Below are 121,896 nucleotides of genomic sequence, written 5' to 3' on the forward strand. Positions count from 1 at the left end.
TGTGGTAGGACTCTGGCACTTACGGTCACATTAATATTCTCAAATCAATGGCTCGACTTGCAATGAAACTCATTTCACATGGCAGAAAGGGATTTGAAATATAGGGGGAAATTAAAAATGGAAAATAAGAAATGTATACTTGAAGCTAGCAATTAATTGAGGTGTAGAAAGAAGTTGTAAATAATTTTAGAATTATACGTTAGAAGTAATAATTTGGATTTTCTTCTTTTAAATATTTTTGGGCATCACTGAGGTGGCAGGCTTGCAAATAGGGTGGTATTTCTTTATATCAGATTCTCATCTTCCTTTTCACTATTGTTCCTGGCTGGTGTAGAAAATGCCATTCAAAAACAAACAGAAACATTTTAATGAAGTAATGATCTAGTACTGGCTATTCTGATTTACAGTAATTTCCAGCTCATTTACACTGAGAGATAATCATAAGGGTTTCTAAGACATGATGTATTGTGCAATTACTCTTACAGAGTTAAACACGGATGTTTAAAAGGTTTGCAGAATCTTTAATTCTCCACAGATCTTTTGTCTGCTACATGATGGAACAATGTTGTGGCTGAATTTCAGTGCTCGTATTTTTGCAAGATATATAGGACTACATGTCCTAATGATTCTTGATCAAGTCAAACATGTTCCTTTGGCTGTTTGTAAAAGGCAGAGCATAGATTATAGTCAAACGTAGCTCATGCTTGCACAAACCAAGACAAAATGTTTACTGTTATATTTGATAACTTAATTAGGCAGCACTTGCTGAAACACCCTGAGTGCAATAATACCTACACAAACAACCAATTTAACATAATCGGTCAATTTTTAATGTGGTTCATTTATACTTGATAAAAGTGATATACTTTAATACACAGGAACTCATTTTATGAAAACAAAATGAATATGTTTATTTTAAATAAACATTCCCTCCATCACAATGCTTTGGCCAATAGGAGTCAACATGCCAAAGAATCAATACCTCTTTTATCAGGTAATAAAAGTGTTTGTGATTGTTTGAAAAGTGACATTCTTCCGTTTGTCCTGATCAGTGTAAAACAAAAATTTTCAATATTATACCTCTCTTCACAACTTTGTTTGTTCTTCACCTGAAAATGAGTGTACGAGCTATTTTTTTTCACCATTTGCTTTGATAACACAGTCTCTTCACCCAAATGTCTCAACAGAATGTTGTGCAATAGATTTTCAATCATCAACGCAAATCCAATAATCCATCTTTAACAAAAAGCTCCAATGTCCCTATCTCAGAGAAGAACCTAATGGGAAATAGTCAAGGAGAGTACTGTGGGTAAACTTTCAATTAACCATTAAAATTCTGCACTGAAACATTTGAATAGTTTGGTGATAAAAAGTGTGGATTCCCAGGGCTACTGCAAAGCTTATGTATGCTCTGCAAATTTCCACAGGCGAGAGCAAGCAGGTGTGAACATGAAATGTATGGCCAGAGATCAGATTTCCTTGTTCTTACTCACAGCAGATATTATCAGGCCTACTCCAGCTCATTATTGACAAAATTAAAGAATGTCCAAACTTTTTTTTTGGAAAAGCACTATTGCCATGATGGTTGAAAAAGGGACAGACTCAGCACTTGAAGAGTGGGATGCATTTACAATGTTAACTGACATGGGAAGAAGGGTGGGGGGAGTACTCAACAGATCTGGCAGCATCTGGGAAGAGAAACAGAGTTAGTTTTTTGAGTATAGTATGATTTCTTCAGGAAAGAATCCTCCCTTCCTGAAGATGTCATTGTGGACCTTAAGCTTTAATTCTGTTTCTCTCTCCACAGATGCAGTCAGACCTGCTGAGTTTCTTTTGTTTATTCAGTAGTGGGACATGGGTATCACTAGCAGGGCCAGCATTTATTACCCATCCCTGGTCGCCCTTAAGAAAATGATGGTGAGCTGCCTTCTTGAACAGTCCATGCGCTGTAGGTAGATGCACAATGCTATTTTTGAAGAATTTTAGATCTTAGACTCAATGGCATTGAAGGAAGATCAATATATTTCCAAGTCAGGATGGTGATTGGCTTGGAATGGAACTTGTAGGTAGCAATATTCCATGCATTAGCTGCACTTGTCCTTCTAGATGAAACTGTTCACTGGTTTGGAAGGTGTTGTCCAAGGAACGATGATGTGTTTCCACAGTACATGTTGTAGATAGTACTCACTGCTTAGACTGATTGTTAGTGGTGGAGGGAATGCATATTTCTGTATGTGGTACCAATCACATGGGCTGCTTTGTTCTGAATGGTATCAAGCTTCTTTATTGTTTTTTTGAAGCTGCATTCATCCAGACAACTGGGGAGTATTCCATTACACTCCTGACTTGTGGGGTAACGCCATTGCAATTCAAGGAGTTGTGGCTACATTGCCTCATATTTGACACAGTCATTGCTTGGTATTTGTGTGACATGAATGTTAGGTGCCACTTGTCAGCTCAAGCCTGAACATGTTCAGATCTTGTCACATTGGGACTTGGACTACTTCATTAGTTGAGGAGTTGTAGGGGATGATGAAGATTGTGCAGTCATCAGCAAACATCCTTTCTTCTGACTTTATGGTGGAGAGAAGGTCATTGACGAAGCAGCTGATGATGGTTAGGTCTAGGACATTACTCTGAGGAACTCCTGTAGAGATTTTCTGGAAGTGGGATGACTGACCTCCAACCATCTTGCTACGTGCCAGATTTGACACGAGTCAGCAGACAACTACCCCCCCACCCCGACTCCCAATGATATCAGATTCACTAGGAGTCCTTGAGAATACCTCAGTCAAATACAGCCCTGATGTCAAGTGCAGTCACTCTCATCTTGCCTCTGGAATTCAGCTCTTTTATTCATGCTAAACCAAGCAACTGCGTGGGCTGATGGAACCTAAACTGGACATCACTGAATTGGTTTCTGCTGAGCGGGTGAAGCTTGATAGCACTGTTGTCGACACTACCCATCACTTTACTGATGATTGAATGTAGACTGATAGGGCAGTAACTGGCTGGTTGGATTTGTCCTGCTTTTTAAGTGTAAACACCTGCTTTTTAAGTGTAAACAACATACCTGTCAGGTACATTGCCAGGTAGATGCCAGTGTTGTAACTGCACTGGAAGGGCTTGGTTGGGGGCATGGGAATGGAGATGTGGCGTTAGACAGCATATTCTGGGGCACAGGTCTTCCATACTGTTGCCAGGATCTATACCTTTTGCTGAATCCAGTGCAGCCAAACATTTCTTTATGTCACATGGAATGATTTGAATTGGCTGAAGACTAACATCTGTGATGATCTGTACCTCCACGGAGGCCAAGATTGGTAAGTTTTTAATTGCCTACCTCCATTCTTGACTGGATGTGACAGGATTGCAGAGTGTATATCTTATCCTTGTTACTCCAATATTCAAAAAAGGAGGTAGAGAGAAAACAGGGAAGTATTGACCAGTGAATCTAACATCGGTAGTGGGGAAAATTCGCAAATTCATTGTCAAGGATTTTATAGCAGAGCTTTTAGAAAGCAGTGGCAGGATTAGACGAAGTCAGCATGGATTTAGAAATGGGAAATCATGCTTGACAAATCTGTTGATCCTCTATGAAGATGTAACTAATGGAGTTGACAAGGAGGAGCCAGTCGATCTAGTATATTTGGACTTCCAGAAAGCATTTGACAAAGTCCCAAATAAGAGATAAATGTGCAAGATTAAAGCACGTGGATTGGGGGAAGCATATTGAGATGGAAGAAAACTGGTTGGCAGAGAGGAATCAAGAGTAGCGATTAATTGATCCTTTTCGAACTGGCAGGCAGTAAGTAGTGGGGTGCCACTGGGATCGGTGCCGGGACCCCAGCTATTCACAATATATATATTAATGATTTGGATGAGAGAATAAAATGTAATATCTCCAAGTTTGGAGATGATACCAAGTTGGGCGGAGGAGGAACTGTAATGAGGATGAAGAGATCCTTCAGCATGATCTCGACAGGTTGGGTGAGTGGGCAAATCAATGGCAGATGCAGTATAATTTGGATAAATGTGAGGTTATTCACTTCGAAAGCAAAAGCAAGAAGGCAGATTATCACCTGAATGAGTGTAAATTGGGATATGGGAGTGTGCAGCAGGGTCTGGGTACCCTTGTGCATCCATCGCTAAAGGTAAACATGCAGGTACAACAGGTGGTAAAGAAGGCAAATGCAATGTTTGCCTTCATTGTGAGAGGTTTTGAGTACAGAGGCTGGGATGTGTTTTTGCAGTTGTATGGGCCTTGGTGAAATCACACCTGGAATATTGTATGTAATTTTGGTCTCCTTTTCTGAGGAAGGATGTTCTTGCTCTCAAGGAAGTGTAGCAAAGGTTTACCAGGCTGACTCCGGGAATGACGGGTCTGACATATGAGGAGAGAGCGATGAGGTTGGAATTGTTTTTGCTAGAGTTTAAATGAATGGAGGGGCGCGGCGGGGCGGGGGGGGGGGGGTGGGGGGGGGGGTGTGGGGGTGGTGGGTAGTGTGAATCTCATACAGTCTTATAAAATTCTAACATGACTGGACAAGGTAGATGCAGGGAAGATGTTCCCGATGGTGGATGTGCCCACAACCAGAGGTCAAAGTCTGAGAATTCAGGGTCAACGATTTAGGATGGAGATGAGGAGGCATTTCTTCACCCAAAGAGCGGTGAGCCTGTGGAATTCAGTACCACAGGAAGCAGTTGATGCCAAAACACTGAATGTATTCAAGAGGCAACTAGATATAGCAATTGGGGCAAATGGGATCAAAGGCTATGGGGCAAAGTCAGGATTAGGCTCTTGAGTTGGACGATCAGCCATTACCGTGAAGAATGGTGGAACAGGCTCAAAGGGTCATATGGCCTCCTCCTGGTCCTATCTCTATGTTTCTACCCATCAGTTGTGGAATCGCCTAGCTCTGTCACAACAACACTTTTTGACTTTAATGAATGGAAACAAATAAAGAACTACAGATGTTGAAAATCTGAAACAAAAATAGGAATTGTGGATAAACTCAGCAGGTCTCACAGTGCTCTGAAGAAGGGCTACTGGACCTAAAACATTGACTTTAATGTCTCTCCACAGATACTGCCAGACCTGAGTTTTTCCAGCAATTTTACTTTTCTGCATTCATAGGAAGAAGGAAAATTCACACTGGCACATTAGCATGTGGTGAGGTGGGGAGGGAAGGGGGCTTCAGGCAATATAATGGAGACAAGTCCTGGAAGATTTTAAAGATACCCACTGTCACCAATAGGGAAACACATTTTCCTCATACTCCTTGAAACTGCTGATGATCCACTGAAAGTAAAGCTCCAGTAGTCAAACATCATGCAATCCTCCATTGTATATGTCAAAGCAAATTACTGCAAATGCTGGAGATCACAGTGGGTCAGACAGCATACATGGAGAGAAAGCAAGCTAACATCTTCAGTCTAGATGACTCTTCATCAGAGCTGAAGTGAAGTGTGGAGGGGGCAGCATTTATGCAATAGTGAAGGCTGTGTTGGAATGCTATGGGAGAAAGGATCTTGATCGTTCAGATTAAGTGATTCGAATGTGAGAATAGAAGAACAATGGTTTGTCTAACTGCCAAACTGGAATGAGCAGACAGTCTCACTGGAGTAGGGGAGGGGGTAAAGGTTTACAGAGAATTAACAATCAAAGCCAAAAGAAAGGGAAGGAATGGGTTCACAAACTGAAAATGTTGAACTCAATATTGAGCCCAGAAGGATGTAAAGTGCCTAGTTTGAAGAACAGATGTTGCTACTTCAGTTTTTGTTGATTCCTGGGAGTATTGCAGCATGCAGAGGACATACAAGTGGACATGCGAGCAGAACAGTGTTAAAATAACCGGTTATGGGAAGGTTGCGCATGGACCAGTGGTGTTCTGCAAAACAGTCACCCAGTCTGCATTTGGCTTCTCCAATGTAGGGTAGGCCACATTTTGGGTGCAGTGAATACAATGTACAAGACTGGAGGAGATAGAGGTGAAATGCTACGTCACCTGGAAGGACCTTGGATGGTGAGCAGTACAGAGGTAGAAGCAGGTATTGCACCTTATGTGGTTACATGGGAAGGTGCAATGGGAAGGGGGTTGGTAATGGTAGTTGAGGAATGCGCTAGGATGTCCTAGAGGGATCGATCCCTGCAAAATGCAAACAGGAGTAGTGGGGGAAAGATGTGTTTGGTGGTGGAATTCGGCTGAATTGTCTGAAATGGCAGAGAACGATCCTTTCAACACATAGGCTGGTGGAACGAAAATTAAGTACATGGGGAACCTAATCACACTGTTGTGAGTGTTGGGAAGGGACAAGGATGGAAGCATGGGTGATAGTTCAGTTGTCATTGAGGGTCCTGTCAGCCACCTCCTTCAATCCCATTCTCCCAGTTCTTTTGCCTACTTCGTATCTGTTCAGACGGTGCCTCTTTCAAAACAGTGCTGCTGACATGGCTTCCTTCTTCCATAACCGTAGTTTCCCGGCCATTGTAGTTGACAGGGCCCTCAACAACATCCACCTGTCACCCGTGCTCCTGCCCTTGCCCCTTCCTATTACTCATAGGATCGTGATCGGGTCCCCCTTGTTCTGTCTTTTCATCCCATCAACCTTCATATTCAAAGGATCATTCTCTGCCATTTCAGACAAATTTAGCAGAATGCATCACCAAACAAATCCTCCCCCGACTACCCCGCGTACATTTCGCAGACAACATTCCCTCTGGAACATCCTAGGCCATTCTTCGATCATCAACACCACTCCTCCTTCCCATGTAACTAGAAGGTGCAACACTTGCCACTTCACGTCTACCCTGCTCACCATCCAAGGACTTAATCAGTCTTTCCAAGTGAAGGAGCATTTAACCTGTGCCTCCTCTAACTTTGTGTATTGTATTTGTTGCACCCAATGTGATCTACTCTACATTGGGGAAATCAAACAGAGACTGGGTGGACACAGTAAGGACTGCAGATGCTGAAAGCTAGAGTCAACAGGTGTAAAGCAGGAAAAACACAACAGATCAGACAGTAACTGAGGAGCAGGAAAGTCAACATTTTGAGCTGAAACTATTTGTCATCCTGGCAAAGGTTTTTGGCCTGAAATGTTGACTTTCCTGGTCCTCGATGCTGTCTGACCTGCTGTGCTTTTCCAGCTTCACATCTACTGACACAGACTGGGTGACTGCTTTGCAGAACACCTCCTGTCAGTGCACAAGTATGATCCCAATCTTCCCATAGCCAGTATTTTAACACAACACATTATGCACATGCCCTCTTGTCTGTCCTTGACATGTTGCAATGCTCTAGCGAATCACAGCAAAAACTGGAGGAGCAACATCTCATCGTCAAACTAGGCACTTTACAAATATTTGGGCTCAGTATTGAGTTCAACACCTTCAAATTGTGAAAGCATTGCAATTCTTTCAGCTTTACTTGTTTCATTCTGTCACCGTGTCTTTTCTCTCCTCCCCCCACTCCAGTGGGACTGTCTGTTCTTTCCAGTCTGGCAGTTAGACAAGCCATTGTTCTGCTACTCACATTCCGAATCACTTAAACTGAACTATCAACAAGCTTTTCTGAAGAAGGGTCTAGGCCCAAAACATCAGCCTTCCTGCTCCTCTGATGCTGCTTGGCCTGCTGTGTTCATCTAGCACTACACCTTGTTATCACAGTTTCCCCAGCATCTGCAGTTCTTACTATCTTTATCAACATCCATTCCGTCCCAGCACTCCAGCCCCAAAATGTTGCACAAATGCTGACCCCTCTACACTTCATGTCAGCTCTGATGAAGACTAATGTAGACTCGAAACGTTAGCTTGCTTGAGATAACTAGACGTAGAATTGGATGAACAAGCAGGCCAAGCAGTGTCAGGGGAGCAGCAAAGCTGATATTTTGGGCCTAGACCATTCCTCAGAAAGGGTTTTAGGAGGGTCTAAGCCGGAAATGCCAGCCTTCCTGCTCCCCTGATGCTGCTTGGCCTGCTGTGTTCATCCATCTATACACCTTGTTATCTCAGATTCTCCAGCATCTGCAGTTCCTGCTATCTCTGAAACGTTAGTTTGCTTTCTCTCCGTGGATTCTGCCTGACCCAACTGTCAGCTCCAGCATTTTGCGTTCTCCGTTATTACACGTATTTCTCTTTGGCAAGCAGTTCCAACAGAAGATGCAACGAAAACGCACCCTGCGGTCAGCCCGAACTTCCTGCTCAGCACAGTATGCGTCACAAACACCAGCCACTATGTAGCAACTCGCTGACAGCAGACACGCCATGTCTGCTTCTCACATCCCTGATTGGCTGCTCACTGGCCATTGCAGCCGGACTGTTGAAGTAGTGGTGTGGGCGTGGCCAGCGCGGCGCAGACTCCCCGCTGACGGACCGCAGGTTTCGGGACCGGCGCGGACGCGCCGCAGAGCCCTCTATATGCTTGTGTTGCAGGGGGTTGGGGAGGGCGGAGCAAACCCGGGAGCCATCAGCGCGGATGTGACAGACACGCGTGCGCGCCGTCGCGGAATATGAGGGCGGGATTCCGACTGACGCCGCGGGCTCCAGGACTACGCATGCGCGTCTCCCTCTGGCTCCTGGAGAAGCCCACTGATAACCAGGTGTAGAGCTGGATGAACACAGCAGGCCAAGCAGCTGCAAAGGAGCAGGAAGGCTGACGTTTCGGGCCTTTTTTGGTCTAGGCCCGAAACGTCAGCCTTCCTGCCCCTCTGATGCTGCTTGGCCTGCTGTGTTCATCCAGTTCTACACCTTGTTATCTCAGATTCTCCAGCATCGGGAGTTCCTACTGTCTTGAAGCAGCCCCATAGGTATTAAAAGGCCGCGCATGCGCTTCGTGGAGTTAGTGGGCGCGGCTTAATGGGGCCCGCCCCGTTTTCGTGAAAATACTGAGGGGGCACGCGCATGCGTGTGAATGGCGCAGCCCCCTCCGGCGGCGGCGGCAGCTTTCCCCTGTCGGTCGCTTCCTCCTTCCTCCATATCCCCTTTCCTCCCTCTCGATGTTGGTCGTCGCCCTTCTGCCGTAGCCAGGTATTGTCGAAGCAACGTCAACGGGGTTAAAAACAAAGGTAAAGCAAAAGAGATGCAGCCCGAGGAATCAGAAATTTGCATCTTTTAAGTGAAAGTCAGAACTCCTGCGGCTGGGCCCCGTTGCTTAGGAGCCGCATGTTTCAGGGGCCCAGGCACTGCCAGTACAGTTTGAGCAGACATACCAAACAGCGGTACGAATGGCCCCTGTAACCTCCCTCTCTTTCAAAAACATAACACCTCTTTTCTGGGGAAGGCTATGTAGTAGGATTGAGGCCTACAGCTGTTGATTGTGGCTGACAGATGATAACTCGTTCCTCCATTGCACGAATTCCTTTGTTTTCACTATTTCAAATGTTCCTAGTCTACCTCGTAAATTTTGATTCTCTTAACTTGTGCAAATTAATTTTTTTGAACTTGGTAATTTTTTTTTCTCTGTATTGAGTAGTGCAGCTGGCCAAACTCTTTTTTTCTACTAAATATAAATCACGATTTGTAAGAGAAACGGATGAGCCGATCTGTCATTTTAATAAACCAAGTATTATTGGTATATGAGGCCGCTTCTTGCATGATGCATTCGTGGGTGTAGATGGTAGTTTAATTCGATAATGATGTACAGTAGATTGGTCTGAGCATTTTCAAATTGTAAGTTGTGTAAAATTGGATTGTTATATGTAGGCTATGTGTCCCTTAAACGTTGGTGAACTTGATTTCTGTCCCAGTACATATCAGTGTCAGACAGGATTAATTGAATATATTTGCATGTCAGGTTTTTGTTTTGAAACACTCATTTTTAAAGCATCTGCTTTTGAATAGTACATTTATTTCTTGTAACTTTTATGGGCAGTGACTGAACTGTTCTTGAATTAATGACATATGTAATTGGTGCCTCTGTTTACATAAAATACCTGTTATTGTAAAACTGCTTATTTTTTGCTGTCTGTCATCCTTTGTAGGTGACAATAGATAATCAAGTGGGGCTACTTAATGAACTGTAAAACTAAACCTTTCTGTGAAATTATAGCAAACTGAGTTCTGTGTTCTTTATCATAGTTTTACTTCTCTTTTAGGGATAGGTATCACATTACTGTGGAAGATTTTGTTAATTGAAAGCTTTTTTTGATAAACACAACCCAGATGCAGAGTAAATGTTTTGCTGTGGTAATTGACTTGTGACTGCACCAGTATGCCTTCTTTTTGTTTCTGCAGCAGCTGTATTTGGAGGGAACCATCTGGAATAAGTGTTAATTTGTGTAGTGGATCTCTACCTATATCCTTGGGGTGTTGAGTCCCCTAAATTTCTTTCAATGTTACAACTGGTAGAAGAAATTGCATCCTATTGATATAAGCTAAACATGAATATGAGTTTTGGTGACAGATTTGGGTCTTAATGAAGCATGCATCAAATCTTGTATTGCATTAGAGAGTCATCTGATTGTATTGGCAATGAGCAGATTTGCGGTGTTAGTCTGTGAAATTCTCTTCCCCAGAGACCAGTAGAAGCTGGGCCGTTGAATGTATTCAAAGTTGAGTTAATAGCTTTTTGATAACAAAGGGAATCAAGGGTTATGGAGGCAGATTGGAAGACACTGTTGAGAATACCACCAGAGCAGGCATGATATTTCGAATTATGGATAGGGTTTGGAGGGCTGGATGCTCTACTGCTCCTAGGACCTGGACAATTTTAATCTGCAACTCAGCAGTAATCAAAATAAAGTGTTTCTAATTCACATTCTTTGTGAATTTATCTATTAAAAAAAACTTGGAATTTGTGAAATTAGGACTCAGGAAATGTTATTTAAATTTTCCAGAGCAAGTATGAGAAGGGCAGCAGTCAAGGCAGGACATGGGGATGTTGTACTTAAATGCATACAGTATACGCAACAAGGTAAATGAGCTTGAAGCAAAAATTGAAACTGGCAGGTATGATGTTGTGGGCATCGTAGCAAAGTGGCTGCAACGGGATCGGAGCTGGGCACTAAATGTCAGAGGATATATGTCCTGTTTAAAGGACTGGCAGGTGCAGAAAAGATGGGGTTGCCCTGTTAGTAAGAAATGAAAGACAGTAAGAAGCAATATAGTGTCAGAAGGTACATAATCTGTGAGGGTAGAGTTGAGAAACTACAAAAAAAAGCCCTGATGGGAGTCATGTATAGACCTCTTTAGCAGTATTTGGAGTGTGGAGCAGAAAATGAATCGGGAGGTAGAAAAAGCATGTAAGAAGAACACTATTTTATTAATCATAGGGGACTATGCAGGTAGACTGAGAAGATCAGGTTGGTATCAGATCCTAAGAAAAGGAATTTATAGGTATCTGAGGTATGGTTTATTTTGGAACAGCTTGAGGTAGACCACACAAAGAACAGGCAATTCTGAATTTGATGTCTAATGAGGCAGACTTAATTACAGAGCTTAAGGTAAAGGAACCCCCATGGGACAGTGACCACAGTATCTCCCTGCAGTCTGAGAGGGAGAAGCTTAAATCAGATGTATTATAATTGAGGTAACTACAAAGATATGATGGAGGACCTGGCCAGAACTGATTGGAAGGAAAGCTTGTCAGGGAAGATGGTAGAGCAGCAATTGCTACAATCTCTGGGATTAATTTGGAAGGCAAGCAGAAATTCATCCCAAAGAAGAAGAAACATACTGAGGGGCAGATGAGACTATCCTGGCTGATGAGGAAAATCAGACAGCGTAAAAACAAAAGGAGAAAACATGCAACACAGTAAAGATTAGTGCAAAGCCAAGGGATTTGGAAGCCTTTGAAAATGATCAGCGGATGACTAAAAAAGCAGTGGGGTAGGGATGTGGGGAGAAAATGAGATAAGCCAGCTTTTAATATAAAAGAAGATTACAAGAGTCTTTCTGGATATGTAAAAGTTCGGAGAGTGGCACCAGTAAACATTGGACTACGAAAAAATGAGGCTGGACAAGTAGTAATGGGGAGCACAGAAACGTTGGAGGAACTGAATAGATACTTGAAATCAGTCTTCAGTATCCATTATCAGCACCATTATCAGAACTTTGTGTTGGGACAGAGGTGAGTGTTATGGCTATAATTATGGAGAAGGTGCTGAGGAAGGCTTGATGGTCAATAAATCACACATACCAGATGGGCTACTCACCTGGGTTCTAATGGACATAGCTGAGGAGATGGTGGACGCATCGGTGACATTCTGTGAATGACCGGAGTCTGACTGCATATTGACTCCATCATCAAGGCTGTCCCACTACTGTCCCATCTCTAAACCCACTTTTTTTGGTCACTTGTCTTAATATATTCCTCTGTATGAGCAATGGTAGCATGTCTGCTTTAGAAAGCTCAGGATTCAAGGTTCATTCCAGAGAGTTGAGCACAAACTTTAGGCTGATGCTGTAGCGCAGTACTGAGGCACTGCCGAAATGTCAGAGGTTCTATCATTCAGATGTGAAATTAAGTTGAGGCACTATCTGCTTCCTCAGAAGAACATCAAAACTTGCTATGCCACTGTTTTAAAGAAAAGCATGGGCCTCCTGCACTGCCACAATGATGCCACCCGAAGGTTGCAGGAACAGCAACTCATATTCCGCCTGGGAACCCTGCAGCCATATGGTATCAATGTGGACTTCACCAGTTCCAAATCTCCCCTTCCCCTACTGCATCCCTAAACCAGCCTAGTTCGTCCCCTCCCCCCACTGCACCACACAACCAGCCCAGCTCTTCTCCGCCCCCCCCCCCCATCCACTGCATCCCAAAACCAGTCCAACCTGTCTCTGCCTCCCTAACCGGTTCTTCCTCTCACCCATCCCTTCCTCCCACACCAAGCCGCACCCCCAGCTACCTACTAACCTCATCCCACCTCCTTGACCTGTCCGTCTTCCCTGGACTGACCTATCCCCTCCCTACCACCCCACCTACACTCTCTCCACCTATCTTCTTTACTCTCCATCTTCGGTCCGCCTCCCCCTCTCTCCCTATTTATTCCAGTTCCCTCCCCCCATCCCCCTCTCTGATGAAGGGTCTAGGCCCGAAACGTCAGCTTTTGTGCTCCTGAGATGCTGCTTGGCCTGCTGTGTTCATCCAGCCTCTCATTTTATTATCTTGGAATTCTCCAGCATCTGCAGTTCCCATTATCTCTGGGATTATTTCCTGTATACTGGCCATTTTACCTTCAGCCAGTAATACTTAAAAATAATTAAGTTATTTTCACATTGTTGGTTATGGGAGCTTGTAGTATGCCAGTTGAATGTCAAGTTCCTATATGATAAATATTCCATTTCAAAAGTATCTGTTCCTGTAAAAACAAAAAAAAGGATGCCCTGAGTTCAGTCAAGGCACTGTATATTTTAAAAAATTATTTACTGTTTCTGCCGATGTTGGTGACAGTGTCGGTATTTAATATCCATCCTTGATTCCTTCTGTAAAGGTGATGGTGAGTAGTTGTCTTAAATAGCTCATCTGGTGTAAGTACACCCACAGTGCCATTAATGGGATCTGAAGTTTTTGAACAAACAGTAGTGCAATTCCAAGCAGTGCCCGGAAGAGGTCTCTTGGCTCCATAAGGCCAGAATCGGGGCCACAACACCACTTTGGCGTTGCCTGGAGTGAGAGCTCCTGGTTGCAGGACCTTGTAGAGACCTTTCACATAGGCTTTGTTTGTTGACCCCTTGCATAGAAGATGAGCTCTGTTATTTTTCTAAACTCTTTTTGTAACTCAAATGTGTATTGTGGCGACAAAATACTTTTTACTGCATCTTTGCAGATATGTGACAAATATTGAATTAATAGTTCGGATGTTGTGTGACTTTCAGCTGGTGGTTTATCCACTGCTGTTGTCATACCAAGTAATAGAGATCATCTGTTTGTATAAAGTGCTGTCAAATGAGTTTTGATGGATGGCTGCAAACCATCTTATGTACAGTACACACTGCTGCCTGCATTAGTGGTGAAGGGATTGAAATTGTAAGGGAGTCTACATACCAATAAAGCTTTTCCCCAATTTGTACTGACTTTAGTTTTGTTAGGGCTCCTTGGAGGCTACACTCTCAAATGCTCCCTTTTTATCAAGGCAATCACATTTCATCTCTTGAGATCAGTTCTTTCATCTATGTTTTGATCAAAACTATAATGTGGCCTTGGTAGAACCAAACTGAGAGAGAGTAGTGAGTCATTGCAATGTAACTGCTGCTTGATAGTAAAATGTGAGGCTGGATGAACACAGCAGGCCAAGCAGCATCTCAGGAGCACAAAAGCTGACGTTTCGGGCCGAGACCCTTCATCAGAGAGGGGGATGGGGACAGGGAACTGGAATAAATAGGGAGAGAGGGGGAGGCAGACCAAAGATGGAGAGTAAAGAAGATAGGTGAAGAGAGTATAGGTGGGGAGGGGATAGGTCAGTCCAGGGAAGACGGACAGGTCAAGGAGGTGGGATGAGGTTAGTAGGTAGATGGAGGTGCGGCTTGGGGTGGGAGGAAGGGATGGGTGAGAGGAAGAACCGGTTAGGGAGGCAGAGACAGGTTGGACTGGTTTTGGGATGCAGTGGGTGGGGGGGGGGAAAGAGCTGGGCTGGTTGTGTGGTGCAGTGGGGGGAGGGGACGAACTGGGCTGGTTTAGGGATGCAGTAGGGGAAGGGGAGATTTGGAACTGGTGAAGTCCACATTGATACCATATGGCTGCAGGGTTCCCAGGCGGAATATGAGTTGCTGTTCCTGCAACCTTCGGGTGGCATCATTGTGGCAGTGCAGGAGGCCCATGATGGGCATGTCATCTAGAGAATGGGAGGGGGAGTGGAAATGGTTTGCGACTGGGAGGTGCAGTTGTTTGTTGCGAACTGAGCGGAGGTGTTCTGCAAAGCGGTCCCCAAGCCTCCGCTTGGTTTCCCCAATGTAGAGGAAGCCGCACCGGGTACAGTGGATGCAGTATACCACATTGGCAGATGTGCAGGTGAACCTCTGCTTAATGTGGAATGTCATCTTGGGGCCTGGGATAGGGGTGAGAGAGGAGGTGTGGGGACAAGTGTAGCATTTCCTGCGGTTGCAGGGGAAGGTGCCGGGTGTGGTGGGGTTGGAGGGCAGTGTGGAGCGAACAAGGGAGTCACGGAGAGAGTGGTCTCTCTGGAAAGCAGACAGGGGTGGGGATGGAAAAATGTCTTGGGTGGTGGGGTCAGATTGTAAATGGCGGAAGTGTCGGAGGATGATGCGTTGTATCCGGAGGTTGGTAGGGTGGTGTGTGAGAACGAGGAGGATCCTCTTAGGGCGGTTGTGGCGGGGGCGGGGTGTGAGGGATGGGTGACAATGTGGTATACTGCATCCACTGTACCCGGTGCGGCTTCCTCTATATTGGGGAAACCAAGCGGAGGCTTGGGGACCGCTTTGCAGAACACCTCCGCTCAGTTCGCAACAAACAACTGCACCTCCCAGTCGCAAACCATTTCCACTCCCCCTCCCATTCTCTAGATGACATGCCCATCATGGGCCTCCTGCACTGCCACAATGATGCCACCCGAAGGTTGCAGGAACAGCAACTCATATTCCGCCTGGGAACCCTGCAGCCATATGGTATCAATGTGGACTTCACCAGTTTCAAAATCTCCCCTTCCCCTACTGCATCCCTAAACCAGCCCAGTTCGTCCCCTCCCCCCACTGTACCACACAACCAGCCCAGCTCTCTTCTCTCTCTCTCTCTCTCTCCCCACCACCACCACCCCCCCCCCCCCCCCCCCCCAACTGCATCCCAAAACCAGTGCAACCTGTCTCTGCCTCCCTAACCGGTTCTTCCTCTCACCCATCCCTTCCTCCCACCCCAAGCCGCACCCCCATCTACCTACTAACCTCATCCCACCTCCTTGACCTGTCCGTCTTCCCTGGACTGACCTATCCCCTCCCTACCTCCCCACCTGTACTCTCTCCACCTATCTTCTTTACTCTCCATCTTCGGTCCGCCTCCCCCTCTCTCCCTATTTATTCCAGTTCCCTCTCCCCATCCCCCTCCCTGATGAAGGGTCTAGGCCCGAAACGTCAGCTTTTGTGCTCCTGAGATGCTGCTTGGTCTGCTGTGTTCATCCAGCCTCACATTTTATTATCTTGGAATTCTCCAGCATCTGCAGTTCCCATTATCTCTGCTGCTTGATAGTACTGTCCCCTTCCATAACTTTGCTAGTGATCAAGTGTATATTGATGTGGAGTTATATACTTGTCCATTTACTTCCTCTCTCCTTACTATCTGAGGCCCCAGCCAGGTGAAGCAGAATCTTATCGACTGAACATGCTGCTCACGATGTGGTCTCCTCTACATTGGGGAAATGGAGCCCAGGCTGCATGATTGCTTTGTAGAGCACTAAATTCTGTCCGTAAAATTGACCCTGAGTTTTGAGTTGCCTGCCACTTATTTCAGAGTTGCTGCAGTGCTCCAGTGAAGCTAGAAGAAGAGCACCTCATTTTCCGCTTGGGAATTCTGTGTCGAGAAGAGTGAAATGTTGAGCTCAAGCTCTCAATTGTTGAACACCTTCCCCCATGTCTTGCCGTCACCCCTGCCTTAATTCAGACCTCGTCATCATGTGGGTTGTTGCTGCACACAACTTGTTGTCAGCTACTAATAGTGCCCTTTTGCAGCTATTGGTTTTCCCAGACTGACCTTTACTTAGTCCTTTGTCGAACTGTTTTTCTTTCTTTGGGCTCAACCCATGACCTATGTTTACTCCTCCCCATCTTCTTCATAAGTACCAACCTTTTCCTAGATATTATCAGCTCTGAATAAGGGTTACTGGACCTAAAATGGTAACTCTGCATTCTTTTCACATATGCTGCCAGACCTGCTGAGTTTTTTTCCAGCAATTTCTGTTTTTCTTTGTGAACAACTGACCAGGTTGGATTTCTCCTGCTTTCTTCCTGCAGCAACATAGTTGGTAGGTGTCAGTGTTTTTGCTCCACTGGAACAGTTTGGTTGAGGATAAGGTTCGTTCTGGAATGATGTCTGGTCTCCCCCATTATTAAACATGGAAATGATTGTAAAGCTGCCTCCCCTGGTTAGTTATTTAATTGCCCATTACCGTTCACAAATAAATGTAGCCGGACAGTCGAGCCTAGATCTGATTGGTGATGTAAATCTGAGCCTTTGCATGTAGCTTGGTGTCAAATTTTGTTAGTTGTGTGAAATGCCTTGGTGTTTACTTCGTTAAGTACACTGAGTTAGCTTTAATTCTGTAAAGTCATTTTAAGATGCCCAGCAAAATATAGTTGATACTGTAAATTTGAAGTAAACGGATACAGCAGGTCAGGTAACAACTATAGAGTATTCCTTCAGATTATTCATCCAGGCCTTTAGATAACAAATTACTAATTACAGTATGTTAATATATCTAGTTGAAGTGACCAGTTAGAAAATATCACAAATGTTTCTTCCTTGCTGGTGACTAAGTTGAAGCAGTTCTATGAAATGTCAAAGTGTAGAGCTGGATGAACACAGCAGACCAGACAGCATCAGAGGAGCAGGAAAGCTGATGTTTCGGGTCTGGACCCTTCTGACCCCTCTGGCAGATTTATTATGAGGATCATGTATGAACGTTTTGTTTGTAAGGTTCTAAGATTATAAAGGATTCACTGTTTAAATTCTTGAAAGGCAGTTTGCTGATTTTCTCAGCTGTCTGGAAACTTGTAACAGCTCTCCCAATCATCCTCCGACACTTCTGCCATCTAAAATCCAACCCCACCACCCAAGACATTTTTCCATCCCCACCCTTATCTGCCTTCTGGAGAGACCACTCCCTCCGTGAGTCCCTTGTCCGCTCCACACTCCCCTCCAACCCCACCACACCTGGTACTTACCCCTACAACCGCAGGAAGTACTACACTTGCCCTCACACCAACTCCCTCACCCCCATCCCAGGCCCCAAGATGACTTTCCATGTTAAGCAGAGGTTCACCTGCACATCTGCCAATGTGGTATACTGTATCCACTGTACCCAGTATGGCTTCCTGTACATTGGGGAAACCAAGTGGAGGCTTGGGGACCACTTTGCAGAACACCTCCGCTCGGTTCGCAATAAACAACTGCACCTCCCAGTTGTGAACCATTTTAACTCCCCCTCCCATTCCTCAGACGACATGTCCATCATGGGCCTCCTGCAGTCCCGTACTGGTGCCACCCGAAGGTTGCAGGAACAGCAACTCATATTCTCGCTTGGGAACCCTGCAGCCCAATGGTATCAATGTGGACTTCGCAAGCTTCAGAATCTCCCCTTCCCCCACTGCATCCCAAAACCAGCCCAGCTCGTCCCCTCCCCCCACTGCATCCCAGAACCAGCCCAGCTTGTCCCCGCCTCCCTAACCTGTTCTTCCTCTCACCTATCCCTTCCTCCCACCTCAAACCGCACCTCCATTCCTTGCCTACTAACCTCACCCCGCCTCCTTGACCTGTCCGTCTTCCTTGGACTGACCTATCCCCTCCCTACCTCCCCACCTATCCTCTCCTGTCCATCTATCTTCTTTTCTCTCCATCTTCAGTCTGCCTCCCCCTCTTTCCCTATTTATTCCAAAACCCTCTCCCCATCTCCACTTTCTGATGAAGGGTCTAGGCTCGAAACGTCAGCTTTTGTGCTCCCGAGATGCTGCTTGGCCTGCTGTGTTCATCCAGCTACACACTTTGTTATCTTAGATTCTCCAGCATCTGCAGTTCCCATTATCTCTGATATTTCCACCACTGTTGTGTTGAAATTGAGCAACAACTTTAAGTATGTAAATCACTTTGCATTGTAATTTGATACAAAATCTTTTTTACAGTGAATCTGATATCCATTGATAATCCTGCATGCTGATTCTGCTTTCTTCATCTTGGAAGTCAAGAATATCATTGGTCAGGTCTAGAAGTAACATTCCTTCCCTGTGAGTTGTTGAAGATCAAAGAAAAAAAGATGATAGCAAAAATCATAAATCACTCATTGCATAAAATTTAAACTCATTCAATTTATAGCAAGCATACATAATTTAAACTTTCTACTCATCGATTTAATTCTACAGCTGTATAATGTGTTTTAAGCTTTCATACTTTTGGACTAAAAATTCAGTCTATTTAGAAAAGGCATAAAATCTTCAGCAAAAATCTCCCAGATGGTCATTTGAGGGAGATAAATATGGCTGCCTTTGATATACATTAGTCTTATGTTTATAAATGTCATTGAATGAAAGCATGTAGAAGGTTACCGAGGCAAACCAAACAAAGTTAGGGGAGCTGTTTGAGGAGAGAGATGTAGAGACTTCTTTTGTATTATGTAGGGTTAGCAGTTAATGAGCATTTCCATGAAAGGCAGAGTGGAATAGAATGGTTAACAGAAAGCTTCAGAGAGATTGGAGAAGAATGCAAGCTCTATTCTTTCACTGGAACTAACTTAGTCCTGATTGGGAAATGACTGTCTGGACTGTAAATGTATAGTTAGCTGGAGTTATCACAGACGTGTCGTGGCTCAGAAGATGGCCATCACCCATAATGCCTGCACTGGCTCTTGAAATGAACGTTATGACTTACTACCATTTTCCTGTCTTTTACCTGTACCCTTGTTCATTGGACCATTACTGAATACAAACATTATTCCCTTGTGCCCTGTTAAATGCTTTAATTGAACCTGCTGACACCAAGCTTTCAAGACGGTACATCAGAGACCCAAGATATTCATTATGAGAAAAATACCTTTTCATACATTGTATTTGCTATGTTTGCACGCACTTTACATCTGTGTTATCTCAGTCTTGATCTTTTTACAGATGGGAACAGTTTATATCTTTGTCTTCTAACACGCCTGACAAGAGTTTGGAAATATAGGGCATGTAGATATTTAAGAAGTTGAGTGTAGGTGTTTTGGGAAGTAACAAATATTTGAAGATATTGAGAAGCTGACTAAGACCTGATTTGGTATGGATTGGAGAAACTAAGTTTAAGGGCTCTCAAAGGAAGGAAGAAAAACAGAATTGTCTGTCACTATTTCTCTACCCACGTGCTAGGAAGGATGGAAACAATTTGGACATTGATGTTTGTGCATTCTTCCCACGGAATTTGAGTTGAGGATGGTGGAAATAATGAATATGCCTGGGCAGAGGTGATTCGTAGTAATGTAAAGGAATTGAATTGTTCATTTCCACTAGGATGCTAGAGTAACAGTGTTCAGCCAGGAATGTTGAGCAGGCTGAATGACTTAATTTCAAAGCATCATGACAAGTGAGTAATCAAACATTTAAAGTCAAAGTTGAAGGACCTGTGGCAGAATGGTAGTATCTGAGTAGATCCATAAAGCTTGGATTCAAGCCCAGATTGTCTCAGGTATGTCTAAACATGCCTGATCAGGTTGATTTTAAGAATATATAAAATCAGACTTGTTAGTTCAATGTAAATGTATCCTTTCTTTTGATTACTTTCAGTTAGTTAGGGAAGGGTGAGTTAACTCTCTAGATTCTGTGAATAGATTCAGTTCAGAATATGATGATTTTGGTGCCTTGAAATGAGTGTTATAACCTTGTTTGTGGTCCTGTAGTAATAGCCCTACAATTGGGCTAGAATGTCTGGGTTCAGGCCCAACTTGCCTTGGAGATATCTGAACAAGTTGATTAAAATTGGAATCAAAATCAGACATGTATGAGGGCTAGAAGGCCCAGGTTCAACTCCCAGTTGCTCAGTAGGGCTGTTGATTAAGCTTATCTATAAACTGATTCATTCGTTAGCAACCATGTGCTGTCAACTTGTTGATTCTCTAGGTAGTTGTTAAAGTTGCAGTGTATTTTGTTTTAGTTTCTTGTGTGAGGATGCAGGAAATTTATTTAATGTTTTAAATATAGAGGTTTCCTTATTTGGGGGGAGTTTAAAAACTACCCATTGATAATGGAGGACAAATTAAGACACGTCATTAATCCAACATATAGTGTGGATTCAAAGAAAGAACATACACTTTTATAGTGTTTTCACAGTCTTTTGATATCCAAAGTGCCCTTGAGCCACTTAAATACTTCGGAAGTGTACTCACTATTGTAAATGTGTCAGCTAGTTCATGCACAGCAATGATACTTGATGAATGAGTATTTGCCAAATATCAGGGGAAACTCTGACAGAGCAGACTGGGCTATGATGTTATTCTTTTGCTGTATTAGAACTTGATTCAAGATGGAAACACTCTTTAGAATTTCAGTTGAACATTTTGATTTGAATATAGCCAGTGCTTCACTACTTTTTTGTTATTCGTTAATGAGATGAGGACCTCGCTAACCAGGCAGCATTTATTGCCCATTCCTAATTGCCCAGAGGGCAGTTCAGAGTCACCCATGTGGGTCTGGAGTCACATGTAGGCCAGACCAGGTAAGCATGACTGTTTCCTTCCCTAAAGGCCATTAGTGAACCAGATTTTTTTTTTCCCCCCCTGACAATCAGTAGTGGATTCATGGTCATCATTAGACTCCTAATTCCAGATATTTTTATTGAATTCTCTTTCTACCATCTGCCATGGTGGGATTCAAAGCTGGGACCCCAGAACATTACCTGGGTCTCTGGATTAAACAGTCCAGCGATAATACCATTAGGCGATCACTTCCCCTGTACTTATGTGGTCAGCTAGATCCTTTTGCTGATTCTTGCGTAGCAGAGACCTGATGGAACAAGCAAGAAAGGTTACTGGATAAAACTGTAACAGAGACTTATTTCAGCTCCTTGCCTCTACTAAGATCTGAAATGGAGTGCCACTGATAAACAGGAGTGCAGCCCTAACAATAATGTCAGTTTTGTCTTTGAAATCCTGAGAGATGTCATCCTGAAACCCTTAGGCTATCTGCCATTGTTCTTGCCAAATGTTGAAGAAAATATGAGTCCAGAGGCCCAGGATTGGGATTCTATGATTGATCCTGAGAGTTTTCTGTTGGGGTAGATGGATGGTTCGTAGTTGTTGTTATGTGTGGTGGGAGGACCATTTTTTTTTTTAAAAGTAGTGACGTTTAGGAAGGGAGTTCAGAAGTGTTGGGCATTGGTGGTTTAAGACATAACTTTTATTGGTGGGATAAAAGAATAATAGACAAGAGGCTACAATTAGAGGAAATTTAGAGCTGGAAGAGGTTGGAGATTGGGAAGGATGCCATTAGAAAAAGATGTGTGAAGAAAATATTTAATCTGTGGTTTGGGTTCAGGAGGCATTATTGGTGATCAGTTTTAGAGTTTGGTGGGGCCAGGATGTGAATAACAACTCTTTGTATTAATTGAAGTTTATAGAGAACATTGGAATCCTCAAATGTGAGGAAGACAACTGCATGGGTTTTACAACTGAAGGATATTTTAGATTGTAATTGACAACACTACAGAAGTGGTGGTAGGTTTTTTTTCGTATGTAGAAGATAGGGACAAAAAACTTGTGATAAATGACTGTGTTACATTTATAAGTAATTTGGTTCATTTGAAATGGTGACCTTGGTGGCAGTGATTTGGGGTTTATGTACAGGCTAGACCCATTAGATTTAACTCTAAGGTTGTAGATGATGTGATGGAGGAATGGGAAGATTACGAAAATAGGAGTCAAGGATAGAAGAGAGCATTAAAATATAGGAGTAGAATTCGGCCACTAGGTCCATCCAGTCTGCTCTGCCATTCAGTGATGGCTGATTTGTTTCTCAGCCCCCCCTCCTCCCTGTAATCGTCGATCTGCTTACCAATCAAGAACCTGGCTATCTTTGTCTTAGGAGCAAATTTAGGCCATTTGAAGCATTGAGGAATAATGGAGTCAGTTCAGTGAGGTAGTAAATCAAAACCTTTCCGGAAGGTTCTTTGGCATCATTTAGGGGGAATAAGTGTTGCTATGGAAATTAATGGCAAAAGAAATATTGCGAGCAATAGGGAGCCAAGTAGAGTTTCAAAATGCAGTTATAAGTGACGGTACAGAGTTCATTTCGGAGGTTGTCTAGGTGTGAATTTTTTGTTTGCTGCCTCTTGGAACTGCTTTTCAAGTTAAAGGTGCTTTCTCCCCCACCCCATTTCTTTAGCTGGAATTTGTCTTCCCTTGTCTTCGGATTCCGCACTGTCTTTAGCATTCAGTACATTAAACGATAAATGCAATTTCAATACTTGCCGTGAGCAACAAAGAATTTAGTTTAATGAAATAGTTTTGTGTCTTCATTCAAACTCCATTATTCCTAATTAATTGTGTATGGAAAAGATAAATTTGGATTTTGTAATCAAAGTCAATGATTTTATGAAAAATCTTTGGACATTGATGAGAAAATAAAAGTACTTAGATGGTGGATTAGCCAACCAGTAACGTACAACATTTTACTGGTAAGTCTCACTAAATTTAATATAATACAAAGTAATTTCCATTTTGGAATTGGCGCTGCCCTGCTTTGTAAACCAGAGTCAGGGTATGACCTGGAAGCGATAGTTAAGTACTACCTTAAATGGATACAAGTTCAGTGTATGCAAAGTGTTTCATGGGACAGTTGGGTGATACTTCCTTGGCTACTTCCTAAAACATTCTTTTATTTTTGAAATATTTGAAGGTTATGATTCTGCTCTTCCTGTTCTCTTTAGAGATTTAACTTTAGTTGTTGGTTCATAACTTTACAGCTAAGTGTATGCAGGTGAATACAGATTTCTCCCTTGGGGGAGGTCAGTAACAATTCCAACTGAACAAAGTAAATGGTTTGTTTTGTCTGGTTTGTATCTGAACTGTGGCGGACCTATCTCACAGCTGCAGTTGAGGTGCAAATACACCTTTTATTTGTAGGACACTGATAGCATGTCACAGCACACCACTTACTATTGTATTAGCTTAATTTTTCTGGTATTTGCTCTAGGCTGTAATGTTAAAACAGTTTTTGTAGCTTTCACAAAGACCCAAGTTGCTTCTTTATTATTTGTTAATTCACAGGATGAATGTGTTGCTGGCTATGCCACCTCCTAACTCCCCATTGCCTGTATACTCAATCACATGTGAGAAGGGTAATGCACTTGCTTGGATGGGTTAAACGCCAAAGACATTCACTTAGGAGACTTGACTTGATGCATGGGAAAACAGCACACTTAATTGGCCTCATACCCCTAAACATCCAGTCTCCTTTCCACTGATGTTCAGTAGAACCATTATGTACCATCTACAAAACGTGCTGCAGAAATTGACCAAAACTCCTCAGTCACCCCCTTGCAAATACATGACCATTACAGTCTAGAAAGAAAAGAGTGACAAATGCATAGGAATACCACACCCTGCTAGCTCCTGTTCAAGCCACTCATCATCCTGACTTGGAAATACATTGTCATTCCTTTCATGTCGCTGTGTAAGATTCCCGAAATCGCCCCCCCTATTGGCATTGTGGGCCTATCTACAGCACGTGGACTGCAACAGTTCAAGGAAGCAGCTTACTACCACCTTCTTGAGCGACTAGAAACTTTGTCTAATGTGCAGTGTTTTGCAAGATTGATTTCTTTCAATACCTGGATAAGGGAAGGCTCAGCAATATCAAAAAAATAAGTCCATGAAATAAGGAGTGCATGGACAGTCAACAGTTTAAATGGCAGTTTAACTGTTGACTGTCCGTGCACTCCTTATTCCATGGACTTTTTTTTGATATTGCTGAGCCTTCCCTTATCCAGTATTTGGAAATTTCAGAAACTGTAGAAAGCTACCCCAGTTCCTTCCTTTATAATATCGAAGTATTCTGTCCTCGCGATCTTCAGTGTCTCTTCGTAAACTGTGAATTAACTTTAGGAATCATATACAAGTCTCCTCCTGGCTTTATCTGCTTTATTTGGAGAATCTCCACCAAGTCTCTTGACAATAGTTCCATGCAAATTTCCTCCTTTGCCTGATGTATAGTATTGAGGTAGACTTTCCAGCTAATTTACTTTGGTTCATGCTTCCTGCTATGTAGGTTTTTTTAAAATTCATTTACTTTTGCCCTGATCATTGCTTGTGCTTTATTTTGTTTGCACTTGGTAGTGGTAAAATTTTGCCATCGCGTAGCAATTGAGGCACCTTTTAAATCTCATGTCTCATTTTTGTTTGGAATTAAATGATCTACATTGTAAGAATTCAAAGCAAATAATGTTCTTATTTATATCATGTAATTTTCTTTTTCAGCTGTTTAAAATGAATCATTCATTGGAGAATTCAATTCCCTATGAAGAATACTTACGAATGAAAGCACGGACAATACCACAGCATCGTATGAAGGAATTTTTGGATTCCGTGAATGGCAAAGGGTCTGAAGAAATCCAGCAATTCGTTCAAACCCCTGTTACAGTGTACCAGCAAAGAGGACATTATATCTACATGGACAGTGCTGATGTTGCTGGGTCATTGCTGGAGTTGTCCAGACCAATAAGTTCTCCAATTCAGCAACATGTGTCACAGGGATCACCACTAGGACAGCAGCAGATGCAATCTCACCATGTACAGGCACAACAAGTCCACCAGTTGGAAATTCAAACAGACCACCAGTCCTTGCAAGCGAAGCAAATGCAAGCCCAGTTACAGTCGCAGTCATCTTCTGAGGAGCCTCAACCTGGTAGTCAAGCTGTCAACTCCATAGCGCAAGAAAGAAGACCAAGCTCTTCCGGTGTTCCACAGCCTGTGAAGAAAAGGAAAGTTGATTTACCAACTGAAGAAAGCTATACCATGAGTCAGCCTTCAGTACAAAATACCGTGACCACTGTGCTTACCCTGTCTTCTCAGGCCCAACAGCAAGGGTACATTCCCATTCGTCAGGAGCTGCTTACAGTGGACAGCAGTCAGTTATATGGTGTTGCTCCAGCTACCACTTCAGCTACAGGCCAGTTATCCAACACAGAATCATGGACTATATATACGACTCCTGCACCTTGCTCCGAAGGCCAAACTGTACTCCAGTCTGCAATTCCTCATGACACTTGTAATTTAGTCCAAATTGATGAAATTCCGATGAGTATGACTGGGATCAAAATAGAAGCTGACAAGGATAAGACTCAAGTACTGTCAGATGGTGGGAAAAACCTACAAGATAAAATGATCCAGCCATCTGTGACAGCTGCTTTTTCAACACAGTTTGTGAATGTAAATGGAAACCTCCATATTCCTGTTACAGTACAAGCTGGTGGGAGAGCATTTCAGTCTCTGAAATACTGGGATCCTCAGCAATTACAGGTATTCCAAATTCAGTAACTTTTATGCACGTGGCTAATGTGGAAACTAATACATTGAAGTGTTCTTGAGTTGTTTGTAAACCAATGAGGGAACATCAGATATTCACTCTGTGTGTTACCAGTATGACATTTTTCATCAGAATATGACCTGCTGCTGTTGTACATAAATGTGCTGATGCCTCAGTAAGACCAAGGGAATAATAATTTAGGACTTAGAACCTACTATGCATTTGTGCATAATGGGAATAGGGAAAATTTCCTCAGCTTACCAGACTTGATTTGTATTGGGTAGGATGTAACCAGCGATAGAAACATCTTCAACTATATTTAAGTTTCAAATGCAGTTCTTATTGGCTTAGACTTGAAAAGCTCCAGGTATAGTTTTAGCACCCTGGGTGAACGACATACGAGTTAAAGTACGGAAATAATTTAAGAGCATGGTTTGAGCCCTAATTGCCATTTTTCTGGTACACCTGGTGAAATTGGTTTTGACTGCTCAGTATAAGAACAATGGAGCACTGTGCATGAGTTGGCAACACAAAAAATTCACACTCTAGATCCTTTGATACAGCCATAAGAACTAATTTGATGAAGACATTAGATTAAAGTTTACTCAGACCTGTTTGCTTGCTAGCTTGCATTTTGCAGACAAAAGCTGACATGTAAAAAGAAAGTAAGTTTTCTAAATATTGAGCCACAAATTGCAGTCTTCACTGGTGTAGCAGGTGATTTGTATTTGGGTCAAGCATACAGTTCTTGGCTGTGAAATTGGTTTAGTTTTTGGCGTGAAGCCAATTCACAATTGTTTTTCAGCCTTCAAGCGTTTTTACAATTTTGTTGGATGTTGGCATCTTTACTTCAATATATTTTCCTTGAAACTCATAACCACCAAAATTATATGGATCTCTGTTTGAAGCTATTGGTTATTGGAGCGCTTTCCAGATTACTTTTTTGTGATGCAGAAATGTTTTCTGATTCACAATAGCTCTGCCAAAGCACTGGAACAAGAAATTGGTGATACTGACATCATAATTCTGTGCTGACACAGTACTGGAACTGGAAGTTGTGTGCCCACTGTTGTTTCTCCATTTCTACTCCCTTTGCCACTCCCCTCACTGCTTTGTCTCGCCCTCGTTGAAAAGCTGTAATAAGCCTTTAAAAAACCACATTTTTCATGACTGAATCAGAGTAAATTGCACTTCTTGTAAAATATTTTATTAAGCAGCGCAGTTTTTGGAGGGCTGGTAACATGTTCCATACAAATTTGTTTTAAGTTGAATGCTACAAATGCATGAAACAATCTACAATTTTTAAATACCATAAGAAACAAGAACAAGAGTGTACCATTTGATCACTTGAGACTGCTCTGCCATTCAAAAGGATTGTGGGTGATTTGACATTCCTGATGTCCACTTTCCTCATAACCAGCTTGATTCCTCCACTGATCAAGAATCTGTCTATCTTAGCCATAAATTTACACATAACTTACTCTGCTCTCTGAGAGAAGAAATTCCTCCCCATCTTAGTCTTAAATTGTGACCCCTTTACCTGGAGGTTATACCCTCTGGTTTTGGATTTACCCATGACGGGAAACATCCTCAGTATTTAGCCTTTCAAACCCCTTAAGAATTCATTGTTTCAATTAGATCACTTGTCTGTTGAAACTTTGCACATATGGCAGTTCTTCTAGACTGTGAATCATCTTTGTGAGCCTTCAGTGAACTGCTTCCAATAAAATAATGCCTTTCCTTAAATGAGAAATGCAAGCACATAGAAGTTTGATTATCTCAATGTATTTACCTATGCAGTTCTTCAGAGTGGATAGTTTCGATGTTCTTATTCAAATTGTTATAATTTGGTGGAATGCTGTGACATACCAGGCACTGCCATTGCATGTGTGGCGTTGGTAGCATGTACACTCTTCCTGCTTTTACTCACAAGTGGATCAGACTTCGTTTTGAAAGCATGCCCCTTTTTCTAGATTTCCCCCTATTGGAGGAAATGGTTCATCTTGTACCTGCTGTATAGCATTCTATTTCAATTGAAACATTTTCAATTTTGATCAACTCTCAACCATCTAAACTCAAAAAAAAAAGCTAGTTTATGCAACTGTCACTGTAATTGAATCTATTAAACCTTAGCGTAATTTGATGAGCCTGCACTATTCTGCATGGCAATTATATCTCTCCTAAGACTGAGCATAGTATTCTGAATGAGGCCTGAAAATCTGAAGTCTTAACTTCACCTTTTTGCATTCTAACTCCCTTGAAATAAAGGCTGATACTCTGTTAGCATTCCTAATCAGCTGTATTAGTGCAATAGGTTTTATTGATTCGCGATAACCCTTTCCAATAACAGCTAATCTAAACATTGTCCCTTGGTGTTTTAGTGATGTACCATTACTGAATACCCCACCTCCTGGGTGCTATCATTGACCAGAAACTCAAATGGACACACCGTATAATCACAGTAGCTACAAGATCAGATCAGAGGCTAGGAATGCTGTGGCAAGTAACTTGCCTCTTGACTCCCAAAAGCCTGTCCACTATTTATAAGGCATGAGTCAGGAGTGTGATAGGATATGACCTGCTTGCCTGGATGGGTGCAACTTCAACACTCAAGAAGCTTAACACTGTCCAGGACAAAGCAGCCCTCTTGGCGTTACATCTGCAAACATTCACTCACTCCATCACCGACACTGAGTAGCAACAATATCTGGGGGATTTATGAGATGCTGTGCAGAAATTCACCAGAATCCTTAAACAACATTTTCCAAATCCACAATCACTTGGTAGCAGATGTATGGGAGCACCACCACCAGCAAATTCCCCTCCAAGCCACTCATCATCCTGACTTGGAGATGTATTGGCGTTCCTTCACTGTCACTGGGTCAAAAGCCTGGAATTCCCTCCCTAAAGGCATTGTGGGTCAACCTTCAGCATGCGGACTGTAGCAATTCAAGAAAGCAGCTCACTACCACCTTCTTTCTTAAGGGCAGTAATTGCTGGCCAGGCAGCAACCTTATAACGAACATTTTTTGAAAAAAAGTCATGGGACATCTAAACACATCCACTCTACAGCTTCTAATCTCTCACCACTAAGGACCTAGTCCAGTTGGGCTTCCTCCTGTTCAAAGTCATCTCCTTTTCAGATATCTGTCTCCATCAATGGGCACGATTTCTCCTCAACTTTTCTGTCTGGACTTCTCACGATCTTGAACAGCTCTTGCAAACCTCCCCTCGATCTTCCTGATGACGATTTTGGCCCTCATCCCTGAGACAATTCTCACTAATATTTCAAGCACCCTCTGAAGCTTTCATATCCTTCCAAATATGTAGTATCCAGAATTTATACATCACTGATCTTGAGATTGAACACATTTTTGTAATGGTTCATCACACCTTTCATTGCAGTCTGTACCTTTTATTTATAAAACTCACAATTCTAATTGTCTTTTTAAATTCTTCTGTCTCTGCCCTGCCAAATTCAGTGATTTTTTTTTCATTTAAAACCCCGGTACTTTTATTCTTGTACCTGTTTTAGAAATTTTGGCCGTTTTATATTGTCTCTTGTTCTTCCTACCAAAACGTATCACTTCATAGTTCTCTGCATGAAGTTTAGACTGCTATTGGTTCGTATTATGAAACATGTACGTCCTCTTTAAGTTTATCACTGTCCTGTTCATATTTCACAATACTTCCAAGTCCAGCCATCTGTACATCTTGAAATTGTGCGTTGAAATGTGAACCGCATCCAGTTCATTCCTTAATATGTCAAGAAAGCAGGGGTTCCATTACAGAACATTTGGGGAACTCATTGTATCCCTGATATAACAAGTTGTAGAGCTGGATGAACACAGCAGGCTGAGCAGGAAAGCTGACGTTTTGGGCCTAGACCCTTCTTTAGACCCTTTTGCTCCACACCTTGTTATCTCAGATTCTCCAGCATCTGCAGTTCCTGCTATCTCCACTGTATCCCTTGCTGGTTGATTTTTTTTTTGCATTTCATTCAGTGCCATTGTTTGGCAAATTGACACTTTTTTCAATGAGCTTCAACTTTTCTGGAAAGCTTAGTATGTGGCACCTTATCAAATGCCTTTTAGCTCAAGTACTGCCAACCACATCAACCTTGTTATCCTCCTCATGCTTCTCTTTTATCCCACCCAAGTTTTTTTTAAACATGATTTACCATTAACATTAACATTAGTATATGCTTTTCCAAACAACTTAATTTTACTCATTATCATTTCTAGAAGTTGTCCCACTGTTAGGGTTGTGCTGACTGGTTTTGGTTGCTGGGTTTTTCCTTAAATCATTTTTTAACCAGGGTGGAAAATTTGCAATTCAAGCCAGCTGGCGCTGTGCCTGTATTTCAACAGGAAAATTATGGCTAGTGCCTTCAGAATTTCCAACTTCTTTCCCTTGGTTTACTCAGATGTGAGCCCATTTGAGTTTGGTGTCTATCCTCTTTAAGGATGGACATTTCTTTTATATCTCCATCAGTTCTTAGCCCATATGCACACTGCCTCTTTCACAATGGCTTCGGCAGCTGCAAAGTCCTCATGTAGTAGCTCAGTCATGCCTTCTGCCTTTGTGTACAAAATCTCTTTCTGCTTCCTAGTTGGCCCCACCCTTTCACTAATTGTTTGCTAATTATCTGCCTATTAAAATGTTTTGAATTCCTTCTATTTTAGCTGTGGGTCTTCCCGCATATTCTCGCGCTCTCTCTTTCTCTCTCTCTCTATATGTTTCTCACCTTCCCCCCACCTTGCTTTTGCTCTTTCAATTTTCCTCTGGACATGCATATGCAAACTGGCTTTTTAATCAAGATAACCAGGGTGACAAATAGTTGAATAAGCGGTCATTGTCTTCAGCACAGTAAACTAATGAGTTGGGAATGGATAGGTAAATGTGTCTACAGGATTTGCAAAATACCTTATTCATTTCAACAGCAGTTATTATTTGGTTGTGTGCTAAGCAGCACTTGGAAACTGCATAAAGTGACTGAATGACAGCTTTGTATGACAGTATGGGGATAAAACAGTGTGATATCAATATTTGAAGAGGATAATTTGTGATATAAATTGTCACTGGAAGCTAACAATTTGTATAATATGCCCAAATAACATTGTGGATATTTTTTGTTGGTGTGTTGACTGTTCTTGCATATAATATTGTTCCTTAATACTATGGTTTAAGCACAGGAGGAAGCCTTTTGAAATAAATCATGTTGTCACTCAGAATCAATCAATTTTTTTTATCGAAGTACGTAAGAAAATACATTTGGTGAAATAGTCTTACACCATATACTTGGAAATTGTTTTTTGTATATGTAGGTTCAAGCAATGCAGACACATACGACGGAACAGCAAATAGAGGTGCAGACTGATTTAATGCTTCCTGATTCTCTAAAACCAGAAGAAGGGGCTAGTGTCTGGCAGAACTGGGCTCAAGTTAAGAATGCAGAAATTATGAAGGAAGCTGAAAATAAACCCCCTTTGCCAGGAAGTAAGAATTCATTTTATATCTTAGTCATAGAATTATCGTGCAATGAAAGAGGCCCTCTGGTCCATCATGTCTGTGCTAGTCATCAAACATTGAGCTACTCTATTTGCATTTTCTGGCTCTTGGCCCACAGCTTTGTATGCTACAGTGTTTCAAATGCTCGTGTAAGTGCTGCTTAAATGAGGTGATGTTCCTGCCTTTACCACCTTTCAGGCCCTCTTGATGAAAAACTTTCTCCTTAAATGCCCATCTGACTATACCTTCCTGTAGCCTAAGCTTCCTTCCTCTCTATTTACCATATCACCAGTTTTTGTCATCTGTGAATATATGAAAAGCCCCTCCCTATATTCATGACTAAGTCATTCATTTACACGTGCAAACCACAAAGGAGCCAGTACCCAGTCCTCTCCTCTGGGCATAGGCTTCCATTTGCAATAACAACTTTTCTCCTGCACCATCTGCCTCCTGCCATCAGGCAAGTTTGGATCCAGTTTGTAAAATTTACCTTGCTCCCGAGGACTATCATATTCTTTTTTTGGTGTCCCACGTGACCCCTTATAAAAAGTCTTAAAGTCCATGTAGACTACATCACTTACATTGCCCTCACTGACACAACTAATAACCTCTCTTTTGTTTTAAAACAAAAATCAATTTTTGTAAAACGTGATCGCCCCACAAAACCATGCGAATTACGCTCTATTAATCCTTGACTGTCCGGGTGGGGAGAAATTCTGCTCCTCAGATTTTTTTTTTATTCTACAAGTTTTTCCACCACTGATTGTTAGATTTGTTGCCTTATAATTCCGTCATTTATCCTGACTATCCTCTTTGAATAATGGTATCACATTAGCTGTCTGCCAATCCTCTGGCACCTCTCCTATGTCCAGAGAGGGTTTGAAAATTAATATCAAGGCCTGTGTAATCTCCTCCCTTTCATTCCCCAGCAGCCTAGGCTACATCTCTTCTAGGCCTGGAAATTTTTCCATCTTTTAAGCCTTCTAAAATCTTAACTCACTAAATAGTAATTTGTTAAACTTTATCATAGTTGTCCACCTGATTCCTAAGCTGATGTTTGTTTTGAAAGAAATGGCTTAAATTGCCTATTTTGCATATTGTTGTTTATAACTTTAAAGAAATGCTTCTGTTGAATTATAAGGATAGAGTCCACCAGTTTATCGCACAAAATAGGTTGTAAGGTTATAAAACTGTTTCACTCGTACAAAACCCAACTGAGGAAAGGAAGTTTTGTGTGCTGAATGAAACAACTTGATCTTGGAGGCAATAATACTGTTAATGTACTGTAATAATATTGTTGAAACACTTAGCTGTTTAAACAAAAGATGTCAAACCCAGCAGCTGCTCATAAATAACAATTCTTTGCCATGTCTTTGTTAGCGTATAGTAATAGAAGTCCTTAATGGAACAGTTTTTATCAACTTGCTTGTTGAATAAAGTACGCAATTGATTGATCTGTGATGTTAACAATCTGCATGCCAGTGTAACTGGACTGAGCAGTACCAGACTTGAAGTTTTTATAGGGCTGGTTTTAAGGTTTAGACTGTGTGTCTCATGTATTTTTTGTGTTTGAGACAAACACTAATTCAAATACTATTTTGGATTAATTGTGTAACAGAGATCCAGCAGATTTGACTAACTGTAGGATAGCTAATGTGTTCTTGAATTTTGAACAATTTTATGAAGTTGTTTTGAGTTGAAACCTGTTAATGTGGTGCATCATCTGAATATTTTTCTCATAAAGCTGACAGTCAAATCTTTTTGATTGGAAAAAGGTGTAATTGAATTTCTGAATCACTTTTTTTATTAATTGTTATTCCATTCCTTTTCACAATCGCACTCTGATTTCTCCAAGTCATTAATGGCATCACTAGTACTCTTGTTCACATCATCTTCAAAAACCATTAGAATTAAACAATTTCACACATTATTTAGTAATGGTGATATTTATAAACAAAAACTCTGGAGAATTTCTTGGACCTTGAGATTTTGAACAGTTGAACTTTGTATGTTCACCTCGTCTAGAGTTCATTATGATTTTTTGAAAAAAAAGTTCCTGTTTTCATTTAATATAAGCTTCAAACTGCTAAGTTGATGAGAGTGTGATCATATACAACGTTGAAATGCCAGGTTATTTTTGATTAATTTAATAGGCTTTCATTTTACATGTTAGGACGACAGCCAATGAAGTTTAGAGAAGATGCTCTTTGTGCAACATTAGTAGAACTCAATTATGGGCTTTGTTTGATGACCAAAGAAGCAAGATATTCCGATGGTTCACCCTATGAAGCAGACTTGCTGTATTATTTCTTTCTTTGTATTCAGAAGGTATGTTTTGCGTGCTTTCCTTTTTTGGGTGGTGGAGAAACATGCTTATGCTGATTAGTTCCTTGTTCCTTTTTAAATTGTTCTGTAATTGAGTGAATGAAATTTTGTTGATGGATATGACTGCTTTCTCACTTTGTCTGTTTCATATATTTCACAGCATATGTTTGAAAATGGAAGAATAGATAATATTTTTGCCGATCTCTACTATTCTAAATTTACTGAAAAATTACATGAAGTGCTAAAAGAATGGCATCCTAAAATAAGTCCACTTGGTGAGTTGTAATTTATTTATTTCCATGGTCGTTGTTTGTGTAGAGGCTTATAGGATTGGAAGCAGATCATCAGAATTCATTAAGTTGTTACAGGTATAGTTGAAAATTTCAAGGTGTCAGATTTTAAACTTTAGATCTGATGTGGATACCTTGGCATATAATGTTGAAATAACATCTATATGTTTATTGTAGAGTGATAAATCATCAGATCACACTATAATCTCTGCCCTCTGCTCATCTGAGGTCATTTTTTGAGTACTTCACTCGCTTGCTTCTCTGTACCTTTTTAAAGTGGTGTTCTTTACTAGGGGTGAATGTATCTGAAGTAAAAGTAGTATAAAATTGGAAACTGCTTTGTGACAAGAAATCATGTAATTGTAACACATTTTACAATTTTATGCAGATACTTTACGAGATTTCATATAGTGGAATTACTTCACTTCAAATAGGTAGAAATATTCATTTTCCCTTTGTTTATCTTCCAGCCCCATCAAGGTGGTGGATGAAAACATCTGTATCACATTACCATAGTGACCTCAGCAGTCAGCCCATGTAATTCACAAAGTCCACACCAACAACAGAACATGACCCTGAGCAAATTTTTCTCCATGTGACCCATTTTAACTCACTAACGTGTTCTTGAGGGCACAAATGCTTGCCGTGCCAGGAACGTCTTCGTCTTATGAAACTGTATTAACAAAATGTCTCTAGAATTAAAATTATTCCAAAACTGGCAAAACCAGTATTAAATTATGATAGTAAAATGAAGTGTGTTTACTTCATATATAATGCATGATGTGTATGGAAAGTATTTAGTCAAAATGTTTTCTATCCTGTTCAGTCAAGTTTGCCACATTCCCTAGTCATTGAAGATTCTCTGTCTTTATGTCTCCTCCTTTTTTACTCTTCTCTTTCTCTCTCATTTTCACCCATTCCTTACACACATGGAAATTGGCCCCTCTTCTACCACCACCATGACAACCCCCTCCCAACCTGCACCCCACACCCCAAAACTTTACAATTCAGGAAACACAGATTACCCAAAATAAATGGTTGAAATGTCTGATTGTAGGAAGTATTTTATTTTATAAAAGTAATTTGGATAAGATGCATAACTTAAGACTAGGACCAGGCTGTGTATATTCTGTATCCAAAGCTCTTGAATTGCCTCCCTAAACTTCCTGCCTTACCAACTCCTTTTATCTTTTACTTCTTGTGAGACCTTTAAAACGTGCCTCTCTGGTCAAGGTCACGTTACTCTCCTAATTTCTTTGCATTCAGTATTGTTTTTGCCCAATTATGCTTCCACTGAGTACTTATGTTAAAATTGCTGAAAGAATGCAAGCCGTTGGTAAGTTGTTGCCCTTGTGGTTGGGAGAAGTGATTGGGAAGGGTATTCTAGTTATATACTGAAATGGTTTAGTGGATTACAGTGCTGCATTTTTCAGCTTACAAGCAATTTTCTGATTTATTCCAAATGAGTAAGATGGAAGTTTTTTTTTATTGAATGTATGTTGAAACTTTGAAAAGATTTTTGGCTGTTTCTGATTGGTGCATACATAGCTTCAGCAGAAAATGTTTCTAACTTGCAGCAAATTGGTGCTCTCACTGAACTTTGTGGAAAAAAAACGTGTAGTTGTTTTTTCAATTCTTAATGATGTAAGTTCAGTGAGTTTGAGTAATGTTAGAATTAAATAATTTATTTTGCTTCATGCTATATTAATGCACTGACCCACTTCGAACAGAAACTGGATTGTTATACAAATCTGACGTTTCTCCACAGTTTTTAGGAATGTTTCTTGTGAGGCTTACAATTGCAGTGTTCTGTCAAGGTAAGGGAATTGGTTGGGACTCGGCTGCTTTCTAGTGTTGATATTTGCGGGCTGTGTTCCAATTGGTGGCAACTTCTTATTGCTGGATAAAATAAAGTGAAAACATCCTATTAGTGGTAAGCAAATGTAGGCAGTGGGGACTACCTTTATTCAATTTGAGCACTCCTAATTTGTATCTCCAGTGAGCAAATGAATTATGTTGGCTCTTTGGAGAAACAGTTGATTTGTAAATGTCTATATTTTCCTCATTCAGATAGAAAGCTATCAAGACATTTGCAACTTAAAATAAATAAACCACACTATCTTTGAACAATCAGATGCCATAGCTATTTCAAGGATTCTATTTCCATGTTTACTTGATGTGAACATGACAATTACCTTGGAAATAATTGTGAACTTTGTGTTCAACCTGTCAAAGTTTTATAGCATATATTCATAAGATGCAAATAAGATTTGGTCTTTACACGTTGGCTGTCTACTGCCTTAACAGTAATCTCTTTTTAAAAAGGACTGGATGCGATTTGATTATTAATGCTGTTTATTTTTATTTCTGGACGTCAATGTTTTATATGGCTGATAAATCTAAAAGACTTGAGAGATGACAAATGCTAAGATTTCTTCTAATTTCAGTTTCAGCTGATTGGAAGACTAGCAGTGTAGCGTTTACTGCCCTACTTACAGAATTTGTATATACAATTCTTGAACAAAACATTTTATTGCGAGATTACATTTTCCACTATTTTCTCTTCACAATAAGCTACTCAGACAAGTTCTGTACTTTTTAAAAATTGTGAAAAAGGGTTAACTTTTTTTGTTTTGACAGGTTATGTCATCCCAAGTCGAATTACTGAGGAGATGCTCTGGGATTGTAAACAATTGGGAGCGCACTCTCCAGCTACTCTTTTGTACACACTTATGTATTTCAATACCAAGTATGACTTGCAATTTCATTATTTAGCTGAAATTATTAAGGGTTAATGAGTTATAATTAACTGCATTTGATGGACTAGAGATATTGTGGAAGTTGCTCTTTTTACTGGTTCTTTTGTGTATTATATTTTATTTTAATACAGGATTAGAAAATGAGCTTAAAAAAGCTAAATTTTCTCTTGTTCCCTAATATGGTATAATTCTACAGACAATTTAACTTGGAAGTAAATTTGATAGAAAAAAGATTTTTAATTTAGTAAGATATACATTTAAACTTGGTAAAATGTTTTCGCAGGTACTTCATGCTTAAAACAGTCGAACAGCACTCTAAATTAGCTTTCTCCAAAGTATTAAAACAGATGAAAAAGAATCCAGGCAATTCAAAGGATAAATGCTCTAGTATACGATATCTGCGATTATATGGACAACTTCAAGCCGGACAGAAAGGTAGTCTAAGTTTTCAATAACTAATTTTCATTGTAGCAATTTGCTTTTTCTAAACTAAAAGGTAAAGTACATATTTTGTTGAATCAGTCATTAGAAAGTAAATTAAGGATTTAATACTTGGATGCTTCTTTGTTCAGTTACAGAAGATATGTATGTGGAACAACTTGAAAATTCCGAAAATCCCTTGAGGTGTCCCATAAAACTCTATGACTTCTACCTCTTTAAATGGTAAGGATACCCAGTTTCCAGTAATTGTCATATTACATTTTACTCTTCACTACTTTTCTGTTGCTTTTCTCATTAAGACATCGTCTTAAAGGACTTTTCTTTTATTACCTAGATACCACCATACCAGTGAGCCTGGAATGATAGAAAAAAATCATGCACATGTCTCAGGTTGATTGATTATCAGATATAGGAGCAGAATTGTCCATTCGTCCATCGAGTCTGTTCCAGTGTTTGATTGATGGGCGATGTGGTTCTCAACCCCATTTTCCTGCCTTTTCACTGTAAACTTTGATCCCCTTACTAATCAAGAACCAATTCATCTTTGTCTTAAATACACTCAATGACGTGGCCTCTATAGCCTTCTGCAGCAGTGAGTTCCACAGATTCACCACCTTCTGGCTGTTGAAATTCCTCTGCATTTTAGTTCTAAAGGGTTATCTCTTCACTCTGAGGCTGTGCTCTTGCCTCCTAGTCTTTCCTACAAGTGGAAACATCTTCCCCGTGTCCATTCTATCTAGGCCTCTCAGTATTTAGTTTTGGTGAGATCCATCCCCTCCTCCTCCTAAACATCGAGCACAGACTCAGAGCCCTCAACTGCTCCTCACATGACAAGCCCATCATCCTCTGAATCATGCTTGTAAACCTCCTCTGGACCCTCTCCAAGGCCACCACATCCTTCAGGTATAGGGCCCAAGACTGCTCACAATATTCCAAATGTGGTCAGACTGGAGCTTTGTACATCCTTGGTGGTACATCACTGCTCTTGAATTCTAGCCATCTTGAAATGAATGCAAACGTTGCATTTGCCTGGCCAGTTGCAAACCGAACCTGCATGAGCTAAGACTCCGAAGTCCCTGTGTACTTTAGATTTCTGAAGCCTTTCCCCGTATTCCTCTATTCTTACTACTGAAGTGCCTAAGCTCACACTTTCACACATTGTATTCCATCTGCCACTTCTTCACTCACTTTCTTAGATTGTCTAAATCCTTCACCAGGCTCCCTGCTTCCTCAGTGCTACTTGCTCTTCTACCCATCTTTGTCTTATCTGCTAACTTAGCAACAATCCGTCAGTTCCTTTGTCCAGATTGTTAATGTGTAACCTGAATAGTTGTGGTCCCAATACTGACCTGTGTGGAACTCCTCTAGTCACTAACTGTCATCCTGAAAAAGACTCCTTTATCTGCACTGTCTTTTCCCAAACAGCTAATCTTCTATTCATTCCACTACCTTGCCCCAATTTATTCCCATCCCCACCTAGTTTAAAGAAATTGTGACCTCGATTTACTTTGATTTACATAATCGGTTCATCTCCCTTAATCCGAAAGCTTTGTGCATTAAGATGCAAAGCTGTTCTGCTTGTTCTTTGTCAAGTTTCTCTACACTTTTATGATTTCTTGATACATTTTGATATTCACACATTCTGTCCCTTCCTTTTATTTTGTGGTAACAATCAACCTCATCGCTAACTAGCAAACCTAATTTCCCCTTTACTTCTGGTTGTATAATTTTCATGTCCCCACACACACAATGTGCCCACCAGGTGGATTAGCTATGGTGGTGTTATGGGGATAGGGTGTGATGCTCTTCTGAGGATCGGTGTGGACTCGATGGGCTGAATGACCCTTCTCTACACTGTAGGAATTCAATTCTGATTCTATGAACTTGTTTGAAAACTTGACTTCTTTTGTGAGGCTGTATTTTTAATAATAAGAGATTAGAGATTTATAAAACAAAAAGATTAAGAGCAGAATGAGACATAGCCACTCAGATCATTTACGTGTATGTTACAATTTCATTTGATCATGGATTTACTGATTCTCTACAATGTTTCAACTTTTAATTCCACCCCTTCCAACCACACAAACAAATCAAGCAAAATTATTTTAAAACCAAGTGAGATCCTGTGCAGTTCTCTTAACAGTAATATTTTGAATACACATACCTATAAAAATGTATGTGCATGAAATCCATACTTTCTATCTTTTATACAGTTTTGCATAAGATATGCAAATGAATTTTAAATCACCTGAAGAGTTTGGACAAAAAAGTAATGTCTAACTAACAGATGATTTAGATAAATTGAACAAGCTGAGTAACTTTGAACTTATGTGCAAGATTCACCTACTCCAGGCACACAGTTGTAAACTGGACATTTTATTTTTTGTTTGATGGTGCAACATTCCACATCTGGCAGGCGAGTGCAAAATTGATATTTTATCTACATTGTCTGATGGCAATAAAGTCCAACATTTTATTGAATTTGAAATTCCATGTGTCTTAATTGTTGCTATTTGATTTTCTATATAAATAATATTTGCTTAATTTCATTTTTCTATATTACTGTGTAACTAACACGTAATAACAACACTCTTTTTTTCTGTAGTCCACAGAGTGCTAAAGGGCGAAATGATGCCTTCTACTTGAACGCTGAACCAGTAGTTGCTCCAAATAGCCCAATTTGGTATTCAACACAGCCAGTCAGTAATGAGGCAATGGAACAAATGTTGACCAGAATACTTATGATAAGGGAGGTTCAAGAAGCTTATGTAAATACATAGATTCCTCCCTTCTGGTGAGAATTTCCCAAAGCAGGGTGCTGGTGGAGGAACTGCCAGTCAAACGTAAGTCATAGGAAGATTATTTTGTCAGAGAAACATCTTTGTTTCTTCCTGCTCCCTAAGATGATATTCATGCACAGTGTGCTTGAGGACTTATGTAATATGAATATGGATGTCAGAATTTGTAAACCCCGTGAATTTGTGGGTGGTTTGTATTCCAGTTCTAAAGTTTGAGCAGTTCTATTGTTTTCTTTAAACTATACATAAAATGTAACTGTCTAAATGAACAAACTGTAAATAAGAGGAAAGTTTAAAAACTATTTCTTCCAGTTGGTAGTAAAGTTTGCTACTTCATCTATAAATTCTTTAATGGAACTTTGAATTAAATATAAATTATGTGCATTCCAATTTGTGGCAACACACATAATTGTGATCATTGTATAACTTCTTGTTTGAATCTAGACTCTCAGTTCTGTCTGTACTTTGATTACAGATGCTTCTATGAACAGTCTTTTTTTTAGCAGACTGACATGTTCTTTAAGTGTCTGTCTTTTTTTGTATGTAATGTACCTGGTGTACTTTATGTGCCTAATGTGGATATTCCACTACAGATTTTGAGAAGAAACTTTATAAAATATGAAAATTACATTTGCATGAACAAACATTAAATTGGGTTTAAAAAAAAATGTTGGCTTTAGGTTTTAAACCAGATCAACGTTACCTCACGGACCTCGTGATATCGTGCCTTGGTATTAGACAGGCACAGGATAATTTCTTATGGACTATAGTGTACTAGAAAGCTTTTTTGCATAGTTAGTTTTGGTGGTTTTTACTTTTACGGGGGTAATTATTTTTTTCCACTTTAATTTGTTTTGAATCATTGACTAAAATCAGTACTGTTACACACGTAGTGCTTACCAGGGATATCATGTTACCTTTGTAATTTTTTATACAGATCATTCACTAATTTTGTTGGTCTAGGTAGAAACAATAAATTTTGCCTATGAAAGTAAAATGCACTTTTGGTTGTTTATCATCAAGAAGTTATTTTGAGATCTTAAATGTGAATCTCCTAAATATATGCCAAAAATTGTTTGAACTACAGAAGCTTATTGAAATCAGTTTGGCTACAGGTCATTAAAATATGTGGTTAGAATGCTGAAAGAGGGAGGAGTGGGGCAAGTGTATGTTTTGATTAATCTCCTAAATCAGAGGTATTTTAGCATTTTACCTTTAGAATTGGTTTGTGTGAAAAAGTATTTTGTTCAGGATGTGCAAGTCCATCTGGTGACAAATAGGTGTAATTTTAACTACCCAACAAGAAAACTCAGTTTGGCATGCTGTTTTTACACCATTGCTGTGACGTGTTGGTAAGGCTTTGTTTTGCCTTATTACCAGTTCAGTGCTTTGCTGTAATTTTAATGATTTTTAACTTGACTTTTGTGTTTAGGTTCTTAGGATCTGTACTATCTTGCTTATTCCTTCCTTTGGTAACTTGTTTTAAGCAAAAATTTCATTTGTATCTTAAGCCCAAAGCTTCCAAACCCAAAGCCATAGCAATTTTCTGAAAAGCAGCACACTTTGGTCCAGAACTGTTTACCTCAGCAATGATTCTTGTTTTCTTAAAGGGAATTGGCCCATCTCCCAACTTTTTTTTGTTTTGCTGTACATACTTTAGTCTTGGCCAACATATCTAAGCTGGGCTTGTGTTTTTGTTTCATCTGTACATCTTATGGTGTCAGATCTTTCTTGTCTTCTAGAACCAGTTATTTTGTGCAGAACTCATTAATGTAATAAACAAAATACTACATACTCTACTATCCTTATAGATAAAATCTTTTGAACTGCAACTTCATAATATTGCATTGTGTGTTCTGCATGTTTTGTTCCTTGACCAGATATTCAAAGCATGAAAAACAGTAAGGGAAAATGAGAGCTGCAGTTATTTTCCCTTTTCCATGAAGGTATTTTTAAAGTATGCCTTTTCAATTTCTGATAACAAAAGGGTACATAAGGAAAATTGATATTATCAGTCCATAAAATAGAATAATAGTTGTTTGGGAGTCAGTCTTGAGGCTGTAGTCATTGTAAGCTCCAGTTCTGACCATCAGCAGAACTGTACTTCAATTTACGTAGAATGGCTTTCATTCTAGTTTAAGGAATTGCATTTGAAGTTAGCAACTCTAACATTACCATTCAAAAAAGGCACAGAGAAAACGAATGAACAGGAACTTCAGTGGGAGTCAGTGCTAGGCCCTCAGCTAGATTCATTTAAAAAAAAATTAGACTGGGAATGTTGCAATGATGTGTCTTATAATGCAAACTTAGATGCAAACTCCAGTTTTGAAGATACAGATACAGGCAGCTTAAATCAATGTGCAACCAGGGAGCAAATACCTTAACGTGGGCAGGCCTATACAGCTAGCAACTAGGAAGGCAAATTACACATTGTCCTGTATTGCAGTTTGATTGGCATAGTAGAATAAGGAAGCCTGCTACAGTTGTACAGGGCTTTGCTGAGACTACAACTGGTGTGCACAGCATGCTTTTCATCTCAGTTTTGTTAGGAAACATATAGTAGCATTGGAGACTACAGCAAAGATTTATTAGATTGGTTCCTGGGTTGAGTTGGTGAGCAAACAAGGTGGAGAGCTGGATGAACACTGCAGATCAAGCAGCATCAGAGGAGCAGGAAAGCTGACGTTTCAGGCTTAGACCCTTCTTTAGAAGTGGGGGCAGGGAAAGGGGTTGTGAAATAAGTAGGGGGGGACGGATAGATGATGGACAGAGGAGAAGATTGGTGGAGAGGAGACAGACAGGTCAAAGAGGCAGGGATGGAATGGGTCAGTCCAGCGAGGACAGGATGAATTAAGTAGGAGATGGGGGTGGGGCTTGAGGTGGGACGAAGGACAAGCTGGGCTGGTTTTGGGATGCAGTCGAGGAGGGAAGATTTTGAAGCTTGTGAAGTCCATATTGATACCATTGGGCTGCAGGGTTCCCAAGCGGAATATGAGGTGCTGTTCCTGCAACCTTTGGGTGGAATCGTTGTGGAACTGCAGGAGGCCCAGGATGGATGTGTCCTCTGAGGAATGGGTGGGGGTTTAGTTGAAATGGTTCGCAGCTGGGAGGCACAGTTGTTTAGTGCGAACCAACTGTAGCCCCGATGTAGAAGAGGCCACAACAGGAACAGCGTATATAGTATACCTTGTCAAGCAGATGTTCACCTGCAGATCTGCTATTCCTGTTGGGGCCTCCTTTACATCAAGGAAACAAAAGGGAGGCTTGGGGACCGCTTGCGGAACACCTCCACTCGGTTCGCAGTAAACAACTGCGCCTCCCAGTCATGAACTATTTCAACTACTCCTCCCATTCCTCAGACAACATGTCCATCCTGGGTCTGCTGCATGTCACAATGATACCACCTGAAGGTTGCAGGAACAACAACTCATTCTGTTTGAGAACTCTGCAGCCCAATGGTATCAATGAGGACGGCACAAGCTTCAAACTCTCCCCTCCCTTGACTGCATCCCCAAACCAGCCCATCTTGTCCCCATCTCCCTAACCTGTCCTTCCTCCCACCTCAAGCCCCACCCCCTTGACTTGTCCATCCTCCCTAACTCCCCACCTACACTCACCTTTACTGGCTCCATCCCTGCCTCTTTGTCTCCTCTCCATCTATCTTCTTCTCTATCCATTTTCTATCTGCCTCTGTGTTCCCCCCCAACCAACCACATTTTCTGAAGAAGGGGCTAGGCCCAAAACATCAGCTTTTCTGCTCCTCGACCTGCTGTGTTCATCCAGTTCTATACCTTATCTCAGATTCTCCAGCATCTGCAGTTCCTACTATCTTTGGAGGTGGTGAGCAAATTGGGTGAATATTGTTTGGAATTTTAGAAAAATGAGAAATGATCTTAGCCCTGAAACTTGTATGTTTCCCTCAGTCTTGGATAGAGGAAGTGTTCAATTAATCAAACAATTTTCTCAGAATATCTATCATTAATCTTGGAAAGCTCATGTGCAGTATTCTGAGGTAGTTGATTCCAATTTCAACTCCATCGGCTGACACCTTATTAATTTCCCAAACTTTTTCTGTAAGACTGATGCTCAACTCTTAAATTTCCAAACAAAAAGTATACCTCTAGATCTTTAAGACAACTTTGTCATACTTTACTTTTTTTCCTCCTTTATTAATATTTGCACTTTTGATGTTTCTGGTCTCATACTGGTGAGCATGAACTTTAGTTTGAAATCAAATATTCATGAATATCTAAATTCTAGTATTAGCTAAATGTTAGAGAGACGATATGCAGTCTTTCCATTTCCTCTTGCACCCCTACACTACATTGGCATTGGTCATTCTTCAAGATTGTAAAATAGCTAGTACCAGCACAGCTGTTATTATTAATTTAATGTTCTTTACACAGCAGAACTTTGTTGCAGCAGAATTGGTTAACTAAATTATTTAGGGACAGCCCTGTTACTTACCACTGAAGTAAGCCAATCCAAATCACGTGCATCACTTTTGCTTGTTTTACTACATATAATGCTGGTATTTTTCATGAAGATTTCAGGTGGAAAAGGATACCTGCATGGTTTCAGTTACTTAGACTAAAACCAATAAATAGAATTGGTGGCAGTAAATGTACCCATTATCCCAGAAGATTCATGTCAGCATGACCAGGACCCACTCAGCAGTATTTTGCTTTTGTTTTGTTCAGAAACTGTTTAAGACTCCAAGTTTCTATGTGCATGTTGGCAGAACACAGTTGAACAATGGCTAAAGAGGATTGGAGAGTTTGAGAGTTGACAGGTGAGAATTATCTTTATTAACCTCAATAGGAGAATAGACAGTTGTTTGGATTTCACATACTGACCATTTTCTGCATTGAAAATTCTCAAAAACTTTTGGGCATCTTTTAATTTGTTTTTAATGACAAACTCATGCTGAGAAATCATGTTCTCTTCAACCAACTAAAAATGATCATTTTCATACTCCACCTGTGATAATTTGAAACGGTAGTTTAACAAACTTCTAGAAATTGTGCTCTTTAAAAGTAAAAGTTAACATATGAACATGCACAGTTTGCTAAGTTCTAGATCTTACAAACTTTTTTTTTCATGAATAATTTAAAAATTTGAACAAAATACATTCATCAATTACACAAAGCAAGGGTAAAGTCACCAGAGGACCATAGGCTGGTGGTGAATTTAACCCAAGGGTCACAATGCCTCAGAGGGGTGAGGTTGATAAGGTGGGATCTTCAGTGCCCTCAAAGTACAGTAAATTAACCTGCATGTTTGGTGTCACTCTGCACCACAAACTCACTGTCCAGCCATCTGAGCCAGAGGTGTCACAATTAGTTGAATTTTCAGATTTTATTTAGGAATGAGGTCCAGTGTTAACACTGCACAACATCTGTACTCATAAATGCCATGTGAAGGGGGTGCAAAACTGTAAATGTGTAACGTAAAGAGGCCACTATATAAGATGTTCTTTGTATGAGTTAATTAAATCCATATAATATTTCAAAAAAGCTGAAATATTTACAGAATCCCCTCTCCACATGTATTAGCTTACAGTTATGTTTTGACCATTCAAGGAGTATTTTAGAATCTGTAAATAAATTCTTTTGATCTTGGTTGGTGAAGAGCATTAGACACTAAAGAGGCTGTTGCACACTCCTTTGGAGAGAGAAGCCAGAATGGGCTGATGCCATTCCCACATTAGATTGACAATCTAGTGAAACAAGAGGCAATGTTTACTAAAAACAGAATGACATCACAGGTAGTGGCACAAAATAGGCTCTCAGGAGGTTTTACACAGTGCCTAATATTCAGTGAATCAAATTTCATGGTGCACAAACAGGGCAGCTGAGTTGATATTACTCATTTTCAGCACTGATTTGAGGTGACTTTCTACCCACTATGAGAACTTTTCAAATGGTGGGTCAGGATCAACTTGGAGGCAATAAAATAATTCAGTATTTCTTTAGTTTTCATTTTATCCCTCACTACTTCCTATTTTCTATTAAAGCTACTTGTTATGAATTAATTCTAGATTTTGGTAGGAATGCATGTTGCAGGTTCAGTTATAGCTGCAGGACTGGTTGATTGGATAGTGTTATGATGGATTTTTGCAAATATCACCCTTCTGTATTTTTCCTGTGCTACCTTTAGCAATGGGATAGGGCATTGACTTGAGTCTTGTGACCAGATAAGAAATGAAAAATTATGTAATTCTAATCAAAACTTCATGTAGACTGATGATGAAGAATCTCAACTAATGCAACTTTGTAAAGTTGTTTGTGATACAACAGAAATAACCCAGAGCTAAATATTACATATTCACATATCCAGTGCATCTCTGATGGAAAACTAATTTAGGAGAGTTAACAAAGTGCTTGCTTTCTGCTTCTAGACATTAAGTAGTAAAGGACTGTAATGCTAATGTCCACTTTTAAACAACAAAACTAGGACTGGCATCACATATGGCAACGTTATCCTCTGAAGAGGTCTTCCTCAAGTACGAAGAAACAAGTTCCAAAACTGAGCACAATATTTTGTTACTTACTGGATACAAATCTGCAAATAGAGGAAAATGTTAGAAAGCTTCAGTTATATGTATAAACAATTATTTCTACATACACATTCCACAAAGCTTTCCAATTAAAAAGGGTGAGTCAGTCTTGTATTGAGTATGATTCTCAATTTCTATTAAACTAAAGGTTAAATTTAACAGCTTAAATTTGAGACAGCTTTCAAAAAAAAACTACACATTTTCCAGAGTTTATTCTACAACTGCATAGTGCCTTGAAGTATGAAAGTCCTGGGCCTTTTGGTAAAATGTTAAATTCTATCCAGACATGCTGTTAAATACTGTAGTATTAAACAACAAGAACGCTTTATCTCAAGAAACTAAATATTTGTTCATCATGGGGGGTAGATCTATCTCGTTAGATGTGAATATTGAAAGACACTGAGCAAATTGTAATGCACCTTCGTACCATAGCATTGAATGTTAATTTTCCCTACTGTCAAGGTGACTCTCAATTTGCTGATAGAACTAGATTCAAGAATTTACTAAGCCAAAGCACTGAAGAGTTCTAGAACGGAATAGGTTTTGACAGAACCTGAATTGAAGATTATTAATCAGACTATTGGCAACTGGGCAATACTGATGATCCCTTCCATCTTTTTGCTGGTTTTAGGATTACAGCTGGCTGGCACATATTTCACTGGAAAGGGCATACTCGGCACACTCAAGGCTAACTGAATGTTACTGGTCTAGCAAGGCTAAGGGGCACTACTACTTTGCTATTCTCCAATCCCTTGGCCATTAAAAAAGTCTCAATAAACCACACATGGTAAAGTGTTGTACAAAGTGCACATAATTACTGGATGTTGGCATCTATGATGTGGAAACTACGAATGGAGGTAGAGAAAGCATCGTTCACTTTGCATGTTTGTTTGAAGATCTTCATTAAGTCTTTCCCTCATAAGTGAAATAGAACCTGCAGGGATGATTGAGATAAAATTGCTAATGTCTGCTCTGACTCAGATTTGGGTTCTTACAATGAGTCCATCTAATTGCTTTCTTTACAATTTACAATGAAGTGATTTGCCTGCCCACTTCAGGAGATATGAGTAAACAATTCAATAACATGATCATTCAAAGCCATCTGGATAAACTAGTCAATAAATGGGAGAGAAGAGTTCAATGCTGAGAAGTGCAAGTTCTTGTAGTAGAAACAAACTACATGGTGTATGCTGAATGACTGCATGTATAATTTAACCACTGGAAATTTTAGTTGCCATGTTATTAGAACAAACATAGTAGGAAAAGTAAAAATGTCAGTATATCTAAAAGATGGAGTTACATAGTGATAAAGCTGTACTTACCTTGGCGAAAGCAAATCTAAAAAAAGTTTTTCACGATAAAGGAAGAGTGTATGTGTGAGAAGACTGTAGGGAAGGTTGTACATGTAAACTAAGAGGGACTTTACACTTTGAAGATGAGGACAGATGTGATTTAAATTTAAGAGCAGTACAAAATTGGGATCAAACACAATGACTGAACAACTGAGCAAAAAGTACTATTACAAGTTAGTAGGAAAACAAAAATTGCTGGAAAAGTTCAGCAGATCTGGGAGCATCTGGCGAAAAATCAAAGTTAACACTTCCGGTCCAGTGATGACTTCAGAATTAAGGAGGGTCACTGGATCTGAAAAATTAACTGCATTCTCTCCACAGCAGCTGCCAGATCTGCTTAGCTTTTCATATCATACAGTTATGAAAAAAAGTCACATAACCAAGTGAGACACAACCCAAATAACTCAGGCCTTATGCTCCTCACCATGATTTTCAGTATCTGCCTTGTAAGAATCAAAATACAGCCTGGACATATTTTCAGAACTGCAAATATAGTAGTTGTTGCCATAGCACACAACAGCTCTAAAAGTAAACTATCCAAATGATAGCACACAGGAGACTAACTATTCACTTCATAATGCCTTCGCTGGCAATTTGACAAAGCTTTCTCGTTCCCAACTCTTTCCCCATAGCTCAGCAACTATTTCCTTTTCAAGTGTGGTTTACGGTTGTTAAGGAGCAATCAGAAAGGTTCCTAGTGTTTGCCAACTGCAGCATTTCTCCACGTAACTTAAGCTCCTGCATTGTAAAAGAAAATTCAATGGTGTGATGATCATGTACTTAATTAGTTGCTTTCCTCATAGCTGATACGACACTTGTTTGACATTACTGAACTTTCTTTTGCTCATCCTTTCCACAGAAAATGACTGCTACCTATAGCATGCAAAAATGGTCAATAAAATTTTAGAAACCCTGGCTCAGCAAACCTCAACTACATATAGATCCATGGGTCAGCTGAAGTCCTCATTGACTCCTGGAATATTGATTCAAAGATCTGTACAGGTCAAATGATTTCTGTAAAACAGCATTCTGAGTGTGTTTGCAGTTCTGTGTAAGCTGCTTCATGACTATGGCCCCCAGATAGAGCGACACTTGCATCAGAGCTTTTGGATGAGACAGGGCACTAATTTCTCAGATGACAGCAACAAACAAAAAAGGGATTAGCGAGTTTTGAGAAGATTTGTAGCTCAGGTTGAGGTTCTGGATGTGAGTTTGCTCACTGAGCTGGAAGGTTAGTTTTCAGACGTTTCGTCACCATTCTAGGTAACATCATCAGTGAGCCTCCGATGAAGCGCTGGTGTTATGTCCCGCTTTCTATTTATCTGTTTAGGTTTCCTTGGGTTGGTGGTCATTTCCTGCGTTGGTGATGTCATTTCCTGTTCTTTTTCTCAGGGGATGGTAGATTGGCTCCAAATCAATGTGTTTGTTGGAGTTCCGGTTGGAATGCCCGTGCGTGTCTCTGTTTGGCTTGTCCTAGGATGGATGTGTTGTCCCAATCAAAGTGGTGTCCTTCCTCATCCGTATGTAAGGACGAGTGATAGTGGGTCATGTTGTTTTGTAGCTAGTTGATGTTCGTGTGTCCTGGTGGCTAGCTTTCTGCCAGTTTGTCCAACGTGGAGTTTGTCACAGTTCTTGCAAGGTATTTTGTAGATGACGTTTGTTTTGTTTGTTGTCTGTATAGGGTCTTTTAAGTTCATTAGCTGCTGTTTTAGTGTGTTGGTGGGTTTGTGGGCTACCCTGATGCCGAGAGGTCCGAGTAGTCTGGCAGTCATTTCAGAAATGTCTGATGTAGGGGAGAGTGGTTATGGTTTTTGAGCCCGTTTACAAGCTGATACCAGTACAGAAACACAACAAAACCAATAACACATCATATTCTGTTTAACCATTCCTTGGGACATACGCATTGAATTATCTGGTAGAACACCTGGATTTTACAAAAATGGATAACAGTGTGATACGGCTATGAGGACTGTAACAACAAGCAGCTGCACAGCTATCCTACATAGGATCACACAAACAAAAAAAAAGGATGTTGAGCCCCACAGGAGGAACGAAAGATAGATGGTGCAGCCTAGGTGACTGAAAACCTGGTCACCAACAATGGTTAAATGGGAAACAATATGCTGAACGCCAGAGGAATGGAGACTGTTTTTCTTTAGGGATATAAAGAGGCATTAGGGTAGGAAGAGATCCCAGAAACAGGGAGGAAATAGATTAAAAAGGAATTACATGATACATTGAATGCTGGCAACCAAAGTTGGGAGTTTCAACAGACCCTTGTGCCACCTTGCATTTCAGTCTTAGAATTAGTATTCCACATTATCAATTTGCATTTATTTTGTATTTTGCATTAGTTTAATTTTCCTCCATTAAACGTCAATCTTTCATCTGTGACAAATATCACAACCGTCAATTAGTTGTTGCTTTGCTTAAAGAACTTCATGAATTTTTTTTTCCTACCTTATGTAGCCACAGTGGTTTTATACCATTATCTCCCTTTGCCTTGTTGTGTTTAAACACTGCATAGCTGCTTATATCTTCTAATTCTCAGTAAATGCCTACGCCAGGAATGTCAATTTTTATTCAGCGCTGTTGAGCTATTCTTTTATTATTGATTAATTAAACCATTTCACTGAAGATGAGATTGGACAGTGGATTAAGAACAATTTAAAAACAAACTTACCCCTGCTGAATCAAAACTTCATGTGGGAGATCACAACCAATATATGCATTGTTCGTAACACAGTATTCCAGAAATGCACCCCAACATGGATCCTGTGACAAAGAAAACGTTTAACAGTTTTATTATAATTGACATCACAACACTTGCAATGTGGTACCAGTTAATGGAAAAATGATTTACTCTTCACTTAACAAATATTTACCGATTTGTTGCAACCAATTTTCAAGTACAGTTCTAATGTTCGTTTTTATAGCGGAACTGCGATGAGCCAAATGCAGATAGCTCAAAATTCTGCTCATGGTGAGATTATTGGCCCTTCCCCTAATCAGGAGAAATCCAAGAGGAGGAGGAGGAGAGTAAGGACTACAGATGCTGGAAGTCAGAGTTGATAAAATGTGGAGGTGGAGAAACGTAGCAGGTCAGACAGCATTGGAGGAGCAGGAAAGTTGATGTTTCGAGTCTGGACCCTTCATTAGGGCTTGCCGGTCATAAGTCAAAGTTCTGGACCAGTAATTCCAAATTGGCCAATGTCATGCATGCTTGTCAGATGACCAGAGTAACAAACTGGAGCAGAGTTAAGAGCCGTGCGAGGGGAAACCCAAGTCCCTCAGCAGTGTGAGGGGAAACGTGAGGCCTAAGTGAAGCACAACTTAATTTGGTGCAGCGCAGAGCAGGACAGTTGTTGGATTGGGCCTGACCATGCGCTCAACTGCTGCTATTTGAAATTCTTTACCAAAACTTTGTCATAATTATTTTACTTGCAAGTTATTTTTCATAGACACTGTACGTAATGCTGCTCCTTTTCCTTTTGTTCCTCTTTTGTATCCAAGATGGCACCATTAAAGACAGCCTATATTCTAAAGGATATGAAATATCCTGTATTGCCACATGTACTCCTGTACTTCTACTACTGGAGTACACTTGACAATAAAAAGTATATTCTATTCCATTCCAGTGGACAAAAGCATGGGTAAACTAACAACAATAGCTGCAAAATGGTTTTGCCCACAGCCTGAATGAGTATGCAGCCAAGCATTTTTAAGTAGATAAAGCCAACTGTTTTGCTGCTCTCTGCCAGTTCGCTTTCAGTGTTTAAAGATGAAATGTGAAGCAATAAGTGTGTCACCGCTATGGTCTTTCCAAAGATTGGAAGGCACCAGAAAGCTGCCAACAGGAAAATCCAAAAGGCCTGGCTGCTTTATGAATGTCAATGTTACTCTCACAGCAAGAAACTGACAAAACCACCTGGTGACTTCCAACTTTTTTGAAACGGCTTTCCAACAAAAAAAAAATTGCCAATGGAAGATCCAATGAATGTCTGCCTATTCACTCGCTTGCTTCCTTAGCTGAAGCTGCACAGGTCAAGAGAGAAGCTCTAGGATTTTGCACTGCAGTATGAAAACATGGAAAACGTTTGGCTGCATCGATGAAAGATTATCAAGCTTTTCCAGAGGTACCGGCAACTAAAAAATTTTAAATGTGTAAAGTCAGTCCATTGTAAAGGCAAATAAACTGAAAAATAAAGACATTTTTCACATATTTACTTTGCCATGATATTCTCATTTGTTTTGACTTAGTGTGATTGTGAATAAATCAGAGTGCACTAGCAATCCCGAAGCTCTGCTCATCACCAAGTGTATCCGTAGGCTCCCTGCAAATCAACATTGCAAGATTCTGATTTTAGTCTAATGTTAAGCTGGTAGGACATGCACAGATCCTCTTACAACTTTTAGAAATCAAGTAAACCAACAGATTAAAGCAAAATCAGGACTCAAAGTCAGAAATTCTACTTAACAAAGAAATTCACCCACCTTGAGAAGAATGTGTGGATTACCAACCACAATCAACAGTGCTTTTGCTCGAGTGATGGCCACATTAAATCTTTTGGGGTTGGAAAGAAATCCTAAAACACAACGAGTGTCCTCAAACAGATTTTCTTCACTGGACCGTACCTGTACAAAGCACTCGTTCATGTTGAAACTGCTTATGTTTTCTTATTTTGTTTATATTCAAAAAAGCAAACAAAAAATGCAGCATATTAAACATAATCATAACATTGTATATTAACTTGGTATATACTTATCTGTTAAACAGCCATGAAATATTTTAAGAAAAGGTGCATGTGAAAAATACTGAATTGGAGGGAGAGGTGGTTTGATTTATCTCCAATTGGGAATTATACATCAGTATTAATGTATACTGATGACTTACAAATGAATTTGTACCAGAACATCTTAAAACACATTTTACATGGTCAATGAAGAAATGATCGATCTAGTAAAAGTCTTGTTCTGAAACATTACACAAGTTCTATTAATACTTGGTTCAAAACATGCTGAGGGGCTTCTTGAAAAATGACATTGTACAGCCTATCATTTAACAAATCTGGCAAGTCTTTTTGAAAGTTTACCAAAATTAAGTTATACATGTACTCAGCTGAAAGCAAATTGTTACTTAAAACAAATATTATTTATCTGGAACCAAAGCAATAAAGCATTTGTGTCACAAGTCAATAATTAATGCTTGGGACTTTGGGAGTCAACTCCTGGAATTTTAATGCTTTTTTTAAAAAATCTCTTGCCATGACTTTGGTGGAAGACTGGAAGAACCACAAACCCAGTTGAAATAGCTAATACCCACAATTCTCACCACTTCTTTAGTGGCTTCACTTGTAATCTTATGTTACATTAGAGGACTGGGAGGACAATGTTGAGATTCTCCCTTCCATGTTATTAACATATTATTTTAACAAGTCACCTCTTTGGAATAATCAGTTTGCAAAGTTAATTTTACATCATAGTTTTATTTTAAAGGAAATTAGACAAAAGTTAACTAGGTTCCTATTATATCTGCAGGCCTAATGTTGGCAATTATACAAATCCTCCACTTAAACATAGCTTGCAGCTTAAGTTCTAGTTTTAAAACAATTACCATTTAAGAATAAAACAACAACTCCAATTTATCCAATATTGTTCCTCCAATATATTCTATTTTATATTCCACCTCAGCTTACAGCACAATGGCCTCAACTTAGAATTCACTAGCTTTAAAACTGCCCCACCTTGGCCAGCCCTCCCTCTCATCCCTGCCTCCTTGACGTGACACAGCCTGTCCGTCTTCCTTCTCATTTATCCACCCCACCGTTCCCACTGACCAATCTCTACAACCCATCCTGCATCCATCTATCACCACCCCACTTACCTTCGCCCAGCAAACTTGCCCCCTCAATTTATTTCTGAGCTCCCTACCCCTCCCCAGTTCTGACCTGAAATGTTGACTTTCCTGCCGTGTGGAGCTGGAGGACAATAACTGGGTGTTAAATGAGTCCTAGAATTTTGGGGAAAGGGACTGTGATGTTCTTGACCACATTGGCATAAGGAACGAAGCAGTATTGGAGGTTTTTGCAGGCATAAAAGGTAGACAGTTCATTAGATGCAGCTGAGCTGTATCCCTAGCTGCTGTGGAAAGTGAGGGAGGGCCAAATTATTTAATATATCTGTGGCCGCATGTGAGGTGCCAGGGGACTACAGGACTGCTAATGTGGTTCCATTTATCAAGAAGGGTGGCAGGGAATTACAGACCAGTGGAACTAACATTAGTGGTAGGGAAACAAGAAAATTCTCAATGAGAGAATTTTTCTGTACTTGGAGGAGCAAGGTTTGATCAGCTATAGTCAGCATAGCTTTGTTAGAGGAAGATCATGCCTAACAAATTTGATTGCATTTTTTGAGGTGGTGATCAGGCGTGCAGGAGTATGGTGCAGCTAGTGTAGTTTTTATGGATCTCAGCAAAGCCTTTGACAGGTCTCACATTATAAATTGATAAAGAATCTAAAAATACATGGGGTCCAGGGTAACTTGGCAAGTTGGATCCAAAATCAGCTTTGAAATAGGACAAAGGTGGTTGAAAGCTGTTTTTATCACTGGACGCCAGTGCTCACAGGCATATCACAAGGATAAGTGTTGGGTCCCTTCTTGATGTGTATCAATATAGATGAGGACATTGATGGTGGGAAGAGAAAGAGATGATAAGCAAATTTGTGGATGACATGAAGATTAGCCAGGTAGTTAATAGCAAAGGTGGTCTTGTGGTACAAGGAGAGATAGACAAGTTGCTCAGATGGGCAGATGGAATTAAACTGTGAAAAGTGAAAGGTAACAAGTGACAACAAGTAACAAAAGGAGTAATCAACAACCAACAAGACACTGGGAAGCTCAAAGGAACAGAAAGTTAAGGTCTTTGTATGCAGATCCTTGAGGGACAGGAGGACAGGTTAATAGAATAGTCAAGGCTGCATAGACTATAACAGCAGGGAAGTTATTTTAGAGCTGTACAGGTCTCTGGTTAGGCCACAGCTGGAATCCTGTGCAGTTCTGTTTGGCACACTTTTGGAAGGATGTGATTGCATTGGACAGGGTTCAGGGGAGATTCACCAGGATCTTGCTAGAGTTGGAGCATTCCAGCCATGACAAGAGGCTGGATAGGCTTGGGTTATTCAGAGCAGAGAAGCACGAGGGGGATGGGAACCTGACAGGTGTATTAGATTATGGTGGCATGGACAGGCTGAACAGGAAGCAGCTACTGATGATAATTGAAGGGTGGATAATTTTGGGGGCATAGTTTTAAGACGAAGGACAGCTGGTTTAGAGGATTTCAGAAAAAATATCTTCACCCAGAAGGCAGAAGGAATCTGGAATGCACCGTCTCGGACGACAGTGGAGGAATACAGCCTTTAAAAAGTATGTTGATGAGTATATATCATTCAAGGCTGTGGGCCAAGTGCTGGAAATTGGGAATAATAGATATGTTGGTGCAGACTTGATAGGCTGAAGGACCTCTTCCGCAGTGTATGACTGACAAGGGCAGCAGTGATTTATGATGGAAAATGTCTCGTGTTTTTAGCCTGAAATAAAGTTAGTAAATGCTGGAAACTGTCAGTGGTATAGTCATAATCTAAGAAAAACTGTTTGATGAGGTTGGCTCTGTTCATTTTCAGCTATTTAATTTTTACACGTTATTTTTCAATTTAATATGTACATTACAGGGTGAATAATCATATATATTTTGTACCCCTGTATGAGTGCTGCAATATTTGTACAAGTATGCAAGTATTAATGCTAACTCCAAACTGTAATAGATGTGTTACTGTGTTGAAATTACTATCTATTATCTCTGAGCAAAACATTTCCATTGCAACTACCTATAGTATGGATTGTAACATTTATGAAGTGGTCAAACAATAAATAGATTGAAGAGAGTTTACAGATAATAGAAACAAAATAGGATAGAAATGTAGACCTGAGGTGTTCTGGCTGTAAAGCTAAACTGAAATGCAAGGAAGAGGGTTAACAACCTGAAATGATAACTTGTTTTTTTTCTGCACAGATACTGCCTGACCTCCTGCATGTATCCACCATGTGTATTTTTTTAATGCTAGGTACAGCATTATTTCCATATTAATACCATCCATACATGCTACTGGACTGTTGTAAGTCATTTAAAACTGTCAACACAAGAATTAATGATCTTACTGTTGACACAATTATGACCAGTTTCTCCTGGCCTTGAAACTCTTCAACAGATCCAACCTTTAGGTCAGAGAGATAACCACTTCGGAGGAGAATTCTGATTTTCTGCACCTGCATGTACAAAATAAAAATACATTAATATGTTTGCTTGAACTTATAACAATTTAGGTGTGAGAAAACTGAACAATTTCATTCTACACCTTTACATTGCCAGCTCACAAATATGGTTATGTCTCCATATTTTCTCTTGCCAAATTATTTATCTTTTGTACCATATTTTGAAATAATTTCCAAATTAATCTCAGTTTTGTATGTGATCCTTATCTTGACCTGCTTTAATAGGGGGACAAGTCAGGGGTGGGCAACATCAGTTACTTGTTCAACTTGCAAATCATATGTCATAAGAGGTGGAGAGCTGGATGAACACAGCAGGCCAAGCAGCATCAGAGGAGCATTTCTGAAGAAGGGTCTGGGCCCGAAACATCAGTCTTCCTGCTCGGCCTGCTGTGTTCATCCAGCACTACAGCTGGTTATCTCAGATTCTCCAGCATCTGCAGTTCCTGCTATAGCTGATATGTCAACTGCTTCCAACTCAACTCGTCCTACATGTCCCACGATGATGCAACGGTCAAGAAAGCACAACACCGCCTCTTCTTCCTCAGGTGGCTTAGGAAATTTGGCATGTCCTCGAGGGCCCTCACCAACATTTACAAACGCAACACAGAACGCATACTATCCAGCTGCGTAACAGCCTGGTACAACAACTGCTCTGCTCAGGGCCATAAGAAACTACAGAATGTTGTGTGCAATGCCCAGACCATCACGGAAGCTAACCTTCCATCCGTGGACTCCAGTTATACTTCTCGTTGCCGCAGAAAGGTCGCCGAAAACAAAGACCCCTCCCCCCTACCCCGTAATGCACGCCTATAACCTCTTACATTAGGCAGAAGATACAAAAGCTTGAACACAGAGGTTCAAGAACAGCTTCTTTCCTGCTGTTTATTTGAAAATGAATCAACTCTAACTATAAATAACGTTTATCATATTAATGCTGATCTTGCTTCTCAAACCTCCTGCGCAGTCTAACCTATATGGCTCACTCTGTCCAAGCATCCCATGATCTGTAAGTCCTTACTTCCTATGAACTGCCTGTACTGCTTTCAAACAAAGCTTTTCACTGTACTTAGGGGTATAGATGACAAGAAATCAAATCAATTTCAAGTTGAAGTAAAAGAACAGTAATTAGTAGAGGGAATATCATTAAATGATATCTCTAATGTACCTACTTGTTTTTGGTAGGGTGCAATGACCCCAATCTCAGAAGGCTTTACTGGGTTTGTACAGTGTTTTGCCAGGAGACAGCAATAACGCATTACTTGAACTGCCTCTTTAGGATTGAACCATGACGGATTGCTACCTTCCCTCATTTCATTCCCCTGAAATTTTAACAAATTATTTCAATTAACAGTGATTACAAAATTAGAATTAAAATATGCCTTGCAAAAGTGAAGTGTCCATACAGCTATTTCTGTAAATGTTTGTCAATTATTTAAGGATAGAAGCGACAACAGTTTAACAATAAATGTATGTGCACATGGTATGTCACTGTCAGGGAGCTGTAACATGCCTTAAAGAAACCTACAAGAGTTTGTCACTTCTTGTGTAATTCCATTTAAGGGAATTAGGTTGTTTTTTACAAAATGAATGACAGATTACAAAGGTATATGCAAGAATACCACACAAATATAGAAATTAGGAGCAGGGGTAGATCATTCAGCCTGTTGTTAGGCCTGCTAAGCAATTTGCCAAGTTCATGGTTGATTGAGAACGGCACTCCATCTCCCAGCATACTCCCACAGTCTTTGACTCCCTGGTTATCCCTACATTGTCTTTCAGTTGCTTATCAAACCACAACAAAAATTTGCCTTCACTGCTTTCTCAGGCATTGTAATACAGAGTCTAATTATTCATGCCATAAGAATTTTGGTTCTCTGGTCACCATTGCTTCTTTTGCCAGATATTATAAATTGTTGACCTCTAGTTCCTGACTCCTCTGCTACTAGGAATTATTTCTCCCCATATGATGTGTAAAGGCTCCTCACAATTTTGAACATATGTACCAAATCTCTTTCGACTTACTGCAAGGAAAGCGAACTCAGCTTCTCCAAGCAAATCACGTGACTTTAGTCCATCAATAGAATCATCTTCATAAATCTTTTTTATATCCCCTTCAAAGTCTTCACATTTTTTCTGAAGTGGAGTGACCAGAATTGGTCACAATACTCCAGGTAGGGTGAGTACATTTTTTAAAAAACATTAAATTTTCAAAATTATGGTTTTATTTTTCTGAATGATATGCTGCCCGTGAGGCTACAGATTGCGCTGTAGTACAATACTGCTGCTGTCGATGGCACACAGCGCCTCATGGATGCCTGGTCTTGAGTTGCCAGATCTCCTTCAGGTCTGTCCCATTTAGCAGGGTGATAGTGCCACAAAACATGATGGAGGATATTCTCAATGTGAAGGCAGAAGTTCATCTCAGCAAGGACTGTGCAGGTATCACTGTTATTGATACTATCATGCACTGATGTATCTGCAGCCAGCAGATTGGTAAGGATGAAGTCATGTATGTTTTCCTCCCTTGTGGGTTTTCTTACCATCTGCCACAGACCCAGTGTCGCAGCTTGATGCAGGGAGATGTTTTGACTGGATACACAGTCTAGAACCAGCAGTTAGTGTCTCAGGAACATGGTAGGTCTTTTAGGATTGAGATAAAGGATGCATTTATTCACTCAGAAGGTTGTCAACCTGTGGAATTCACTACCACAGCAGGTTGGGAGGAGGCTGGGTCACTGAACATATTCAAGAAAGGGACTGATAAATCATTAAAATATTGAAAAAGAGGTATTTAGGGATATGGGGAGAAAATGTGGCTACGGCATTGAGATACAGGATCAGCCATGATCATATTGAATGGAGGAGCAGGCTCATAGGGCCAATCCTAGTCTCTGTAATTCTACTTGAGGGTCAACAATTTACTTGTGATGTTACCATCTCTGAGGAAGGATTAAGAGTTCAGTATTCCATGTCATCTTTAGTCAAATGTAGCTGTTCTCCCGCCAAAGGTTGCAGACAAAATATTTCTCAATCAGGGACAATTTAATTTGCAATTCATGAGAATTTTAATTTCCTACTTACTTACCTGGCTGCTTAGGACAACATAATCTCATTGGACACCATTTCCAAATGAACCTAACCTAAAACAGCCGATAGGGTATTTTAACACTGTTGAGCAGGTCCTGATTTTCTATGTTTTCTGGTATGCACTATATCAGGGGTCTAATCAATTGTTATGAGGAAGGAGGTCATTAAACAGATCAGGCTGTATCTAGCATCTTGTTTGCAGTCAAACAGTAATCTAAAGTATTGCATGTCAACTGTACTGACACTACCATAATTGTTCAGGTTAACAAACTGAGCATAGACAGGGATCAAAACTGGAACCTTTAAGGTTAGCTTTGTTCAGTGATATTCTCAGCACTGAGTTACTTAAGTTCAACTGATGCGAAAGATTCTATAATTGTATTCCAAAACCAGAGCCCATTCTCCCTGCATTCTGGCTGACATTAACTTCACAACATACACCATTAAAAACAGATTAACTTCAGACCAGCATAAGCATGATTCATCAATGAATAAATATCACGTGTGCTATTCTGATTTCAGTTGATTAGGGAAGTACAGCGGCATTAATGTTAGTAAGAAGTTAAATGTTATTGCAAAATCATTTTGAAGATGTAAGAGTTGGATGAAAACAATTCTAATTCTCTATAAAACTAGTGACTGTAAAATCATACAATATGAAATGATTTACTTAAGAGAATATATTGAGTTTGACGCGTTTCTAAGGGCTTCAAAAACATACCCTCAATCCATGAAAAATTATCGGAAATCCTTTCCTGGGCAATTTTTCCCAGTTACAGAACTTGCTGACCACAGACTGATCTGAACACATCCTTAGCTCTTCATGATAAAACAATTTAGAAGGCAGGGCAAGTAAAGATGAATGTGACCGATAATTATTCACTAGCTTTGTCACCTACAAAGAAGAGGGTGGTTAAATTTCAGTCATATTTCTTAGTCAGAACAATGTATTTATAGTTCTTCATACAACCTCTTGTCTTTCCCTTTATAGTGATCTGTGCAGCTGCAGGATTGTGAAAAGCAAAGCCTTTTCCTAGATATGGTGCAATATCTTCTTTGATCCTTACTCCAAAGTGATGACTGAACAGACTGGAATATTCAGGATTTCCTTTCTTAAGGTTGTGCTTTTAAAGAGGGAAGGTTGGCTACAGCACACCTTTTTTTGATCAGAATACTCCTAGGCATCCTCTGTAAAGTCCAGGCCTTGTAGCTTTGTTGCTGACAGCAGTGCAGGATGGGATCCACTCACACTGCTCATCACAAATCATGACCCCAGCACATGGAAGAATCTCATTTCTAATCTATCCTTGATTTGCCTTGGGAAACCTAATTATTTGCTATGCTGTATATGCCATGTGCTTACTACAGGCTATAACCCTACCTACAAGTATCATCTTAACATTTTGTTGCCTCAGTTGTTGATCAATGCAAGAGATTATTTGCTTGGAAATCATTTTTTTTCCACAAAATACTTTCAATTATATTTAAATACCACACTGCAAGTTCACATTTTACAAACAATACCCCAGTCTTCTTGAAACCATCCATTACTTTTTGTATCTTTCATTTCATTCAACTGGGAACATTTCTAATTTGCATGTCAGCGAACAGAATTAGACAACATAAGAACCAGGAGCAGAAGTAGATGATCTGGCCCTTCGAGCTTGCTCCCCCATTCAATAAAATCATGGCTGATCTTTTCATGGTCTCAGCTCCACTTATACACCCTCTCACCATAACCCTTAATTCATTTACTATTCAAAAAATTAGCTTAGACTTTAGAAACATTCAATGAGGAAGCCTCAACTACTTCACTGGGCAGGGAATTCCACAGATTCACAACTGTTTGAGTTCCCCCTCAATTCAGTCCAAATCTGCTCCCCCTAATTTTGGGGGGCAAGTCTTCTTGTTCTAGTTCACCTGCCCGTGGAAACATCCTCTCCACTTTTGAGATGTATTCCCTTCATAATTTTGTGTTTTTCTATAGCTACCCCCTTTTAAATTCCAATGACTATATCCCGGTCTACTTAGTCTTTCCTCATGAGACAATCCTCTCAACCTCAATCAACTTAGTGAATCTCCTCTGCACCCCCTTCTGTGCCACTACATCCTTTCTCAAGTAAGGAGACCAAACCTGCAGGCAGTACTCCAGATGCGGCCTCACCAGCACCTCACACAGCTGCAACAGAACGGTCTCGGCCCGAAACGTCAGCCTTCCTGCTCCTTTGATGCTGCTTGGGCGGTGTTCATCCAGCTCTACACCTTGTTATCTCAGATTCTCCAGCATCTGCAGTTCCTATTATCTCTGCAACATAATCTCCCTACTTTTAAACTCAATCCTTTTAGCAATGAAGGAAAATATTCCAATTGCCTTAATTACCCTTTGCACCTGTAAACCAACCTTTTGCAATTCATGCACGAGGACACACAGATCCCTCTGCAATTTTTTACCATTCAAATAATAGTCCTTTTTACTGACATTCCTACCAAAATGGTTGACTTCACATTTATTATCATTGTACTCCATCTGCCAGACCTTTGCCCACTGACTTAAACTATCTATATCCCTCTGCAAACTTTCAGAGTCCTCTGCACACTTCGGTCTACCACTCATCTTAGAGTCATCTGTAAACTTTGACACACTACACATGGTCCCCAACTCCAAATCATCTATGTAAATTGTAAACAATTGAGGTCCAAACACTAACCCCTGAGGCACACTAGTCACTGATTGCTTTTCTGGCTGGCACTCATTTACCCCCACTCTTTGCTTCCTGTCAGTTAACCAATCCTCTATACATACCAATACATTGCCAGTAACCTTTATCTTATGCAGCAGCCTTTTGTGCAGCACCTTGTCGAATGCTTTTTGGAAATCTAGATACAGCACAAGTACTGGGTCTGTGTTGTCCACCATGCTCCTAATGTCTATGTAGAATTCCAGTAAATTAGGTAAACATGACCTGCCTTTCATGAACCAATGCTGTGTCACCCAATGGGACAATTTCTATCTAGATGACTTGCTTTTTCTTCCTTGATGATAGATTCAAGCATTTTTCCCACTACAGAAGTTAAACCAACCAGCCTATAATTCCCTATTTTTAGTCTACCTGCTTTTTTAAACATTGGCGTCACACTTGCTGTTTTTCAATTTGCTGGAAATACCCCAGAGTCCAGTGAATTTTGGAAAGTTACCCAAAGCGCATTTGCTATTTCCTCTGCCATCTCTTTCAGTACCCTGGTATGTATTCCATCAGGGCCGGGAGACTTGTCTATCTTCAGCTCCATTAGCTTGCCCAACACTACCTTTTCTGTGATAATGATTGTGTCAAGGTCCTCACCTACCTTAGTCTCCTCGTCATCAATTACTGGCATGTTATTCGTGTCCTCCACTGTGAAGACCGACACAAAATACCTGTTCAATGCCTCGGCTGTTTCTTAATTTCCCATTATTAGATCCTCTTTCTTATCCTGTAAAGGACCTATGTGTACCTTAGTCACTCTTTCATTTTTTGTCCTAAAACAGGTGCTTCCTTTCAGTAGGAAACTATGTTCCTGAGTTAACTACCTGAACTAGTGATCTCAAATCTCTACATACGAGTACATTATCTAGATGTTTCTCATCTAGGTTCATCTAGGAGGCTCAGAGTTTCCATGAGGAGACACATCACACTGAAATACCCCAGCGGACATCAATATCAGCACCCCTGGTGAGAGACCCCATCTTGTAAAAGGTACTTCCCAGTGACCTCTACTGTAATACAAATTAACGACCTGACTCCATTGTTGCACCACCACTTTAGCACTACTGTGAATCAGATTCTATTGTAATGGCAGAAAATTGAAGTATAATTGCATTCTTTATATTTAGTCCAACACTAATCAAAAACATAGCCCACGTTTCCTCTATCAGAACTGAATGATACAAAAAGTGAATTATGAAAATAAGCATGTTTCCATTAATGACATCTGACTTCTGTTTGCCATTCTGTCAGACAGCTCCCTATAATCCATATTTCTGCGTGTCAATTTTTCAAGAGTCCCTGATCCCTTAAATATTTGATATTTGTTTAATGTATTAAAAAAGGAAACTCTCAAAGCCTTAACTAAATAACAGTAAAGTTATACTTTACTAAGATATAAAAATGCAGCTGCTGTACAACATGACAGAAACAGGAACAAATTACTTCGTATTCTGTATATATTTGGAAGAGGGAAAAACATGACTACAGCAATTGGCTGCTGCAAACAAGGACTAAACTCACCAAAAGAGGACTGTAGGATCCAAATGCAGCAAAGTTTTCATCTCTACAATATGAAGGACGTGTCATTAATCGCTCCAAAAGTGAAACAGACAGACCATAAGCTGAAGCAATTCTCGACTTTATTATTGGTCCTAGTTGCATTGGGTCTCCAGCAAGCACAATCTGTAGGGTGAATAATAAACAATGGCAGCAGCTGTTCATGTTGCAAACTACAGAAGCATTCTCTCATTTATTCATTACTCCCTCATGAGTGGGAAAGCTAAAACAACTGCACCTCCCAGTCGCAAACCATTTCCACTCCCCCTCCCATTCTTTAGATGACATGTCCATCATGGGCCTCCTGCACTGCCACAATGATGCCACCCGAAGGTTGCAGGAACAGCAACTCATATTCCGCCTGGGAACCCTGTAGCCTAATGGTATCAATGTGGACTTCACAAGCTTCAAAATCTCCCCTTCCCCCACTGCATCCCTAAACCAGCCCAACCTGTCTCTGCCTCCCTAACCTGTTCTTCCTCTCACCCATCCCTTCCTCCCACCTCAAGCCGCACCCCCATCTACCTACTAACCCCATCCCACCTCCTTGACATGTCCGTCTTCCCTGGACTCACCTATCCCCTCCCTACCTCCCCACCTATACTCTCTCCACCTATCTTCTTTTCTCTCCATCTTCGGTCCGCCTCCCCCTCTCTCCCTATTTATTCCAGCACCCTCACCCCATCCCCCTCTCTGATGAAGGATCTAGGCGCGAAACGTCAGCTTTTGTGCTCCTGAGATGCTGCTTGGCCTGCTGTGTTCATCCAGCCTCACATTTTATTATCTAAAACTATAGGACTTTGGTTTAACACTAAATAGAAACTGAAAGAACTGCAGATGCTGTAAACTGGTGACCCTTTCTCAGTAGTCACCGGGCCTGAAACGTTAATTCTGATTTCTCTTCACTGTTGTTGCCTGACCTGCTGAACTTTTCTGGAACTTTCTGCTTTTGTACCTTAGTTTGAGTCAAAGAAAAAGAAAGCACAATTCTAAATGTATTTACAGACTGAAAACAATTGACGAAGTGAAGTGAAATTCACCAAAGTTTGGAAAATAATACTACAAAGTAACTGTAACAGCTTTAAAGCAGCAATCCATCACAATGTTTCAGAACACAGGAACTGGAATAGACCAATTCACCCTTGAGTCTGTACTTCAATTCAACAAGATTGCTGTTGATCTGCAAACATTAAATTTTTAAAAATGGCATTCACAGATATCGGTCTTGCTAGTTAAGACATCATTTGTTACCCATTACTAATTGTTCAAGGTAGTGATGTGGACCTGCCATCTTAAACCATGGCAGTTCATAGGCATACTATGTGATGTTCAGATGTACCAGGATTTTGATCCGGCAACTGTGAAAGAACAGCAATCTGGATGGTGTAGGCCTTGGAAAGGAACTTAACAGGTGATAATGCTCTTGTGTATTTGCTGTTTTTGTCCTTTTAGTCAGAAGTTAGGAACTTAAGAGTTAAACCAGTTTGTCGAGTCTGTGGGCTATTCAAGATGTTCTTATCTGACGATCCACTTCAATGCCTTTCCCCAAATTATCTCGTATCTCTTTGGATATTTAGAAATCTAAAAATCTCGAAACATACTCAATGGCTATTCCTCTAAAGACCTCTAGAGCAACAGAGTTTCAAGGTTCACAACTGAGCGAAGAAATTTCTCATCTCAGTCTTAAGTAGCTTCCTCCTTATTTTGAAATTGTTTCCCCGGTTCTAGATCCCCAGTTAGGGAACATTTTATCCGCATTTACCTTGTCTAAAACTTTGATCATTTTGCAGGCTTCAATGAGATTACCTCTCATTCTTTAAAACACTCGAGAACATTCCCAGGTTCCCCAATCTCTCTCCATACCCAAGATAACAGAGTGTGGGGCTGGATGAACACAGCAGGCCAAGCAGCATTTTTGTGCTCCTAAGATGCTGCGTGGCCTACTGTGTTCATCCAGCCCCAAACTCTTATCTTGGATTCTCCAACACCTGCAGTTCCCATTATCTCCCTTCATATCCAGTCTGCTGAACCTTTGCTGCACTCCCTCGATGGCAATGACATTCTTCTTAAGGTAAGGGGAGTTAGACTGTGCAATTAGTGCTCCAGTTACAGTCTAACCAAGGCTCTATACAACTGAAGCAAGATTTTGTTACTTCTGTATTCAAATTCTCTTGCAATTAAGGCTAAAAACTTAGCCTTTGTAATATCTTGCTGCACCTACATGTTAGCTGTCAGTGACATATTGCTGAGGCCACCACGTCCCTTTGCACATTTACATTTTTAAAATCTCTTAATCCAATTACATCCAATCTACTGATTCATCTTTATCAATTCTGTTAGTAACATCCTTAAAAACCTCCAACAGGTGTGTCAAATATGGTTTCCCATTTATAAATCCTTGCTGATTTTGCTCAGATCTTTATTGCAGATTTGGAACATGCTGACAAAGAAGCCTTGGTGAATTGCTGCAGTGCAGCTCGTGGGTGGTACACACTGTGGCCACAGTGAATTAGAAGTGGAGAGCAGTGAATGTTTAGGTGGTACACAGTAAATGACAGGACACTTAGGAACATTGATATACAGACGAATTTTGGGGTCAAAATCTGTAGCTCCTTGAAAATGGCAGAACAAGTGGATAAAGTGATAAAGAAGGCATACGGTATGTCTTCCTTCATCAGTTGAGGCATTGAATATAAAAGTTGACAATTATGTTGCAGCTGTATAAGACTTCAGTTAGGCTACCTCAGTTTGGAGTAATGTGCGCAGTTGTGGTCACCACACTATATAGGAAGAATGTGGAGGTTTTGGGAAGGACGCAAAAGCAGTTGAGTCAGGATGTTGCTGAGATCAGAGTCATTAGCTATAAGGAGAGTTTGGACAAACATGGATTCTTTTCGAATGAGCATTTGAGGCTGATGGCGGGGGGGGGTGCACCTGATAGAAGTATATAAAATTATGACGGGCATGATTAGAGTGGATAGTTGGAGTCCACAGTTTGGAAATGTCAAATACTAGGTGGCATAGATTTAAGGCGAGGGGAAAAGTTGAAAGGTGATTTGTGAGGAAATTTTTCTTTTTACACAAAAGGTGCTTGGAACACATTGCCAGGGTAGATGGTAGAAACAGATACGATAGCAAAAGTGTAAAGAGGCATTTAGACAGACATGAACAGGCAGGGAATTGAGCATTACTGACTGTGCAGGCAAATGGGATTAGCTCAGAATGGTATCATGGTTGGCGCAGGCATGGCATGTCGAAGGGCCTATTCCTGTGCCATACTGTTCTGTGCGGATATGATGCCAAACAAGTAGGCTGCTTTGTCCTGCATGTTGTTGAGTTTGAGTGCTGTTGGAGCTGCAATCATTCAGGCTAGCGCAGCGTATTTCAGCATACTCCTGACTTGTGCCTTGGAGGTGGCAGACAGGCTTTATGGAATCGGGTGAGTTACTGCTCCAGAATTTCCCAGTCTTTGACCTGCTCCTGTGGGTGTAGTAATTATACTCCTGGTCCAGTTTAGTTTCCGGTTAATGGCAACTCCCATGTTGAAAGTAGAGGATGTAGCAATGGTAACACCATTGAATGTCATGGGGACATGGCTAGATTTCCTCCTGTTTTAGACGGTTTATGCTCGTCAACACAAGCCTGCACGTGGTTCAGGCCTTGCTGCCTCTTGACAGGAATTACTACAGTATCTGAGGTGTTGCAAACGACAGTGAACATGATGTGATCAGTAAACACCCCCACTTCTGACTTTATGAAACAGACGAAGGTGGCTGGGCATAGGACTCTATTCTAGGGAAAGAGAGGCTCTTGTGTGGAATGCTAGTGCCCCTACCTCCAAACTAGGGGGCACAGGTTCAAATCTCATCTCGGAGGCAGATATGTAATAATACGTGAACAGATGGATTAGAAAATATCTACCCTGGGAAATTCATGCAGAGATATTCTGGGGCTGACATGATTAACATTTAATAACCACAGCTGACTTTGTTAAACATGACTTGATCAATGGAGAATTTTGTCCATTATTCCTTTGGCTTCAATTTAGAAAGGTTCCTTCATGCCACACTTAGTCCAAATGCTAGCTTGACCACAACTGCACACAATACTCCAAATGCAGCCTAATGAAAGTGTTATATAGCTGCAACATGCTTGCCAATTTTTATATTCAATGCCTCAACTGATGAAGGCAGGTATCACCTTATCCACAGTCATCAGATCATCTCTTGAGCAAACAGTTCAGCTCTTTTGGCTTTGTTACCCAAACTAACCACGAGAGAAGTTATTTCTGAGCAGTTACCTGCTCTTAACCCAGTCTTTCTTAATACCTTTGGATCAATCTGAGATTTAAAAATTTATAATTGTTCTGGCATTAATTGCTGTTTGTGGAAGTAAGCTCCAAACTTCCAAAACGTTTTGCCGATGGAAGCATTTCCTAATTTTACTCCTGAAGGTCTGACTGTCATTTAAGTTACATTTCCTAACCCAAACTCCTCAACCTGCGTAAATAGTTTCTAGCTACATTATCTGGTCACTGTAATACTTTGAAAAGTTTGATCAAATCACTACTCATCCTCCTAAAGTCCAAACTAACAGTGTAAGTTTGTCAGTATTCATGATTCTGGCAGATACGCAGTGAACAGTCTTCTATCTGCTACAGTCATCTTTTTCAGCTTACTCCCCACTTTCTGCAATGTCTGAAAGTCATGTGGGAGAAGTGAGACCCAAGCAGGAAATTTGCATGTGGTGATAAAGCCAAGTTAATAAAATACTGATAGAAGCTCAAGGGTCAACCTCAAAGTTACACAATACAAACCAAGTAAGATCAAACTTTTTTTCTACTCTTGTGGTACCTGTCCATCTTCCTCTGACACAAGCAGCATTGGAATGAGACATTCAGGTTCACTAGCTTGACCAGCTTCATCAATGAAAACGTGAGTGAAGTGTCCAGTCCTTTGATTAAAAAACAAAAATCAAAACAGTAGATAATCCCAGCTATCCAGTTTAGGTTTAAAATTCCACTTTAATTTCATCAATCCTTCAGGACAAAAACAGAGTTCATAAATTGGACAGAGGTGCCCCAGATCACATTTATCATCCTGTATTATACAGCTGGCAACAGGAAAACAGGAAGTCTGGGTGGTTCTCCTGGTTATCAACCTCCAGGAAGGGTGCCTTCAGAAATAATGAACTTTGACTTCTTTCAGTGAATCCATTTTCCAAAACATTTTATTCTAAAACAGCACAGGCTTCAGGTTCTCCTTCATGAAATGCTTGCAGGATTATTGATAAGCACACTTAAAATCTGCCTCATGTACAGCCTGTGCCATACTGACTATTGGATACTTCCAAACTGAGCATGTTGAGCATGGGATTAAGCAATATGTAGCAACATTTAACAACACATTACTTGTGTAAGTAGATATCACTTTGATTCCCCTTAATATGATAAAGGCAATATTCTTCAGGTTTCTGGCATTACACAGCAACCCTTCAAAGATGGCCCAGGTGCAAAGGATATCAGTCTTTGGGTGGATATCCAGTAAACGGACCACTGTTCCAGGATGAGTGCATGGAAATCAGATGTGAGATGTGCCATAGACAATTACTTCAGCAAATTTGGTAAGATAAAGTGAGAGAATCAAACATCAGTGACAAGCCCTCCAAAGAACACAATGCAACTTGGACTTAGCTAAATAAACTAAAATTCGGTCTCTATTTGATACTGTAAAACATGAGTTTACACTCTGCACACTTTTTCAAAAATGCAAAACCTCAACTGGAATAGATTGCATTTATTCTTCCAATGATTTAATAAACACTGTATAGGAATGAGTCATGTGGAATCACTTTATGCAAATAGAAATCTAAAACCGATAGTTTAATACTGCATGCTTTGTTGTACCTTAATCCAATTTGGTAGAATAATCCAGCTGTGCTACATGTGGTTATTATTATTCTGCAACGTGCTGCATCCCAAAGATCTTCTCCATCTTTACTGTACAGTTGGACAATTTCAGGGATGTACTAGCAGAAAAATATAAACAGAGGCAGAATCAGAAAGTAAATTGTCAGCTTTACATCTCTTTCGTGGTATTAATTAGATGCAAAACATGGTTCTACAAGATTCAACTGATCCATTCGTACTTGCGTACTTTTAAGCTTTTACAATGTTCTTTATCTCCACAAGACAATGTTATTAACCGTAGGGACAAAATTGTGTGTGTTGGGGATTTGCTAAATGGATGGGGCTAGGTCTATCTGTGAATTGCTACTCTTACTTGTTTGTTTGTGAAAAGCATGGATAATAAAAATGATCAGCATCAGAATCAATAAACACTATGCAGTTTAAGGAAAAACAAATGAAATATTCCAGTGCATAACATCATTGCAAAATGTAAGGAAAACTAAAACTCAGGAAAATAATTTCAATAAATACCTTAAAAAATTCAAATCCATCATGTCCAAAAATATTCACAAGCTCAATTATTCAGACATTAATCATCAAATGTGCAATTTACTTACAGAACAAATCCAGATTTCTAAAATGGCAATTTCTCTTCCTGAATTCTCTCTCTATCCGGAAAAGCCAGCAACATTTTTCTTAACATATGTGGGTATTCTTCATGTATGAAATTAACTCGACACTTAATTCTAATGTCACCAGTCATCTACAATAAAATGGTGTGAGCAAGTGATGCTAATAAACTACTAAAAACTTATCTGCTGCACTGTAGGAAATGGAATCAATAAAGCTTTTTATTCACAAAAATATCTTTGCAAAAGAAAACTAAGTATAAAATGAATTTTTTTTTTTACAAACAAGGATGCATTTCTGAAAGAAGTATCATTCCACATTCAGAATACTTGTGTCATAAACATGGCCCAAGATTTTAATTGATGGGCTCAATGGAATATTTGCCCACATTTTAGAGTTTTAATGGTTAATAATGGTCAATGAAAAATATATACATGCATCCATAACAAAAGATCCTACTCACAGGCAGATGCATTAGGAGCAAGAGAAGACACTTAAGCTGCTCAAAGATAGAAAGACACTGGAGTCTGAGCTAACACGGTGTGGAGCTGGAGGAACACTGCAGGCCAGGCAGCATCAGAGGGGCAGGAAAGCTGACGTTTCGGGTCGGGATCCTTCTTCAGAAATTTCTGAAAAAGGGTCTCGACCCGAAACGTCAGCTTTCCTGCTCCTCTGATGCTGTCTGGCCTGCTGTGTTCCTCCAGCTCCACAGTGTTATAGCAGCAGCTCAAGCTTCTTCTGCCATTCAATAGGATAATGGCTGATCTGATTACTTGACAATCTTAACTTTCCTCATTATTCATTCACACCCTTGTTTATCAAGAGCTTACTATCTCCACCTTAAAATATTCAAACATTCTTTCATAATCTTCGAAATAAAATTCTCAACTGTCTTACATGAGTAATCCCATATCTTTAAAACTGTGCCCCATAATTCTAGATTCTCCCACAACAGTAAACATATTTCCATATCTGTCAAGATAACTCATGATCCTGTGTGTTTCAACTGAATTGCTCTCTCTTCTAACTACAGTGGCCAAACTTATAGCTGTCCAACCTCTTTCACAAGTTAACCCATCCAGTCTAGGTTTTTGTCTAATAAATCTTCCAATATATTTATATCCTTTCTTAAATAAGGAGGCCAACACGGTACACAGTATTCCAGAGGTGAACTCACCAATACCCTATGTAGTTGAAGCATGACCCTATTTTTGTATTCAATTCCCAATAAATTGCAAGATTCTGTTAGCTTTCCAATTAGTTACTATACCTGCACTATAATGTTAAGTGATTTGTGCAGTGGAACACAGAATCCTTTGTAACCCAGAGCCTGCAATCTTTCACTATTTGCTAAAATGTTTTTTATTCTGCCTACTAAAATAGATAATTTCACATTTTCTCAAATCTCACTACATTTCTCAGATTTTTGTTCACTCAATCTATCTACGTTCTCTTCCAGCCTCCCTATGCCCTATTTACATTTTCCTACCTTTCTGTGTCATACTTGCAAATTTAGCAACCATACTCTTCAGTCCCCTCATTCAAGTCATTTATATAAGTATATAAAAAGTTGAAGGCCCTGCACTGATCCATGTGGCTCAACCCTTGCTACATCTTACCAACCAGAAAATGATAAACTTTTGCTTACTGTATTTCTTGTTAGCTAGATGTTCCGACCATGTCAACACATTATTATCAATAATCTTTGATGTGGCACATTATTCAACAGATTCTAGAAATCCAAGTACATATGATACATCAGCATTCCTTTACCCACAACACCCTTCCTCAAGGAACTCCAATAAGTTGGTTAAATAGGATTTTCCTTTTACGAAACCAGGCTGACTCTGCCCTATTACTTGAATCTATCCAATTGCCCAGTTATATCCTCTTTAATAATAGCTTCTAACATCTTCTCTATGACAGATGTCAAGCTAATTCAGCTATAGTATCTTGCTTTCTGTTTCCCTTCCTGAAACAAAATTAGTTACATTTTGCAACTCAAAGAAACTTCCTTGAATCAAAGGAATTTCAGAAACTTAGAATCCATGCATCAACTATCTCACTAGCTAATTCTTTTAAAGCCAAAGATGAAGACCATCATGACCCATGAATTTGCCAGCCTATAGTTCTAACCATCTGGTCAGTACCATTTCTGTGGTATTTGTAGTTTTGAGTTCTTGCCTCCCATCCACTTCCTGATTGATAACTATTTTTGGGATGTTATCTGTCTATTCTATAATTAATACTGATGCAAAGTATGCAAAGCTTGTACAATGCATCTGCCACTCTGGTTTTCACTGACATGTACTTTCAGACCTACAGAAACGCCTACCAATCTGTTTCTACATTTCTGGTTAGCTTTCTCTTGTGCTGTATTTTTCCCCTTCTTGTTAATCCCCAAGTCCACTCTTTGTTTTTCTTAATACTGTGCCCAATATTCTGACCTGCCATCCATTTTTTGCACAACTCTAGATATTTTTAATTACCCTGTCAACATATTATAAACACAAGTCAGATACTTTTTTCTAAATTAACCATAGATGACAGGTTTCACCTCCTTAAATACTCTTCTCTTATAGAAACATATGTACTGTGTTATCTGAAATATCCCCTTAAGTCTTACTACTTATTGACATGTCCCTTAACAAAATTTACTAGCACACTTTAGCTAACTTTGCTTCCATGCTTTCATAAATGCCCTTATTTAAGTCTAAAATACTAGTCTTGTGCCTTTCAATATTCATGTTCCACTCTATATAATACTGCAGCCAGCTATCTGAAATGGCTGTCAGCTGACAGCAATGTATTTTTGTTTGCTCTCAGTTCACCTGTTGTGTTCCAAATGCTATGTGGCATCGGATAGAGTTGTTAGTTTTGTTTTCTTATTATTTTCTTGGCTCCAGGAATTGCAGCAGTTATGTTTATAATCTTTTTAAATAACTTGAAATACCTTATGTACTAAAATTAAAAACAGACACAGCTATTAATAATTCATACTGTTAAATTTTAATATCTAGCTCACTGAGCAGTTTTTAAAACGTATCACTGGGTTGACTATCACCCTGACTGATTGTGCACACTACACCAGACCTTTGAATCTTTTGAGTGGGGAAAAATTTAATCTTTCAGTTTTCATTTGTCCTATAAGTGAATTCTAAGATCATGAAACAATCCTGTTGGTTGGCTCCAAACTGTACTGCTTATTGTAACAGTTTTAAGTAAAGGATTTTATTTCATAAATACTGTTGTTGCAGCAACACTGTTATACACAGCAAACAACCAAATATTACTGTCGCAGAACTAAGTGCAGGTAAAACTCATTAAGTTACAAATGCTTTGGATTGAAATGTGCAAAGGGGCCGTTTAAGGTTAGCGAACAAACAACAATTCTGAGTGTTAATGTTCCACATCCAGGGTGAATGTTTTGGGATAAATGTACAAAGACCAGTTTAATGTAAAGAAAAAGAATGGTTAGTTTGTAGAGGACAAAACAGCAAGATCAAAGGGGGATATGCACAGAGATTTTAAAAAAAGACAGAGTTAATGATATTATGAATAAGGCGGCATGAAGAACTGTAACAGTGGTCAGATGGGAGAACGGCTTCATTAATAAGTACAAAGCATGGCTGGGGACTATTTATTTTTACAATACATGGACGGTTTGGTCTTATCAAAACTGGAAAAGTTTTATGTATAATTAACTTTTATAGTCGTGATAAAACATTTCCTAAAGATTTTATCCAAACTGGAATATCATACCTCTGCAGGTCTGCAAGTGGCATTAACTCGCACCATGTCTCCTTGCTTCAGCAAATTGCTTTCATGTAAACGTAAACACACTAAGTCAGCAGCACTGTTGGATGGAGCACATGCCAAAATCCGACTGTCTGGTAAAGTAAAATGGATCTGAACAGGAACAAAAGACATTTTACAATTTGAGTATTGAGTTTGCCCCATCCTGGTCAATGAAATAAGCTAAAAAGTAATCTTCTGTTGAAACTGCAATTTTCTATTCTGAAACTTCATGCACAGCGCCTATCACATTTGATTATCAGTGTCCAAGGTTAAGGGTCCAATTGAGGGAATGTAAAGTTTCCTCAGCCAGTCATTATAAGTTTTTAAGCAAAGCCTGGGCATATTTACTATTTTATGTCATAAAGTAAATCTGACTTAACAAAATGCTATCAATGAATGTATTTCTTGAAAATCCAGAGTTAAATAGTTGCACTAAATTAGGGCTGGTTTGATAGAGTGAATGTGCTGCACTTCCACAGCGTGGCAACAAGTGTGTTTATATCCACGGTTCTGCAGGAGGTGACTTATCAATATCAGCTGTGATAGAAAGTGCAAAATCACTGCTAGCACTGATGTTAATGGAGGCGAAATATGAAATTACAGGCCAACTCAAGAATATGAACTGGGAAAATATACAAGTGCCCTGGTGTCCCCGTCAGAAGAGAGCATTAACTTACTTTAACCACAGGACAAAAGCATTCACACTTACAGGATGTGTATCACCAGAGACTGTGACCAGCCGCAATGTAAACTTAAAACATGCTAATTCCTACAAATACCAATATATAGAATACCTGCAAGATGGCTTCGAGAATAGTGACTGTTTTTCCAGTGCCAGGAGGTCCAAACAGAATATATGGTGTTGGTCTGCATTCACCACAGAGGATCCTCTTGACTGCAGATTTTTGACAGTCATTTAGAAATGAGTTAAAGAAGTTATCTTCTGGCCCATTAGATTGTTTGCCTGTATAATTTCCTGGTATATTATGATGGATGAAATTGGAGGCAGTTTTAGCATTTAAATGTCTATCTAGAAAGTGTTAAAATAGGTTAGCGTAATTCACAAGAAAATTAAATGCAACAGGCTGAATTTTAAAAACTTAAATCGCTAGCCTGGACTGAGTTAACTGATTTCACAGAAGTTTCTTTAAACTTCGCTTGGATCAGGTACGTGCAGAGATCCAGAAAGCTTTTCTGCTTCTTTTCTCTCGTTTGGAAATGTAAAACATTACAATGCTGGGGCCAGCGGAAGGTGCTGAAAACAGCCAAAACACAGTCTCAAAACACTGAGCTGAGTGCAGTATGATTTTGCAAAGTCAGCTGCAAAGTGAATGTTGACCTTCCACATAGAATTATATATGGCCTATGTTTTAAAAGAAAGTCTCAAAGACAGATCAGGCTGCTTTCCAATTTTCTATCTGGATTAGATACTATGTATGTTGCAGCAAGTGTAATGATGAGATAATAATTGTAATAATATCTTAATCAGAAACACTAACTCTGGATTACAAAATGTCACTGTAGAAGTTTTACTTCTCTACACCACACAAGTGAATTTCATAACTACAGGTCTGTGACATCCAAGTCTGTGATTTGCGCTCACCATCAGTGGGTGCAGCAAACGACAATGCTTCAGACGTACATATCATTTCAGTTGTCCTTCTCTTCAAATTTTTGCTTTCACCATCTTGGCACCAGCTCTCCTTACCTGTACAGGAACTATTTAATTTTGCATCCACATCTTCTTCCTGAAACATCGTACGAATACAACTTCACAGCCAGAGAGTAAAAGATGTCAGAGACAGATTTACATACAAGACTTCACAACTGGCCATTTAACAGAAGCTACCAGAAGCCTCAAAAATATCTAATGTTAAATCTATTTTAAAAAGGACAGGGCACAAAATATAACATTTCCATTTACTGTACTGTTAGTCTGAGCAGACACAGTAAACTGTGAATGTACTTCTAAACAGTCATATTCAATATTTTACACTAAAGTCAGAATTGCTCCACTTTGTTTTATTGCAAAAACAATTGATTTCGTTGTCACCTCTTTAACATATTGTTTAAAGAGATAATATTAACAAAAATAATGAGGAATTGACTAGGTAGATTCCTGTGTATTGCAAACTGGCTTCATTCCCTTAAGCCATCAAGCTCAGTAACTCTCCATGCAAATTTTACCTGTCAAAGGCCAACAGTATCTATTTGTATAAAGAAAAAAAAAAATCTATCAAAGTTCTCAACTTTAGGGGATGAAAAATGAAATCCCTGTCCCCTTGCAGCAATTAAAATCTGAAATGGTAAATGCTCACAAAGAGTTTCTGTTTAAATTCAGAACCTGAAGGATTTTGACTGATTGCCTTTTCTGCATTGCCAGTGATTACACAGGCACTGCACTAAAACAGTGCTTTCTATCACAGTCTGTAAAGTCATGGATAAGTGGTAGCCAGAGGAGGCCTTGATACTGCTGCAGACTGCATGCGGAGTGCGGCTGCATAAGTGCAGCGTAGAGTGGGCCAGCTCGCTCATTCGGAGGGAACATGAAGGCACAATGGAGGAGTGCTGACAGAGGCAGGGAGATCATTATTTAGACCAGCAGCTCCCAAGGCTCATGAGGCTAAGATTTGAAAAGGAGTTCTTCTCCAAATATGTCTGAGGGGTAAAGTTTATTTTAATGACAGAAATCAAAAATGTTGAATTCACCTCTTTCTTATAGTTGGCTTTAATACAACCTTAATAGGAAAGAGAAAAAGCTCAGTTTGTACATTCAACAGAACATACCAACATACCTGGTGAAATTCAAGAAATCCTGAACATACACTAATGCAAATAGCTTTTAGCTTCTTAAGAAATTCTTAACTTTTTAAAAAAATCCTAGAGGTATTCTTACTTTGTTAGTTTGGCCCTGAGATCTGTAGCAACTCTTTTTTTTATTTGTCACAACTGTGTCAATATCATCCCATGTAGTAACTGTTTGTGGAGGTTTTGCCACAACATTCTCTGGAAACAAAACTGGATGAGAGAAAGGAAAGGGATATTACTGATTAAACTAGTGGAAGTTTGAGATAATGCAAAATTTTATTGTTTTACAGTGAGACAGATTTATCCAATCTTCCAAGGGATATAATTACTCCCTAAACTCAAGGTACTCAAGTGAAACACCATGATATCGAATCAACCCTATGCCCTCCATCTTTCAATGTATTCTCCAAAGTTCCGAGAGAAGAACTATTATATGCAATGAAATATTGCTCAACTACGAGTAACATTATTAAACTTAATGCTTTTGAAAACTTGGTCAACTTCATTTTCCAAAAAAAGTCTTTCCAAAATCAATTACACATGTCCATTATCTAGTGGGAGAAAATATAGAACCATTTCCAGCAATGCAGTTTGTCCGTCAGATATCTGTCCTACAAAATACAATTCTCAATTGGACTACCTATACTTCTCATTTAAAACCCTGGAACATTACGTCTAAATGCAAATTCAGCTTTGACAATGTCCGATAACTCAAGAGATTGACCTCACATCATGATTCAAAGATTCTAAACCAAATTTAAAATATTTGAATATAGAATGTATGAAATGTATATAACTTGCAACCTTACCAATGATCTACCATGTTTTTTAGACAAAAATCTGTTTCAAGTTCTAACTAAACACACATGATAATGTCAGAATCTGATCGAAGCTGTTAGAAAAAGAGCCAATGTTTGACCTCAAAAATTTTACTTTCACAATTTAAGATACCCCATTAATTCCATATTTCCTGAAACAAAAATATAATGCCAAGTTGCCCATATTTAAAAAGCCTATCGCTTAACTATTCCTTATAGATATCTTCAGATTACAAAACATTCTCCAACAAAACTTCAACTTTCATCCATTGTATCCTTCCTTCATATAAAGGACCAAATTGAGCCAATTACATTTAGCATTTCTATTTGTAAATTCTACTGCAATGATTATTTCAATCCAACTAATTTTCCTTTCGTATATATTCTGTTAAAACATGAGTGAGCTACCTGAATTTTCCATCATAAACAGCAAAACTTTGCTCCCTTATACTGCCTTGTTGTTTAAATTGTATGTGTCTACAACAAACAAGTAAATGCTTCCAGAAGTGACACGGGACTTAATGAATGCCGACTGGTTCAGTTTCTCAAACTTGTGCTGCTATGCAACTATTAAAGTTAATCTCTCAACGTTTTACTTGTAGTTTCATTTTACTGTGCTGAGTGTAAATGCAGATCATTTTTACAACACTAAACAAATAGTTTATTGAATGCCTGCTTAGAAACAGATTTACTTCGACAAAATACAACGTACGAAATAGGAGCAGGGGGTAGACCAAGCAGGCTTGAGCCTGCTCCACCATTTAAAACACACATTGACGATCATCAGTCTCCACTCCTATATCCTCTGCTTTCTGGAGGGATCAAAACATCTGTCTACTCATCAATAAACATAGTCAACAACAGAGAAGCAACAACTTTCTAGGGTAGAGATTCCAAAGACTCAAATATTTGAACGAAGATATGTGTCTTCATTTCAGTCTTAAGAGTTGAGTCCTAATCCTAATCCTTATCCAATGAATCTCCCCCTCCCACTTTTTCTAGATTCCCAGCCAGGGGATTTAAGGGGCTCCTTCAGAATTGTGCATGTTTCAATGTGATCACCTCTTCTTATTCTAATTGCAGAATGTCTATGGGCCTAATTCACTCAGCCTCATGAGCTTTGGCCTGACCACCTCCAATGTGTATATCCTTGCTCAACTCGGGAGTTCAAAACCGTACACATCTGGTCTCAGTGAAACCAAATATGACCATAGCAAAATTTCCCTATCATTTGTACATTACATGGCCAGTCATCTTGCAATGAAGGTTGATATGCCATTAACTTTCCTAACTTCTAATCATACATGTGTGCTAAGCGTAGCACACTTCTAGAAGTGTACCCAAGTTCATCTGAACATCAACACTTACAAACCTACACACACAGAGTTTAAAGAAGTATTCTGCTTTTCTATTCTCACTAACAAGTGATAGACTCAACTGCTCACATTATATCCACTCACAACCTTGTTATACACTCACTTAACCTGTCTACAACTCTTGGAAACCTCTGTCCTCACAGCTATCATTCCCACCTAGCTTCGTATCAAAATTAGAGTCATTATTCTCAGTCTTTTCACCTAAGTTATTAACACTGATTGATTCCTTGCTATACTCTTAATTACAGCCTCACAACTTGAAATTGTCCAATTTATCCTTACTGTTTCATGTCCATGAACCAATTCTCTACAAATATTAATATACTACACATGTGACCTGCTCTAGGTGAAAGCAAGGCTCCTTCATTTACCTTACCAGTTGTCCTCAAAAAAACTCAAATTAGTCAAAAATGATTTTTCATAAACCTGTGCTGAGTCTGATCATTCTATAATGTTTTAAGAATGTTGGGAAGACTTGCAAAAGAGTTTCCAGAATGTTCCTAACAACTCATGTCAGACCAAACTGCCTGTAGTTTTTTCAACTCAGTTTTTTTGAAAAGCAGTTATAGTTACTAACTTCCAACTTGCCGTAACAGTCCCAGAATTTGGAAACTTTAGAAAAACTATGACAAACTCATTTGCAATCTCTGCAGCTAACTGTTTCAGAGTCCTAGGTCTTAGAAATTTGTCAAATATTAGTGCTTTAAGTTTCTGTAATACTTCTCTGCTGGCACTAATTATCTCAAGTTTCTCACTCTTTTTAGCCCCCTGGCTACTTTCTATTTCTGGTACGTAATTTGTGTCTTTTAGTGTGAAGGCAAACTCAAACTATTTGTTCAATATCTTTGCCATCTCCTCTTTCCCCATGATAATCGCTCTCGTCTGTGCCTCTTAGGGCCAATATTTAGCTACAGCCTCCACCTCTATCTCCATTTACTCGTAAAAGCTCTTATAATTGGTTTTCCTATTCCTGGTTAGAATATTCTCATCTTCTATTTTTATCCCTTTTAATAACATTTTTGGTGGGTCTTTGCTGGTTCCTATTTTACAGTTATTTTTAGTCACCTGCAATGCTTCTCCTTTTAATCTAAAAAAGATTTTGTGTTCTGAGTGAGCCATGGATGGATCTTTCCTGCTGTTTGTTTTTCCAATGAAATTTATCTTATTGAACACTTTGAATGATTTCTTCAAACTGGTTTATTTATCACCAAAAATTTTTTATACTATTGTACCAATCCACCTTAGTCAATACTCCTTTCATACCTGTGTAATTGGCTTGGCTTAAGCTTTTTGTTTATGACCACTGTACATTGCTTTCAAAGTTAAAATGGAATTCAATTAAGGTACAATCACTTTCTCCACTGGTTTTGTTTTAAAAAGAAGAGGTTACCAATTAACCCTGCCCCGTTACAAAAACTAGAAAATATCTGTGTCAGCAGACGGTTCAACAACTTCTTGTTCCAGGTACCTAACACCAGTCTAAGGATTAAAAGTCCCCACAAATATTGTACTGCCTTGGTTACAAGCTCCAACTATATACTTTTATAAACTATTTCCCCAACGGTAGGTACCTCTCCCACACGAAATGAGTTAACTCCTCAAAGAATCCTAGCAGACTTCACAATAAAATGGTAAATTGTGTGAACATCGCAGTGGGCTCCAATCTGATATCTGGCAAGTGGTTGAGAAGCCATGACTACTTTTCTTTCTCACATTAATTAACAATATTATGATCCAGACAAGAAATGAAAAAAACTGAAGAGTACATTAGCTATTTTGTACGGCATCAGTTTTGACTGATTCATGTGAAACTTTTATAACATTTAACAATTAAACTTCAAGTACAAAACACAAATGCTACTTCTCGATGAAATTCACCCATCCCCTCCAAAATATACCTTCTGCTTTGACACTCATGAAACAATGGAATAGAAGTTATTAATACCTTGTTCACCAAGATGAAAAGCTTGTTCCACAGCAAACTGGCATCTCCGGGTAGAGATTCTAAAACAAAAAAATGTTCCAAATCAATACATGCCAATTCATGGGCTGTACCAACTAATTTTGTTAAGTGAATTCCTGTGTCCTCAACTTCTACTTTAACATATGCTTTTCAGAGAGTTGGTTTTTCAAAATGCAACTATTATGCATTTGCAGTGTTACCTGTTATATGTAAACTCCACATCCATAGGCTCCCCTCCATAGGCTTGGTGAAGTGAAGAATTAAACTGCAGCACAAGCTCATCTTCATATACCTGCACCAGGAGAGCAGAGGTAAAATGTGTTGAGTACAGAAAGATCAACTTTTTTTTTTCTATTCAAACCAGACAAGTCAAAACTACAAAAAGCTTCAGAGTACACGGATAGGATCACAAGGCATCTGAAAAAGTCACGCTGAATTAAAGAACCTTAAATGCTGCACAGATATGGTTTCCGTGTATTCTGTAGTTTGAGGATGGAAATTGCCCAGGAGAAAGTGCGAAGCAACACTGACTGCCTAATTCTCGTGTGGCCTTGTCCATTCCACTTGATGCAGATGGTTGACGTGTGATGTAAGTGACACCAGTGGACACTGCAAGGACTGGAATATTGTGTGGACACCAAAATTAATACAACTTCCCTTCATTATATTCAACCTCTTAAAAGGAATTTAAAAAACGTAGAAGTTGTAATCCTGTCAAGTGATCCATATTGAAAAAGATAACTGAAGGAATGGGCCCGGAATTTCTATAGATGCTATTTATATGGATTTCCAGAGGGCATCTGATGAAGTTCCTTCAAAGAGACTGTTCATAATTGCTGAATCCTGTAAAATTAAAGGCAAATTATTGACGCTTGGAAAATTGGCTGATCAGCAGGAAATAGAAAGACCGATAGCAGGCAGGAACTCTAAACATCTGGATTTAATGACTGACATCCCGTGGATCTATGCAGGGTCCTCTACTGTTCAGCATATTTATTTACGACATGGGAAGTAGACTGGAAAGTCACATACCTACATTCGTTAATGGCACAAAGAATTTATACTGCTTATGATGTCACGTATCTGTCAGTATCTCCTTGTAACTTTACGTGAATGGGTAAAACACTGGCAAGTGGATTTCAATCTAATGAAATCTGAGGTCATTCAATTTAGACTTTAGAAAGTTAGAAAGTAGGCTTTATAAAGTTGGCAAGGCTAGAAGCAGAGGAAGTACAAAAGGACATGAAGGTTCAGTTACACACATATTAAAATGCCTTGAATAGGGACAATAGTTATAAGAACAGGCTAAAACAATGCTGGTCCTTAAGTCTGGAAGTCATCCTTCAGTTCTATAAAGTCCAGCTTATGGGGAAAATAAATAGTAAAACTTGGAAGCAACAGCACAGGTCTATGCTGGAGTCCCAAACTCAAGTATCAAGCTAAGTTCAGACCAGTCTTATCATTTCCAAGTTTTACTGAGTTTTCCTTTTGCTTGGCCACCAAAGCAGAGGACTTTAGATTACCATCCAAACAACGACAGTACAGACTAACCCTCGTACTCCAAGGATTAAATTATGGAGAGATTATACAAATTAGGGTTGCATTCCATGGAGTTTAGAAGATTTGGGGCTGATATGATCAAATTTTTCAAGATATAAAAGGAATGTGTGACTTGATACATGGGAGGTATTCCTACTGGTTGAGAAATCTCAGGTTAGGGACGAGTCTAAAAAACAGAGACGGACCTTCAATAAGATTGAAATTAAAGACTCTTCTACACAGAAGGGGTGAAAACACTTTGGAATTCTTACATAAATAGCAACTTCTAGCTTGATAATAAATTTTAAGTTAGGGATGAGGTAGAACAGCAACAACAGGTAAATAAAAAGTGAGGTTACAGATAAGCAAAGACCTCATCACGTGGCTGAACAGTTCAATGGGCTAAATAGCCAATTTCTGTCCCTGTAATGGTAATGCCCTCTACAAACATATTTATTTATCAAGAACGCCTTCTTTTGTGAAATATAACATGGTACATTTTAACACAAGTCAGCAAGTTCACAGAATGAGACAGAGGATGCAAGCACAACAACCATTACACGATTCAGATTCATCAAGAGATGCTCCCTTTAAGCCAGAGAAGCTTATTTCCTGACCCCCAACTGGACATCCTTCAAAACATCCTAAGTTTTATCAAAATTAATAAGTACACAAGGACAGGTGTAGTGAATTCTCATACACTCTCCATTGTTAGCCCTGAGCCAATTCCTATCATTAACTCCATTAACTGAACCTAGTGTGAATAGAAAATGTAATATCAACTGAGACAATTAGTACAAGGATAAACGTTGAGAGATAGGAACTCATTTTTCTTCTAAATTGACTCAAATGTTTGGATATTCTGATGGAATAAAATCCTTTTAAAGTTTCCATAATACCATAATTTCCATAATATAATTGTAGCAGAGAACTGATTTCCAACATGCTCGTTTTGAACACATTGTACGCAGTTGGGGAAGAAATACCAAACTGAATTAGGATCTGCACATTTTCCAGAATATTGATAGCTGAAAATGCAGTCTGAAACCCACTTACCTCCAGTACAAAGCCAGAATATCGCACTACAGGTTCTGTACAACAGGAACTCTTTAATATTATTCGGTCTCCTAATGGCAAAGAAGATAAATTACAAGAACATTTCAAGAGTAAATAAATATCAAGGCATTTGCTCAAATAATAGCATTTTAAAACTCCACTTCCTATTCTAATGATTTGATGTAGCCTTCATGTCAATAGCTGAGAAAGAATCAGTCAGGCTTATTTCTTGTCCCCAAAAGATTTGCCTCAAGGATATGGCCTTGAATATAAAATGAAGAACTGAGAGCTTTAAGTTCAAAATTATAGGCTATGCTGTTCCAAGCTATTTAAACTTTTGACACTAAATTCCTGTTTTGCTGTGATATTTATATTGTTTATTTCAAACTATTGGTTAATTCAACACTTTCACTGTTAACACACACAAAGGATTAGACTATTCCTTATGTTACTCATGTTTTCCTGTTATCAGCAATGGAATAGAATGCAGCATTGCTTTCAAACAGTAATTCTGGGGCATTTCCTTTCGCTCAGCGGATAATTGCACTAACTACTACAGACATGCCTCAACTTTAATGTCCTTCCTATTGCAATCAGAGGCCTTACTACTAATTGCAAGTAACAAGCCATGCTCTTTCCCCGAATCACTAACAGCATAACTCTCTAAACTAGGGTGGCACTCTCTATTAAGGAAATGTTTCATTGATGAAAATGTCATTGTTCAAATGATCAGAGGCACAAAAAAAATCCAATGCCACAAAGAGCAGTGAGTTCTTCCAGTGTATCGGCCCTTCGAGAACTTGCTCTGTACAAGTTAGCTACCATTTCTTACATTAAAACTGTGGCCATACTTTAAAAAGTACTTAATGGCCATAATACCTTGTGGGACATGGTTAATGGTGTTATAGAAATATCAAGGCTCTTCTTTTTTTCCCCTCTTTCATGGGCCCCCTCAATGATACTGAATGTCTGACAAATCTTTCTCAGCATTTTAGGACAAACATTATGCAAACTTGGGCAGCTACTTGCTTTAAATACTTACAGTCTGTCTTAGACTTTGATCTCTAATTGCAAAGCTTGAATTTTACTTTGGTTTTTTTGAGGTACATTGAGAATTTTTTGTTTAAGTTTTTGTTTAAAAAATCATAAGATTGCTGATCAACAAAAAATGTATGTGGCTTTTTCATTTATGCACACTGAACACCAAAGATATCCTAAATACCATTGAAACTGTACTGCTCACATCCTGACCAGACTTGCTTGCCCTCTTTTTGCTCTATCTTTACTACCTCTGGTGTTCCCTTTTGAATGCCACTGCACATTGATACACCTTCTCAATCCTAGTTTCCTTTGTATATGCTTCTGCTTCGGCAGGCAGATTTAAACAGCTGTTGTACACAGGTGCTCTCTTGAAGCTTAGCTTATCCCTTACTAGCATTTATTCATTTCTAAGCTTTCAAATGCTGAATGTGAATTTGTCTTTCTTCAGCAGAATACCTGCATTCTCTCCCAGACACTTTAGTCAGTGGCTCTCAACTACCTGTTTTGCTTTTATACCAACAATTATGCTTCAAATTTCATATTGGCAGTTCTATGGAGCCGAATCAATATAGAATTAGCACACCTCACTGGATGCAAAATTAGTTTTGTGGCCACAACTTTGTGGCATCATATTCATGAACAAATCGTTGAGCTAGAAATTTAATTTGACCCTGTGATGAATAACTGAAACAGTGTTTTAAAAACTGATAAAGAGGAAACTTTGGGGATTAACTTAAAGTCTTTTCTGACATGGGGCAACTGCTCAAATCTTAATTCGTAGAGAGTTTGCAATTAAATTTTAATGCCCTACTAACCAATAGATACTGATGGCCGGCCTTCAACCAACCCTGGCACCTCCAGAATGAGGTAGTCCCCTTGCTTTTTCAAAGTCACATTGGTCATATTAAATTCCCTCATTTCCATTTCGACTTTGATCTCCTCCAGCCACAGAAGTGTTGAGAAACGATCTTTATATTTTGACATGTTCAGAGCCTAAAAAAGAAGTCAAAACAAACAAACATTCATTTTAAGCAGAGATTTAAAAAAAAGGAACTGGATACAAATGAATTACTCACATCTGACAGATTTGGCTGAACAGTCAGGATATCTGCATCCCTTTCAATGCACTCTTTCAATCTCTCAGGCACAGCATACTGTGGAAGAAAGCTAGGTATGCGCCGTCTGGCCAGTCTAGACAGAATATTAACGAAGTTAGACGTGCTGTTGCTCAAAACCTCTAGGTACTTTGCACTCACTACACAATCAGTTATTCTGTCCCGAAGGCAAGTTAAGCAAACATTTAACACTTTCATTAAATTCAACAATTGGCTAAACTGGCTATCATTTATTTGAAAGTAGATTTGTAAGATAAGTGCTTAAAAAGGGCCAGGAGAATAATTGTTAGACCGTATTAAATTTATCAAAAGAGAAAATATAGCACAGGGGCAGTCTGCAAAAGCTGAATGGGATCTTTTTGAGTTCCATCTGGTGGTGGAAGTGTGCGGCTACAGATGGGACTCCGTGCCTTTAACACCAGGCAATAAAGTGAGAAATGCGAGAGGGATGGAAAGGAGAAGTTGCATACAAAAAGCTTTGAAAATGCTGTTAAAATTTCCCTCTATTTTCAGAGGAGTTTAAAAACAAAAACACTATTTGGGGTATAGTTGGAGGTAGAAAATATGATTCATAGATTTTATTGTGCTCCTGAATACAACAGGCACGTGGTGGTTTTAATTATTAAAAATCATATTCTCACAGTTAGAAATTTGTTAATCACAAGAACAAAGACAAGAATAAAGGATCTCATACCCAAAAGTGACAGGGCCAATGTTACATATCAAATCCCATGCAAAGATTGCCACAAACATTACATTAGACAGACTGGGAGAAAACAAGCAATCAGGTTACGTCAGCACCAACTGGTCACCAAGAGACGATAAACTATCACTCAGTTTCCAACCACTTTGACAAAGACAGCCACCAATTTGACTGGGACAACGTAACCATCCTAGGACATGCCAACCAAAGACATGCACGGGAATTCCTAGAGGCCTGGTACTCAACCTGGAACTCCATCAACAAACATGTGGAAATAGGCCCATAGTCCAATCACCAAGCAGCAGAACCGGAAATGAGGCCAACCACATTAGACCCGACCCACTTAAGTAACAAGCAGGACAGACCAACAGTGCTTCATTGGAGGCATACTGATAGTGTTACCTAGTATGGTAACAAAACACATGCAAATCAACCTACCAGCTCGGCGAACAAGTCAAAAACCCCATTAATTATATTTTCTACTTCCAACTATACCTTGAATAGTGTTTTATTTAAGTCCTCTGAAAATAAAGGGATATTTTAACAACTTTTTAGCTTTAAATGCTACTCCATCCTCCCAGATTTCCTTGATCCACTACCATTTTCCTATCATCACAACAGGTCCATGGCAGATGCCATCTCCTTGGTCCTACATTCATCCCTAGAACATCTGGATAACAAGGACATCTATGTCAAACTCCCATTTGTTAAGGAAGTTTCTGAGGACGGATCACCGGACCCGAAATGTTAACTCTGTTTTCTCCTCCGCAGATGCGGCCAGACCTGCTGAGCTTTTCCAGCAACTTAGTTTTTGTTCCCATTTACTGACGTCAGCTCCGCCTTCAACTCCACTATTCCAACCAAACATATCTCAAAACCCCGTGGACTTAGGGCTCTACTTGCCCCCTCTGCCACTGAATCCTCAGCTTCCTGACCCACAGACCATAATCAGGAAGGACAGGTGACAACATCACCTCCACAATAATCCTCAACACCAATGCTGTGCAAGGCTGCGTAATCAGTCCCATACTATACTCCTTAGACATTCACAAATGTGTGGCCCAATTCAGTTCTAATTCCATTTAGAAATTTGCTGATGACACCACGGTATTGCGTCAGACCTCAAAAAATGGCACAAAGTACAGGAAAGAGATAGAAAACTTTGTGGAATGATATCAAGACAATAATCCCTCCCTAAACGTCAGCTAAATGAAGGAGCTGGGTCATTGACTTCAGGCAGCAGAGTGGAGGATATGGCCCTGTCTGTATTAACGGTGCTGAGGTGGGTATGATCAAGAGCTTCAAGTTCCTAGGAATAAATGTCACCAATCTGTCCTCCATATTGATAGTAGTCAAGAAAGCACAACAACACCTCTACTTTCTCAGAAAGGATAAGGACATTTGGTAAGTCTACAATGACTCAATTTTTATGGATGCATCACAGAAAGCATCTTATCTACATGCATCACAACTTGTCTGCAACTGCTCTGCCCAAGACCGCAGGAAATTAGAAAGTTGTGAACACAGCCCAGTTCGTCATGAAAACCAGCTTTCTTTCCATTGACTCAATCTACACTTCCTGCTCCAGCAAACAGCCAGGATAATGAAAGATGCCTCTCATGCAGGTTATACTCTCTTCCATCAGGCAGAGGATACAAAAAAGTTGGAAAACATGTACCAACACATTCAAGAACATCATCTTCTCCACTGTTATCAGACTTATGAATGGACCTCTCATGTAGAATCCTAGGAGATCTACAGCACGGAAACAGACCCTTTGGTCCATTTCGTCCATGCCGTCCAGATATCCTGGATAAACCTAGTTCCATTTGCCAGTATTTGGCCCAGATCACTCTAAACCCTTCCTATTCATATACCCATCCAGATGCCTTTTTGTTGTGCCAGCCTCCACCACTTCCTCTGGCAGCTCATTCCACACATGCACCATCCTCTGCAAGAAAACTTTTCCGCTTAGGTACCGTTTAGGACTTTCCCCACTCACTCTAAACCTATGTCCTCTAGTTTTGGACTCCCCCCATCCCTAGGAAAAGACCTTGCATAATTAACCTGTCCATGCCCTTCATGATTTTATAGACCTCTAAGGTCACCCCTCAGCCTTCAATGCTCCAGAGAAAACAGCCCCAGCCTAGTCACCCTCTCCTTACAGCTTAAATCCTTCAAAACCTGCCAAGATGCTTATAAATTTTTTCTAAACCCTTGCAAGTTTCACAACATCCTTCACATAGCAGGGAGAGAGGAATTGCACATAGTATTTCAAAAATGGCCTAACCAATGTCCGGTACAGCCTCAATACGACTTCCCAACTCCTTTACTCGATGCAGTGGTCCAATAAAGGCAAGCATTCCAAGTGCTTTCTTCACTATCCTATCTACCTGCGATTCCACTTTCAAGGGACAATGAACCTGCACTCCAAAGTCTCTGAGATAATGGGAACTGCAGATGCTGGCGAATCCAAGACAACAAAATGTGAGGCTGGATGAACACAGCAGGGCGAGCAGCATCTCAGGAGCACAAAAGCTGACGTTTCGGGCCTAGACCCTTCAGAGAGGGGGATGGGGTGAGGGTTCTGGAATAAATAGGGAGAGAGGGGGAGGTGGACCGAAGATGGAGAGAAAAGAAGATAGGTAGAGAGAGTATAGGTGGGGAGGTAGGGAGGGGATAGGTCAGTCCAGGGAAGACGGACAGTTCCAGGAGGTGGGATGAGGTTGGTAGGTAGATGGGGGTGCGGCTTGGGGTGGGAGGAAGGGATGGGTGAGAGGAAGAACAGGTTAGGGAGGCGGAGGCAGGTTGGACTGGTTTTGGGATGCAGTGGGTGGAGTGGAGGAGCTGAGCTGGTTGTGTGGTGCAGTGGGGGGAGGGGACGAACTGGGCTGGTTTAGGGATGCAGTAGGGGAAGGGGAGATTTTGAAACTGGTGAAGTCCACATTGATACCATTAGGCTGCAGGGTTCCCAGGCAGAATACGAGTTGCTGTTCCTGCAACCTTCGGGTGGCATCATTGTGGCACTGCAGGAGGCCCATGATGGACATGTCATCTAAAGAATGGGAGGGGGAGTGGAAATGGTTTGCGACTGGGAGGTGCAGTAGTTTGTTGCGAACTGAGCGGAGGTGTTCTGCAAAGCGGTCTCCAAGCCTCCACTTGGGTTCCCCAATGTAGAGGTAGCCACACCGGGTACAGTGAATGCAGTATACCACATTGGCAGATGTGCAGGTGAACCTCTGCTTAATATGGAATGTCATCTTGGGGCCTGGGATAGGGGTGAGGGAGGAGGTGTGGGGGCAAGTGTAGCATTTCCTGCGGTTGCAGGGGAAGGTGCCGGGTGTGGTGGGGTTGGAGGGCAGTGTGGAGCGAACAAGGGAGTCACGGAGATAGTGGTCTCTCCGGAAAGCAGACAGGGGTGGGGATGGAAAAGTGTCTTGGGTGGTGGGGTCGGATTGTAGATGGCAGAATTGTCGGAGGATGATGCGTTGTATCCGGAGGTTGGTGGGGTGGTGTGTGAGAACGAGGGGGATCCTCTTTGGGCAGTTGTGGCGGGGGTGGGGTGTGAGAGACGTGTTGCGGGAAATACGGAAGACGCGGTCGAGGGCGTTCTCGATCATTGTGGGGGAAAGTTGCGGTCCTTGAAGAATTTGGACATCTGGGATGTGCGGGAGTGGAATGTCTTGTCGTGGGAGCAGATGCGGCGGAGGCGGAGGAATTGGGAATAGGTGATAGAACTTTTGCAGGAGGGTGGGTGGGAGGTGGTGTATTCTAGGTAGCTGTGGGAATCGATGGGCTTGAAATGGACATCAGTTACAAGCTGGTTGCCTGAGATGGAGACTGAGAGGTCCAGGAAGGTGACGGATGTGCTGGAGATGGCCCAGGTGAACTGAAGGTTGGGGCGGAAGGTGTTGGTGAAGTGGATGAACTGTTCGAGCTCCTCTGGGGAGCAAGAGGCGGCGCCGATACAGTCAATGTACCGGAGGAAGAGGTGGGGTTTGGGGCCTGTGTAGGTGCGGAAGAGGGACTGTTCCACGTAACCTACAAAGAGGCAGGCATAGCTGGGGCCCATGCGGGTGGCCATGGCCACCCCCTTAGTCTGTAGGAAGTGGGAGGTCACCCGAAGGTTGCAGGAACAGCAACTCATATTCCGCCTGGGAACCCTGCAGCCTAATGGTATCAATGTGGACTTCACCAGTTTCAAAATCTCCCCTTCCCCAACTGCATCCCTAAACCAGCCCAGTTCGTCCCCTCCCCCCACTGCACCACACAACCAGCCCAGCTCCTCCACTCCACCCACTGCATCCCAAAACCAGTCCAACCTGTCTCCGACTCCCTAACCTGTTCTTCCTCTCACCCATCCCTTCCTCCCACCCCAAGCCGCACCCCCATCTACCTAACCTCATCCCACCTCCTTGACATGTCCATCTTCCCTGGACTGACCTATTCCCTACCTCCCCACCTATACTCTCTCCACCTATCTTCTTTTCTCTCCATCTTTGGTCCGCCTCCTCCTCTCTCCCTATTTATTCCAGAACCCTCACCCCATCCCCCTCTCTGATGAAGGGTCTAGGCCCGAAACGTCAGCTTTTGTGCTCCTGAGATGCTGCTTGGCCTGCTGTGTTCATCCGGCCTCACATTTTGTTGTCTTGGATTCTCCAGCATCTGCAGTTCCAATTATCTCTTGCTCACTATATTAACATGTTTATAGTTACACCTGTAGCTGCACATTTCCATCACTGGATGGAGCTCTAAAAGATCTGATCCAGCAGCTTTTCCAGACTATTGCTGTATCGTAGTTTCTCTGCTGTTAAGCAGAACTTTAACTTTATTCTCCTGGCCTTCTGAAAGCACTTACCATCTTACAGATTAGTTGTCATCTAACTGGAACATTTAGATTTAAATAATCCAATGTGAGATTAAGTTTGATTAATTTATTCTTTCACATCAGTTAAATGTCTTGCTTCTGGTTGCGCCTCTCACCCTGATTCAGGATTCTCATCAGGAACTTCCACACTCCAGCATTCCACTGAAACCTAAGACAAGCTCATTTTTTTCCCCCCTTCAAGTTCATTGGCAAACATCATTTCAAAAAGCTATAATTTCAGCAACTTTTCTTTGCAATTCATACAGACTGGAACAGAATTCTGAATAGTGCAACTAGTAGACAAGATGTACCCAACTGCTCGTACAGAATGTGTCATTTGGTCTTGTCAGCTAGAAAGTAATTTTGTGTTCTCCATAATGTCCAGCCATAGTTACACAGGCAAACAGACTTCAAAGCTAAAAATGCTGCCATAACTGTATTGTACAATAAAAGGGAAATGTTGCAGCAGAGTGCACAAAGTGCAGCCATTGTTCCTATTTCATCTGTTCTTCTCAAATACAGTGAAATTATTTCAACAGAATTCTCATCATAGTGCATCATCCCAAAGGTGTGAATGCGGATTGAATGCATTTACTGACGTATCAAACCCTGCCTATTTGAAAATAATCACAGAATCTTTGCAATGAGGAAGCAGGCCATTCGACCCATTGCGTGGACACAACCCTCTGAAGAGCATCTCCAAAAAGCAAATAATAGATTTATATCAGACCTCAGTTAGTTAATTTCTGGGTAGACTCAATTCCCCACCTGATCTCTAACCAGCAGGCTCATGACTTAGTTTACAACAATGCAGGTCTGTATAACCACATCCCGTAGGGAGGTACAGTTACTCTGATTTCAAAATTTCCTCATCATATATTGCTCATCATTTTCTTGTAATAAAACATTGACTCCTTTGATTAAGACATGAGTAATGCCACAAGGTATCTGCTAACATTTCAAAATGTATGGTACCTTGAAGGATTTCTCACACTCACAACCATGAAGTTGGTTTCTTTTTGATCTGGTTGAAAGGATTTGGATTTTACAGGGTGATATCTGGATCTTGGTTCCAGTAGATATTCCTCATCACTCATTACATCCACCTCCACATAACAACCCATCATAAAATCATCAAAATAAAGCAAGAGAAGATCTTTACTACGACCGGGATTTCTGCAAAACAATGTTAAAATAAAAATACAATACTGTAAAAAGGGTAGAATTATTAGAATTTGTTTAAAACAAACAACACATTTTTCAAAAATAAATATTTTTTAAAAATCCAATGTGGCTTCTATCTAGTACCTTCCAGAATGATTTCAACTTTACCTCTAATAACAATTTATGCCTAGCATGGTAAAGTTGATAAGATAGAAATCCATTATATTTCAAATTTGAATAAAAATACTTGTATTCTTTAATCACTCTATATGTAAATGTTCCTGGAAATTGAATTATACTGCATGATAAAGGGAAACCTCAAGACTATGATAATTTGTATCATTTTGAATCAACTTCTTTAAAAAAAGTTAGCATGCTGAAATGACATCTACACTGAAAACAGAGAGGCAGCAAGTACATGAGTCTTGTTGTACAGCACTGTTGTCCACCAGGATTTTGAAACCTGGTCACCGTATTTGCCACACAACACAATATTGATAAAACAAACATGCAATTTTTGGGAAAACATTTGGTTAAGATTGATATGTTCATTGCCGGAACGTGAAGAACATCTTCCAAGGGATTTGCAATCCAAGTATTCCATAAAGTATACCTGCTATATACACACTCAAAAGGGTGATGACAATCTAGTAGTGGAAATGTTCTGTTTCTGAAAATCTGTTTCAATTTATTTTTTTTTAAAAAAACATTCTTCAATAAATTGTATCTAAAGAATCAACAAAATCTATATACTGACATCAGCGCTTGGATACCTTTCTTAGTCACCTGCCAAGCCAAACACATATGTATATTTCAAGCAAATAAATACTATTCAAAAAAAAATCCAGCGTCAGATGCTTAAATTGACCTTTGGCTCATGGCCAAATTACTGTAATCTCTCTTTTTATGCCAAACTCCTGTGCTTTTCAATTCCTTGTTGCAACAGGTCTACTAAGATGAAGGTTTCAATGTTACCTAAGTTTGTTGTTGCTGGATGTCCTCGGCTTGTCAAAATTACACATTTCAACCTGCATCTGCAGCTCATGCACTTTAACTATTTTGCAACAAGTGCCAGCTACTAGTAAAACAAAACAGTTCAAAACCATCCCATGTCACTAGACTCACCAAGAGAAGTCTGAGATCAAGTGGACACAAGCAACTAGATCTAGCAACTCAAGCCTGGGCATCGATGTGGCGCTGTGGATGATCAATAAGCAGAATTGTACTCCAGCACAACCTGCAACCTCATGACCTGACACATCCCCCACTCAACCATTACCATCAAGCCAGGGGATCAACACTGGTTCATTGGACACGGAGGGCATGCAGGAGCAGCTCAAAGATACCTGAAAATAAGGTGTTAACCAGGTGATGCTCCAAAACAGGACTACTTGCAAGCCAAACAGCATAAACAGCAAGTGATAGAAAGAACTAAGCAATCCCACAACCAGTGGATCAGATCTAAACTCTGCTGTTCTGCCACTTCAGTTATGAATGAATGGTGGATAATTAAGGAGGAGGCAGCTCCACTGAAGTCCCCATCCTCAAAGGAACAGACCAACACCTCACTACAAAATATTAAGGCTGAAGCATTTGTAATCTTCGGCCAGAGCTGCTAACTGGGTGATCCATCTCAGCCTCCTCTAGTGGTCCCCAGCATTCTAGATACCAGTTTTCTGCCAATTCAATTCACTCCACGTGATATCAAGAAACAGTTGGGTCCTGACAACATTCCAGCAATAGTACTGAAGACTTGTGCTCCAGAACTTGCTCCTCCCTTAGCCAAGCTCTTCCAGTAAAGTTACAACACTGGCATCTACCTGAAATGAAAGATTGCCCAGACATGTCCTGTACATAAAAAGCAGGACAATTCCAACCCAGCCAATTACTGCCCCATCAGTTTACTCTCAATTATTAGCAAAGTGATGGAAGGTGTCATCAACAGTGCTACCAAGCAGCACCTACTCAGCAGCAACATGCTCACTGACACCCAGTTTGAGTCCCACCAATGCAGGAGAAAGACTGGTGAACTATAACCAAACTAGAAAGTAAGAATAACTCCGTGTGGAGCTGGAGGAGCACAGCTGGCCAGGCAGCATCAGAGGAGCAAGAAAGTTGACATTTCGGGTTGGGACCCTTCTTCTGAAATGAGAAATAGCAGCATTTCATTTTCTGTGCCATCGTTTTTGATCATAAATATATTAATTTCTGAAGAAAGGTCCTGACCCAAAACTTCAACTTTCCTGCCCCTCTGATGCTGCCTGGCCCGCTGTGCTTCCCTAGCTCCACAATGTTATCTCTGACTCCAGCATTGACAGTTCTTATTATCTCCTAAAAAGTAAGAATTCCTTGATCTACTTTCAGAAGCTGTTCATACACTTAAAACCAACAAAAAAAAAAGCAGGTTTTCACTTTCTGTGCCATCATTTTTGATCATATATTCATTTTGATCAAAAATACAGTGAAATTCAAGTATTATGGAAGAATTAAAGTTTGAGCTAGCTATTTTTAAACAACAGTTTTATGCATCAACATTCTTCTTAATGATTAATTTTCAATAGTAAAACTCTTACTTTGCTTCACACCCGAGTTTTACGTAGGCTTTTCCCCCAGGTAATATTTGCAGCATCCTTTCGCCAATTTCTACATTTGTGCTGCTAAGCTCTTGTTTCATTTTTTCACATTTTACATGGGCATCAACAGTCTGCAGACAATTTAGCTGATTTAGGGAAGGTGCAGTGGCTGATGACATATTATTCAGGAATTTATCATCTCGAGCGCTTTGTGAATTGCATGAACCATCTTGCTGGGATGATATTCTTTCCTGAGGTGTGGATACATTCTTTTGATGAAGAGTCACACCAGGAAGCCTAGATGGTTGATTTGATATTTTGGGCAGGCAAGAACCAAGGACGATACAGAATGACTGGGATTGAGTCATTCTGTCATAAGATGCAAATTTACTGGGGCTCTGTTGTTCTTTGGCTCCATTTTCAGAGGCAGTAACTAACTGGGGTGACATCAGAAAGAACTGACTGCCTCTCTCCCATCCCGCCAGCTTACAGTTTAGAAGGCTTTGAGCATCCTTTCCTTTGTTCCTGAAATCAGAAAATGACAGAAGTAAAATAAATTAAAAGGAACATCAATTATGCAAATATAACATACATCACCTGTTCCATTACTTTGAGCGTTAGAAAATCACAAGCGTTTAATAAGGTGTCCAAATGCTTTCAGACTCAAGCGAGAACACTTCTCAAATCCTATCCAATATCATTCAATTCAGGTTGGCCAAGTACTTTCGGCATCATTTTGTATGAACTTCCCCAAACGCTACTGCTAAAATGTTTATTCCATAACATACTGCAAGAACGTAAAAACAGGCCACTTAGCCTGTTCTGCCAATAGAATTATGTTTGATGTGCAGTTATTTTGTTTACTCACCTTTGCAGATATCCCTCAATGTCTTTGATTAATAAAAGTCGTTCCACTTCAGATTTAAAATTAACAACTGATCCGGCACCAAAAGAAATGGCACATTTTTCTGACTGTACTCGTAAAAGTACCTAACAGTGATCGGTGGCTGTATTTCAAGTGTTAAATTTAATTGATTAACATGGTGCACAGGCAGTTGAGATCAGCGTTAACAAAAGCTCAATCGCCTCGAATACTATAGTTTATAAAGGGGGAGGGATGCAACAGAAAACGGAGGAACTTGTACCTGACCAAATTTTAATCAGAAATGACATAAATAGTATTGCTCAAGAGAATGTATTTACTGTACTGATTGTAATCTCACTTGATTTCTTAGCCCAGTAATTGAGCTGTCACAGAACACTGCAAGTTGATATTCATGGATACATAGTGACACTCCAGATTTTGGTAAACATTGGATTCTGGTATTTCCACTTGAATAGCCCAAAGGAACAGGCAATGTCTGAGAAAAGACTTGAATATCACAGCCACTTTTATCTTTACAAAGAAAGGTCAGTGGTTTTTTGACTTGAGACAGAATCTATTGTGGGTGACAAATACTGAAGTACCTATGGGGTTAGTACTTCAGTTCCGCTCATGAAGTACGAGCATGTGTTTTAGGAGGATGAGTAGGCCACTCTGCCATTCAATAAAATCATGACTTGTTCAATTACTCCACATTCCAGACTAACCCCCACTCAATTTCCACCCCCTTGCAAATCAAGAAACTACCAAATGCTACGTCGGAAATATTCAAAACTCTGCTTTGACTGCCTTTTGAACTACCTTCAGGCATCTGAAGACAGTCGAAGCTTTGCAAGAATATCAGGAATGTACAGTGAATCTGAAATGAAGGATTAAGAGGGCTAAGAGAGGACATGAGATGTTGCTGGCAAACATGGTTAAGGAAAATCCCAAAGCCTTTTATTCATATATAAAGAGCAAGAGGGTAACTAGAGAAAGGATTGGCCCACTTAAGGACAAAGAAGGAACATTATGCGCCGAGTCAGAGAAAATGGGTGACATTCTTAACGAGTACTTTGCATCGGTATTCACAAGGAGAGGGACATGACAGATGTTAAGGTTAAGGATAGATGTTTGCTTACTCTAGGTCAAGTTGACATAAGGAAGGAGGAAGTGTTGGGTATCCTAAAAGACAGTAAGCAGCATCCTTAGACACGGGTGAGGTCGCGGAGGACTGGAGACTTGCTAATGTCGTCCCCTTGTTTAAGAAGGGCAGCAAGGATAATCCAGGTAATTATCGACTGGTGAGCCTGACGTCACTGGTAGGGAAGCTACTGGAGAAGACACTGAGGTCTAGGATCTATTCCCATTTGGAAGAAAATGGGCTTATCAGTGATAGGCAACATGGTTTTGTGCAGGGAAGGTCATGTCTTACCAACTTAATAGAATTCTTTGAGGACGTGACAAAGTTGATTGATAAGGGAAAGGCTGTCGATGTCATATACATGGGCTTCAGTAAGGCGTTTGATAAGGTTCCCCACGGCAGGCTGAGGGAGAAAGTGAAGTCACATGGGGTCCAGGGTGTGCTAGCTAGATGAATAAAAAAACTGGCTAGGCCACAGGAGACAGAGTACTAGTATAAGGGAGTTTCTCCAATTGGAGACCTGTGACCAGTGGTGTTCCACAGGGATCTGTGCTGGGGCCACTGTTGTTTGTGATATATGTAAATGATTTGGAGGAAGGTGTAGGTGGTCTGATCAGCAAGTTTGCAGATGACACGAAGATTGGTGGAGTAGCTGATAGTGAAGGGGACTGTCAGAGATTTCAGCAGAATATAGATAGACTTGAGAGGTGGGCAGATAAATGGCAGATGGAGTTCAATCCGGGCAAATGCGAGGTGATGCATTTTGGGCGATCAAATTCAAGGGTGAACTAAACAGTAAATGGAAAAGTCTTCGGGAAAATTGACGAACAGAGAGATCTGGGTGTTCAGGTCCATTGTTCCCTGAAGGTGACAACGCAGGTCAATAGGGTGGTCAAGATGGCATATGGCATGCTTTCCTTCATTGGACAGGGTATTGAGTGCAAGAGTTGACAGGTCATGTTGCAGTTGTAAAGGACTTTGGTTCGGCCACCTTTGGAGTACTGTGTACAGTTCTGGTCACCACATTACCAAAAGGATGTGGATGCTTTGGAGAGGGTGCAGAGCAGGTTCACCAGGATGTTGCCTGGTATGGAGGGTGCTAGCTATGAAGAGAGGTTGAGTAGATTAGGATTATTTTCATTAGAAAGACGGAGATTGAGGGGGGACCTGATTGAGGCCTACAAAATCATGAGCGGTATAGACAGGGTGGACAGCAAGAAGCTTTTTCCCCCCAGAGTTGGGGACTCAATTACTAGGGGTCATGAGTTCAAAGTGAGAGGAGGAAAGTTTAGGGGAGATAAGCGTGGAAAGTTCTTTACACAGAGGGTGGTGGGTGCCTGGAACATGTTTGCGTCTTTTAAGATATATTTGGACAGGTACATGGATGGGCAGGGAGCAAATGGACACAGACCCTTAGAAAATAGATGACAGGTTAGACAGAGGATCTTGATCAGCGCAGGCTTGGAGGGCAGAAGGGCCTGTTCCTGTGCTGTAATTTTTTGTTCTTTGTTCTAACTGTCCGAGGCAAAGATGGTGGGCAGCTTGACCTCCTCCAGTCCTTGCGGTCTTAACAGCATTGCGGGTGAAACTAAAGGGTTCCAATCCTGTAAAGGCTTCAATGTTATCTTGTTAACTTTGAAACATTTGTATATTTTTTAAAAGAACTATTTTATTGAAAAGAATAAAACCAAAAGAACTGTGGATGCTGTAAATCAGGAACAAAAACAAAGTTGCTGGAAAAGCTCAGCAGGTCTGGCAGCATCTGTGAAGGACAAAACAGAGCTAACGTTTCAGGTCCAATGACGCTTCCTCAGAACTGATGGTGGCTGGGAAATCGTCAGTTTATGTGCAGAAAATAAGGAGGTGGGCAGGGTAGGGAGTAAATGATAGGATAGAGTCCAAAGAGAGAGAAAGACGGTTGAACAGACAAAGGAGTTGCTAACAATCAGGCTGGGAGGGTGAGTAGCTGTTAATGGGACTGTTAGTGATTAACAACAGGGTGTGTAGTGGCAAGCCATGTGGTTAACAAGGCCTGGTGTGTGGGGTGGGGGGGGGGGGGGCTGGGACATGGGAGAGTTTAGGCCCTAAAATTATTGAACTCAATATTGAGTCCGGAGGGCTGTAGAGTCCCCAATCATAAAATGAAGTGTTGTTCTTCCAGCTTGCGCTGGGCTTCACTGGAACACTACAGCAAGCCAGAGACAGAGATATTGGCCAGGGAGCAGGGTAGTTCATTGAAGTGGCAGACAATAGGCAGTTCAGGGTCTTTTTTGCGAGCAGAACGTAGATGTTCTGCAACGCAGTCACCAAGTCTATGTTTTGTTTCCCCAGTGTAGAGCGGACCACATTGTGAGCAGTGAATGTAGTAGACTAGATTCTTGGAAGTGCAGGTGAAGCGTTGCTTCACCTGGAAGGTATTTTCGGGCCCTTGGATACTGGGGAGGGACGAGGTAAATGCACAGGTTATTAAAAGGAATTAAAATGTGTTATTAAAAAGAATACTGCCAATGTATGGAAACTGTATCCTGAGTATATGAAAGCATAATTCAACAGTGTGCACACAAGCTGTAATATTGGGATTTGTCCGTGGATATCCTTAAGATATTCAATATTTTATTTCATATAAACTTACTCAATCCACACCATCAAGTCTTTTTTCTCTCCCTGTTTGATGGTACCAAAATCAATCTTTCTTGTAACTTCCAATCCTTCTTTGTTAAAGAGCTCCAAGTTAACAGGGTCAAGCTCTTTGCCTGTTATTGCAGGAACTGATAAGCTGAAAAACAGTCAGATTTGAAAATGCAACATTACTGGAAATTGCAAGTTTCCCATATTGGCTTTTGCATCAGTACCTTACATTGTGACTTTTATATTTGAACTGTAGCTTGATTTGAATAGGAGAAATTCTTAGTGAATTAATACAAGTATTAAAATAAATCTTCAGTTTTACTATCAGACATTACAAACATAATAAATTTATGTAACTATTCCAAATGCAATTCATACAATTTCAATTACTAATAAAGTATAGCTTTAATACTTGAGGAGAATATATCATGTTTATTTTTATTTGCCACACACATTTTTCCATTTCTCCAGGCAGAATGGGACACCTCAAGGAGCACATAGCTAATTTTATTAAGGGACATGCCAGGATTGAGATATGGAGAGGATGGTCTGGGGAAATTCAGAGCAGGGCATTCAGATGTGGAAATGCATAACGTGTGAGATAGTCTCTCTGATCCTAATTTTACATTCATTCGCTTAGTCACTCAAGTGATCAATAAATATTTCTTGCAGCGTTATGAAGATGTGAAGATGTTGCTTATGGGGCTTGAATTCTGAATAGTTCATTCAGGTCGAGAACCTTAAGAAAATGAAGATTATACGATACAAGTACAATTGACATTAAGATGAGTGAGATTATCCTTTATGGTCTTTAGTAGAATCGAGTCTTCTCTTCGAGAATGAGTGGGATGTTTGAAAATAATAAATATTATCTAAAGTAGTGTCAACAGTTCATTAGGCTTTACCAGTTTATTTTGTGGCACATTAAATGGTTATGCAATATTTGGTCTGGTCCACCGACATTTATACCTTGCCACCATTTGAGAGCCTTCACCACCACAGCTGCTGACCCCTATGACTTAAACACCAAATCCTATCAAGCTTTTATACTTAGCCTTCTGACAAGACTTCCAACACTTAGAAGTCAGTGATTTCTAGTCTTTGTGACGGATGGACACATGCACAAGCCCACCAGCAGGGTTAGTTTTCCAGAGTTAAGTTGCAGGCTTTACCACAACAAGATGGCTACATCAGAAAACACAAAAAAAATTATGCACTGACAAGGAGAGGATGACTGGGGTACAGTCAAGTATGAAGGTAATATTTGGTGGGGTTTGGAAAATACTGGAAAAAAGGAGAAAAGGAAATCACATAGTCCTGAGTACTAATGTTGCTCTGCCTTGTGCTGCAAGAACTTTTGAATAAATTTTCAAAGCTTGTCATGTCCAAATTAGTTTGACGAATAAGTTAGATACTGGAAACAGCAAATGTAATGCTTGGGAAGATCATACTATGGACAAAGCTTACAAGAGGATGCTCTAAGCAAGTCATTTCAATGGCACATCTATCCAGTTACATGCTTTAATAGTGGGTTCTAATGCAATCCTTGTCTAGTACAACTAGACACAATACACCCCAGATTATTCAAACATTGGAACAGATTTGGTCCAGGAACATTACGGAATGCCACCTGAATACTGATCCCAAACTACAGGATACTATAAGGCTACATCATAAAATACACAAAAAATTATGCACTAACAAAGAGAGGATCACTGGTGTACAGTAAAGTATGAAGGTAATATTTGGTTGGGGTCTGAGGAAGGGTCACCAGACCCGAAATGTTAACTCTGATTTCTCTAAATAGATGCTGCTAGACATAGTGAGCTTTTCCAGGATACCGCTGCCTACAAAACAAAAGCACTTTTTCCATCATTGACTTAATTTAGATTACATTTAAATTAAAACCAAAGTAAATAGCAAGCAGATTAATCTATGGCATCAATTGAACTGATGTTGAAAATGGCTTTAACGATACTGGATATTGCAGTACACCAAAACAATGCATATCCTCTTCCTGTTCGGGAATCGTGTGAGATAGTCTGCAGGTGAAACACATTGTTAACTTTTGCAGCAATAGAAAAGAAAAACAAATGACACACAATCATGCCTAACCAAAATAGAAAAAGCTAAGGAAGTCAAAATAATAGCTTCCTCATCCCCAAAAAACTGGAAGGGGGAGAATAGTTAGTATGACTTAAAATGCTGTTCACTTCATTGGTGTTTTTGTAGAATTCTGCAACATATTGCATTGCAGCTTTGTTCGACACAAATTTCTCAATCTGAGAGGCCGTATGAAAATGCTGTTTTTGCATGTTCTTAAATGTAATCTGTACTGAATTTAATTTATCATCCTGTTTCATCATACCTATTCCACAGACACTTTCCGCAAAAGCTGAGTTACACGTAAGCACGTACTGTCATTCAAGAGCTGGCCATACGACAGACAGGTTTAGGCTTGATAGATTATTTGACCACATTGTGAATTACAATCAAGATTTGTGTATAAAGCCATGTCAAAGTGTTAGAGGACAATGATGACGAGAAATCATTTGGAGCTGATTTGGTACAGACAAATGGTGAGAATTCTGAAATTATAAAAGCTTCTAATTGCTTACTTCAGTTTTTTTAATGTAAGGAATAAATGCCCAGTTTTGAAAAGCATGTTTACGCATTGTACTATCACACCAAAACATTCAGACAAATATCTGGCATAACATGAACTATAAATTAACATTATTGAATAGAAGTCTCTGGAAAAGAGTAAAATTCCATAAGGTGCAAAAATGATTGCTTTTCTCAAAATAAAGAAGCAAAATAGGGAAGCAATGATGAATGAAGTAACATTGAGGTACCAACCCAGTGACCACCATAACACAGGATTTCATGTCAAACAGAGGAAGTGGTATGAAAAAGGCAGAGATACACAATCTCACAACCAACAGATCAGATCAAAGCTCTGCAGGCAAACTGCATATTTTGTATCTTGTTTAGTAAAACAAAAGTCTGATCAATCAGGTTTATTTAATAGATACAAAATTATTCATTTCTTATAAGATAAAACATTCAATAAGGATGCCAAACTGGTTAAACAGAGTATAACTATGAATGTACAAGTATTTAATAATACAAATATTTTATCTCTGAATAACCTGAGGTACACACTAGGTAAAGGAAAATGGGGCATTCACTTTGGAAAAACACACACCTTTAGCCAATTAAGGTTAGTTTTTGAAGACAAAAAGTATAAGATGGCTGCCATTCTGGAGGTCTGGCACGTTTGGACAGGTCATTGACATCACTGATTGCTGGATGTACAGCAGTCTTTGGCTTCAATTCAAAGACTCAACAAATACCTGGAATTTTGTTTGAAAAAGTTAAGTAGCAAAGCAGAGCGTTCAGGAATTATATTCAATTTAATTATCTGTCTTATTTTTGATGTATTTGCTCAGGAAATATTGATACAAACACCCTCACAGGCTTCCCATGCCAACTCCCACATTGTTTTTTTTTTACTTGCCCTGTATCACTCTGGAAACACAAGGATTATTCTCAGGAACAGGTGAGTTCAGCAAGAAAGTTTCTTTCCTTTAGCTGGCTGGACACCAACTCCACCTGCACCTGAAGTGTTTTTAAACAGACATCTGCTCTCTTGCAGCCTTAAAACCGAGCCAGGTCACCTCCGATGAACAACTCTAGCAAATGGCTGAAACCATATGGTTTCCAAGAAATGCCTTGCTAAAAATGTTCTGAAATCCAAATTGACCTTATATTAAAAGCAAAACAATCCTGGTGCCATCAGAGCTTGAAATAAATTTATTTTCACCAATTCTCAAAAAAAAAATTAGACGTGCAGCCTATACAATAGTACAATTAAACAACTAACCCAAGATGGATCCGCCTCAATGCAGAGAATCCTGCACGTCAGTACAGTGACAAGAGTGAAATATTTGCAACCATCAGCCAGAAGTGATGAATGGATGATACATCACAGCACCTGTTCAGACCCCCAGTTTCACAGGTACCAGTCAACAACGAACCCAGTATAAAGGTGTAAACAATTGTCTTAGGATGATGGACAAAGAAAGCCACTGCCCTGATCAAGTTGTTCCATCACTGTTATATCAGTGGCATCAAGTCAACAATGTGGAGAATTGCGCAGTTATGTCCTACCCACCAAAAAAGGAGGACAAATCAAACTGGTTAATTACCACTCCATCAGTCTACTCACCAACGGAAAAATGAGGCAAAGAGTTGTCAACAGTGCTATTAAATATCAGACAAAGCAATAACCTGGTCACTGATGTTCAGTTTGAGTTCTGGCAGGGACACTTGACTCCTGACCTCATTACAGACTTGGTCAAAATGGAGCCAAAAAGCTGAACAGAAGGAGGGAAGAAGAGATAACAAGGTGTGGAGCCGGATGAACACAGAGGGCCAAGCAGCATCAGAGGAGCAGGAAAGCTGACGTTTAAGGCCTAGACCTTTTTTCAGAAAACTTCAGAAGGGAAGGAAGAATGCTTTTGCTATCAAAGCATCATTTGATGAATGAAGTCAATGGGAACCATGAAAAACACTCCACTGGCTGCAGCCATAACTAGCACAAATAAAGAGGGCTGTTTCAGGCTCTCAGAATATTGGTGCCAGAGATCCTCAGGATCATGTCCCAGGACCAACCATCTTCAGCTGTTTCAATGATGTTCCCTCTATCAGCAGGTCAGAAATAAGGATTTTTTGCTGATGATTGTACAAGACCCAGTACCATTCACAATTCATATTCTGAAGCAGCACGACATCGAGGGCCGAAGGGCCTGCACTGTGCTGTAATGTTCTATGTTCTATCACTTTTTACAAGGATTCACTCTTCCACCACTGACACAGTCTGTCGTTCAAGAGCGCATCTCACCACCACCTCCTCAAGGGAAATTTAGGACAGGCAACAAGTGTTAGCTTTACCAGTGACACCAATCCCCCTTGGAAAAAAGGAAGAAAAATCACGCATGTCTGATTGACAAACCATTAACAGGCCAACTGCCCAGTTGACAGAACAGTACACAAAGCATTCTGAATGGCAACTTGTTAAAATAAATGAACAAACATTTGGCAAAGTATTCAGGATATTTGTGAAGCAGGATTATATCATACCTTTCTTTGTCTGCTAGTCCAATGCATAAAGCTCTCCATTGGTATAAAGACTGATTACTTTCAATAATCACTGCATTGACTAAATCATCTTTTTTAGGCACATAAAGCTGTGACATTTGGAGAGAATCAAGAGTGAAGAATATAATGTCATCCACTACACCACCTCGATGAAGAATTCGAGTTATTGGTACCTTCAAACAAGAAATGCAACAACAATATTCATTCCGATCAGTTGTGTTGAGATGAAAAGTTACAAGAGGAATGTTCTATCAATACAAATATGGTTTCCAGTTTGTGCAGAATGGAATTTTATTCCCATTGAGCAGTAACACTGCTTGCAAACTCAGATCTAGCAGTAAACATTTTGGTTAGACTACACTGGGTACAATTCTAGTAGCCATAGTAAATAAAGTATACAGTAGCACTGGAGTATGAAAATTCAAATATTTACAGGCAAAGATACCAGAATCTTCAAGGTATGCCTAACGAGGCATGAACAAGCTGGATTTATATTCTGAAAGGTGAACTTAGAGGGAACTACAGAGATTCCAAGTATGAGAAAGAGCAAAATTAGTAGGCTGCAATAAAAGATTAATATCAGCACCTGTGGAGACAGAAACAGAATTAACATTTTGGATCTAATTTGACTTGTCTTCAGAATTCAGTGACTGGCAAAGTGAAGCCAATGGGATGTCTCCTAGTAAATTGTCACCGAAACGTCAAACAGGGAAAGGCTTCACAAGAGAAAACAAAAGGGGACAACCGTCTCTCCTCTCTTGGCAGGAAGCCACCTCTTTCAGACTTGGTTTCCCCTTCGTGTGTACACAAGGGTAGATATAAAGCTGAATTCAACTCTACCGCTGTGGGCTGTTGGGATTGAACACTCACGTATATCCTGCCCGCATTCTAGCATTAGCGAGCTGTGGAGGTCAGTCACCGTTCAAGAAATGACACTTGAGAGTGGAGTTAGTTTGGTAAAATAAAGAAACAGGCAAGAAAGGACTCTTCCTTCACCCAGAATGCTGGTATGCAATCACAGCCAAAAGGGAAGAGCTACAGAATGTCAGCTAATCTGTATAACTAAGAATCATGAAGCAGACTGTTCATCTACCAATGTCAACACTAACAGTAACCTCCACTACAATAAGTGCAGCATTCTACTAAGTTTTCTTTGGTAACATTTCTGAGACTGATTTCTGTATCTGCCTTTTATAGGCTTTTATCTTTTTGAATTCATCTCTTATTTCTACTATGTTTGTGCTGCCCTATTATAGGAAAGATGTGGATGCTTTGGAGAGGGTTCAGAGGAGGTTTACCAGGATGCTGCCTGGACTGGAGGGCTTATCTTATGAAGAGAGGTTGACTGAGCTCGGTCTCTTTTCATTGGAGAAAAGGAGGAGGAGAGGGGACCTAATTGAGGTATACAAGATAATGAGAGGCATAGATAGAGTTGATAGCCAGAGACTATTTCCCAGGGCAGAAATGGCTAGCACGAGGGGTCATAGTTTTAAGCTGGTTGGTGCAAAGTATAGAGGGGATGTCAGAGTCGGGTTCTTCTCACAGAGAGTTGAGAGAGCATGGAATGCGTTGCCAGCAGCAGTTGTGGAAGCAAGGTCATTGGGGTCATTTAAGAGACTGCTGGACATGCATATGGTCACAGAAATTTGAGGGTGCATATATGAGGATCAATGGTCGGCACAACATTGTGGGCTGAAGGGCCTGTTCTGTGCTGCACCGTTCTATGTTCTACTTGTATCTTCTTCCATGTAGTTATTCGCTAACCTCTCCGTTAGAGAAAAAGAATGCTTTATCTCCATTTCAAGTGGATACCCCCTGATTTTTAGACAGTGACAAACATCCTCTCCACATCCCCCCTTTCAATATTCCTTAGGATCCTATGTTATTTCAAAGAAGTCATTGCTAACTCTAAATTCCATTAGATACCAGTCTAGCCCATCCAACCTGCCCACTCCAATGATAATAACATTCTATTAGCATCCTTAGTTACTTGCTGTACCTGTATTCTAACTTACTGTAATTAATACAAAAGGATACCCAGATCCCTATACCTTGAACTTCTGTTTATTCTTAAAGGTGCCGGAGTATAGCAACTTAAACACATTTTGTTAAAAGAAAGTGACAATAAGCAACTATTCTATTTTGTTCTCTGCTAGAATACCGCACATCTTTGAAATAAGAGATCACTCACTTAAGATAGTGATTGGGACAAAATTCTTCCCTCAGAAGTTCATTGGCATTTAAAATTTGGTCCCCTCAGGAGGAAGGAGGTGAGATCATTGAATATATTTGTGGCTGAGTTAGCCAGTGCAGTAAATGTCACAACAGATCAACCACATAGTCTTAGTGATTGGCGCAGCAAGCTTGACATACCAATTTTGTTTTTTAAACATTTTATGTTAGAAAACACCACCAATTAGACACCTCACAGTCATCAAATCTTATCGCATTAAACGTTAATCTAGTTTGAAAATTCCATATAATCATTAGCTACACCTCACCCCACTCTTTACCCAAAACCTGGCAACTCATTTTTTCTTTTCAAGTATTTATCCAAATCCTTTTTGGAAGTTGTTCACTTCTCCCTTCTGTTCAGATCATGGCAACTTGGCTCATCAAAACAAATTGTCATCTCATTTCCCACCCCAAGATGGAGAGATGGCCCCACAGAAATTGCTCAGGGTCCCTGTTTATACCATACTACAGTAATTAGAGTCAGAATTGTACAGCACGGAAACAGACCATTCAGTCCAACTCATCCATGCAGGCTAGACATCTTTGATAAATCTAGTCACATTTAGCAGCATTTGATCCATATCCCGCTAAACCCTTCCTGTTCAAATATCCATCCAGATGCCTTTTAAATGTATTAATTACACCAGCCTCCTCTGGCAGCTCATGCCATTCATGCATAACCTTCTGCATTCAAAGGTTGCCCTTAGGTCCTTTTTAAATCTTTCTCCAGTCGCGTTAAACCTTTGCCCTCTAGTTTTGGGCTTCCCTACCCTGGGAAAAATATCCTGACCATTCACCCTATCCACGCCCCTCATGATTTTATAAACCTCGATCAGGTCACCCCTCAGCCTCTGATGCTCCAGAGAAAATAGCCCCAGCCTATTCGCCCTTTGCCAGAAGCTCAAACCCTCCAACTCTGGCAATTTCTTTGTAAATCTTTTCTTAACTTTTCAAGTTTAAGAACATCTTTCCTACAGCAGGGAGAGAGAAGAATTGAATGCAGTATTCCAAAAATGGCCTAACCAATGTTCTGCACAGTCACAACATGACCTCCCAACTCTAAACTCAAAGCACTGAGCAATAACAGTAAATGTACCGAATGTCGTCTTCACTACCATCTACCTGCAATTTCACTTTGACGGAACTACGAACCTGAATGCCAAGGTCCCTATGTTTGGCATAGGACCTCACCATTAAGTATATAAGTCCTGCCCTGATTCGCCCCAACGTGTTGCACCTCACATTTATCTAGATTAAACTCTATCCGCCACTTCTCGGCCTATCGGCCCATCTGATCAAGGTCCCATTGTACTCTGAGGTAACTTTTTTTGCTGTCCACTAAACCACCAATTTTGAAGTCATCTGCAAATTTACTAACCATACCTTCTGCATTCACCCCGAACCATTCACAGAAATGACAAAAATTGGATGTTAGGCAAATCACATACAAATTTTGACAGTGATTTCCTTTTGTGCCAGGATAGAGAAATTTCTACAAGTGAAAACTCTGTCTCTCTTCTCTTAAAACCTTTTAATAATTGAGAATGTCTATAAACTCATCCCTCAGAACATAAAATTAACAGGCTCATTCTTCGATAGGTATGACTGTGCAATTACTGGTATCATCCTGGTTTTTTAATGCATCCTCTCCAGTAGCTCTATATTCCTCCATTTAAAAAAAGACAGGCCTGGTTAACTAAATTATGGCACTTGTTAAAAGGAGAGAAGGGTTAAAAGAGACATAGTTTAAAAAAGGTAGTAAGGTAAGTTTGAGATTTAAAAACAAATGTAAACTGAAGTAGCTGGAGTGTGTCTCAATCATGCAAAAATGGTCTTGCTATAAACTCAATAGGTATTTACAGCTGCAAAAATATTTTATGAAATATTCCAAAAGAACAAACAGCAACTCAAGGGTTTGAAATGTAAACGACCCTTTACTCTACATTATTGGTTCAATTTGTGTTTTCAGATTACAAATTGTTTCAGCCGCTTTTGTTTTTAAGAGTCTTTGCATCTTCAATTCGTACTTACTTTATCAACTCGTTTATATCTAAGTGGTTTCAGGCTGTAAGCTTGGCTTTTCCAAGTTGTTGGTTCAATGGCGTATTGGGCCTGTACCCAGTCACCTTTATAAGGCTGAAAACCTGGAAGGCAAATCCGCAGCACTTTTTACACATGCAGCTAAACTTTCAGAGTCCAAATAGATGTGAACAAGATTCAAAGTGCCCCAAATAGAAGTATTCCAGCAAACCTTCATAATTTACTTACAGATGATTTTCATTTGTGGACTGGATGTTTTTAAACTGCAAATTATTTACTGAGCACTTTTACCATAATCAAAAAGGGACTTCAGTCAACCTGGACAGTCAGCGCCTACAAGTGACATATGAATCATAGAATCCCAATAGTGTGAAAACAGGTCATTCTAATTGACAAATCCACGAATGACAATTCAAAGATCATCCCGCCCAGACTCAACCCACTACCCTATCCCGTAACCCTCATTTCCCATGGATAATCCACCTAATTCGCATATCCCTGGACACTATGGGCAATTTAGCATGGCCAATCTACCTGACTGCACATCTTTGGACTGTGGGAGGAAATTGGAACACTTAGAAGAAATCCACGCAGACACAAGGGCAACGTGCAAATTCCACACAGTTGCCTGAAGGTGGAATTGAAACCAGGCCCCTGGCACTGAGGCACCAGGGCTAGCCACTCAGCTCACCGTGCTGCCCAAGATTGTGTAGTTAACTAGCTGTGCCACCCCAGTTCTCCAGTGTCACATTTGTAAACCTCAAATTAGAAGTCTATCACAAGTCTATGTGCAGCACAGAAATACATGACCATCACACAGCATAAAAAGAATGAAACTGGAAGCTAGACTGGCGTTTGTGGCTGGCACATGGAGATAGTTTTAATTTTTTTGTGCGTTTGCGGCTCCGAATGAGACAGCAAGAAGTTTAATTATGTTCTGTTTACTTTTGTTTTGTTCATCATTCATTTGTGACAAAAATGGACACATGAACTCCAAAACTAAAAATAAGATAAAGAATAGCCAGTTTTGATTATTCTGTATGATGTTAATTCTAAATTAATGACAAATTCTTGCAGTTGATTTTACTTTTGTCTTCACAACCTCAGCTGCAGCTCCAAAGAACGTTTTTTCTATGACTCTAGTGGTGAAAGCAAACAAAACATATATGGAAGTAAATAAAACAAAAGCAGGGCATGAAAGCCATTCAGACAAGCAATTCATAAGCTCATAAGATACACAAGCAGAATTAGGCCACTCCACCCATTGAGTCTGCTTTGTTATTCAATCAAGGCTGATATGTTTCTCAACTCCATTCTCCTGCCTTCTCCCTGTAACCTCTGAGCAACAATCTTAAAGACACTCAACAACTTGGCAACCACAGCTCTCTGCAGCAATGAGTTCTACCAATTCAATAACATCTGCCTGAAGAAATTCCTCATCTCAGATCTAAAGAGTCATCCCTTCACTGTCAGGCTGCGCCCTCAGGCCCTAATCTCTCCTACCAGTGGAGACATCAACTCCATACCCACACTCTCCAGGCCTTTCAGTTTTCTGAGAGTTTCAATTAGATTTTCCATTCAGCCTTCTAAGCTCCATCACGTACAGACTCAGAGTCCTCAACAGCTCCTCATATGACAAGCTCTTCATCCCCTGGATCACTTCCAAGACCAGAACATCCATCCTTAGTTTCAAGATCGAAAACTGCTCACAATATTCCAAATGCAGTCTGACCAGGGACTTATACAGCCTCAGCTGTACATCCCTGCTCTCGTATTCTAGGCCTCTCAACATGAAAGGTAACCAAATGCAATGTTAGCAAACTGCCAATCAAACCTGCACATTAACCTTAAGAGAATTCTGAAATAGGACACCTTAGTCCCTCTGCGCTTCAGACTTCTGAAGCCTTTCCCATTTAGAAAATAATCTGTGCCTCTATTCTGCTTACCAAAGTGCATAATTTCTCACTTTCCTGTATTCTATTCCTTCTGCTACTTCTTCCCCTGCTCCCCAGCTCTCCTATCCTGTCCAAATCCTTCTGCAGCTTTGTCAATACTACCTGTCTCTCCACCTACCTTAGTGTCATCTGCAAACAGAGCAACAATGCAGTCAGTTTCTTTGTCCAGATCATTAATGTATAACTTGAATATTTGTGGTTCAACACTGATCCCTGTAAACTTCATTAGTCACTGGCTGCCATCCTGAAAAAGACTCCTTTATCCCCTCTGTCTTCTGCCAGTCATCTAATCCTCTATTTATGCCTGTACCTAAACCCTAACACCATGGGCTCATCTTATTTAGCAACCTCCTGTGCGAGCCATGTCAAAGGCCTTTTCGAAATCCAAATAGATCGTGTCCATTGGCTCTCCTTCATCCAACTTGCTCATTGCTGCCTCAAAGAATTCTAGCAGATTTGTCAGGCATGACCTCCTTTTGATGAAGCCATGGTTCTATTTTACTATACGTTTCCATGTACTCCGCAATCTTATCCTCAATGGGCTGTAAAATCTTACCAACGAGCGAGGTCAGCCAAGCCAGCCTGCAAGTTTCCACCTTCTGTCTCTCTCCTTTCTTTGAATGAGGCTGTTACGTCATCCATTTTCCAGTCCCCTTGAACTCTCCCTGGCTCGTGATTCCTGAAGATCACCACCAATGCCTCCACAATCTCTTCAGCTATCTCCTTCAGAAGTCTAGTGTGTAATCCATTTAGTCAGAGTCATTTATCCACCTTCAGACCCTTCAGCTTCCCCAGCACCCTCTCCTTAGTGGGGACCACTACAGTCACCTGTTTCCTGACTCTTGAATTTCTGTTTTGCTATTTGTATCTTCCACCGTAAAGACTGATGTTAAGTACCTCTTCAGTACCTCTACCATCTCTACTTCTCCAGCCTCATTCTCTAGCATACCAATGTTTATCCTCTGCTCTTACTTTTTATACATCTAAAAAGACTCTGGCAATATTCTTTTATATTACTCACTAGTATACTCTCATTTCATGTTCTTGCCTTTAAGAACCAGCAGAGGACAACTAAAAAAAATGAAGGAATCTCACTAATCATCACCACATCGTAAGCTTTCTGTTTTGTTTTTACCCTATCTCCAACTTCCCTTGAGAACACGATTGCTTCGTTCTCCCCTTTATTTGGTTCTTCTTCCTTGGGACGAACTTCTGCTGTGCCTCCAGAATTATCCCCAGAAACTCCTACCATTGTTATTTCACCATCTTTTCTGCTTGGCTCGCCTTTCAATCAACACTGGCCAGCTCCTCTCTCATGTCCTTGTCATTAGCTTTAATCATTGTAATATTGTTACATTTGATTCAAACTGCAGGGCGAATTCTATCATATTGTGGTCGCTGTCTCCTTGGGGTTTCTTCACCTTAAGTTCCCTAATCAAGTCTACCTCATCACACGTCACCAAATCCAGAATTGCCTGTCCTCTAGTAGGCTCTAACACAAGCGGCTACAGAAAGTATTTTGTATAATTTGTGCAGTCTGCTGCCAACCTATTTTCCTGTCTACTTGTGTACTGAAGTCCCCTATGATTATCGTAGAAGTGCCTTTGTTACATGCTCTAATCTCCACGTATTTTCTGCCCCACTTCATGAATACTGAAAGGGAATCTGTACAGAACTCTGATCAGGATCTTTTTCCCTTTGCAGTTCCTCAACTTTACCCACACAGATTCTACACCTTCTGGCCTTATATTTGATCTTGCAGTGGATTTAATTTAATTTCTTACTAACAAGAAGTTATGGTATACCCAAACTTCCTCATACCTTTGCTAACCTAACAATATTAAATTAGTCTTCTATTCCCTTCTCTCTCATATACTTACCTTATACTATTTTTTCCTTTCAAATGTTCCCTATTCTTGCGTGTTCTACATTCTTGCAACTCCTTGAGTGAAGCAGTTTTTTTTAAGAATTCCTGATTGGATTACTTGGTGGTTCAACAATTAGCACTGCTGTCTCAGTACCAGGGATCTGGGTTTGCTTCCACCCTAGAGCGACTGTCTGTGTGGAGTTGCTGACATTCCCCATAGTGTTCAGGGATGTGCAGGCGAGATGGACTGGCCATGGGAAATGCGGGATTCTCGGAATAGGGCACTGGTGGGATGGGGTGAGTCTGCATGGGCAACTTGAGAGGGTCGGTCTGGATTTGATGAGCCAAAAGGGGGTTGAAAGAAATTTTCTTCGGATGGCCTCTCATTGAAGCTGAAATTAGGTCATTTGGAATAGAACTGCTTTGGATTTAAAAATCTATGAACTCGTATGGTATTATTATGAATGGGTGGGGGAACACACACACTTAAAATCCAAACAAACAGTCTCCTCAGAAATATGAAGCGAAAACAAGCACCAGAAAGTGCCGCTTGCCTGAGGAGATAACCTTCTGTGTAGCATGAACATCAACAGTGGCTGTTTGAACTGAGCAACTAGTTTCTGTGCTGTAATTTGAATGCAAGTATGATTTAGCACTAAAAGTCTTCTAGTGACTGTCGTCACCCAGCTCAAGTGTGTGCAGATCATTGAATTGGAGGCAATCTATATAGGCATGCTTTCCAGCAGAGTTACTCTAACCAATTGAGAAAATCAATCCAAGATTTCTTACTCAAAGAACAGAGAGTTACACCCTTCTTCAGAAAATACTTTTACTTCAGTAACTGAGCACTTACTAACAAGAATGAACATACAATCAATACATAAAGTTTGGACATGCCTTACATTCAATACATCTATCTTTTCTCATAAAATATGCATTGCACGTTCAAAAGTTAGTGTTGGCACTGAAGGAAGTTGGATGCTAATTATGCATGATTTCTAAACAAAAGAAAAAATGGCTGTGCTTTTACCTTCATATACATCTGCCATGGAGAAATAAGTTGTTTCATTAATGTAGCCACCATCTTTGGTGCACAAAGTTATAACGCCTATCAAGTTATGAGTTTCATTTTCTGCTGGAGAATGCGTGTATGCGCAAGTATCATTATCATCCTCCCACTGATTAGTTACAGGTTCCACCTAAATTCAAAAATTTGTACAAATCATCAAAACCAATTAAAAAGTTTTCACCATGCCCAATTTTACATATTTGCAATTTAAATTCTCGACTAACAACTGAAACATAATTTATACATCTGATGTCCAAAACGCAAGTTCATTTGTAATTCTACAGTGCTAAGATTAAAAACAGTTACATCCAAAACTGATTTTATGGATTTAGGCAATTACACAATTTAATTCTGTAAATACTGTGAATAGTTTCAGACCAGTAATTCCACAATTTCATTTGCAACTGACAATTCATGGACACTTAATAAAAATGAAAGATGAAAATAATGTAGAGGAAGAAATTAGCCGCATTTAACATTAGCGAGTGTGGGTGGTAGGCACACTATCCTGGAACCAGATTAGTAATTGTTGCTCATCAAATGGGAATATACTGGCAAATAAGAATTTTAATATAACTTCAAAATAATAAGACCCTTCAAATAGGTTTGATCAGAATATTAACCTCACCGCCTTCCTTGTGCAATGATGAACTACCCAAACTTTTTAATTGGTCACTTTGAAGATACCTCCTTCGTTATAGCCAAGTAACGTCTGTGCCATGCTTATTTTAACATGGCAAACTAGCAGCTTCAAAACAGCAGACCCTGTGTGGAAAATAACAATGGGGTACAGGCAGGTTTGTTGCATGCTCAAGATGAAAGGGTATTGCTAAGAACATATGGGAACTACTTCCACATTTGATCCATGCAATACAACTCACCCAACGTTACCTAATGACCAAAAGCTTGCAGTCTATTCTCCAGGATAACAAAGCGTGAAGCTGGATGAACACAGCAGGCCAAGCAGCATCTTAGGAGCACAAAAGCTGACGTTTCGGGCCTAGACCCTTCATCAGAGAGGGGGATGGGGAGAGGGTTCTGGAATAAATAGGGAGAGAGGGGGAGGTGGACCGAAGATGAATAGAGGAGAAGATAGGTGGAGAGGAGAGTATGGTGGGGAAGTAGGGAGAGGGCAGGTCAAGGAAGCAGGATGAGGTTAGTAGGTAGGAAATGGAGGTGCGGCTTCAGGTGGGACGAGGGGATGGGGAGAGGAAGAACAGGTTAGGGAGGCTGGGCTGGTTTTGGGATGCAGTGGGGGAAGGGGAGATTTTGAAGCTTGAGGGGTCCACATTGATACCGTTGGGCTGCAGGGTTCCCACTGGTCTCTGTCTTCTTAACATTCTAGCAAAATTGATGGTGAGAAAAGTTTCTCAGTTTGGGATCACAAGGTGCATTTATACGTTATTAAAATTAAATGAGGCTCCATTTGGCAGCCATTACAAGCAAACTATGTGATTTTTTTTCCACTGTACATACTACCACCAAAAATCAACCAGCATATTTTGGTAATCAGCGGTAGTTTCACTAAACTGGTTGACATCAAGGATAACAGGATTACCTGTATGCAACTTGATAGGGTATGATATTTCATATTTCATCAGGGATGGTAATTCAAAACAGTGAGATCCACACAAACTCGAGCAAGGTTGAAAAGAAACTTTCCTAGCTTGTCTTACACTGGAGCTGTGTACTTGAATCTTATTTCTACATATTCTGTCCATTGTCCCTCTACTCCTCAGTATTTTTCTCTAAATCTTCACCCAATTCTCTCTTCCAGTGTGTTACAGGTCCAACAAGTGTTGGATAATGTGTTCTCTATTCTAACAACACAATGCAGGAAGAGGAGACTTCAAACCTCCACCTCTAAAATCCGTTCAAAGGATTGAGAACTCCAATCAGATTTCACTGTGTTCGTTTTCTTTGCTTCACCGAATATGAGAGTTGTCCACCAATATTTTTTCAACCCTGGCATTATGTTTCTTACAGCTCTGACATCAATCTGTAACAGGAGTGTCCAAGCTTGTGCTAACAACTTTTGAGCAGGAGGAAACAAATGTAAGGAGTGTATATGATATCAAAGTAGAGAAGCAACAGGAGCAACAATGAAATATATCTATTTTTTGAGGGCAGCTAAACATTAGAGAGAATTATATTGGTTGAAAAATTAAGTAACCAATAAACATGTTATCAGCTCAATATCATAGCAGTCAAACATTCTTAATGATCACTATTCTAAACCTCAATTTGTACACTGGTTACCAATTCTTGGGCATTAAAAAAATAGTTGTTGTGTACGATTTGTGTACAGCATAAACAATAACTAATAGAGCGCCTTGATCCTTGAAAAAAAATGTCTTAAGGCTCTTCACGGATAAAGTCAAAGGCAGATCACTGAATGGATGTCCATGGTTATGGCATACTGGTGGGAACAGAAACCAGTCAGACATTCTGATTACACATAATAGAATTAAACAATGGGAGTTTTGAACTGCACTAAGGTGCAAGCTTTGGAACAGGATGGTAGGTTGTTTATGCCAAAACCTGCAAAGAAGTCAAAGGGATTAAACAGTGATATTACACCATTCTCTTACCCAGAGGATGTTGTTTACAACAGAGATTCAACTACTTTGGTGCTGTGGGAAGACAAAGGCACCACACCGGGACTTGGAAAACAGGGTGGCAGTTTGCAAAGGGAAGAAATAATGATGGGTTTTCCTGAAAAAAAAAGGATGATGATATATATTTCTTGCTGATTTTACTTGGGCATAAAGAGCAGCTCTGTAAGTGTTAGGAGTAGGGAATGTGCAAAAATTCAACACCAGAAAACAAGGCAACACATTTTGAAGAAGAATAGATGTTCAAGACATCAACTTGGTCTTTTCTCTACAGAGACAGAATGGCTAATGTATATCAAGTATTTTTGGTTGATTTTTCATATTTTCAGCAATTGTAACTTCTATCAACTTTGGAAGCGAATAGGAATTTTGGAATAGACAAAACTCAAAAACTGTGTGCTGGAACAAAGATATTGCTCATCTCGTTTTTACATTGATTCACACTTGATATAATTAATGAGTTGTAAAATTAATCTAGTTATTTGTGGTTAAAAGTTTTAGAAGAACGCACTTTGAAATGCAGAGTTTATCATAATAGAAAATGGCTTGGATTTGTATAAAGACCAGGGCAGGGAGGGGGGCTCTCTCCAGCCTAGCTAAAATGCTACTGCAGCCTTTATTCTGAATATCTATTCCTAAATTGTGACTTATGGGTTTCACAGTTTTCAGAAGTGTAAAACTGCCACAGTTGTTTAGAGAGGCAGAATCAACTTATTGTCAGGTGCAAGGACACTTTGAGAGGTCATGCCATTTGGTATCATTAAAAAGGTAGATGGGAATGTGAGCTTTAAAACAAAAAAGCAGATTAAGATCATAATGACTTTCAGTGCATTGAAAATGCCCTGGTCATTAAACATTGAAATAACAAGCAATTGTTTTCAATGTCATTCACATGAACTGAAGGCTATCATTAGAGAATTTGTGTTGTATGATTGATCTAACAATTTGTTACTGAGCTGCTTGTCAGTTAAGCAATTGATTAATGAGGTCCACAGACTTAATTTTTTTTGAAAGGGGCTATAAAATAGAAACACGCTTTCATAAAGGGTTATGTAGGTGAAGAATGTTAGACATAGTGAATGAGTTTATGAACAGATATTTTTAAACCTGTGAATTCATCAATGGATACTAAAAACTTATTTCATCTCAGCAAGGGTTCTGCGATCTTCTCGGTGCGGCTACTGAAGTGAATTGCTATCGAAGTTATAAAGACAAAGGATGGCATGTGTTGGTATAGGGCTTCAGAGGATCATGGGAGCAGGTGGAGACCATAGCCTGGCACTGGGTCAGAATGGTCAACGGGGTGGGGGTTAGGGCAGTCATGGGGAGGGGGAGATGGGTACGTGTGGTGATTGAGAGTTTTGGCTCTGGTGACTTTTCCTTAAAATCAAATCGCCAAGTAGCCCTGGACCACTGAGTCAGGCCATTCCCTCTGCATGTGGCAGCACCTGCTGTGAACTTCAACTCTCTCCTAAGACAAGAAGCAGCGTGACTACAGGTAACACCTGTCCCACCCACTGACAAGAAATTAAAAATCAGCCTATCCAGGGCACTTTCTTCCATGTTAGGCTTGTGAAGCTGCAGATTTTCCTGGAACAAACTTTTTGGCCTAAATGATTATTTGTACCACCTCCTACCTTGACTGCTTTCCAACCTCCTGACGTCTCATTTTTTTGGGCTACTACGTTCACTTTTTGGCCGACTTGCAAAGGCATACCTCCCAGCACATCGCTGGAAGTGAAGTAAATGGAGTCATCAACTAAACCATACTTGCCACAAAATCTGGTCACAGTCACTCCAAGTACGTTTTTATACTCTGTACAATCTTTAAAACAAAAACAAAGTTATCAATATTACTGGCAGAATTCATCAATGGATAATATGCAGTATGCAGTAACATTAAAAACAATGGAATCAGAAAACTAGACTTTCTTATGGTTGAAAATGATTGCACTTATTTGAATGGGTTCTTGAAATCCTAAATTTGCTGCGCAATGGTACACAATCACCTGATGCTGAACATATTACAAACCCACATTAGGTCAAAGACTTAGAGCTTTTGAAATATTCTACTTAGCTTCAGTGCCCTTTGGCTGTTTTTAATTTTTCCTTAGCTAAATTTACACTGATTATTGGTCAACGTTCTTTGCTGGAACATAAATGCATGGACACAAAAACGTGCACACTTCAGGTGGGAACCTCGTTGAAATGCTTTCACCATTGAATACTTACACATGGTAGACCTCAAGGTCAGCAGTTTGGGGTGCCAGCTGCCCACAAACATTGTGTAGTTCATGGCTATGAGAAGGCAGCAGATAACAAATACAAGCACACTAGCTACGATCACTGATAACAAAATAACAGCTCCTTCTCATGGGGCCATCAGTTGTTTTCTTTACTGAAAAGGGTAATGATCCTATAGATATGTCTACTACCGGCTGTGGGGGCCAAGTATATCCAAAGTGAGAGATAGATGATTTGTTAGTTTTTAAAAGCATCAACAGATATGGGGAGAAAAAGGTAACATTGAGATAAAGACCATGACCATATCGAATGGTAGAACAGGCTTGAATGCTCTTCTCCTGTTCCTAGTTTCATGTTTGCAAAATCAAATCAGCTGATAGCGAGGGAGGAAGGGGAGAGCAGTTGGAAGTTGCTGTACGCAGCAATGAAAGGATACTATAGGACTAGTTCAGTTCTGAAGACGACTCACCAGATACGAAATGTTAACTCTTTTCTCCTCCACAGATGCTGCCAGACCTGCTGAGCTTTTCCAGCAACTTTGTTTTTGATACCAGAGGACTAGCAGCTGTCTGTGCAGGACATAGATTGATTGTGAGTTGGGGGGTGGGTGGGGGGGGGGGGGGGTGGTGGTGCAGAGAGAGGCAAAGAAATGGATGCAACCATGTAATAACTGACTCCTGGAACCTAAAATCTTACGTAAATCTGTTAAAGCAGTTGCCAATTTTGTTCTTGGCCACTCCAATTCTGTTATGCATATTGCTTGCATGATTTCAAAGCATTCTTGTCCAAATATTGCATCCAGTCTAAGATTATTATTGTGTTTAATAATAATAATTATTATACATTACAGTTATGATCCACTCAAGCAATGGATAAATGTTACTGACTATAACTTGAAGAATATCAAAATTGGAAGACTAAGAATCAGTGTATTTTCAGAGAGGAGAGAAAACAATGCATCTTTAAGTAGAAGCTTCGCTACTGGGTTGCGGGGATCATAGTAAACCTGACAAATTCCAACACCATCTAAAGCTCTTCTTTATATATAGTGTGTAAAATACATTACTGTCATTTGGGAATTTAGATTTTTAAAATAGAGTCAGACTGTTTTTGGTTTCAGTAACTTCCTTTCCTAAAAAAATTCATAATTTCATTCAGAAGAGATGTAAATAAACCATTTCCGAGAAAGCATGCAAATTGGTAAGCGCTCAACGTCATGTCTGTGGTAAGCAATGAAGTGTTTATACAGCTGAAAAACATTGAAAAATAAATGATCAAAGGCGACTGGTAATTTGGCTTGTGTGCAGTTCTGCAGAATCAGATGCCGGTTTCATTCCAGAAGAAATGGGTTGTCAGTTCAGGAGAACAGTTTGACCCTCGCAGGTAGGTTAAATTGTAAAGCCTTCAACTGGGACAGTCTGTACAATATTTTCAAGCTGTACTCTAAAGAAGATTGTTGAGAAAAATTTGAAACCTGTTTCGCTGTTTATGTTCAGCTCTAAACGTTTTCCTTTCCTTTTATTCATTCATGAGACAAAGGCATCGCTGGCTAGGCAGCAATTATTGCCCAGAGGGCAATTAAGAGTCAGCCGCATTGCTGCACATCTGAAGTCACATGTAGGCCAGACCACGTAAGGTTGGCAGCTTCCTTCCCTAAAAGAACATTAGCGAACCAGGTGGGATTTTCCCAACAATCAACAATGGATTCACGGTCATCATTAGACACATCATTCCAGATACTTATTGAATTCAAATTCCACCATCTGCTGTGGCGGATTTTGAACCTGGATCCCCTGAAGGTTATCTGGGTCTCCGGATTAACAGTCCAGCAATAGTAGCACTAGGCCATCACCTGCCCATTTTCTTTAAACGTATAGAATCATAGAATACCCAAGAGAGTGGAAACAGGCTCTTGGCCCAACAAGTCCACACTGACCCTCAGAGCATCCCACCCAGATCCATCCCCCTACAACCCACCTAACCTACACATCCATGAACATTACGGGCAATTTAGCATGACCAATCCACCTACCCTGCACATCTTTGGACTGTGGGAGGAAACCAGAGCACCCGGAGGAAACCCACATAGACACGGAGAACGTGCAAACTCCTCGCAGACAGTTGCCCAAGGGTGGAATCGAACCAGAGTCCCTGGTGCTGTGATGCAGTAGCGCTAACCACTGATCCACCGTGCTGTTTGCTTACTTTCATTTGTATCATAAAATTGTGTTCTTTCATTAAATAAGATGTACAGCTCTTTGTGAATATGTTCAGGGACTAACCATCACAGTAACCAACTGTGAGTTCAATATTTGCTACAAAACCAGGTTTCACACCGGAATCTGACCTGTCCTGCATTATAATCAGATAGGCTCATAACAATGGTAGATATTAAAAATATTCCACACTCTAATTTTTAGACAGAAGTGACTGATGTTAAGAATCTAGAGAATGAAACATTAAACATTCAAAATATGATGAGGAGGTGCCAGTGTTGGACTGGGATGGACAAAGTCAGAAGTCACATAACACCAGATTATAATCCAACAGGTTATTTGAAATCAGTTTTCAGAGCATAGCCCCTTTGTCAGGTGAAGCTGTCATTTTGAATTGCTGCAGTCCAAGTGCTTTAGGTAGACCCACAATGCCATTAGGGAGGGAATTGCAGCATTTTGAACCAGCCGCATATTTCCAAGTCAGGATAGCGAATGGCTTGGAGGGGACCTTGCAGGTGGTGTTACAATATATCTGATGCTCTTGTCCTTCCAGATGGAAACAGCTGTTGGTTTCAAAGGTACTAAGGATCTTAGTACACACT

The 121,896-nt window shown here is 40.1% G+C and overlaps 2 protein-coding genes across 2 annotated transcripts; one reads left to right on the forward strand and one right to left on the reverse strand.

Moving 5' to 3' along the window:
* Positions 1-8,885: 8,885 nt before the first annotated feature.
* On the forward strand, positions 8,886-41,267 carry LOC125463335 (transcriptional regulator QRICH1-like). Its single transcript, XM_048554524.2, has 9 exons — positions 8,886-9,028; positions 25,099-26,139; positions 31,474-31,645; positions 33,831-33,985; positions 34,143-34,257; positions 36,913-37,021; positions 37,315-37,466; positions 37,604-37,694; positions 40,078-41,267. Exons 1-9 carry the CDS (start codon positions 8,903-8,905, stop codon positions 40,250-40,252), a joined length of 2,136 nt encoding a protein of 711 aa, XP_048410481.1. The 5' UTR covers positions 8,886-8,902; the 3' UTR covers positions 40,253-41,267.
* A 6,017-nt stretch (positions 41,268-47,284) lies between these two features.
* mov10l1 (Mov10 like RISC complex RNA helicase 1) lies at positions 47,285-119,130 on the reverse strand. Its single transcript, XM_059654770.1, has 26 exons — positions 119,067-119,130; positions 118,472-118,659; positions 114,181-114,349; positions 109,320-109,432; positions 105,036-105,226; positions 99,895-100,038; positions 95,257-95,781; positions 92,495-92,695; positions 85,911-86,016; positions 85,650-85,827; positions 83,794-83,864; positions 81,399-81,490; positions 81,181-81,239; positions 77,130-77,251; positions 75,837-75,981; positions 75,028-75,209; positions 74,198-74,344; positions 69,803-69,924; positions 68,751-68,850; positions 63,862-64,023; positions 60,318-60,491; positions 57,679-57,828; positions 56,396-56,503; positions 52,676-52,816; positions 50,865-50,956; positions 47,285-47,763 (listed from the first exon to the last, which is right to left on the reverse strand). Exons 1-26 carry the CDS (start codon positions 119,128-119,130, stop codon positions 47,733-47,735), a joined length of 3,777 nt encoding a protein of 1,258 aa, XP_059510753.1. The 3' UTR covers positions 47,285-47,732.
* Positions 119,131-121,896: the final 2,766 nt, after the last annotated feature.

Source organism: Stegostoma tigrinum, chromosome 25, assembly GCF_030684315.1.
Source record: "Stegostoma tigrinum isolate sSteTig4 chromosome 25, sSteTig4.hap1, whole genome shotgun sequence".
Taxonomy (NCBI): domain Eukaryota; kingdom Metazoa; phylum Chordata; class Chondrichthyes; order Orectolobiformes; family Stegostomatidae; genus Stegostoma; species Stegostoma tigrinum.

Coding starts and splice junctions, on each gene's coding strand:
- mov10l1 (XM_059654770.1), bottom strand. CDS start 119,130: ATGAACTACACAATGTTTGTGGGCAGCTGGCACCCCAAACTGCTGACC. Junction 118,660..119,066: donor GACCTTGAGGTCTACCATGT/GTAAGTATTCAA, acceptor TTTGTTTTAAAG/ATTGTACAGAGTATAAAAAC. Junction 75,982..77,129: donor CTCAGGGCCAAACTAACAAA/GTAAGAATACCT, acceptor ACGATGTTTCAG/GAAGAAGATGTGGATGCAAA.
- LOC125463335 (XM_048554524.2), top strand. CDS start 8,903: ATGCGTGTGAATGGCGCAGCCCCCTCCGGCGGCGGCGGCAGCTTTCCC. Junction 26,140..31,473: donor GGGATCCTCAGCAATTACAG/GTATTCCAAATT, acceptor TTGTATATGTAG/GTTCAAGCAATGCAGACACA. Junction 31,646..33,830: donor TAAACCCCCTTTGCCAGGAA/GTAAGAATTCAT, acceptor TTTACATGTTAG/GACGACAGCCAATGAAGTTT.